This window comes from Onychostruthus taczanowskii, unplaced genomic scaffold, assembly GCF_017590055.1.
Source record: "Onychostruthus taczanowskii isolate IOZ18803 unplaced genomic scaffold, ASM1759005v1 scaffold44, whole genome shotgun sequence".
NCBI classification, from domain to species: domain Eukaryota; kingdom Metazoa; phylum Chordata; class Aves; order Passeriformes; family Passeridae; genus Onychostruthus; species Onychostruthus taczanowskii.
The window spans coordinates 5,519,909-5,661,729 of NW_024501903.1; the positions used below are offsets into that span (position 1 = coordinate 5,519,909).

Genomic DNA, 141,821 nt, shown 5'->3' on the forward strand with positions numbered 1-141,821 from the left:
CAAAAGCACACTTCATCCATGTGTTCTTGAACCTCCTATCAAAAGCAGAGCTTTGCTGAAAAGCATCACCTAGAAATGCCTCTGGTGCAGCTGTATTCCACTGCTTCTTATCACAGATGACATAGCTGTCAGATAAAGTTTGGATATTTGGGTCATTTGAGGGTTTTTTATAGATGCAGCAATGGGTTTTGCTGGCATAAAACCTGCTAAAAAGCCTCTAAACTAGACCCACTATAGCACAATGACTTGAGAATCACCAGCAATGGGTGATTAAGGAAGTTTTGCTGGATAGCCGTGAAATTTTTGTACTACATAAGAAAACATATCAAGGTAAAACACCTTCCAAGAACTTATTACATTCCAAAACATTTATAGTTGAGAATGGTCATGCTTGTGTTTACATCCTTATGAGATAAATTTTTGTAGGAAGTTTTAAAATTTTTCTTTAAAGTGTTTCATAGCTATACAAGGATTGGAGCGGGTGGGGGGAAAAGGATCTCTAGGCATCCAAAAATGTTCTTGCTGCTTTTCATTCTGGAAAAGTGAAAAGAAAAAAAAAAAAAAAAACAACTAATTGAAAATGCATCCTTTTTTCCATGTCTGGAAGAGGAAAACAGACACTAGAGAAACAAACACAGTGTCGATTTTAAAATATTGGTTTAATGAGATGCAAATTACCCTTCCGTGTGTGAGCTGAAGCCCTTTGTTCTCCAGCCGAGATTCTCTTAAGGAAGCAGGCTGGGTTTCTCGTGTTTCTCGGTGGGCTTCCCAGAGGCTGGGGGTGCAAAGCTTTACACTCTCCTCAAGCTTCAAGCATCTCTGCTGTCATCAGCCTCGCACTCTCCAGCAGCTGATTTCTGCAACAGCCTTGGCTAGAAAGTTTGCCGATGTAGCTGCAGTAGAAGACCCGGTAAACCCTCCTAGGGACAGGATCCAGTTTAAATTGCTTTAATGATTATCTCTTGCTTATACCAGAACTGCAAAGAGTGTTTTGCTGTTGAAACCACACCTGTGGGTTTTTGCTGGCAAAGCTGTATTGATTGGTGAGTGTTGTTACATCCTGCTGTTGCTAAATCAGCAAAACTTTTAAATATAAACAAAATCCCTGTCATCTGCCAGCCAGATTACTCCTTGCCCAGGTTACACAGGTGTCAGGTAGCCTCCCTCACTTTTATTCACCTTTAGAGTTGTACCTTGGTGACCTCTGTCTGAATAACCACAAGCTTTTTCTAACTGGATTATCTCGTGTTTAAAGCTAAGCACCTGGGTTGTTCTGAATGTGGAGAGCCTAGTTTTGTTCATAAGGTCAAAATGTAGGAAATGCTGGAATTACAGATCTGTGGAAGCACAAAAGTTGCAGTTTACTTTTCTGGTGAGTACAGCTGAGTTGGAGATGAAGGAACCAGCTACTAACATTTCTTTACTTTCAAAATTCTGGGTATTGTAATTTTTCTAATATGTTAGCCTCAGGAAATCTATATTTAGTAAAAGATCATTTGCTGGGTTGATAATTAGGAAAAATTCAAATACAGACATAGTGAAAAATATGTTTAGTATGTCTAGACAAATGTACCAACCTGTATTGCCTTTCAAAGCTCTGCAAGATAGTGCTGGCAGCTTGTAATCTGTGTAAGATTTTCAATGGGTTCATCTTTACAGGAAAGCAGACAGACCTCAAACAGCAATGAGCCAAGATCAAAGGCTAAGGATAGAAAGGAAAGAAACTCTTAAATCCATGTATTCCTGTCGTTCTCAATCTATACTAAATACCATGGCAATTAAAAGATCTCTGAAATATTTTGGACAGTATTATCAAACTCAGTACTTGGTATGTGGACATAGTGCCCAAAGATGTGACAGTAACTCTTGTGAAGCACATCCTTATTTACACTGACTTTAACTATGTGGGCTACCACTAAAAACCTCACCACAGCACCTTTTTTTCCTTGTGCTCCTGGTGCTAAAGACTTGCTGCCTCCCCAGGAAGGTTTGTGTAACCTTTGGAAACCCCATGTTGTGACAGCTAGGTTGTTACTGGTACCCAAGTTGACATGCCACCAGCTCACCTTCTGAAATGACATCTTCGTGGGTCTTGGGAGACTGGAGGACTCAAAACCCAGATATATTTTACTCTGGCACATCTGTGTCATCTTCAGTTACCCAGAGAGATATTTATTACTGTTCTGTGTTAGCTGGGTGACATTTTGCTGGGCAAGGTTCTGGGTTGCTACAGAAACTGTCTCTGCAGATCCATTCAATCAAGCACGGCTCTAGTGACAAGACTCATGCTTTCAGCAAGAACATAAATAATTCACATTTTTGCTGGCCAGCTCTCCATGCCTTCCATACAAACAGGCTGGGAGCTCCAAGGAAAGGAAAGCAGCTACAATTATCTGGAACTTTAAATCTAGAGATTTAAAGGCATGTTTACTAAAGTAGACTATATTTTGGAAGCATTTTTCTTTAGAGACTAATTTTTTTTTTTTTTTCTTGAGAAGGGCAACTCCAGCATGTCTCTCTGTCTGTTGTTTTTTGGAAAGAGAATGAGCTGGTTTAATAAACCTGCTCCTGTCACATGGCATCACACTCCCCCAGCTATCCCTCGTGCAGCACAGCTGCCAAGGAGGCAGCTGTAGAGATAGAGCACGCAGTCACCTAACACCATGGAATTAACATGGGAAGGATTCCCTGGTGTTTCAGGTCTGCCTGGCTCTCTCTGCCCTCGAGCAGCCATTGGCACAGGCAGCACTGGGTACCCGTAGCAGTGAGGGACTCACGATGCTAAAAGGCTCTGTTTACACAGGGCACTGCAAGTGCTCATTGAAACTTGGCATCACGCTGGAGAACTGAAATGCTGTTTCTGCACACATATTCAAGAGGATTCCCTCTGCACAAGTTGTAAATCCCTGTCACTCCAACTTCTTCCATCTATGCAAAGTATTTAATCCATCCCCTTCTCAGCCGTGCTTCTGCTGTTCAGTTCTGAGAGTTCAGCTCTTCCTCCTTCTACAATAACATCACCTTTTACAACCATTTTCAATGAATGTCAACCAATACAGGGTAGATGTTACTGAGTATGGGATAAATATCCCTGATTATTAGATAGATGGAGTCTACAGCAGTGTTTGGATGAGCCAAAGTCTTGTCCATCTTTAGCAAGAAGATTGACCCAAGAATTTTGTGAGTAAATTCCACGTAGTTAAACAGTATTTGGGTTGTTTTAGTGTTTCATCTGGCTGCAGCTAGCCCAGCCTCTGCTCAAGTCGTGGACTATCCTTTTTTTTTTTGTGTGTGTTGCACTGTGGTCTGATATAAGTCCTTCAACACTTAAGTGTGTGCTGGTTTTGGCAGGAGTAGAGTTGATTTTTCTCACAGTGGCTGGTGGGGGGCTGTGCTTTGGATTTGTGCTGGAAACAGTGCTAATAACGCTGGGTTGGTTTTGTTATCCCTTAGTGGTGGTTACACAGACCCAAAACCTTTTCTGCTCCTCACCCCACCCCACCAGTGAGGGGACTGGGGGTGCACAGGGATGTGACACAGTCTGGACAGCTGACCCCAGCTGACCTAAGGGATATTCCAGGCCATAAGGTTTCATGCTCAGCATATGGAGCTGAGAGGAGAAGGAAGGAAATGAGGATGTTTGGAGTGATGACATTTGTCTTCCCAAGTCAACTTTACCTGTGATGGAACCCTGCTGGCTTGGGGATGGCTGAACATCTGCCTGCCCATGGGTAGTGGGGAATGAATTCCTGGTTTTGCTTTGCTTGTGTGTGCAGCTTTTACTTCACCCATTAAACTGTCGGTATCCCAACCCAGAAGATTTCTCACTTTTACCCTTGTGATTCTCTCCCCCTTGCCACAGGTGCAGGAGCGTGAGTGAGGGGCTGCACAGGGCTTAGCTGCCATCTCAGGTCAAACCACAACAACATCATGTGCCTTTGGTGGTCGCCTGCACCTACTGGAGGTTGTAGGTGCCAGATCATTGTGCTGGGAGCTGCCACGTGAATGAATTATAGCCCCTCCTGCCTCCCCTGTTCTTCCCATCACAGCTGTTTCTGGCTGTGGGATATTCTTGGGGGGTTTTGAGGCTTCTGGGCATTGTACCAGCTTAATAAATATTTGAAGTTGGCATGGGAGAATGCATCTGATTTTCCTAGGTCCCTTTTTACAAATATTCCTAGCCTGCCAACTCCATGGAATAAGGAGACTGGAAAGCTATAGACTTCTGGTTGTGATTTCAACTCCAAACAGCACCAGCACACAGATCCACATGAGAGAAAAAGACCTAATCCAGCCATATTCATGCAACTGATATTTCTGCCAGAGACAACAGTTGCAAAATATGGCAGGTGATGGAAGGTGTGTTGTGTTTCTTTTTACTTCACACATCCTGTTGGGAAAACCATCTCCTACTCAGCATGTGTGTCTGATTGCTCCTGCCTTAGTGTCCGACTTTGTGCTGGTCCCCGTTAAGTTGCAGTCCTGAAAAAGTTGCTCTGGTTATCAGGTTTGTTTTGAGATTGAATCCCATCCTTCATTGTAACTGTGGCCTTCCCAGTTTTGCACTATCTGTAAACTTCAGACATGTATTTTTTATTCCATCATCCACATTGTTCGGGAAACATTGAAACAATTGGATAGAGCCACCTTTCTGTGCTGAAACTGTATGAAACCAAATTTGTACTGGGCCTGTATGGGTTTCAGTTAGTTTGTTTATGAACATGCACCATGACAAAAATCTCACTGAAGTCCACATATCTGATGATATCTACAACTTTTTTGCTGATTTATGAGTCTTGTTAGTCTATAATAAAAATAAATTTGATTGAAATTTCTACTAGATATTTTATACCTGATGAATCCATGGTAGCTGCTACTCCTCTCCTTGTTATTTTCCAAATTCTTACAAGTAACTGTATAGCTACTCCAAATTGAAGGAACTGAAAGTGGCTGGTCTTTAATTTGCTAGTTCCAATGACCAAAGCCATCAGATCCTACTTATTGATGGTATTGAAGTTACACACCTTACAGTAACCCACTAGAAATTCTGGAATTGATTTATATAATGAATTTACAGCCTGCACCACTGCGTGCTCACAGCGAGTGAGGATTTGACTAACAGAGGAGCATCTGATCTTTGCACTAACACTGTGAAAATCAATTGGGAATAAAAAAGACTGTGTAAACATCAAGCTCTGAAGAGAAAGAGCTATTCCCTTATGTCTTTATGGAAGCAGACCTGAGATGAATGCCTGCAGGTGCACATCACTCTGCTCTGACAGTGAATCACTGATAAATATGTTCTGAGAACAGTTACACAACCAGTTTTGCACCCCCTTAGAAGTTGTAACTGCTTTGCTTATGAAACTGTTATGTGAGGCAAAAGCCCTGCTCAAGTGGACATTTTCAGTGGTTTTTTTTCCGCTCCAAGAACCTGTTTACCTGTGCAAGGTTTGCTATTGTTTTGAAAAGATTTTTTTTCATCTAAATCGATGTCTTTGTTATCTATTGTAAAAAAAAAAAAAAAAAAAAAAAAAAAAAAAAATTGAAATGTTGGCAAAGATTTGCAAGATATTTTAAAAAATGTATATTTGTGGGGTTTTTGTTTGGTTGATGTTTTCTAATTAAAAGCAAAGCTCCCATTTCTCTTTTAATAAAGAACCCTGTCCAACAGAAAATGCTCAGTTTTGCAGTGAGGTGCAAAGTAGTTTTCCCAAAATCAATAGATAAGGTAGGTGGTGTCTTTCTTTTTAGCTCTTCGTTTAGATTAGAAGGAAGCACCTTCTAATTGAATTGGATTTTCTACTGCTCCCCGGGGCATTTTTCTGGGAAGAACTGTTATGAGTCTAGGCTAAAAATCTCCCATTTGCCTGAAAGTGTCCATTTTTGGGGTTCTGCTTACACTACTAGCCCAACAACAGCTTTGCATAGCGGTGAACAATCTTTCTGTGTGTATTGTATATCAGAAAGTTTCCAGCATTTCTCTTGAGAAGAGAAAATCTGGTCATCTTGGGATGGTGCTTACTTAACACAGCTGTGGTTCCAGCACCATTAACTCCCACGAGGAGGAGTAGGACACATTAACAGGCAGGAGCGGGGTGTGATGTTCCAGGAACATTAACACCCATTGAGTCGGAGACAAAGCCGGTACCCTCCCTCTCTTTTTTCCCCCGCTCCCATGCTCGATGGCTTGTAACGTTATGCATCTTCCTACTATCACATCTCTTCCCTCTCTAATTTTCAGCCCGGAGAAGAAAACCCATGCATGGATCAGAAAACAAATTATTCTTGCAGTGCCCCCAAGCTCGTGTGTTCATTAAAATAAAATTGTTGCTAGCTCAACTGCAGAAACATCTCCTAGAACCTCTTCTCTCCCACCCTGGACAGACCCTGAAAAATATCAAACCACAAGGGGCCGGACTCCGCTAGTGGGATAACCACACAGAGGGTGGGGAAACTGCAGCGTTATCAGCACATTATCTCTTGTTATCCAGAAAAGGCTCTTCCCTGATTCTTCAAACAGGATTTTCCTGTTACTGTGTGTGGGCTGGGAGGTTTAACTACATTCTGACTCTTCCTTTGCTAGGCCTGCAATTGTCTCCCAGAAATCTTTATGGAAACCTTTATGCAAGGAGGCATAAACCTGCTCGGGAGAGTGCTCAGTGCTCGACAAACCCGGTCCTAGCTGTCATCATCACAATACAGCCAAGCGAGCAACCAGCCCCCTCAACCCTTTACACTAAGGAACAGTTTTTGACTTAAGCCTATTTTGTGTCTTGTAAGAAGATTAAAAGAATTAAAGAGAAACCTGTTCAGTCCATTTAATATTAAGTATATGACACATAGCTTCATCTTGTACAGGGTCAGAATAAACAGAAGGACATAATGATTATACATATTTTATGCTGCTCTTGAGGACTTCTAAGCTGGAATATCCTGCCTGCATCCATCTCCAGAGGATCCCAGAGCTTTGTAGTTGCATACAAATGCCAGCAGCAACAGTTCTTGGAAAAACCATCCTGGGTGAGCAGAGTAAGCACTTCAGTATATTGAAAAGGAAAGCTCCCTTGGCTGTGCTGCAAAGGTTTTGAGGAGGTGGAAAGTGGTTGGCAGTGGGTGGGATGGAGCTAAAGTCACAGCATCCCTGCAGACCCTGCCCAAGGGGTCCCACATGAATCAGCATTTCTTTCATCAAACGTGTCAGTAGACCCTGCCCATCAAATCACATCAGTGCAATGGTGGCACATTGGTGTGGGGGACACAGAGAGGACAGAAATTACGGAGGAGTCCTGCAGCAGATCTGTGCCTGCCAGCCCACTCCCCAGGACTGCAAGACAAAGCAATATGAGCACGATGACTTCTTGCCCTACTGGCCATGCCTAAAGCCCTTGCCTGTCTCTCAGTAAATGTCAAACTAAGTGCAGCCATGTTGAGGACTCTGTACAGTAAAACAAGTCACTGGCTGAGCTACATGGAATAATTACAGAAGTACCTACAGTGTACTTCTTCACAACCATCATAAAAGTCCTGGGCTAATTCCCAACTGCTTTTACAATCTGTTTGCCTGAGTTGCTAGCATGACAAAAGCTCCAGCTACAGTTTATTTGCATGGTATAGGAACATACAGCTGCCTAATATCCCTTTTATTTACAGCACAGTGTTTGTTGAGAATGTACATACAGTAAATATTGTCAGTCATAAACAATCAATAATGAACTAACTAACTGTTATCTTTGTACTGGGAGCAGCTGGTATATTGGGATATACCATGAGAATCAGCATTTGGAGATGTGCCAGGTGAGATAGAACTGGGACGGTTTCTGGTCTCATCACAGCCAGTTATTGCTTTGAGCTGGGTTTATATGTGACAATACTGTGCTTGGGTATCTTAGCATATTTTTTAACATATGTAGACAAAGGTAAAAGTTATGTGTTTCTGTCTGGACATGCAGTCTAGCCCCATAATAAAACCATCCCACAATAATCCATACATGAATTTACCCCACATTTTATATGATTTAGCTGCAATTTAATTTAAGTCAATAAATGTGCAGATTTGAATTATCCAGCCACTAAGTAAATACAGCAAATAAGCAGAATATATACATACTGATGAGCTAGTGATTTACAGCAGAACTCATTAGCAAGCAGACACATTACTAGGTTGCTCAAATAAAATCTTAGATTTTCTCTATCTCAATTTTCTTCCTGATAGCAGAAGTTCTGGCTTCTCCTTTTGCCCTTTTCCCCTTGCTGCTTCCATCAGGAATAAGGAAGCCTCAAGGTACCTATTTGTTTCACTCTTACTATGTGAAACATTGCAAAGTGTACAGACCAGCTTATAAATAGGTAGAGGAGCTGCAAATATGCTTTGTTCAAGCTCTGCATCTGTTATAAAGAGCCCCATGGTGCAAAGGCACAAGTATTTAAAAGGGCAAAACTCAGACTCATTGATACAGGCCAACAGGGTTAGCTCTGCTGAGGTGCTTTATGAGTTCTTCTCTTTTGCCTTGCCCTTTTATTGCTCTTTACCTCTGTACTCACCTTTTGTACGTGCAAATGCTCAGAAGAACAACTTGATGCTTCCAGGCCAAAGTTTAGCAATGAGTTTACATTCAAATCTTTATGTTTGGCAATTAGCTCTTGTCATGTACACATGCAAATCTACTAAGTGCAAATCCACTAAGCACAGGGTAGAAGAACAGCATCTCTGGCAACTAAGAAATTCACATTATAATCCTGCAAGACACCTTAAAGCAGGCACCTCCTCATTTTGGGGGTAATAAGCATTTATAATTATATTGGCACTCTGGTGGAGTCAGCAGATCTTTGATGCGGACATACCTCCAGTTTTCCCTTGAAACACACATCCTAAAACACAGAGCTCTTAACTTCAGAAATCAGATTCTGTTAAACATAAAGGAATACTTTAAAAAAATCCCCAACAACAACAACAGAGAACTCTTCAAGTTAGGCAGAACAGAAACAGAAAGTTTCTAAATTAACTCCTTGTTAGTTCAGGTTTTTTTCTTCCAAACACTTTTCTCTGTCCATCCTATCCTTTAAATGGTTCACTCAACTGATAATGCTTAACAGCATCAAAGAAAAGTATCTTGTCCCCTTTCCAGGGTTCCAACCACAGCTGCAGCATCCAAGACAGAGGCAGCATCTTCCCTGGTGCCAAAACAACAGCCTGTATGTTTTGTTACACACCGTGTTCCAGGGAACACAATAGTGAACACGAAGAGAGCAGGTACTCCCCCTGCAAGCTGCAGGAGGAGGCCGCAGGCTGTGGCTGCTTTGCCCTGTGGCAGTGGGGTTAGATGCTCTGTAACTGCCTGCTCTGTCCTGTTCCAAGCCAGCTGTGTGCCCGGGTAAGTGCTCATTAGAGGCGAAGACATCTGGCAGTTTTGTGCCTTGTGTTATGTGCGTGAATGAAGGCATGTTAGTGCATGCACAGTGCACACGCATGTTTATACTCTGTATTAACAACCACATTGTCAGTACTGCAAGATAGCAATCTCTTGTGGTCACTTTATTGGGGACGTAGAACCTGTGTAAAGGAAGGCATGCAGGTAGTCACTGTGGAGATGGGTTCAAGAGGCTGGTGGTTTCACCCCAGAGCTGTATGCCCTCACAGACTGTGACCCAGCTTGTGAGCCGATGAAGTAAACACATCTCATGTCCCATGTATGCAAGAATCTGACAAAGCACATTTACCTAGTTCACTTAAAATTTCAGCAGACTGATGACAAAACAATGATCTATATTTTAGATGATTTAGGCTGTGTTTTCAGTGAAGTCAATAAATTAGCGGATCCAAATTGTCCAGTCACCATAACAAGGATAACCAGGTCACATAATGAAAAAAGTGTCTTTTAGCTTATCTTGGAATATAATGAAGGTCTAGTTGTCTTTTAACCAGGAAAACCCAGCCACTATTTAGCTAATGTTTTATTGACACAGTTAACATGTCACTGGAGGACCCTGTCATTACTGCGCATAGGTATCTGTGGAATATTAAGGGTATATTTTGGTCTTTGGCCAGTTAAATGATCCAAGCAGACAAGAACTGTACCCGAGCTCAGTTCAAGAAGTGTAGTTATACAAATGCTTGCAACACATCCTTAAATCTCCCTGCTTTTACATGTTAGCAGTTTCACATTGCATTTGCCATCTCTATGCAGTTACAGAGTATTTTGAAGATTTGACATGCAGACGGATGATGGTTGAATCATCTCCAACAGCAGTTTTCACACAGCACTGGCTTTTTCACTGAGAAGAACATACCAGTGGCAGTGTTTTCCTTTTTCAGCAACTGTAAGAGACACCGTTCACTCTCCTCCTCTCTGACCACGGCTTAATGGCTTAAAAAAATCCAACATTAGGGCCCTTGGCATAGGACCAGATATACCATAACCTGCTACCCAAGGTGCAGATCCAGCTTTCACTCACACTGTCAGTTAAAATTACTCTAAAATTTTGCTGATTTGTTACTGACACAATGTGATTAAAACTACTGCTCTCTCTGTGCCATTGTCACTTCATGTCAGATTAGATATCAGCTACCAACTGTTAAAAACTCATATGAACTCCATGCCAGACATACTTAATTCAATGACAACGTGGTCACGTGAACTGGAACCAAACCTATATGCTTGGAGATCCATCACTGCACGCATCCAGTAAAAATGATGGAAAGAGCCTCACACACGCACACACTAAAATTAAGACATGCTTTCACTGAGAAAAAGTTCAAACATGAATGGTTCAAGCAGCTGTTTAATTTCTTAGGATCTCTCTCCTTAAAGTTACTCTGGGATTTTACCAAATTTGGTGTTCCTACATAAGGGCGCAAGGCAGTTTGTAAGGGTCATGGTTGAGATAACAGTCCTGGCTCCTGGCTCAAACTGCAAATGCAGGACCTCCATCACTATCAATTTTGTTTCATAAAAATAATTCAAATTTTAAAAAGCACAGTATGTCCTTACATTCCTTCTTTTCTTGTCAATCACTGTCATGCTCTTAGCATTTTTAAAACACTCCTGATTCTTACTGTAGAGGAACAGAACAAGTAATAAGAGCTCACAGTTCGACTTGTTAGCTTTTGGCCTAAAAAACACAAGGCCATTTGGCATTTTGTAAGAGGATATTCCACTGATAGCTAAACAGTTTTCTTGTACAAGTTGTCAAGGGGATTTTAAAAAGCTTTGCATGTTCTTCATGTGTGAGTAAATATTGAGGCTTGGGAAGACATGGTGTGCTGTTGGTTTTGGTTGTAGTGTTTCAGGAAAGGAGAAGAATGGAGAGAGAAGTGCCATAATCTCTGTTTTAAGTTATCTTGAACTCCTGGCTACTTGTGTTTACTTGCATTTCTGACAGATAGAACTGCTCTGGGCACTGCCTCACTTTTTCCACTGCTTGAAGTTTGATCTTTTAATATTAAAAAATGGCAGTTTGCACCCACCCAAGTTTTGCACTGTTGATTTCTCTCAGGAGATTGACATGTCTGCCCCACATCACCCATGACCAGGCAGTAGGGTGATATTTTTCTGTACTGTTGTACCAATATGTACTTCTTTCCTTTGTCATTGAAGCTGCAACACATCAGTAGAAAAACACACCCTGTCATTACTGAGAAGACTTCTAATCCATAGAGTTTCAGCTTGCTTTAATGCATGCCTTAGCTCAACTCAATACAATGACTGGAGTTGCAAAAACATGTGCAAGGTTTTTCATTAGTAAATCTCTTTCCCTCCGCTTCTCACAAGATGAAGCACCCCTGTAGCATTGCTGCAAGGCAGAGACAAGATACAAGCAGGAAAGAGTAGAGCTTGTTTTGCTGATAGGAGACTGCTTTTTGAAAGAGAAGCAGACCCTCCTCTGAGCATGCATTTTCTTCAAACACGTCACAACTTCCCTGTTTCTAAAGTCCATCCTGCCAATTCCTTCCTTGTTGATTTTGGCAGAAAGTTCAGAGCAATCAATTAACTGGTGACAAATCTCTGCTCTAAGAAAGTAAGATCTCACTGGGAAAATCAAGAATAGCCATAAAAAATGTTGCACAAGAAAATGCCTCATGTTGCATCTGTATTTAGCTTGTCAAAGGCTTTGCAAAATTCTGCCTTGATGAAGCAACTGTCAGTTGTCAATATCTAACGGCATTGCATTTCAAACCTGGAAAACTGTTGGCTCTTTTACCCCACAGATGTAATTTGGTTTGTTCCACCTTCTTTGTAGGATAACAGATAAAATGAGCTGCTTCTAGGAAGGCACGGTGGCTTTAAACTGGCACATACATTATCCTTGAGTTCACACTGGGTCCAGCGATGGGCAGGATCAATAAGTGACTGTCTTAGGCTGCAATGTAACCAAAAGTATGTATTCTGCTACCAGCTGTTCAAACCAGGTGGGGCAGTTATTTTCTGTTAATGGGCCAGCTGTTAAAACCAGGTGGTTTAACCTTTTCCCACTGGATTCCCAGAGGAAGACTAGACCTGTCTGCACCACCACTGGACCTTCAGAGAAAAACTGCACCCTTCTGCAGGATCACTGCTTCAACAGAACCACATTTGCCACTCCAGGAGGACTGCAGCCACCATTTAATGGGACTGCTACCAACACCCTGACCCACAGGTTGTCAGGTTATATTCTGACTCTGTCAGTACGTTTTTTGGGGTTTTTTTTTACTACTGCATTTTTATTTTAATTTTCATAGTAAAGAACTCTTATTCCTATTCCCATATATTTGCCTGAGAGACCCTTAATTTCAAAATTATAATAATTCGGAGGGAGGGGGTTTACATTTTCCATTTCAAGGGATGCTCCTGTCTTCCTTGGCAGACACCTGTCTTTTCAAACCAAGACAGAACTTATGACGCTGTCCCAGAGATTAACAGGAATGTCTCTCTGGCAGAAACAAATTAACAACAACATCACTCTGCAATCTCCAGCTATTTGGCAGCACACCCAGCAGTCTGCACAGCCACTAGAAATGCAACTCTTCAGCCAAGATGTCAAAGTTAAGCTAAACTTAACCACTCTAAGTTAGGGCCATCCAACCTGCTCTACCTAAGCCTTTGCTATATTGTGTAGAGAAAAGATAAAAATACCCAACAAAATATCTCAGAAAAGATTTTGTGTTATGTTTTCAGGCATCTAACCTATTTCATCCTTTGAGGGGTCAGATGTCATATTTCTGAGATTTCACTGGCATTAGGGCCTCTCTCCAAAAGGCAGTGAAATATAATCTTGTGGAGCATTACAGTATGTACTTTCCATCTGAATCCAGAACTTTGTGGACTCCTGGACTCATTACACTGTGGGAGAAGAGTTAGGTACCTACAGTAAATACAAGTAATTAATCCCCCAAATCAGGAAGTCCCCAATTTAAACCTAACTATACACAGGTAATTTTTCAGTAAGTTATTATAATTTAAATCAGCAGTGATGTGGATCAAACCTTTTCCCTAGGAAAGAGCAGTAATTCATCCAAAACTGGTAAAACTGGGACCAGTTCAAGTGAAAACAGTAGTCCAGTATCATCAATCCAAATCCCAGGGGACAGGTTGCAAACAACAAAGAGCTGGTAGAGGGAAGGCTCAAGGGTTAGAGATGACTCAATATTTCACTGCATCATTGCAAACAGGAAGAGGCTATTTCATAAGTCATGGGTCATTTCCATAACTTGAAAGCCCATCTGTATACAAACAGGTCATTACAGCAAGGAATCACACACAGGATTTTCCATCTTAACCTCAGAGCACAAGTGCTGGGCATGCTTACATCCTGCAGAAAGCTCTGTATAGTCTGGTGCAGACTGGAAACTTCCAGAAGAACCACAGTGTATGCTGGTGTCATGAACACACCCTTGTGTCTGCAATAATCCTCTTATCCTCCTAACCCTTTTCCTCTAATCCCTTAATCATTGTTGTGGCATGTCTCTATGTTTACATACATCAAACACTTCTTGCACTATGGATATGCTTTTGGAAACATGTTCAAAAGGCTTGATACCTGCCAATCAGCAGGAAGGAGGAAGTGAATCCTATTCATATTTGGTATTGCCCGTCTTCTGTGGAAGAGAAAGCCAGAGGTCATCTGCTGTTTGTAGCCTTTGTGAAGATGCCTCTTCATTTTTTTGCTTGAGTTGGTCCCTAAGTTGCTCTATTTCTGCAAACAGAGAGGAATTTTACTACTTTAGTAAATACTAAGGCTGCATCTGTGCTATACTTCTGCAAATGTTCAAAATTGCTGGTACTCAGGTGTTTGAGTTTTTTAATTGAAGAACTTTAGAGATAGGATTTCCTTTTTGAAAATAATTTCTGAGCGTTAAATAAACTGAAATCAAGAACAGGAATGTTTGAATTTTAGTTCAAACCTTTTAAAACTACTTAAATATATGAAGGAACATTCTGAACAGAGCATCTAATTCAGAATATAAACCACTATATATTAGAACATGAAACATTTTCCATCCTCATTTACTACTACCTTTTATTTTGTAAAGCTTCTTAAACATGTCTCCAGTCAACAACAGCCTGAACTACATATTCACACACACGTGGTCCCATGTGGAATTCCACTGATTTCAGAAAAGTTAACAACTCTCTACTAATTACCTTAACTGCTACTTAACTGTTACTTTATTCCCTTAGATGTGACATCAGATCTATAAAATCTACTCAGTGTGTGCAGGCCTTCAAAGATGAAGCAGAGTCTTACCCGATGTTAGCAGCAGCAGCCTGCAGGCACAGTGGCTGAGCTGTATCTCAGCTAGATGTGGAGGTCAGATACCTAACTTTGAGCTAGTCTAACCTCTGCTTCCTCTGTGGTCAGTAAACAAACATCTCAAGAGACAAATTAGTCTCCCTGCCACACAGACACAAGAATTGAACCCATTCCTACCTAAACTACTCACATAATTAACCATCTAGTCATTAACTGTCGCACATAGGGGGACTCCACGTGAGAATAATTATACACACACAAGTGCTGTTCGGGCTCAGGCTCCTGCTAGCCTGTGTTCTCTACACTGAGATCTTGAATTAGGGTAAGAGATGCTGAAATCAATCTTGGGATGTGTGCAGTGCTCTCCACAGAGTGCAAGGAAAGCCCAAGTGCACACTGGGCATCTGTTAGGTGTTTAAAGTTCAGGGAAATTACTTCCATTCACTATTAGTGTCTTATGTTTTAATCCCTAATAAATGCTAGAGCACTGACAAGTTATGCAATTATGTATTTCAAACACCTTAATCCTGGGCAGAAGTAGTTCCCAATCAAAACCAACATTATTTCAAACCTGTCTTCCTAAACTATATTTGGTTATTCTTATCTGGAAGAATAATGCCAGAGGAGAAAAAAACAAAAACAAATCTGAGAGGAAAAGCTGAAACAAAAATCTTTGCTAGCTACTTCTTTCTTGTAATTACTAACTAAAGATGAAGTATTAAGCACCGAAGGAAGCAATGAGGCTGACACGCTCAATATTCACACTGTGGAGTGTTTAAACATTACAGGATTACATGAACAGTCTTAGAGCCACCCTCTGCCGGTGGACACCCACGGGCACAGGGGGCCAGCAGCTCAAGCAGCTACAACGCTCTCCTGTTTCAGAGCCAGCAGAGATCAACGCCCCTGACGTGCATTTTGCAGCACCACGTGGAATTCAGCTACCCTAGAGACTTGAGCAGTGTGACCCGAAGGGAGCGGGAGGGACCGAGGCAGGCTCCTCTCTGCGCCCATTTGCGTTGCAGGGTGCCTCGGGTTCTGCAAGGGGAAGCTCTGCTATTCCCCTTCTCCCCTTACAGCTGCATCCAGCCCGGGTTTCACCTTACAGCCGTGTCCCTAGGAGCCTGCCAGGAGAGAAGATACGAACAGGATTTATGATTGCACAAACCGTGCTCCCTTTGCTGCTCTGCAGGCAAAACAGGTGGGCTAGGAAACCACAAACCCTGCCTGAACAAACCCTGTACTTGCACAACCACCGGCATGCATTCATTTTATTTTAAATAAAATACAAATGTAGTGTTTCTGTTTTGAAAATTAGGCCTTCTTTTATGACATCTACTGTTTTCTAAAGAAATAATACAAAGCTACCTTGCATTTTGGACTCAGAAATGTGAACATACCTGCCGATGTCAAAACCAGGCATATGAAAATGGGTGACTAGTTAAAACTGTATCAAAGAGTTCTTTATCTATGGATGGCTTCTAATATAACCTTTACTAAAGAGAGGGCAGTAGTAGACTATGATTATGAATGCACTACAAATTAGGGGAACCCTGCAGAGGCACTTCTAAGTCTTTGATTCTCCTTGTTAAAATACGTCAGCAAGTTTTCCAAGGGATAAAAGCTTTCACACAGAACACTGCAGACATAACGTGTACGAAGGGCTGGGTTTGCTCAGCCTGCTGACAGGTTTTTGCACTATTGTATTTTAGCTGTGACTGGCTGGTTCCCAGCAATACCATGGGTCTGCATCTTCCCTGGGCATCTGCAAAACACCACTTCTGTATTGGAGGTATTTGAAGCAACTGGCTACAGAGATCTGGTTTTCCTCATGTGTCATCAGTTTTGGAAATAGAAGGTACAACTTTAAAATTCTAAAATGCAAAGATTAAATATATGAAACTTGGCACATGAAGAGCACTTTTTGTCTACTTTTTAAGTGTTATTACATCTCTTTCCCTAGCCAGATTCAAAGAGAGCTCTTTCCTCCAAACTTACTTTTTTCTTTATAATGATGGGATGCTATGGGTGGAATTCTGCAGCCACCAAAATCACTATCTCCCCACAGCTAAAATTTCTTACTATACGGATTTATTCTAGGGTTTCTCACACACTAAACACTGAGTGCAGTGTACCACTTATGGGTGACAAGGAAATAGTAGAAAAATTAAAAAAAAAAAAAAAAAAAAAAAAAAGAGTTTGGAAAAGCTGTGTGTTGCAGACTAGCTAGAAACAAAATGGTGATGAAAATCAAAGGCCATTTGTGGATGGTGGACATGAGCAAAATAGTGCCTTGTTTTTCCTGCTAAGTCACTGACTGCTGAGCAGTAAATTCAGGAAAGACTGGGATAGATATTCTCTTACATCCATGGAGGTGAACATTACCTGGAGGTTGCACACATAAAGCACTGCCAGCGCATAGGGGAAGTTCAGGGTGCATGTTTCCTTTGGGAGAAATTAGATGATAAATCAATAGTACTCAAGAAGCAGAGACAGTCATATCAGAAAGAGTGAGGCAGACATATTCCAAAAGAAATATCTTGGCCGATGTGATTTGTACCTAAATTTAACTTCAGGTAACAGAGACCTGAATATAGCAAAAGGCTGGGATAGCTGAGGTACCATCAAGCTCATGTGAAGGGAGCTGCAATGCCACTCAGAATGAATGGCAGCAATGCCACCCATCCCAGAGAGCCAATCACTGAAGTGTTGACAGAAACTTGTGAGAGACCCCTCACATCTTTGCTTTCATGGCCAAGCATGTCACATGCCTCAGTACTCATGACAAGGTTAATCAACCCTCTCAAGGTTAAAAGTTTAAAAGACAGACATAAGCAGATGTTTTAACAAAACAATTAATGCCAACTGTATTTGCTGTGGACCAGACATTTGTGTTCTATTTGTTCTCAAGAAGGAATAGCTTCTCCATCCCATGAGTTTGTCAAAAAGCTCCTCTCCTTTTCCATGATTCTCCCAACTCACTAATTTGTATTTTAATGTGTTAAATTATGAGTAATATATAAAAACATGTATACAAATGTATACATTTTATATACAGACATATATGCCTAGACTTCCAGATACATATCTAGAAATAATTTACACTATAAAAATACTTATGAATTATTGTATAAATATTTCTAATGAATAACATTCATTTATTCTCTTTGGACCCAGTAAAATAGAGTCCATTTCATCACCCCCTTGTTTCGAGGAGGTAGCACTGGGACAGCACTTCCTCAAGTCAAAATCTACCCTGGAGTTGAGAGCTTTCAGTGGGCAAGAATTTTCAGAAGGCCAAATGCACCTCACCACTGTGAGTTAGTGAAGTGTGACTGCCTGTCATCCCTGGTGACACACCTGGCTGCCAGCTCATGTGAGGATTGCACGTGCCTCTACTTCATGTTTGTTTCTCCAGAAAGGTTAACAGCAGCAACTGGGGGATGCAATTACTCTCTCAGCTGACATCCACCGAGGCAGAGCTTGTATAGTGAAGCCACTGCAGGTCTCTCTGAAACAGCTGTCACCTCATTGTCCTCATCAGAGGGCAACATTCACCATTATCACAACAGAGAGAGGAAATCATAATTGCATAGTAAGAGCTCACAGCAGAGCAGCCTTCACTGTAAGCAGGAACATTGCAAAAATGACAATAGGGTTTAGCTTTTTACCTATCATATGTGCAACATTTTAGTACCCAATTCTCTCTTTTGCTGATCTACTCTGCCATTGAATATGTAATTGTATTTGGCTACATGTGCACGGGTAATGTACAACTCCCTATGTGAAAGAATTAGTTCCATCAAAGGAAAATATATTGGTAGTCTCAGTAATAAAAAAAAAAAAAAAATTCCAAACTTAGAAGAAAAGTGTTCCACATCTTACTCCAGCTCCATTTGCAAAAGGATTTGTCTGGAGTACATTGAACAATCTCCAGTGCTGCTTACAGACAGCAGGGCTGCTTGAGCTGCCTGGTCAGAAGGCTACACACAGCAAAACCACAAAAAGGACGTGTCATGAGACCTAACACAGAAAAACACGGTTAACAAAAGCACCCATGTGCACAAGGGACACTGCTGCTCCTCCCCCACAAAATTAACAGCATCCTTAGATGTGTGGTTTAATGAGTCAGAGACTTCAGCAACAAGGCAACAACTTTGGACTTCTGGCATGCACCCAGTCACCTGGTTTTTGTGCCATGGTGAAAACGCTCTAAACCAGTTCACATACCTAATTCAAGTTCTGGAAAGCCACAGAACTACAAACCTCCTTCTCCAAACATCTGCAATGACCCACAGAAAAACACACCCAGGGCAGGGAGTGTGTGTTAACACCCTGATTAAGACACCAATAGCTCCATATGCCGCTCCAGGTAGTTGCATTAGCATGAAAGGGAAAGGTGTACTGCAGCATGGGAAGGCAAGGGCAGAAGGTAACACCAAACTCCTCAAACTACCAGTGCCATTACTGCCTCTACTTCATGCAACTGCATTTTCCAAGAGCTCCAAAGCAGGGAATACCACCTAGGAATGTATACCCAAAGAGGCTCTACTAGAAACAAAACAATGCTGATACACATGAAACCAGAACACAAGGGTTAAGACTACCTTGAGCAAAGTTGCTTAAGTGATCAACTACACATCTCTATGCTATCTTTCTTGTATTGTGGCACATCAGACCTGTTAAGACACGAAGAACACACTCTTCTCACCTTGTGAGCCCTAGGTGTTGTGCATGCAGAACAAGGTTCAGAAAACATTCTGGGTCATGCAACTCAGCAGGTATAGTGAGCAATGCTAGTGTGACCAACTTTAAATCTCTGCAAGAGCAGTGTAACATCTTTTTCATAAAGTTGTGCATCAGGAAACCAAGGGCTGCCAGAGTAGCCACTGAACTCATGAGGAAGCAGGTTTGTGTAACTTATATGGACTGCAGCCAACACATGAAGGTTAGCTCCTCACTAGCAATCCACTAAATTACATCCTTAGGACACCACATGTAAATAACTTGTGAATGGAGCAAGTGAAACTATGTGAGTGGAAACTTGGCCAGGAACCTGAGATACTTACTGTCGCTGCCAGTTTTCCAGGAAGAGGCATTTGCAAATAAACAGCAAAAAACCACCACCCAAAAATGAGAGTCAACCAGTGGTAACATATAGAGATACTACAAGTTTGGGTTAAGAGTCCAGAGCAAGGAAGAGAGGAAATGCAGGGAATTGTGGCACAGGCAACACAATCAAATGATGCTGTCCTAGGAGCTGCATGCTTTTCCACAGTGCAGCATTACTTACCCGAAAGGAAATGGTTTGTGTGCACTGAGGAATGCTCTGACTACACTACTATTCCTTAGGTACTCACTGCCCAAGCTTGTATTTTAAGCTGAATCATACAGGAAGCAACAAGTAATTTTGCAGCATTGCACTCAAACAGCTGAAGAACCCAAAGATGCTCACACACATGATCAGGGATTCCATCAATTTAGGTGGGGGACTTCCTTTGGAAATTAGTAACAGTGCATCACTTCACATAAACAAAGTTGCTAAAATTAAATGTAAACCTCTGGTTAAGGCTTTCACTCTCCTTTCATCCAACACTCTTCCCCTACAACCTCACAAAAGAAAGAGCCAATGAACAGTGCTGGACACTTGCCATAACCAAAGGCTCATATTGCCCTTGTCAAAGGAGGTAATTTCCCAAAATGCATTCTTTCAATGAAGATATTCTTAGTGAGCTTTTAATTTCAGTAGAATTTATGTGGCCCTTAAAAATCCTCTACTCTCTCCCCTCCCACATTTAATTTTTTTTTTTTTTTAATGTTGAAAGACATAAAAGCTAGTACCACGCTTGAATGTTTGCCAGCTCATGGACTGCTCTCCTGGCACAGGCAAGCCCATCAGCTCAACAGTATCAGTTACCAACTCAGGTTTACCACACCACAACAAAAATAGACCTTCCCCAGATTAGTGGCAACTGAGTCAGGTCCACACCAACCATAACCTCTGGGATACCTCTACTTGCTTTATGCAATACGGGATTTTATCAAGCTTTGTGCTGAAGAGGGCAGAGCACACGAAGTACATCTAAACATGCACTCCAAGTGTTTCTTGTTCCAAATGGAAGTGCTCAGGGCACCCATTGTACAAATTATAGCCAGAACAGCGGCAGCCAAAGGATTTATGCTCAGCCCTGAGTCCATCTGAGCCATGTTTGTGTGCAATTATCCAGCAATGCAGGGGGGAGCAAGGCTTATCTTCAGTGCACAGCTACAATCAACCAGCTGGCTCTGCAAGAGTTAGGTGGACCAAGAAAAGCTATTGTTTCAGGAACTAAGAGTGTTTGACAAAAACTGAAGCTGTTTGGGTGGTTCTGAACTGGGGAGTGGCATATGTCCTTTCAAGAGAAATGGAGTCTGCCTACAGCATTGTGGTCTTTAGTGGTCATGTCAGGCCATCCCACCTTAAGAGATAAATCCATGTGTAGCTAGCAGCTGCAGAACTTTTGATTCTGCTTGTTTAGCAAGTTCTCCCCACTGCTAGTGTGCCTTCCTAAAGGGAGCTTCCCACAACTGGAACCTTGGAGCCTCCTCTGTCTTTCAGCTACTTGCAGTTTTTCAGTGTCCTGACTAGCACTTTTAAGTTCTGCATATTGTGATTATCTTCCCCAGTATCTAAAATAAAATCAATTTCCTGTTTCAGTATCAGATGAGCTCTCTTTTCAAATGAGTTTGCTTGAGTGAACTGAGTGACTTCGAAGCTGTGGAAGCAACCACCTTTTTCTCTCTACTGGGTTCTTTCAGATACCAGATCTTAAGAACACGGGGACTTGCGGCAGCCTGAACACCCTTTCCTATTGTGTAACTGTCACTGAACTGCTGCCATGTTTCAGCTGAAGAACATATCCATCCTAACTTGGCTCCTGACTGGTCTTAGAGCACTCTTCTTTTTGCTGAAAGACAAAAAAAAGGAAAACACTTTATAATTAGTCATTAGAATAATTTCCAGAGTTGCTTTACACTCGTTTGGCTATGCATAAATACTAGGCTCTTCCAGATACTGGTTTAACAGTTGCCTCCCCACAATTTCATTTAGAACATTTTAAAAAGGCACAGAAGCCTTCCACTCTTTCCTGTTTTTCCAAACTCACAATGTATTCTCAGCATTAAGATACTTGGAAACAGTAACATGATATACAAGTACTTGCCTGTTCTTCCTAGCTGAACTCATCCTCTCACCTTTCACCTTGCAGCTCCAGAAACTTTTTGGCAAACAGCTCCATAGGAAACAATTAAAACAAACCAACCTTCATCACAGCTTCTTCATCCACTATCCTCTGAGCAGCAACTTTCATTTGAAAGAGTTTACACCCTCCCCCAAAGGCTTTGAAATAAGCAGTTGGTCAGTGACACTTCCTCTCCTTCCCCCAAAGGGACTTACAGCCAGGATAACTGAAAGAGGATCTAAAACCAAAATTTATGTTCCAAGACTAGCATAAATGGTATCAATCTTAGAAACCATATTCCACTTTGTTTCAGTGCACATTGTAAATCTTTTTGTCCAGTGAATCTGTATACCAGGAATCACATTATGCCTGACCATAATTTCCAAGAATCCCAACAGTTCCCTGCTGCACTGACATGGATGTGACAGTGGCAGTAGATCTAGACCACCACACACCTCAAAAATGATGACATGATGTGTTAGTATACTCCACCTTGCAATCTGTGTTTCTTATGCAGCCTGGCTTTGTATACTACCCAGTGAAATTTAAGCATCCAAATGCTTGATTTCTTTAAGAGCACACTTGTCAGAATGAGCACTGAGACACAAAGACAGGTTTCTACATATGAACTTGGATTAAACTTAGACTGAGCATTTTCTTCTTTGAGCGAAGTCATCACACATTCCTACTTCTTCGTCTCTCCTTCAGATCTTCCAACTGATTCTCCAGGTCAGGAAACTGGGCGGTTGCTTACCAGAGTCCACAGTGCCCAAAATCACTTCAGTAACAATGACAACCCATAGGTATTGCAGTGCAGCACAGTAAAGTTACACATAAACCTCTCAGCTGCACAGGCTGAGGACCACACAGACACTGGAGCAGGTTTTCATTAACAGCGCTAAAGCAGAGCATACTGAAACAGGCGGGTTTTCAGTTCTCTTGTCACCTTTTATCTTTTCATAAGAGATGCAGCCACACCACGTATTTCTGCAACAGCACTGTAAGCTTCTTACAGACACTGCAATTAAGGCCTGTTGGGTCAGGATAGATTTGGACATTGGCACTTTCAGGTGACCAGATTATCCAGGTCTGAGACACATAACACACGTTTCGTCATGAACATCTCTGACAAGATGTGACCAACAAGATCCATACACTGGCAAGTATCAAATTCTCCAAAACAGACCAAAGTGAACAACACACAGAGAAAACTTGTTTTACTTCTCTCTTGCATCAGGTGTTCATTTGGATTGTTTCTGAAGCCATTTATTTTTTCCTACCTTAGATGAGGTATCAGTGGCACCTACATCTACAGATAAAGAAATAAGATATAAATAACAACATACAATTATCTGTAAAGTGGGGTGCACAGCACTCTCCTCAGAGCAGCAGCACTGACTGCAGGGGGATGGGGAGGGACTGAAGGGAACCACTGCAGGTCAAACCAAATTGTTTCAAAACCAGTTTAACAAAACATACTGTCGTTCGGCCAGCAGACCATCCTGGATGAGAATTTCACATGCACTTTTTCTGACAGTTATAGAAAAGATAATCAAGCTTGACCCAACCATTCCACTGCAATATTTACCTTCCTTACCAGGTATCAGCTGCAGAGATAAAAGCATAGGCCTAAACTCTACAGTGGGCAACAGCTGTGACAGAAGTCATCGTGCCACTGCCCTTTATTTCGCCCACAGCTCCCCAGTCGAAAGGTATCTGCATAGAGGAGAAACAGAATAAGGAAAGAAATAAAAAGGGCTGTACTTGTAATTCGGAATTCTCCAGATATATGGAACTATTGATGCTACAAATTTTATTAAGAGAGCATTACACCCCCACCACTCCTTTTCTTCAGTGAGAAGCATGATAAAACAGGAGAACCTGCCTGTGAGGAGATGCACACTCAGAACACTGGACTTTTTGCAGGATGGCATGCAAGTGGCTCAGTTTCTTTTAGTACCAGCAAATTTTGAAAGCCCACAATGTCCAGGTGAAGTATCTACAGAACATCACAACATCCTTCCTCCAGCACTTGTGTATCCTGTGGCACACACACCACCTGTGTAGTTACTGGGCAGCAATATCCTGAGCAAATGCATCGTACTTACCTCCAGGAGGAGCCAAAGAATGAAAAAAACCCTTGTGACTCCATTTTACCTGAGCTGTACCACTACTGGACTTTAGCCAAGACTTCAAGCAAGCCTGCAAAATTCTTCACGACTCTTTCCAATTAAGTATCCTCCTGGCATAAGGAAGTGCTTTATTTCACAGGAATCAGCTGTAACTAGAAATGGTATTATTTCACAAGCCATGCAATACTTTGACCATCTTCCCTTCCAGTTTCAAGCACCAGCCTTCTACATATGGTTTCAGGGAACTCCAGTCCTCTTAAGGCTCACAGAGCTTTGACTACTCTCTCATTTGGTGAACGTGTATTTCCCATCCCCCAGCACAAAAGACTAGCACAAACAAGGATAATGCTCACTACACCAAAGTCTAAAAGCACTGCTCAAAAATTCCAGCCTACCTCCTTCATGCCAGCCAGAGGGCTGAAACTAAGACAGCACCTAGTCAGCTGGCTAAGCCCTGCCAGTGTGAGACAGCAAGCACAGACAAAACAGTGGCAGACCAAGTCATCTTGGCCGCTCCCATACCACGCTGAGATGTCCTACACCATCTCATTTGCACTCTCAGCTTTTCCAAACATGATTTACATGTCTATGGACATAGAATTATACATTTGGGTTACAAGTGACCTCAAAGACCATCTGGTTTCAACCCTCTCATGCCATGGGCAGGGACACCTTCCAGCAGACCAGGCTGCCCAGTGCCCCATCCAGCCTGGCCTTGAACAGTTCCAGGGATGGGACATCCACAGCTTCTCCGGGCAACCTGTGATGGTACCTCACCACCCCCACAATAAAGAATTTCTGCTTTATATCTAATCTCAATCTAACCTCTTCCAGACATACTAAGGACTTTAAAAGGAAGCAAAGCTCCTCCTGCTGGTCACACCAAGCCGTATGTCTCTGACAACCAGACACCATTAGTACAATTATCAGGCATCGGACAGAGCCAGAACCATTAAAAAACAACCTGAAACCAGGGAAGCGCAGGCTTCGCCGTCACAGACCTGCCGTGTGACAAGGGCACGTTCCAATCTGCTCCCTGCGGACAGCCGCCCCACCAAGACCAGCCCTGCTCATTAACCCACAGGCCGCACTTGGTCCAAGGGCCAAGCGCCGTGGCTGGTACAGCCCGCACGGGCCCCTCACCCGAACGGCGCGGGGGGCACAGCCCTAAGAGCCAGCGGGCCGCCCCGGCTGCTGCGCCGCACAGAGCGGCCTGCCCGTCCGCCAGCAGCACCGCCCCAGCGCCCGTGACCCGCCGCCGCTCCTGCCACACACCCACCGAGCCCCGGGACAGACCCCCACCCCGCGGCCCCGCTCCCACCACCGAGAGGCGCTGCCTCAGCCAGAGCCGGCAGTCACCGAGTGACAATCGGCCGTGTCCTTCAGGGCACCCCTCCCCTCCCCTCCGCGCCCCTCCGGCTATTCCTCAGCCTCCCCCTTCTTTCTCAACCGCTCGCACAAGCTCTTCTTTGTCCATTAAACCAAGACAAGACTCGCACCCTTCCCCCTTTTCCGACATCTTAACCCGGCTCCCCGACCGCTCCTCCAGAGCTAAGCGTCCCGCGCCATCAACATGGCGGCAACCACCACCTCCTTCCCTACCCCGCTCCCCAACGCGGCCGCGCGGCGCGGGATCTGCCGGGAAATGGAGTCCACGCCCTACACGCTGCCGCGCTGTGGGTGCCCCAAATAAACTACAAACCCCAGAAGCCCCCGCTGCCAAGAGGCGCCAGCCAATGGCGAGGCGGCGGCGCGGGCGGTGGCCCCGCCTCGGCGGGCGAGAGGGGTGATGTCATTGCCCAGCGGGGGCCGCGGGGGCGCGCTGCGCGCCGCCGCTCATTGTGCTGGGCCGGTGCCGCGTCCGCTCCCGGAGCCGGCGGGGTCGCGCTCCCGCTGCTGTTGCGCTGCCGGGCGGGCGGCCCTGCGCGCATCCCCGCACACGGCTGCCTTGCGCCCAGCCCTGCAGCTCCTGTCCCGGCCGTGCTGGCCCCAGGGTGGCTCGACAGCGTTCCGGAGGGCTGCGCTGCGCTGCACGGGCGGTGGGGACTGAACACGCGTCCCCGAGCGGGACTGCCTTGCGCCCAACCCCGCTGCACACATCCCGGGGAGCTGCCCTGCGCCGGGAGGGCGGCCAGCACCCATCCCGGTGGAAGTGGGCTGCCTCGCGCTCATCGGCGGGGTCCGCAGCTAGCCCGGCGTGCGGGGCTGCAGCGCCCAGCCCCGCTGCCCGTCCCCAGCGTGCGGCGGCCCGGGGCTGCCGCTCCTTCCCACCGCCGCTGACCGGCTCCTGGCTCCCGCCTCGTTTTATGGTCGTGGAGAGGGAGGAAAAATCCCAAACCAGGTGAGTTCTGCGCTGCTCTTCTCTTTTTGTGTGCTTTTCCTTGTCCTGTTACCTCCTCCCTCCCAGGCCCCCATCTCCCGATGCCCTTCCCGCACTGTGCGCTCCTCAGTGGGGAGCAGCGCTGCCGGGCGGGACTGCGCTGTCGTTCCCTGGTCCTGCTGAAAAAGGAGGGGCGGGAGGGACGGGGAAGGGGGGGGGAACCTAACCCGCTACATGGTCTCATCCCGCGGAGATGAGTCTCTCTCGCTGCTGTTCGGGCCCGGGGCTGCGCGTCCCGCAGCCCCCGGGAAACTCCCGCAACTCTGGGATGCTCCGGGCGCCCCGGAGATGCGCGGTCCCGGGCCGGCGGGGAGCCCTGTCTCGTTTGCCTCCCTCGCTGGGTAAGAGTGGAAAATAAGATGGATTTTGAATTGCTGTGGTTAAGCGCCGCAGAGCCTGAGAGAGCCGGGCTCCTGAGGACAGAAGGAATACGAGGTGTGCTTTAGGGTGGTTTTGGGGGCGTTGGTGGGCTGTGCGCGGCTTCGTTGCTTTGACACCGCTATTCCTCCCCTCTTTCACGGAAACGGGGCAGATTTGAATCCAGCTGGCTCTCAGTCCTGGCTGTGTGCAGTTGGTCCAGGTTTCTTTTCCAAGTCACATCATGAGTTAGTATGTTAAAAATTCTTGGCTGGACAGTCTGATGTTTTATTTCAACTTCCAAACTACTGTTCTGATCTTTTTCACTTTTATTGTAAATACAAGAAGTGTCTCTGTTTTAAACTTTGTAGAAACTTCGTGCTCCAGCAGAGCTTCATTTTGGTGTGACTTTTTATTTGTTTCCCTCTTCCTTGCTGTTTGTGAGGTGCAATTTGGTTCTTTACTTGAGCAGTCCTAAGATAGTACAACATAAGAGATTTTTTTTCGTTATTATGTGACATCAGAAGGTTTTATCCCCTTCTGTAACTAAATTACTTCTGCAATTGCTAGTGGACCCCAGACACCTCATTTTGTGCTGGTGGCAATGAAATGCGTGCACACAGAGGGGTCCTGCTCGCTTCAAGTCTGTCAGTATCTTTCAGTGCCTTTTAAAGTTAATTTTCACTAGAGCCCCACTTGGAGGCTGTTCTGAGAGCAGCAAGAGTGTGCAGCTGAGCTGGTATTTTTAATTTTTTTCCTCCCCTCTGCTGCATATTTGCTTCTGCGCTTCTCTTGTGTAACTGGCACTGTGTGTCCTCTGGCAGGGCTCTCCCTGGAATTGCAGTGCTGGGGAGAGGGTGACATGAGTGCAGTGGGGACAATGAAACTCCCTGTTTGGTTTGCTCAAAGTGTTTGTAAACACCCAGGCGGTGTTGGGGTGTCCGTGTGCAAGGGATGGTGCTTTACAGCTTCCCCTCTTCCAGTGGGATAAACATGCTGCATCCACACCTCCTTGCATTTATTTTAACTGGGTTTTTTCCTTCCTTCCTCTTTACTACTGACTCAAAGGGGAAGAACAACAGTGCAGGCAGGCGTTGCCTTTGGTTGGTCTTTTTTTAACATTTTTGTTTCCTGGAATGGCGTTTTCCTCTTTATTTTACAAGGGAGGGAACAGAGAATTTAATAGAGTGTTTCCCATCTTGGCTGTAAAAGGAGAAGTTTTGTAGCAGTGATTTTGTTAGCTTGGGATAGAAGGCACTGGATATGAAGTGGTAATTTGAAAGTGTAGCCTGGGAATTGTTCTGGGAAATACTGATATAGAAGTTGGTGAGAAGAAGCAAAGAATTCATGGCCAGGGATTTTGCATTTAAATATCACAATTTTTGTGATGCACAAATTTTAAAATTCTGTTTTCATCTTTCTATATGTATATATCTTGACCAAAACAAGCATAAATAGCAATGCGTATGTATTTTATAACAATACATATGTGTTTTTTATACATATGTGTATGTTTTTCACAATTTATTACATTTTTTGGATTTAGAAAGATTTGTGACAATGTATGTTAGCGTTTTCAAGCTATATTATACCATATCAGGAGGTGGATTAAAAATGTATCTCAGAAATATACACTGTTGTATCAATTGGCTTAAATTTTGCCTTTCAGAAACTGAAATACAGACACATGAAAAGGGACTGAAAAAAGCTGAAAATCACTCCATGATTGCTGTGAAAAAACCCAAATGAACTAGGGGACCCTTCCTCTTGTCCCACAAAGACCTAAATGCAGTGTATGTATTTACTCTGAATCAAGAATTCTCCAAAATGCTGGTTGTTGGAAGCAAAGAAAATGTCCCAGGAAGACAGCACTAAACATTTCCTCAGGTCTTTTACTTTTTCCCCCCATTTCTTACTTGTGTGCAGTTTCCGAAGGGAAGTTTAGGATTAGGTGGTCTCATGGTCATACTCTGCAGAGTTTTCTTGTCTTTTAGTCCTGTTTCTCCTGAAATTGAGTATGATGCCAATTATTGGCTTCCTAGTGAATCCAGAAATCACATCCTTGCAAATGGGTTTTATGAGCATCACCTGTGTGCCCCGAACTGTCCCAGAAGCGTTGCTGCCCTGGGATGCATGCATGTCACCCAACCTCGTGTACGGGAAACCCAAAGACTGGTGGGATGAGGGGAACTGGGAAGAGCCAGAGCTGGGCCAGCCTTGCTGGCTTTTCAGCTTAACTTTCCTCTTTGCTCCAGAGATAAGCTATGAGAGGACAGGGATTTCTGTAGCCTGGAGTTGGTGAGGCAGCTGAAGTTCCTGAAGCCAGAGGTGGATGGCTGAAGGTGGCTCTTCAGAGAGGAACTGCGGAGTTGCTTCCCAAGCAAGCAAGGGGAGAACAGTGTTTGCAGGCAAACAACCCCCATTTGTCACTCTGCTGTGACAGAGCTTTTCTCTGTTGGCTGCTCTGTGCCCTGTGCTCCCCATCTTCCCAGACCCAGCTGCAGGTGGTAGGTGTTGCTCACAGCCTGGGCTGGAGTGTGGTGGCTCTCTAATGCAAGCTGTGGAGAGCTTGTGGTTTGAGCTGCCTTGGTTTGGGTCCAAGCTGGCATCCATCAACTGGCAAATTGAGACACTTGCTCTGAGTTTTGTGGTGTGTCCCAGAGAGGTGTATTTGCAGCTGGGCGTTTTGTGGGAGGCATAGGTTTGTTGGCATTTTCTTATTTTTACATAAAATGTAGCCAAACAAGGAATTATAATAGCTGGGATCTAGATGGATTCCATTTCTCTTTTTAAGGCTAATTGCCTTTTTTTAAGGACAGGACCAGCAGTTTGAGTGCAAGCCTTGCTCTCTGAGTACAGAAGGAGGAGTGGGGAATGTGCTAGGTGCTAGTTCGTGCATGTTGTCAAATAACCACCCAGGCAGTGAGAAAATTAGAGAGATTCATTGCAACTGTGTGGCTGGCATGGCAGCAGTGCAGAAAGTAGCACAAGATGGGCATACCTTGCAGTGAAGAAGCTCTTTTAGATACTGATGCTCATGTGGATGTCTGCAAAACTTCGGAACAGGAGATTTAGGAGACAGTAAAATAATTTCCTATATTGTAGATGGGTTTCTGACCCCAAAAACATCAGCCCAGCTGGAGAGATCTTAGAGCAGTTGGAGAGGTCTTGAGGCAGAGATGCTCAGCAACAGCTCTGCTTTAGCTGGAGGGCAGATGAGATGACCTGAGGCAGTGTTTTGATTGACTTCCTACTTTCCACAATTTCATTTTGCAGCAAGTCATTTAGCTTCCCGCTCCCTCCCAGTGCTTCTGTCAATAACTAACTAAATTCTCCTTTTATTTTTAATGGCTCTCTTACAGCAGGAAAGAAGTGGTCTGTCATGTTTGTCATATAATCCTGGTTGGCCTGTGAATAAATCATGGATTTAAAGTGGGGGGAGGGAAGAGGTCGAGTCAAATATTCCTCAGGTGCTGATATGTTGAAATAATTAGGACGTAACAGGGATAAAACTTGTCCCTTAAAATCATTGTCAGCTTTTAAACAATCAAGACCACACTGAAGTCTGTTGCTGTTGCAGTAGTTTCATAAATAATTTGTGCTATTAAACATTGGCCCTGCATAAGGTATTAGTGAGATTTGTGTTGTAATGTCATTTGATTTCACCTTGCATAGATAAAAATAATTAGAGAGCTTTGTTGCTTTGGGTTGAGGAGCGATATTTAGGTTGTGAGCAGCTTGAGATTCACTTGCTATTTGTCATCTCTCCTCTCCTGGAGTTACTGCTTTCACTACACTGCAGAGGTGCACAGTTCTCTAATATACTTAAGGCAAAATTTAAACCTATTTAAAACCTATTTAACCTAGCTATTAGTTTCCTGAGATAATTAGGGAATACTTGTACAAACACAGGAGAAAACCTTCAGTAAACTCTCACAGAAATCTGCTGCTGTCCTTTTAAAACATCACAGGATACCCTGTTTATTTTCTTTCCTTTTAGCAGAAATACTGTCTTTGGAGTACTGCTGAACTAAAAAGTTAACTGTAACCTTTAAGTATCTGAATAGTGTTTTCTTTTAGACCTTGAAAAGAGTAATGAGAAAAAGAAAGAGAGAAGAGGAAAGGGAGGAAAGGCTGTGCTGGCATGAAAAAAGATGAGCTTGTGCATAGTTTCTTAAAAGACTGTATCCTGCAGGCTGAATTTAAAAGGGGAGGGGAAAAAAAAAAAAGAGGTGTTAGAGATGCCAAAGTACAGAAGTCAAGCCGTGCTTGGGTTACTGTGTCCTGCTAAAGATGCCCTCCATAGCGAGAGGGACTTCATGAAGGGCCCCAGCAGCCCAACCCACTCCTGCCCTGTGCTGCTTCTCCTCTGCAAGGAAGGTTCCAAAAACTCAGCTCTGCTTTTTTTGATTAAGCAAAAACTCAGTTTCTCAAAGGGCAGCATGTGTGCATTTAAAGTGGGAGTATTTCTTGATATAAATCCAGGCTGTTGTTTGTAAAAGAGAATTGTCATGGAACTACCATCCCGTAGGCTGGTGCTGAGCCTTGGTGCCAATTTTTTTGGAACATTGCAGAAAATGAATCTGACTGCTTATGAGAGTCTCGTATCCCCCACAGTAACAATCATTTGCATGTGCTTTCCTGAGTGTTTTGGACCAAAATCCTTCCAGCCCAAAAAAAAAAAAAAAAAAAAATATTGCTTTGGCTGGAGGGATTACCCTGTTACCTGGCTCTGGAAGGATGGGACCCCTCTCCAGAGTAATCAAGCGGTTAGAATAGAATATTTTCATTTGCAAGGAACCTATAAGGATCATCTAGCCCAGCTGCCTGAACAGCTCAGGGCTGACCATAAACATGTTAAGGGTGTTGTCCAAATGTCTATTGAACACTGACAGGCTGGGGTATTGACCCCCTCTCTAGGAAGCCTATTGCAGTGTTTCACTATGCTCTTGGTAAAGAAATGCTTCCTCATATCCAGTCTGAGCCTTCTCTGTTGCAGTTTTGAACCATTCCTATGCATCTTACCACTGGATATGAGGAGGAAGAGATCAGCACTTCTCTCTCCACCTCCATTTCTCAGGAAGCTTCAAGGAGCAATGAGGTCACCTCTTTTCTCAAAACCAGAGAAGCCCAAAGCCTTCAGTGCTTTCCATAGTGCTCTTCCAGCCCTGACTAAGCTGTGTGGGGTTGTACAGGATGTTTCACTGCTTACTGGGGTGTTGTTGAAGAGACAGCATCAGCTCCAGGGGAATTGCTCATGTCCTTGTTCCCGCCTGCTTTCTCCCTGCTTGTTTTCCATCTGCCTGAGCCTCTTGCTCCAATGCAGCCACCCCAGCTGTACCTTCAGGAGCTTGGATACTCCCAGACTACAAATAAATCTGAGGAGTAGGTGTAAATGGAGACTTTAACTGAAGATGTGACACCTGTAGGAAACAGATTGTTAAGAGGTGCTGAGTAGAAGAATTTGTGTCTGGTTAGTAGACATGTCTCATGTCAGGTGAGACATGTTAAGTTTCATGTCTCACCCTACATGAGACATGAAACTTAAGGCACAGGAACTTGTAAAACTTCTGTCTTTTCAATGGTCATTCTTTTGCTCCAAATAGTCATTTATCCATAAATATGAGCATGATGAGAGATCCAGAAAAATCTGCTCCAGAAAAGTCCCAGATCCATGCTTGGGACATAGGCCATTATTTGAGATGTGAATGTCAGCATTCAGATTTACAACCAATCAAAGAAAACTTAAAGGATTGCCAGGATTAGAAAAGAAATTTTAGGTTTGCTGTGTTGCAAAGAACACTTTCAGTAATGAAAAGCAGACTTGAAAAATAATCATTAGCACTTCTCTGTGATTTAAATTTCATTGCCCAAACTTGGAGAAATGGAAAACAGATCAGTCAAGGCTTTTCATCTAACAAGTTTTTAAAGAAAGCCAGATTTGTGTCTAATTAGTGAGAATTTCTTCATGGTGCTTCTAGGGCCTGAAGAGTGGTGTTTTCATGACAGTTGGGGCTGCATGGCAATATTTACTGAAAATGACATGCTTACTTAAAAACATGGTAAGACAACCTTGTGTAACGTGAATTGACATCAGGAAATCTACTATGGCATCTCCATACTGTGTGGTCTTATTTTCCTGTTGCTTTTTGATGGTGGAAGGGAGTTGTAAATTCCTCCTTCTCCAACACTGGAGATTGAGACTTTATTATAATAGTTATTGAACTTGATTAACTGAGAGAGAGACAACTGCCACTTGAAAAAATAATTATTTTTCTGCTGTTCTTGCTTTACAGCTATTAACACAAATACCTGAAAAGTAAATGTAGGCTTGAAAAAGCTTTCCTGTCTCATTTGGTATCCCTGCTGGTCCTCTGGAGACATCAGATTATTCCATCCTGAGACGAGTAATCTTTAGAGGTGCAAATCAGGTAGCCTCAAATTGCTGTGGGGATGTCAGTTCATTTTTGCATATTCAGAAGAAGGTTAAGAGAAATAACATCAGCCTTTTTATTCTTGTATGCCCCCTGAAGTTCACAGTGAATGTGTCCTATGGAGAAAAGGTATAAATTCCGATAAACCCACCGGTAATAAGTTTGTTTAAACCCCAGCAAAGACTAGAGAAATCTCTAGCTGTCACAAAAAGGTAAGGACAGGTTTGGGATTCTGTGTTTCTATGGACTGCTGAGGACATCAGAATTGTCAGCATCTGGTTCACTGGAGGTGTAGCAGCAAGTTCCACCTGTGTGATGGTGGCTTTGGGCTCTGCTGTTCTTCTCTGTAATCCCTTTTTCTGTGGCATAATTACAGAATGTCCTTTTACTCTAAAGGGGATGTTTTGACACCGTTTGCAGCTAATTCCATATTTTCTGTCTAAAATGCACTCAAGTGCAGTGAGTATCTGCACCATTGCAATCACTCCAGCCTTGTTGGCAGTAGCTGTCTTCTGTCTGCAGCCAACAGAGGATTGTGGTACCCTCTAATTTCTCACATATAAAAATCCTTACTGTAAATATTTGTTCTTGAGAGTGTTAAGTACTTATGAGGGGATTCTTGAACAATGTTGGGTCTATTGAAAAAACCAAACATTTGAAGACTGTTTCAGAGTTACATGTACCAGCAGCTTGAAACTGTAGAAGCAGAGTCGGTGCCTGATTTCTCTATTGCATTTGTCCTTGTTCTGAACAATTTGTTCCTTCTAAAAAGGGAAATGTGCCCATTCCCTTCAAGTCAGCAGTATTCACATTTCTGAAATGTGGTAATAGCATTTTGCTTGTATTGATGTGTTTGTGCACACATAGAAAACCCTCAAATAGACACAGATTTGTTAACTCTTTAATTTCAGCCGGCAAACAAGAGTCTAAAGTTGAGCTCTTTAACTCCAGGCTAATGGATTTCTGCTCAACCTATTTAGGAGAAGGAAGCACGAGCATAGGACTTGGATAGAAACTGCTTTGTGGGATCTGTAGGAGTGAAGTCTCATTTTGTGTTGTGACCCTGCACTGAACACCTTGTGAAGGGATGTAGTGTATGCTCAGTGCACAAACAGTAAGTGTTTTTCAGCAATTGTTAACTCCACATTCTGTCTCTTTGCCTATCACCCAAAACTGGAAAATAAATATATCCATATTGTGATTCTCACAATATGAGGTACTTCTCAGTAATTCCATTATGTTTGTAAATTACTTCTGCTTTTGTAAAGTGTTTCCCTCTACTAGGAAATATTTTTCTTCTTTTCTTTTAAGTAGCAGTTCTGTTGTCACAGTTCTGCAGGAAAGCTGTGTCTTGGTGCACTTGCACTTAGTATGCACTTAGGTCACTGGTCCCTATGTGTCACTAGGAAGCACTGACAAAAATGTCTTCAAAAGCATGGCTTGTGAGAAGTGTCTGCTGGGTCACATCCCTGTGCTGGAGATGCTGGAGACTGCCCTGTCCTGTGCCATTATACGTGGTTATTATGGACCATTACTGCAGATGTGAATATAGTATGGGGAACTTGTAAAGCTCCTTCTCATGCTGCTGCCTGGCCTTCATGTGTGCTTCCATCATGAGTAACTTCACCTTGCTCATTGTGAGTATTCAGTCTTTTGTCAAGGGCCACCACATTTATATCAGTGTTGTCTCTGATCTGTTGTGCCTCTGGATTGGGAAACTGTCTGGATAAGTCTGTCTTAAAATTAATCTTTTTTGCTAGGTTAACTTTTTGGGATGGCATCCTCAGGCTGATTCATTTTGCAGCCATTTGGGTGGTTAGCTAGTATTTAATAATAATAAATAAAGGCATGTTTAAAACAAATCCCCCCTAGTTAAGAATTTGCAACTGAAGAAATTCAAAATAAATTGAGTATTGATTTGCGCAATGAAATAACCAAGGAAAACATTCATTGTGGGCTGAAGCTAATTCTGTTAGAATAAATGGGCTGATTGTGAAATAAATATTAAATAAAGTATCTCATTAAGTTCTGCAGTTTTGCAAAAGCTGTCGCCACAGGGAGGAAGAACCTGGCGTGAATGATTGTTTGTTTACTGCAGCTGTCAGTCATTGCAGGGGAGAGCGTGGGGCATCAGCGTGTGGAGTAGCCACTGGTAACCAGGTCATCCTGCTTAAATGTCAGGATTCTTGCTGGAAAATGTGTGAAACTCCATAAAAATACTTTCCATCTTCTTAGCACATCTCTCACAATATTTCTCGTTTTGGTTGATGACATCAGTGCTTGGAGATACAGTGGAAGGTTTTAAAAATATCTCCTGGGCAATGCTAGGTGATGCTTAGCTAATGAATTTATTGATGTCTGCCTGATACTCTGGGGGGTTGATCCATTTCTCGTTCTTCCTCTGATGTAGTGTTTGAGTCATTAATCTCTTTATGGCTGCTCCTCTATTTTGTGTATAGATTGAGTTTTATTTTCCATTATAAGGTCTTTAGGATAGGACTTCTGTCTGTTAGTCCCCGCTTTCAACAGTGAAAAATTTGCAGTTTTCTACAGTCTGTAGGTGTTACTGTAATGTGAGTAACAGTGCTGTGACTTGGGTGGGAATAGCCATTAGTAGTTTTGGGGAAACAGTCTCCTTAATTTCATTGCAAATCAATTTATATAATTCACAGTTTCCTCTAGAAATTGCATCTTTTGTACTTTGAAGGCAAGACAATTGAATTCTGCATCTCTCTTGTGTTTATAGGCAAGTTCCTTCTAAACTTTGTTTCTTGGTTGCCTCCATGCATAAAATTGAGATAACCTCAGAGGGCTGCCTTGAATATTCATCAGTGATTTATTGTATGCCACTGAAGAAAAGTGTTACCAGCAATGCTAATGAAGTTTATTACTCAGCCCCTCTGCTGCACATTTATTGGTATTTCAAAGATCTGCAGTCTCCACAGTGAGCTCTAGCAAATTCTTGACTGGACTTAGCCTGTAGATGACACTAATAACTTTGATTTATGTGGGGCTTTCCCTTTGGAAGAGCTCCAAAGAATTTTATAAACTGCAATGCAAGCCATAGTGTAAATATTGCCTTAGCAGCCTCCAGCTATCAGGGAGGTGCTGTGTGATGGATATTGCAGTGCAGCTGGATGTGAGGGGATAGCAAAGAAAAAAAGAGATCTGCAAGTGTTGGAGGTGACTTAAGGAGAGAAGTAAGAAAAAAAAGCAGCCACTAGCTGAATTCTGATTTTTATCTTTGACATGATTGATTCTTATAGATCAAGTGACTCTCACATGAAAGGTGGCATTTTTGTCACAGCCTCATGATGCTGCCGTCCTGGTTCAGTTCAAGTCGAGCAGAACAAGCCCTCCTAGCAACCAGGGTTTTCTTTTCATGCAGAGTGTATGTGTTTCTGGATGTCTTAATTCAAATACTGGGGTGCAGCAACGTGTTTTCAGTGGTTCCTCAGGCTGGTGTGGTTGGCTCTGTGATGTCCTTTCCCCCCTGAATCATGTTGCATTGTCTAAATAACATTGTTGTTTTAGGTCTCAGACACCATCATTGGAGAGAGATAGCAGAGTCAGAAGTGGGTCATTCTGGTTAATTCCTCGAAGGTGGGTAAGATAAAACAGTGCCTCCGTGTATGATACAATCTGCCAGACCAGTTAGTGTTCTAATGGAACTCTAATGGCACAGGGCTCAAGGTGTCAGATCACTTATGAATAAAGGAGTGGTCCAGCTTTTCTGTCCCATGCAGGAGCATCTCTTTTAGAAAGGTTTTGAGCACTTTCTCTACTCTGGTAGCTGAGTGCTGCAGCTTCAAGGGCTCAGAAGCAGTAGGTGGAGGTCCAGAAACCAGATAGCACAAATGAGTAGCTAGAACTGGAAGCTGTGATTGGAACAGTTGGAGAAGAAATGCATGGCTGCTGAGTGTGCTCTTGGTTGACAGGCACCAGTGTCCTGAACAACCAGCTAGCTGTAGCCAAACAAAAAATGCAACAGCAGAGGTCAGCCCAATAGTGACAAGGTGGATTCTGATTTTGGGCTCATCCCAGCCACCTGGGGATCAAAATAATTGTAGCAATGATATTGTTCTTTATAATTTTGCCAAAACACTCTTTCCTTCAGTAAATTATGAGCCTGTTGGCCAAGTTAGATGATTGTAAAAGCTTGGTTTTCTTAGAAAACAGGGCTAAAGTGTTTTTTTGAGGAGCAGGGAGCTTGTTGAATTCAGATGCTTGTTTGGCAGTGCTCATCCAAAGATTGCCTGGCATGGAGTGGAGGTTGCACTGGATCATGTTTAGGCTTGGTGTGGGCAAGCAAGTATTTCTTTTGGAGCACCTAATGGAGACCTCAGCAGTCAATGGAGCAGAGTTTGTGGCTTGGCTTTCTGCCTGGCTATAGGCTTACAGCCATCTTTACAGCAAAAACAAAACACAAAGTGTAATTATAGCCTGGTGGATGAATTTATATTTTTGGTATATTCTGTTGCTTGGACTATTTTGAAGCCTCAGTGTCCAGGATTCTGGTCTTTCTAGATATTTAGTTCTGTATTTTTCTAGGCCATACCATTATATATATATATATACACACACATATTGATAGCAGTCAATGAGTGCATGAATGTTTAATTCAGTACATTTTTCAGTTTTAGGATCCCATTCATCCATATTGCTGTAATCGATTCCTCCTGGAAATGCTGTGGTAATTAGAGGAGAGAATGATTTGCAAGCAGTGCTGTGACATGTGTAACCAACCTGTCTTGTTTTGAGCCTTTCATTACCTTAGCTTATTACTATAATTGTGTACCATCTCAAGGAGAAGTGTGAACTTTTCATTTGCATGTTAATGGCACTTTGTCTGGGAAGGTGCTACAGGGATTCAAGCAGTGCTGTGCAGAAAAAGTAATGTGCCCAGTAAGAAAACAATTTTGATGGTTAGTGGTTCAGACGTTGGTAATAATAAGGGTCTTTTTTCTTCTGATACAGCAAATGCATCTTTCAAGTGGGCAAGACAACTGGTATGGTTTAGAAAGAGAATTGTTACAGAGAACTCCTTCCTGTAATCAGCATCTGTCTCCTCTTAGGAAAGAAGAAAGTGCTTATAACTTGTGTACCCTTTTGAAAGGGAGAATGTATTGAGTTTTTATATGTGTTGTGATACACAGAGAAATGTTGGGAAAAGCTGTGTGCTGAAACTCACTGGCTTTCTCATGTGCGAGATGTGAAGCTTGTTTGGCATTTAAGGGCTTTGTCCAAGGCTCTGACATTTTACTCTCCAGCTTGTAGTTTTAAAAAGGAACATCTGGGATTTTATCCTAAGCCTGAAGTGGGTCCCAGTGTGTCTCAGTGTGGGATTGAGGTTGTTTGTCCTCTTGCAAAGAACAAGTACATGAAGGCTATTTTGGTTGTTCCTGGGAAAGTAGACTCTCCATCACACTTCTGCTTTTGCGTGGGAAGGGCTCCCTCTGAAGGCACAGAAATCCCTGTAAATATCAAAAATGCATCTTGTGTCACATTTCAAATCCTTCATAATTTCCGTCTCTCCTGCTGTTTGCAAGAAACCCAAGCCACATGCTTTCCTCTCACCATCACCTCCTAGCCTGATGGATCCAAGAGGAATTGCCATTCTCTGTAGGTCAGACCTGTAGGAAAATGAGTAACATGGGCATAACAGCGTAACATTTCCATTTAGGAACCGTTGGATGAGCCTCAAGAGGGGAGACCTGCTGCTTTAAATTAAGAGTGACCACTCAAGTGAGATTCCTTCTGGTTCCTGCAGCATCCCCTGTCCATCATTGCATCCACAGTAGATGTCAATGGCAAAATGCAGTTTCCACCTGTCAGGGCTCAGTGCTTTCTGGTGGGTGACTACAGGTTATGATCACTAAGAGGTAGGGAAAAGCCAGATAACAGCAGTATTTTTGTGCAGGGGAAACCTCAGTGAGTGTTCTCAAGGCGACCTGACCAGCTGAGAGGGAGAGCACGGTTGACAGGGCTGCTTTTGCTTTAAGTATAATTAGTGGGATGTTGGCTAGGCTGTAAAATGAATGTGAAAAGTAATAACAAGGAGTTGGAGCCATAGAAAGAAGAAAAACTGGAAACCTTGAAGATACAAATTGGGCAAATTGTGCTTTAACAGGATTTTTTTGTGTGTGTGGAGATGCCAGTGATCCGAGATGAGATCTATCAAGGCTAGGGAGGTACAGTTGCAATAACTGAGAAGTGAGAGGATGCTGGGTTGGATTAATCCTGAAGGGACTTTTTTTTGGTTTTTTGTTTTGTGTGGGGTTTTTTTGGTTGGTTGGTTGGTTTTTTTTTTTGTTAAGGAGGCTTCACTGCTATACTTCTGCAAGAAATAACTCTTTTGCCAGCTGAAAGTAAACCAGTTCTTTGTGTAAATGATCTGTGTGAACAGCAAAGGTGCAGGTTGGTGAGGCTTTGGTTGGGAAGAGGAAGGTTGTTCTATGTGAAAAGGGAGGAGAGGGTTTAAGGGAAGCTGGGTGATGTCTTTTTTTAGCTGGAAATCTGAAATCTTCTTGGGTAAGTATCAGTTACTTGAGAACTGCATCAGCCAGTTCAGTTGCTGCACACAGAATGTTAAATCAGGATAAGCAGTATTTCTGTTTGAGTTTGGGAACAGAGGTGGCACAGAGGCACGAGTGTCTAGGAGAGAATTTGGACAGTTGCAGAGCAATGGGTGTGGCCTGTCTGCCTGGAAAAATGGTGAAGACTCCAGGAAAGGCTGGGCCATTATGGATGGTCTGTCTTCCAGCACCTAGGAGTGAGTGGGAAGAGAAGATAGAAGAAATTATTGTCTTCTCTGTTGTGGTAGCTATAGCTTTTATATAAACTTAGTTAAAAGGGAAAATTTCCTAAATACGGTATAAAAATAGTTCCCATAGAAAAACTCCACCCCTATTGCAACTTCCTTAACAGGCAAAGACAAAAATGCACATAGAGAGCATGATACCAGGGCAGAGGAAGGTGGATATTGAGACTGCAGAATGAAAAGATAATCATCAATGATAGTTAAGAAGAGCAAAGCAGAGTTGGGGACGTCAGCAGGGAAAGTGTCTGGAGAGGTAAAATAGTTCAACAAAGATAATATGAGGCATAGGTCTGGTTTACATGGGGTTATTTCTGAGTTTCTCTCTTTGAACAAGTTACCTGATGTTACTTTTTCCTCATTTTGCCTCTGTGTACAGAGTGCTCAAAGATGGACAATAATTCTTAGTAAATAATTTTTCTATAGTACAGAATATAGTCAGGCTATCAGCCCCAAATTCAAGTTATATCATGATACAGCCTTGAAGTTACTGTTAATGATGAGGAAAGGGGAATGCGTACATACTGTTTACATGCAACTTGCTCTCCTTTAAAATTTAAAGGAGGTACAGGGGGGTAGGTGTGAGATGGAAAGTGTGCTTGCAATAGTTAAATGTTGAGTGAAGCTTTTGACTTCTTACTCAAACATTTTAGAAATGCCACAGGCTACTTTCAATGTGATAGACCAAAAAAAAGAGATATATTCTTTCAAAGCACAACTCACATGTTGGAGCCCATACAACCTTCTGTACAATCTGGTATAAAGAAAAGTCTTGTCATGCACATGGAGGTATCAACAAGGAGAAAATAACAAGACAGAGAAGAAGAGTCCAACAAGTGTGTAAAGCAGAGACACCACCCATATAAGGTCTGCAACACTTCTCTGGTGCTCTTACATAACCCAGCTAATGTCTGACTTGGTTTCATGCTCACTGTTGGCTATTGTAATGAATGAAGTAATAATTTACTTCTATAGGACGTATTTAATCATAGCTTCCTAATTCCTATGTGCTTATCACTACCAGGCTCTGGATCTGTCCAGGAGTGCATTTGTGTTGAGGGTCAAGGGAATGATATTTGTAACCATGCTGAGACTTTATTTTGCTGGCTTTGGGGCAGATGTGAGCTGACACAGACCTGCTCCAAAAAACATGCACTGACTTCTTAAAAAACATTTGCTGACTGCTTAAGTGTAATAAATATGCAAAAGAAAAAGCCCAAAACAACCAAGCACAGTGCTTTCTGTGTGACCCCCATTATTTGCAACTCTTGTGTTGTACCTGGGAGCTCTCACTTGGTGCTTGTCCAGTTTTGTGGGAAGGGCGAGGAGAGGCTATCAGTTGCCAAGAAAAAAGACCCAAATGAGTTTCAGGGAGTGCTTGGAACAGCTGCTGTAACTTTGAGCAGTATATGAGGCTCCTGCTGAGTAGCATCAATAGAGCTGTGAACCAAAGCATGGGGTTAGCAAGCCCACAATGAAAACTTCTATCTCTCCACTGGAGGTGAAGTTCTTCACTCCAAATGCTACATAGACATTTCTGGATGTGGAACACTTGGCTTTGCCCCAAGCCCAGCTACATCATTATGCCAAAACCATACTCAAACCTGTCCCCTTGCATTGCACCACAAATGGGATACTTGACCTTTAATGCCTAATATTCCCTGATTGTCATGGGCTGTTTGGTGCCTTTGGCAGTGAACCAAAAGCCTGTTTGTGACTTACAAAGGCATGTTCTGTTACAGGTGGATGTGTTAGCTGGGGCTGTAGTGACTGCTGTTCAGGCTGGCATTGGAACCTGATTTATGCTCAGGTTTTGAATTCAGATTCCCAGATCCAACACACAGTCTTGCCAGCTTATGCACTTCCTTTGCAATTTTAGAAACAGAGGGTGCTCTGACTTTTGGCAGAGATAACCTCATGGCTTTTATCTTTGTAGGTAACTGGCAGGTGTCATTCCAGAGTTAGGGATATTTTTTTGCTATTTGTTTTTCCCATCTTCCCCTCTGGGCAGCATTTTTCCTGCCCTTTTTTGCTGTGCTGGGCAGGGATGCACCTCTCCGCAGTGCGGCTGGCTGGGCTCATGCCTTGGTGCTCCAGCAGCATCTGCCTAGACATCCTTAGCCCAGATTCATCCCCCGCTCTTCCTGTTTCCCCTGCCTTTTCAACCAATAAATCTTATCTCTTCCTTTTATAATAATAACCTACAGTTGCCTCATGGTTTCTTTAAAAACACTTTTTTTTTTTTTTGCCTCTTTAAACCTAGATTTTCACAGCTGTAACGTGTTTCCATTCACCATCATCTGTAGCAATTGAGAGTACTGCCAGCTAAGCAAATATCCCAGTCCAGATGAAGCCAGTTTTACAAGCCTTGTTACCCTGCCTGGATTCTTTACCACCACAGCAGCTTCTCTTTTGTTTTTTGCTATACATGTATCCAGTAGTTGAAGTTGCTTCATTTTTAGTTGTTCTGCACATGACAATTGCAGAGACACTGAGGAGCTTAGGCTACAAGGGAGCAGCAGCATACTTTAAGAGGGAGTTATTTTTTTTCCTTTGGAGTGACGCTAAATAGATTGGAGGAGAGAGTAGTTTGAAAAGGTGGTTCAAAGCTGGAATTCTTATGTTCTTGCTGGAGTTAGCTGACTACAATAAAATTGTGCAAGTCATTGTAATCCCTCTGCTTTCAGAGAGAAAACCAGAGACTTTTTATAAATGTGCTTTAAAAATTAAGACTTAAGATAATGCTGTAGTTCAAGTTCCTTGCACAGAGCTTTGCAGGATGGGTGGATTTGTGCTTGCAGTGCCATTTCAGGGCAGTGCTGATGACTGCTGCCTTGGAAAGAATAAAATCTAAAGTGCCGTATAGCACCTGTCCTGCAAGCAGTCAGCCAAATATCTTCTTATATTCTGACTTGTGGTTTTGGTCTTCACCTGTTTTACCTGCTAGGAGGATAAATATGCACCAAAAAAAGGAAAAGGAAAAAATTATTTGATTCTCTGGATATCTGATTTCAGTCACGTGTACTACAGAAATACATACAGAAGGAAATAAATATGGAGCTTCTACAGAAGCTTTGTCTTTGCTTTACACAGGCTCTGTCAGACATGCAATCTCTTTAGAACTCATGACAATTTGCTGTGCAATAGGAGCTGTTGTTGGTACATTGCTTTATACTTGGTGGGAGCTTTCTGTGCTGGAGGGCAGCAAGGCTGTGCTTGTGTTTGAGGGGATAAATGGCAAACTGAAACACAATGTGAGGGAGTTCTTTATTTCCCTAAATAAAAATGCCTTATGTTGAGCTTTGAATTACAAGCAGTATTTTTGAGTAGACTGCCCATTTTGTTAAAGAACAAATGGTGCTAGTCCAAATAGTTTTGTGCAAAATTGGGAAAATGCAAGGGATGAACAAATGTGAAATGTGCCTTACCCCATAGGCACAGTCTGTCTGCCTCATACCATCTCATTTGTCACGCTCTACCCTAAAGGAAAATGTTTAAGTAAATATGTATTTGAGAAGCTGAAAATGCAGTCTTTTTGTGACTAAAATACTTTTCTTCCTGTATTGTGTGTCAAAATCTTGAAGACCTGAGTGTAGCCTTGAGACTACTACTAGGTCTCCTAGTCAGGATGGAAAATAATTGCTCTGTGACATCCCTTCAACTTAAATCTGTAGAACTGTGTGGTGTCCAAAAGTGGCAGCCTGTTCTTCTGTAATACCCAATGAGAACGACTCTTGCTTGGTTTTGGTTTTCTCAGTTTCCCTTTTTCTTTTGCAGCATGCCTTCACATTCCCCTTTGGCCCGTGCTCTTTCCCTTGCCCATTCCTCCCCACAAGCACGTGCGTGCACAGCAATGCAGAGACGCTCTGCACCCTGACCTGAGGCTGCTGAGTGTGCCAGCCAGCAGCCCTTGCAGGGAGGGCATGCTGCAGGAACAGCATGGTGAGGGGTGGTCTGGCTGGAATCCTCTGTGGGAAAATCATGTTTTCTTTGCAGTTGGCTTATTGGATGGGTGAAAGAGCAGAGTTCTTCTGTCCCTTGGCTTGTGATTGCATTCCTAGTAACTTCAGTAGCCTGGAGCTTTCCGTCTCCTTGGTGTGGGTAAGGGTTAATGCACGAGGCTTGTGGTACAATTCAGTGTTGCAGTGAAGTTATTGTGTGAATCTATTTATCTCGTACTCGATACAAAGTGACCTCGTTTTGGTACTTGCCACCTGGAAATAAAGGTGGATGTCTCACCAGCAGTCCTGCAGGCACAGCCTGGCCATGGAGGAAGGAGAATGACTTGCCTTCCTTCTGCCTCGTGTCCAAAAGATGAAGGATCCAAATTAGTTATCCATGTGTTGTCTCATTATCTTTAGCTAATTTGTATGGGCATCCCTGCTGATGGGTGAGGTTAGTGCCGGAGCATGGTTTTGCTGTTGTTGTGGAGGCTCTGCAGTGCAAACTCACTGAGGCTGGGGCCTTTGGGAGGACATGGGCCTCGGTCTACATCCATGGCCAGTGGGGCAGTGCAGTGGTGCACAGCTGCTTTTTCAGGAAGGTAAGGGAAAGAGCTTGTGGCTCCTTAGACAAGGGGCTGCTTTCCAGCCAGCTGCCCATCTCTAGTGGTGCAACTTCTGTTGCCCCCAAGCAATCACAGTGGATGGGGATATTGGAAAAAACCTAACCCGCAGAGGAGCGCTGCTTGCCACACTGTACAATAAACATTATTCCTTAGGGTCCTCTTGTTCCTTCTAGACAAGAGTCCAGGAGTGGAGAGCGATTTGCAGGAGGGGAAGGGCTGGAGACAAACCAATGAACTAGAACCTGCTAATGAAATGGGTGAGGTAAATCTACTGTGGGGATATCCTCAGCTTCCCAAATTTTGAGCATGCAGCCAAAGACAAAAGGCAGTGTGACTAGGAAGAACAAGCTCTCTGGGGACCTGCTTTTGAAATTACAGACAAATTCTTTCCCTATATTTAGAAAATCTACTGTAATGAAAGATGTATGGTGCTGGTCATGCAGGCAGGGTGCAAGGTGCTTTGGATTGCCTGGGTGGGAGCAAACACTGGGGTATCTTTGCTGCTGTTACCTGCCTGGCAGATCAAAACTCACACAAACATCCATGGTTCTGGCTTGCTTTGAGAACATGGAAAACACACCCGTTGTTGGACATGTGGCAAGAAATGGCACGGTGATGCAGAGGAGGGGGCTCACACTGCTGCCAGCTTCTCCTGGCCATGCTGTGCTGGCAGCCTCCCCTGGGGGCTGGTGGCTGAGCCCCTGTGGAGCTGAGACCTCCCTTGCAGCTAGTTCAGGCTCCCTTTGGCAGGCGAGAAGTCACCACATCCAAGAGCACGTGGTTTTCATTACCCGCGCCTGAATGTCTGCTGGGGCTGAATTGCCTGGATCCCCAAGAGCTGCTCAGTAAGAAACAGCAAACATTTTCCCTGGGAAGGAGCAGCTGTTTATATATAGTGTGCAGTGGGTTCATGAGTGATTATTAGGAAAACATTGCTTTCCAGTCATAAAAAAAGGGCATTTTTGTTGTTTCCTTTCCTCTAAAACAGGCAAGTTGGAGAGTCAGGGATTTTCATTTGCCATGACAACCGATGAAACTGCCAAGCCATGTGATATCTTTATCCTTCCTATGATTAAATCTTTTTCTTTTAAATTTTTAAGGCCATGTTGCTAACAGTTGGGAAACATCAGGTGTTGTTTGCTTTTCTCATGTAGATTAGTCAGGATTTAATTTGCATGTTTTTATTTAAGAGCTGTGGAAAGCTGGGAGGTATTGATATTTCCATGATTTATGGTAAGGATGGCATCTTAGTTCAGAATTGCTGCATTGTGCTGAAGTTTTCGCCCATCTGCTCCTCTCCCCCTTTGACACAGGACCACTCAGCATTGTCTCCCATAGGACAGAAATTATCGTGATTCCCATCAGTGCTGCTGGGCAGTGATGAGGTTCAGAGCCTTGGAGATGTTGGTTTACGCAGGATACAAATGGCTTAGAGACTTTATAAGCCAATAAATCTTTTGTTGTTCTTATTCCAGGGCAAGGTTTTGCAAAGGCAGAAAGCGTGAGGGATGTGACTCTTGATGCTTGGTCCATGTGAGAGCTTCCCTTGGCTCTAGGTCTGAGCACTTCACACTAACCAGGAGCCTGGTGGTGGTGTTGCTGTCAGCAAAGCTGAGTGCCAGCATTTATCCTCTCTTTTAAAAATTGCTGTCTTCTATTTAGGAATTTCCTCAGGGTGCCAAATATAGATTCAACACCAAAAAAAAAAAAAAAAAAGCCCCACAAGCTCAAAGCTCAACCCCAAAAGGTGCTCTGTCGCTAAGGAATAAAAATAGATGGTCACAAACAGTGTGCTGACGTGCCAAGTTGTGTCCCCATGACCCTGCAGCTGCGAGTGCCAAGGTCCCTGTCCCAGTGGTAGCAGTGCCCAGGCTGCACACCTCACGCTGGCATCAGTGTCTATGAAGGACTGGCTGCTCCTTGCTTTAAGGAAGCAAGAGAAATAACTTTCTGTTTCCTAATCGTAGTCCCAAAGAGGTAAAAACTTCAGAGGGCTGCTGCCAGGAGATAGTAGTACAGGAAAAAATACATATATTTTTGTGTGCTAGTATCTATAATACAGCAGTGTCTGTACTGGAAGAGCCCTGAGAGATGGGAAGATATTTTTGAGCAAAAGCACTGTTCCTTGGGGGATCTTGGGCTATGTCACAGAATTCTGGTTGTTGATGACATCAGAAGGGTGAATCTTGAAGCTACAGAAGCTGTGGTTGTGCCTTCACTTCACTCCGAATGCAAATCTTTCTCTGCAGGTCTCTGCAATAATTTATTAACCCTAGCTGGAGATGAGCAGTAGCTGAGCTGGGTGTAGAGGTGTGCAGAGGTGAAGACATGATTTATCTGGGCTGGAGAGCAGCTGTGGCCAGTGCCATCTTTTAACATGTGTGTGCCTCACGTGTGATGCTTGGTTTTATGGGGCCCTGCCTGCTTAGTCCTCAAGGTACTGCTTGCTGCATCAGCTCTAAACAATAAATCTCAACAACCTTGGAACACAATTTTAAAATCATGTTTTCAGATCTTGTACTTCCAGGTGAGATGTTTGACTAACATCCCTGCAGTAGCAGGAGGCCTGGAGCAGAAAGCTTCTGCTAAGAACTGCCTTTTTGTGTTTAAGGATTCGTTTTAGTGCCAAATTTACCCCGTGCAGTTTCTTGAATTGCAGCTGGTCCAAAGCTGAGATGAGGTTTTAACAGCAGATAGCTGCCCTAGAAGACTAACTGTACATTTGCAGTGGTTTAGGGTAAATAAAAAGTAGTGTAACCACCTGAAACTATAAGGGGGGCTGAAAATAGGCTATGTGTTAGTGTGTAAGCTAAAATGTAAACAAAACATGAATACTGTTCCTTACCTTCTGAAGAGACCTGTGATATCCTTATAAAAATCTTACTCTGGAGCCATCATATGATGTTCCTGTTATTGAGATACTCAAGATAGTAAACATTCTTTACAAAATTAAATTATGTAACCTAGGCTGTAAATTCTAATTCTGCTGTCCCACCCTCAGGTCTTTTTCCCCATCTGGACTGGGTCCCTCCTGCAGCTATCTGGAGCAGGCAGGGTTGGAAGCCTTCCCTTTGGAAACATCTTCTTAAGCCAGTCCTGAAGCTACACCCAAATCTCTATTGTTTCTACTTTCTTGCCTCTCTGAACAATTTGTTTTCCCGAAACATCTGCTGCTCTGGCAGATATCCACAGTTAAAACTGTACCGCAGTGTTTCTTTGCAGAAGTGCAAAGAATATTCCCTGCCAGATCAGTCACTTGCCAGACAGGATGGTTGATCCCAGCTGAGGGGTTTTCATCCGATGAGACCTTTTTTAGAGGGGAGAGCTTCTTAGAGGGCACGTACAATGCTTGAGCTGGTAGCGTGGTTCCATTAGGAAGCTGAAGCGTTGTGTGCATGAGCGTGCCTGGTACAGGTAAAATGTGCTTCCCATCTGGAAATAGGAGGTGGTAAACTGAGGACCACTGGGGCAATAATCAGCCTAGGAATAGATCAGAACTTATCACCCCAAACTTGACTTCAGTGGCAGACAGAGCCCCTGGTTTGGGACTCCAAGCTCCTCATTGGAGGCAAAAGCCTGTAACACTCCACTGTATTTTATTCCTCCTATCCTATTGCTTCATGTTCAAAAATGCTGTCACTCTAGATAAGAAATCTTCCTTTAAAAGGTGTAACAGAGGCAGAAATCCTTCTGAAATGCAAACCTGCTGTGGCAAAGTGCTGCCCGTCCTGTTGTGGTGGCCCAGGTGTGATGCGCAGCTCACATGTGGCTCACGTACGATGTTGCATGTGTGTCCATAAAGAGAGCGCTCCAGCTGAAACACAGGGTCACTTCTTTATGTCCTCATGTAAGCTGAAAAATAACCAGAACAAAGAAATCTTTTATCTTAACAATGCACCTCTGGAGTAGTAGGTTGCCCTTGAATTAGGGGGCATACCTGACAGTTTTGCCTGGGAGTGACAGCCACCTTCTTGAGTCACCAGGAAGAAGCTGCCCCTGTAACCCAAATGCAAATGACTGACTGTAGATGGGTTGCTTGAACTTTGCAGATGAATGCTCTGATAATTTTGTGTTTGTTCCTGGATAAAGTTCCTCTAAGCAGTTGTCCTGGGGAGGCTGCTTCACTGCATGTCACGCTGTAACAAAACGTACGAGAGGAGCTGGTTGGGGATGAGCTCCTCTCAATGAAGTGTTATTGTAGAGTCCTAGAGTGGCTTGGCTTGGAAGGGACCTTAAAGATCATCTGGTTCCATTTCCCCTGTTATGGGCAGGGAACCTTCCTCTAGATCAGATTCCTCAGAGTCTCATGCAACCTGGCCTCAAACACTTCCAGGGGTGATTTTCAGAGGTCTCTTCCAACCCAAAGTATTGTATGGATCTATGATTTTTATCTTTCTTCTCTTTCTCTTCCTCTGGTACTGCTAATTTGTTACTATTGCAACATTTAAATTATATATTTATAATATATATAAAATAGGTATTATGTATTTGAATACATATTACTTTTATATATAAAGTATATTTTGGAATATATTTATATATTCTATATTTAGACTTCAGGTATGACATATCTGTCCCGAGCCAAAAGCTTTTGTTTTTTGGCTTTTTGATTGCTACTCCAGGACACCGTTGATTTGGCACAGCCTGGCCTTCACCAGTGGCATGGCACTGGCATGGCATGGCAGAGGAGCATCGTGCAAAGGGCTGCATGGAGCCCAGAGCCCAAGCTGTGAGGTACCAAGCCCTGCCCAGGCCTCAGACACCTGAAAGTGCAATTAGCTGAGGTTTAATTACTTATTACTTCTAATAGATTTGATGGAGAAGTGATATAATCCCAGTAAATCACAAGCTTACTTAAGCAGAACTGAAGAGAGGGAAATAATGGCATGTTTTTTTCAATTAGAAAGCATTCTTGCTAAACCTTATTGGATTTTTTTTAAATTTTGTTCATACCACAGACACACAATGAAAACAAGATGGTCAACAGCAGTAAGACATGTCACTGCAGTTAAAACTCAAAATTTTCTTGGATATTCTGGGTTATGAAAGTGTGTCTAAGGCACATATTCATATTTCACAATACATTTATGATTATGTCACTGCTAAATGGCATAGTTACACTTGTGCTAATTCTGCACTTGCAACCTCATTTGAGTCATGATGTTCCTGTAAATACCTTATTGAAATTCTTTGGTTATGATAGCTTTTCTCATATATTCTCAAAAATGATGGTGTCAAGCTGTCTGATCTTCCAAGTTTTTAGCAGAACCTTGTCACCCAGTTTCAGAACTTTTCCACATATGATCATGATGTCATTCAAACCCTTGCCAGCCCAGAACTGATGCATCAGGAGACTTCTTTGCTTTCTATGTGTTAGACATGCACAAGCGTTTATTCTAAACCATGGATTTGTTTCTCAATGGCTTTGCCTCCTTGTGAGGTGGGCAGCCTGCACGTCACTGCTTGGAGTTGCACTGTTCCCAGAAACCTCATGGGAGACACCTGGGATTCAGCCTGATCCTGCACCCGGTTTCTAAAGAGACAAATCTCACATAAGTTGTGGTGGGTTTCCCCATTTTAGTGGGCCAGGTCTTGGTGTGGAATTTTATTTCACCCAGAGAGCTGGACTCAGTAAGCTTTCCTGGCTCTTCCATGCAAGATATGTTTCACTTACCTCTTGGCTGTAGTTTAAAAAATAATTTTGTTGGGTATTTTTCCCCCTTTGGGAAGAGGCTGTTGTTTTTGAGTGGATCAAACAGCATTTTTTGGCTGGATTTCTGACAATGGAGTTTTTTCCACGCTTGGAAGTCAGCCTTTCTGCTGTGCTGGCTGTAAATGCTTCAACACACAAAAGTGTGTTGTTGCAGAGTGTAGGGCTTGGTGGTCGCAGGATGTGCTAAAATGTAGCCAAGACCGACAGAGTGTTGTTTTGAGCATGCAGTATTGTCCCCATCCCCAGGCATGTCTTAAAAGTGTTAATATTGCACCAAATTTTGCAGTGAAAATCCAGATTCTGACAGTAAATGCAGTGTCAGGCTGTTCTCATGCTTCTGAAGATGGTATGTGTCCTGGGGGTGCTGGTATGTGGTCTGGTCAGACACCATTGAGGCATTGTGGCTGTGCATGTCAGCAGGTTTTTTGTTTAATCCTAAAGAAATTACCTATTTATCATTTTGTAACTACAGCGTGTACCTCATTATTCCTACATAACACAGAAATCTGATTAATTTATCTGCATGAGGAGAATTGTAATTATTAACAGTTCAATCCTCAGATGTGTGTGATGGAATATAACTCACTGTCTGCATGTGATATTTAGCACTTCTGTGGCTATTCCTAATGCTGACCTCCACCAATGTCTTTGAGTGAGACAACTTTCTCTCCAGGAGGTGAGAAAGTTCGATGAGGGCACTGCACCAGGCAAGCTGTGAGTTGCCTGATCTCTCAGGAAGGGTCTTTGGTGGCACTGAGATCCCCCAAGAAGTGTCCAACCCAACCCATCCAGAAAGAAAGGATTAATGATGTGTGTTAATGCTGCCCTGGACACCAGTAGTAGCAAAGCCCCACAGAAGACTTCACTCAGGAGTGGAAAGCCTGGACACGAAACCTTTCCACTGTCAGGGGATGCCTGGAATGTGTGGAAATCCAAGTTTGTTCCTGAGTGTGAGATCTGTAACCTCCATTGTTAAGCCAAGCAGGCAGATGGAGAGGGCAGCGTGCAGGCTCTTATCTCTGATGTCCAGGTAAGGCTGGGCTGTCTTGTGTTAGGTGGGAGCACCACAGCAGAGCATCCTGCTCTCTGGAGCTCTGGCTCCAGGCTCTTCTTTGGGATGACAGTGGTGCTGGATTTACCTGCTTGTTCTGTGGGGAAGCAGCTGTAATTGCTGGTCAGTGGGTTCCTCTGTCGTACCTGCACAAGCTCCTGGAGGCCAGCTCATGTGTGAGCCATGACTGAGCAAAGTAGTTCAGTGAGCTGTAAATTTTCCATGGTGGCAAAAGAGGTAAGGGGAAGGCCCGTGTGCTCTGTATGGTCATCGATCCAAAAACCCTCAGCTTTAGCTTTCCTTTTATTTACAGAAATAGATCTGTTGCATAAAACATACATCTGATACATGACCACTTGTACCTTCTCAGCTTGCTTGGTTGGTGTAGGAGAAACACCCTGAGTGAAGCACTGAGGAGCATGAATCTCTATATAGGATAGGGCTGAGGTTTTCATAATCAGTTTTGTTTTTTTTTTTTCAGATGCACTTTTAAAAATGTGTCTAGACCTTTGAATGATCAGCAGCTCATCAGCCAGTGTTGCTGGGTCTGCTGTGCATGGGGAAGCCCCATGCCTCCCTGCACTATGTGCATAGTTGCTTGATACCTTCTGGAAGTGTTGGATGGATTTATTGAGTGCTGTTGGGACCTTCTCTCTTCCTTGAAGAGGTGTGTTTAGGATTGCCAGGGCACAGGCAACTGGATTTAGCTCACCTGCAATGGCAAGTGTGGTGGGAGGAGTTGAGAGATGTCAAGCTCTGCAACCCCAAGTGCCTACAGTAAATCTTTTTCTGTCGATTTTGGAAAAGATGGAGTTTTAATGTTGCACCATGCCAAGACCATGCATCCCATGTACTTGTGGTTTTGCCACTATCAGCACACAGGCATTCGTGATCCAGACTTTATTAGGAATTAAGTCCATCTTAATTTTTTTAGTGTGACTGGAAGTGAAGTTAAACCCTATGGAGATGAGGAGTGAGGAAGGTGCCCAAGGAAGCAGAGAGAAATCCAGCCTGCTCGTTTGCAGAGGGGCATGAGCTGGGCTCATGCTTGCTGAGTGCAGGAGCCTGCTTGGGTTGGCAGGTGCTTTGGTAACGAAAATATTTTATCCTGAGTTACATAATGCAGCAGCATGTCCAGATCTGAATTCCCTGCAATTTTCTGGCCTGCAAGGAATAATTTTCTGCTTGAAATATTAGCCTTAGCTCTGAATTTTGTGGCTCATATGGCATATGCAATCAATGTAATATCTGTATATATAAATGCTGCTGTTTGAACTTGAGATGTTTGGGTAAATTTATTTTTGTTTATAGCTGTTGGGTGATGAAGAACAGAAAATACTTGTTTATTAAGAACTATATAAATACATCAAAACCTGCCCTGGGCTACTGCTTAGATCCAGGAGGTGAAAAGGCTGCAGATTCTTCTCTGTGTCTAATTGCAGCACTAGGTTGTGGTGGGGTTTTGAGGTGGGATAGAGCTGAGGTGCAAATTATCAGCATTCCTGGCTTGATATGGTTTTGGTCTTAATCCTTAAATGGGGTGAAACCTTTGCAGCTGTGGATAGCTTGTTTTTTGTTCTGTTTTGTTTCTCATCCAGCTGCTTACTGGGTAGAAAACTGATTGGATGGCTGAGCCCAGAGAGAGGTGGTGAATGCAGTTACATCCAGCTGGCAGCTGGTCCCAGGTGGTGTTCCCAAAGGCTCGGTTTTGGGGACACTCCTGTTTAATGTCTTTGTCAATGATCTGGGGAGGGGATCAAGGGCACCCTCAGTCAGGTGGCTGGTGGCAGTCAGGTGGATCACATCAAGTTCAGTGGGAATGTTGATCTGCTGGATGCCAGGAAGGCTCTGCAGAGGGGTCTGGAGAGGCTGGATCTGATCCTCTGCATGAGGTTCAACAAGGCAAATCTGGGTCCTGCACTTGGATCACAGCAACCCAGGCAGCATTACGGACTGGGGCAGAGTGGCAGGGAAGCTGCCCAGTGGAAAAGGACCTGGGCATGCTGGTCAACAGCAGCTGAACACCAGCATGGGAAAAGCAGCCCACTTCCCTTTTCAGGCGTTTCCCTGGGAGCAGGAACTTGTTTGTACAAGCTAGGGTGAGAGGAGGAGAGGTGAAAGTCCCTGGTTTCTGTGCTTTTGGTTTGGGTGTATCTCACCAGTCTTTCAGCTGAATTGGAATTAACAACTGAAGAATATTGAGAGCATTTATTGCACTGTCTTGCCCAAATAGAGAAACACTGAGGTTCTGGAGCATGTCCTGAGAAGGGCAATGGAACTGATGAGGGGTCTGGAGCACAAGTCTGATGAGGAGTGGCTGAGGGAGCTGGGGGTGTTTAGTCTGGAGAAAAGGAGACTCGGGGATCTTCTCATTCTACAACTGCCTGAAAGGAAGTTGTAGTGAAGAAGGGGTCAGTCTCCTCGCTCTTGTGAAGAGCAATAGGATGAGAGGAAGCATCAAGTTGCATTAAGGGAAATTAGATTGGGATTAGGAAAAATTTCTTCACTAAAAGGGTGGTGAAGCACTGCATCAGGCTGCCCGGGGAAGTGGTGGACTCACCAACCTTGGAAGTGTTTGAAAAACGTGTACATGTGTCAGTTAGGGAAATGCTTTAGTGGTGGACTTGGCAGTGTTGAACTTGATGATCTTAGAGGTCTTTTCCAGCCTTAATGATTCTATGAATCTGTGAAAACTAAGCCTAAAACAAGTCCTTCAACTGCATTTCCACTGATAGACCACTTCTCCAGGTACAATCAAAGCCCTGCTTCGATTTTCCCCTCCTCACCTCTTGTTCTGTCTAGAGTGACCATGTGTGGGGTTGCATGATGGAGTAAAGCAGAGCAGTGACACAAATAAAATAAAAACCCACAAAACTGATCCTGTGTGAGGCTGGCAGGAACCGCCCATGGAGGCTGTTTGGGATGCCGGCTGCATAAACTGCCTTGGGGAAAAACAGCTGTGAAACCAAATTTTCTGCCTTGCTGCCAGCCTTGGACTCTACCTCTGCTTCATCTCATGACGGGACATGTCTCTGTGATTTAAATGAGTGTGGTGAGGGGTGGCTGAGGCATGGACTGGCATCCCATCTCCTGCCCCCACTGCAGAGTCTTGTCTCCTCCCGAGGGTGGGACAGGCAGCTGCATCCTGAACACTTGAAACCACTGCAGGGATGTGAGGCAGAGCCTTGTACCTACAAACACAAGAAAAGAGAGAGAAAGAAAAAACCCAAACCCACACAAAAAAAACCCTCAAGAAAACAAGAACAAATAGAGAAGTTGTGCTCTGCGTTTTGGGGATTTTTTTTAAGCATATAATGCAATGTGCTGTCTTGCTGAGATGCACATTCCCCAGCTGTAGTAAGTAGGGTAGAGGGTAAGACACATCTTCTCTGGGGAGAGGGGAGGGTGTTGTGAGCCTGAGTCAGCAGCAAAGGTCACTTGGCTGCCAGGCTTGGCGTGCAGGAGCAGAGGATTTCACTCCGTGGCCGGTGCAGCGTTGGTGAGTCCAGCAGTGGCAGCGCTCAGAGGGAGGAACACCCTGGGGGGACAGGGCAGCCATGGCCAGCTTCACCTGCCCTCTCTGCTCACAAAGCACTGCTCGCTCTTCCTTGCTGCTTCCTTTGCTTTCTCCCTTCCCATGCCCTGAGCTCTCCTATCTCTGCAGTTCTGGCATTTAATCTCATCGTTGCCTGATTTGTTTTATGGTCTTGGCTCGTCTTTTGGTTCCTGTTTGGGGTCATTATCACATGTGATTAGTCCTAGAGCCTAATGAAGGGGATCAGACATAACTCTAGGGTATGTCTGAGCCATTTAGCATTTCTGACCTCAAAGATCTGCAGAGAAAGTTTATTTTTAAGCTTCCTAAGAAGATAAATTTGAATTTTGGATTGTTTAGGGTGCGAGTAATGGAACTGAAATCGCTCTGGGTGGAGCATGTCCTCTGGGGTATGAAGGATCCCAGGAATAATTATGCAGTGCTGCGTGAGTATCATTAGTCTTGAAATAGACTTTTGGAGGATGATCACGTTCTTCTACATGGCAGAAGCTAGTGTGAAACCTTGAAACCTTATGTTAACATTTAGTCTTCATTTAAGAGCACGGTCAATGTGTGTTTAATACTGCTTTTGTTATCCAGTCCCACTCTGGGAAAGCCAGTCACGAAGATATGGAACAATTGTAACAAAGTAAGAACCCCGGAAAATAAAAAAGGGCTCATTTTTTTGGGCTGTTTTTTAAGGTCCCACTCTTTCACTCTGCTAAGAGAGGAAGGATCTGCAAGGACTTGTGTGCTGGAGCAAGGTGAAGTCAGAGCATCCTCAAGCCACCTCCAGCTGCTGCTGTTTGGTGGCACTGTGCTGCGCTGTGTCCCTGACCTGGGTGAAGTGACACGTCTGTGCAGTGACTCAGCTGTGTTCCTACTAACCATCTGCTGATGTGATGCAGCTCATTAGTCACTAATTGGTGTGGTTACCCTTTTTTTAGGCTGTTGGAAAGGCCAAGGGCCACATAGATGTGAAGCAGCTGAGTCAGTCTTCTACCTCTTTTGCCCTCAGGTCCACCAGACTCTTGGTGGTGCTTGGAGAACTGTTTCAATGTTCTCTGCCAGGCAGAAACAGACTGTCTCAGCTTTATCTTGTACTCTCTGATTAACTGTATTACAGCTGTTTGGTGGAACTGGAGTCTGTAGCTGGAGCCTTCTGGTGTGTGTCACAATGAACCCTCCAAAGGAAGGACCTTTGGAGGCAGTGGGAGACAGCACCCTGACTTTGGACTGAGCATGAGAAGCTGGTTTCTCCCAGCCTGCATTTGCTCCCTTCATCAGCTCTGTAAAAATCCTCTAAGCAATATGGGGATTTAGAGGATAGCACTTCTGTAATACATTTTTCGCCCCATTCCCCACCCATCTGCTCCATACTCCTGCTACACTTACCATCCTTGGCTCTATCACCTCAGTCTTTACCTAATCTATAGGTACTGGTGTGTTAGGTACTGATGTTTTGGTTTTGCCTTACATGCTATTTGAACTGATGGTGTGTAAATCTGTCCCTTTTCTGATACCTTGAGGGCAGGTCTTTGATGCTGTGTGTAATACCTAGATCCTCCTGGACATAGCTGGATTTGGACACTGTCCTTTGCTTTCTTGTCTCTGGGTTTTTCTTTCTGCCTAAAATCTCCACCTGAATCTCTTCTGGCTGTTGTTGCTTTCCTGGGAGGTTACAGACAGGAAGTGTTCTGGATAATTCCTAAGCTCTTCTCAGTTCATGTCCCACTTGAGCAATCTAAAGATTCCTCACAAAACTAAAGCAAATTATCAGAGTAGTAATATTTCTAGTAGCATCTATTATTTCTTTTCTTCTAAAACCCTCTCATAGTTCAGCTAAACTGTTATCCCACTTTTCACTACACTTTTAGCACAAGATCTCTTCCTGTTTTTAAGGCAAGCAAAGTGCTCTTGTTTTAAAATGAAGTCCCCTACCTGTTCTGCCCTCATTTGTGCCCAAGCCCTGCTCTGTGTGCACCCAGTGAGCTCCTGGAGTCGCTCTTGGTGGGATTTGGGATATTTCCCCCACAGGAGTCAGTTACATGATCCCTCAGACAATGTGATAAAGTCCATGCTGTCCTTTGGAGCTGATGTAGTAAAAAGCAAAACAAACATTTGGGAACATCTAGCAATCAGTGTCTCAGGTTTGTGGAGCACTGCTTGGAAAGCTGAAATCAGCATCCCTAACTTGTGGGAAGCCAGGTGAGACCAAAATGGGGTCAAGGTTTCACAGCAGCTGACTTTGACTACGTGGATGCCCAGGCTCAGAGTGAAAAGTGTTCTTCTCCCTTATCGAGGATCCATGTGCGTGCCAAGAGACCTTTGTTCTGGGTATTTGGAGTAATAAAGTTCAGCTGGGATAAAAGGGCATGTCCCCACCGACTCGGTTCACACAGCGTTGTGCTCTCTGTCTCTCTTGCAGCTGCGTAAATGAGTATGGAAGATTATGATTTCCTCTTCAAAATTGTTTTAATCGGCAACGCCGGGGTGGGGAAGACCTGCTTAGTCCGTCGCTTCACTCAGGTAAGGCTGGCTGCCTCTTGGGTTGTGGAATGCTGGGATGGGGACAGCACTGGCACGGGAGCGTGGAGCCTGAGGCTCTGCACTGAAGGGCTCTGCCAGTGTCACAGCTCCAAAGCGTTTTGTTGCTCACACTCTTGGTGCATGCATCACATGCAGTGACATACTGGCACAAGCAGTGCATTGTATCTAATGCTGCTTCTGGCCCTGTTCTGGAGTTTGTGTTGGGGGAACCTCATTCCTCTCTGAAGGTGGAAAGTTACCTCTGAAAGCCACCAGGACAACTCCTCCTGTTTTGGTGGTGTTCTGGACCAGTTATAAGACCAGCACATCTCCTGGTCTCCTCCCCAACCTTTGCCGCACAAAATGCTCCCTGTTATCCTTAGTAAAGAAATAATCTGGGTCCTGAGCTGTCAGTCCAGTGTCCTTTTTTTGGTGGCAGAATAGCCTCTGTGATCCAGGGCAAGGGAAGACTTTGCATGATGCATCATAAAGCACAAGTTGTGGGATTTTGGACTCTCCACTAGGAATTGTCAGCGATTTTGCCCTTCACTGTTAATTTTAGTTTTGAAGCTATCGTGATTTTAGATGCTCTCCAAAAACATGTGGCAGCCAGTGGCAATAAACATAGCCATACCCAAAAGGTTTACAGCAAAAATCTTTGGCAACTTCTGCTGCTTGTTCTTTGGTGGCACAGCTGCTGTAGGGGATGGATGTGCTCCAAAATCAACGTGGCTTGGTAGACCAGAAATCAAAAAGCTCTCATTTGGTTTGCTGCTGCTGCTTTCTGATGGTGTTGCAATCAAATACCACCAGCATTGTGCTGTCCCTTGCCATTGCTGTGGCACTGGTGATGGCTGGCGCTGTGCTTTGCTCCTGAAATGCTGTGACCCCATTGTTGAGAGCTGCCAGAAATGTCTATCAGTGCCATAGGGTGCTGTGGAGGGAAAAGGGAAGGTTACAAATGCATCTCATTTCACACAGATGTTCACACACCTTTCAGTGCATTGGGAAGTAGGATGGAAGGTCCTCACCCTTCCCCTGCTTCTTCAGAAGAGTACAGAAGAGTTTCCCCCCCTCTCTTTTTTCCTCCTTTTCTTTTCCTGTGCTCCTACTTCTGAAGCCGATGACTTGCTGCATAATTAGGGATGTATAAGGTAGGGAAAACACAATTTGAATTTATGGTAACCTTCATGCTGGGGAAATGTCACACTCTAAATGCAATGAAAGTAATTGTCATGGGAAGGGGACATCGCATGAATAGTTTTGAAGATGGAAAAGGGTAAGGATTGGCACCCAGGTAGACTTTTGTATTGTAGAAATAAGTTTAATCAAACTCTTGTTTTCTTCCAGGGGCTTTTCCCACCAGGGCAAGGAGCCACGATCGGGGTTGACTTTATGATTAAAACTGTGGAGATAAACGGTGAAAAAGTAAAGGTAGGAGCCTGATGATTTAAATTGTAAATACATGTGGCAGTACCATAGCTGAAGTTTCTTGCTGCAGCCCTTCCTCTGCTGGAAGACACTCAAGGAAGGTCAGGGCTGTCTGGCATGGCTTGGGCAACGCAGGTTCTATCAATCCATGTGCCCCTCTCCATTACTATCAGGATTGTAAAGTGAACCTGCTGGAGGGGAGAAAATGGAGCAGGGAGACCTTGCAAAACTGTTTTCCTTGCTTAGGAGACAGTGAGCTCATGCCTAGCTTGAGGAAGCCCAAAGAAGCATTTCAGTGCAGCCTCTGCTCACTGTGTTTCTGGTAAGCAGTATTTTGTTGCATTCCCACTGGGATGTGCTTGAGGAAAGTCTTCTCCTGTGAGCTCCCAAGATGGCCATTGAGGAGAACAGACGCCTGGACTTGTGTGGTTCTGCACAACGCAGGCTCATCTCCCACTTCTGCCGTGTTACGGATTTGGGAGAAGCAGAGCTCATCACAATACTTGTGTTTCAGCCAACAGGTTGACTACAAAGGGCAAAGTTCTCCATATTTTTAACTCTTTCACCCTGTAAAATAGGGTGGAAGCCACTTATGGGAAACTGTCCTTGTCCTGAGCTGACTCCCAAACTGAGCCTGAGCATCACTTGGCAGAGAGCTACTTTGCCTGGGCCAAAACACATAAAGCATGAGATTGGTCTCCAATCTCATGCTTTAATGGTGTCCATGGTTGGGTTCCAGAGTCCAGAAATGTTGGCTGCTACCACTGTGTTCATTAGTAGAGATTTCACTTGAGCTGCTGTGGTATCTGAGATGAGAAAAAAAGTTCAGTTATTTGAGCCTCTAATATCAAGATGTCCATGGTCCCTGAGCTTCTCCTGGATTTACTCTGCCTGCAGGAAATTCAGGGGCATCAAAGTGAAAACCAGGAATTTTTCCCTTGCTGTCTTTATCAAACCCAAGAGTGGCACTAGTGTGACAGTGGCTGGGTGTGACATTGAGACCTGTTCTTAAGCTTGTGTAAGTGATGGGATGCAAACAGTGGACTTGGGCAGATTTTCAGCCCTGGGCTTTTTTAACCTGTACCACAGCACCACAGAGGAGTTTAAGAAGAAAATGGGGTGTTGTGTTGCTAAGTGTAGGACATATTTTGAGAGCTGTGATCATGTCAGCAAGCTGTGACTCTGCTGTGTGAGGAGCTTACAAACCATGGGAAATGGTGATGACCAGGAGACCTCCCCACCTGAGCAGGTGAAGGACAAGGGGTAGAAAATCCTTCACCTGATAAAGACCAAGTTTATACTTAGCTTGTGGCTGTGCAAATGGGCCAGAGCAGCAGCAGAGAAGCAGAGAGGATCATGTGTAGCCCAGGTGGTGCTGCTGCTCAGCTTGTTGGTTGTGATGCTCCTCAGCAGGGTTGGCCAGGACATGAATGCTGCTTGTCCCAAGCTCTTCAGACACTAGAGATGTTTCTCTCAGCCAAAAGCAGCTCCAGTGAAGCAACTCAGAGGATCTGAGCTGGTACATGGTGTGATCACTGCACTAGAGGTGGAATTTGTTCTGTCTTGTATACATAGTTTAAATCAGCGGGGTCAAGACTGTTCTGGTCATTAGAGGGAGAAAAGCAGTCCCAGGGGACATGAATCCCATCCACTTCAGACACCTCTCCTTTTCAAGCATCTGGTTCTCTGTCAAATTCTGCTGGAGCTTTAGAACATCACTTGTACATGAGGCCTGGGGTTTGTACTGGTGAACTTACCCTCAGGATTTTTCTGTGTTTGAAGTGTTGCTCCTGTCATATAACCCTGTTTTAAGATGGGGTGCAAAGTTCTTAAGAGAATATTGGAAGCAGTTGTGCCAGTATGAGCAGTCTCAGGGGCAAGGATGGTTCAGGGGAGCTCTACAAGCTAAATGGAAAGTCTCTGCTGCCCTGCAAATGTGTGATGAATGCACAAGAGTCCTCTCTGAATCACCTTGGGCAGGATTGTGTGTCACAGAGCCTCAGCAAGTGCTAGCTGGTGTATCTGCTGTATTTCACATGGCCAATACTGGGCTCTAAAGTCCCTCTCCTGCCCCCACCAGTGCAGTAAATTAGAGTTGCTGGAGCTCAGTTTCAGCGACCAAGCCTTGCTGGGAGCTTAGTGTGATACATTTGGGCATTGGAATGAGCCCTCTGGTGTCTGGAAGGCAAACAGATTTCTTTCAGTGGTCTTGTAGCTGAAACTTTTTGAGTAAACAGTGCTTGTGAGAATAAACATTTAATGGGAGGGGAAAGCAGGAATGAGTCAGAGAACAGGGCTGCTGTGGCTGTTAGCCATTTAGCAGTGCCCAAGCCATGACTCTCTTGCCTCTGTGCTGGGCAGCCTCCCCTGCATCCTCTGCTGGGATCCAGAATGAAGGAGCAGAGCTGTTTACCAAAAGTTTTGAGACTTGAAAATAAATTATGGATTTCTGGGGAAAAGTGCTTTCCAACTTTCAAAACAGCATTATAAAATCAGTGGAGAGGGACTCACTAGTATGAAAACTGTGTGCAAGCTTTTCCAGGTACGAGCAGCTACCAAAGCTCACTGCCCAATGAGCTGGGAGAGCACTGTGCAGTTGTGGGGGGATTTTGATCTGCCAGGCTTCTTCCAATAAACTCCAAAAGTATGTGCAGCACTTGTAGCAAGAGGCCCCACAAATTGAAGCAAAGCAGATAGCAGTAACCAGGCTGGTCCAAGCTAAGCACCCTCAGTGCTGTGAGCAGAGGGCTGTGCTATATGGGCTTGGTGGAAAGCTAAATGTGTGTGCAAATGTTGGGAGGGCAGGAAGCATCAGCTGACAGCAAGAAAATAAACATCTACATTTTCTGCAGGCTGAGTCAGACATCATCCTTTGGTTATTCTGGAGGAGAAAAAACATTGTTCAAATAAAATGGTTTCAGTGAAATATTTTGCCAGAAATGACCAGTGAGGGAAAGTGTGAGATGTGCATTTTGGATGCAGGAAAGGTTTATCAGTGGCTGTAGGACTGGGGGCTCTTCCCTGCCTTTTGCACCCAGCTCACAGGTAGACTCATGTCTGCTCTCCCAGATCCCACAATCTCTTCTGCTTTCAGTGTTCATTAGATTAAAGCAGTGGAAGAACATATTCACATCGAGGTTTTTGTCTATTTAGAGATCTTCTCAATAAAGGCAGAATCTATATAAGCTGGAGTTAGCCAGTAGACAGTGATTAAATGTTTTTCCTGGGAAACAGCTGAATAACAACAAAATCATCTGTATCTTTCCATCTGCCAGAGTTTGGAGGCTGGTTTGTTTTAACAAGGACTCATTCATTTTCTGGTTTTCATGTGCAAGTAATTTTTCTTACGGTTTTGTGTGTTACTTTACAGATACCAGGTTCAGCCATTTAAGTACAACTCTGGCAAGAGATTAAAGCACAAAGGTGCCCAGGAGCTGTGAGCCAGCCACAATTACTTTCTCTGCAAAAAAAAAGTGTTATTGTTTTTTTTCTTCCAAAATTATACCCCACATCTAAAAGCTGTTACCAGGAGCTCTCATTTCAAACTAACATATTTATGATGAGTGGCTGGCATAGCTCAGCTCTGGAACTGGGCAAGAATAAGGTTTGCTCTGTACAGGCTGCTGAATATATGGAAAAAATCTCAAATATTTTACCTTTTACTTCCCAAAGTACACAGGATTTTGGCTGGAAATCATCCATCCACATATTTAATCCCAGGGAGAGTTGCTTTTAAAAAAATAAAAGCTGAAGCAAAAAATTTTCTTTTATCTTGAAATTACATTAATCATGGATTTTTTCTTCGACTTCCTTTTTGAAGAATTGAGGTTTTGATGACCCACTAAAAACTATCAGATGGTCAAAATATAAAACCAGTAATATAAAACCAGTATAAGTGTAGTTTCTATTGGGAAATGTAGGTTGTCTTTGTGGATCCAGAGGATTTGGCAAACATTCATGAGTTCTTTGATGGTGGTGAGACACAGGAACAGGCTGTCCAGAGAAGCTGTGGATGCCCTGTCCCTGGAAGTGTTCAAGGCCAGGGCTTTGAAGAGGGCTTTGAACAACCTGGTCTGCTGGAAGTGTCCCTGCCCATGGCAGGGGGGGTTGGAGCTAAGTGGTCCCTTCCAACTCAAATGATTTTGGGATTCTGTAATGTAGCCAATTCTACATGTTGGGAAGGCAAACAGTGAGCAGCTGGATGAGATGGCTGAAGTTGTAGAGAGGAAATGTGTCCCAAACCTTAGATAAGCCTTCAGCTGAGCTCCTTGTTCAATCCTGTGCTTTTCACCCATCACTGCATTGTCTCTGGATAACTGCAACCACCTCCATGAGCTAGAGGAGAGGCATTCTTATTCCTTCTTGGGAATGGAAGCTGCTGTTGCTAGACTTCAGGGGTCGGAGAAGTTACTGTCTCCCTCCAGGCTTCCCACTGCAGAGGGAAATGCTACAAGTTGCATGGAAGCTGGCAGAGCTGCGGCTTCCAGGGCTGTTGGCCGCAGTGCCAGCTGACTTTGTGCCTTGCATTTCAATCCACAAGTGCAGCAACAGAAACGAACAATGCTGGGGGAGGGGAAGCCGAAGGGAGAGGAGCAAAGTGCTTTCCCAGCATTGGTTTTACCCTGAAGGGGATTTTTTAGGTCCAAATGATGCTGCTATCAAATAAAAAAAATTAAATAACTTTTTTTTTTTTTTTTCCCTTTTACCACCCTTCCTTGCTATGGCCAAAGCTGCAGATCTGGGACACGGCGGGCCAGGAGCGGTTCCGATCCATCACGCAGAGCTACTACCGCAGCGCCAACGCGCTGATCCTGACCTACGACATCACCTGCGAGGAGTCCTTCCGCTGCCTGCCCGAGTGGCTGCGCGAGATCGAGCAGTACGCCAGCAACAAGGTCATCACCGTGCTCGTGGGTAAGCCACCGCAGGGCGAGCTGTGCCTGCCTTCAGCCTGTGCTTGCAGCATTCCTTCTGCAGATAGCCCCAGGATGCTCCAAGGGGTGTTCAGGATGCCCCCCCTTGAAGGGGGGTCCTGTTTGGGGTCTAAGGCTCTTGCATGCGGAGAGGGATGCTTCCCACCATGAGGGACTGAAGTGTAGATGGTGCAGCCACCACCGAGCTAAGGATGGAGCAGTTCCCCTTGTGACTCCAAGCTCAGATCTCCACAAATGAGTGAGGACCTGCTCAGGCTGCTGATGTCTGTGGTTTGCTCTACTCCATAGGTGTGTGGCAACCAGTCCTGTCTTAAGTGGTCAGGATGTGGGAACTGCATTAGGACACGGCAGTTGTGTGGATCATAGCGTTCATAGGTTGGGCAGTGCTGGAAAACTGGATGTTCTTGCATGGATTTTAGGGAGACTAAAAATAAACAGCTGAATGTTATATTAATCTGTAGAGCTTCAACTCAAGGCAAAACAGACCTCAGGCCATCTGTCTGCTACAAGCAAGGGGAAGGTTATTTTGCCTACCAGTGCTTTTCCATGCTCTGCTTTCAGCATCTGATAGTTGGGACTTGGCTTTTAAAGGTCCAAGAATATATAAAGAACAGTGGAAAAATAACTTGGGGAAAGCTAAGAGGTTTCATGCTGCAGTGTCACCTTTAATAGTTTGCTATTTAAATGAAAAAAATCTAGGTCATTGTAAAAGGTGTCTAAAAGTGTATTTTAAAGGGGAAAAAAAAATCTTTTGAGTTTAACATGCCCCAGTGCTATTTCAAGTGAGCTATGGGGTTTATGGAGTTTCCATACAAGAAACTCATACTCCGTGAGTATCGCCTGGGTACAAATGGTGCAGAAATGATTAATAAATGACTAACAAATGTACATTAATTTTTCTCAGTGAACATTAAGTTAATTGATGGCATCTACAGCACAGCATATAAATCATATTTTAGTCATAACACACCCTTTGAAGATGGTGATACCCATAAATTACCCACTTATGTTGAGTAATAATCTGTTTAGAGGGGTAACTTCAGTGCAGGTAGTGGTCCAAGACACTGCTTTATTGGGAAAGGAGATCTCGGAGGGGAAGGCAATGAGAGAGGGCTTGCTGGTGGAAACTCCACCTCCTCATCCCATGAGCTCTCACATAATTGCTGTTAGGAGGGGGCCAGGAGAGGTTTCCTCCTGAACCTGCTGAGTCTGTGGACTGAGCAGCCTGTTATTGCAGGTCCTGGTCTGTTACTTTCGTTTTAAGATTAATTTATGGCAGAAACATCATGTTTGAAGTTAAGTGGCCAGCAATAGTGTATAATCATATCAGATGCTGGCTTGAGGCTTTGATCAACTCTCTGCCAGATCTCTCTGAACCAAAGGGTTGGTTTCTGACCCCACCTCACTCTGCAAGTGCCTTGGAAGCCCATCCCTCTTCCAGCCTTCACAGCCAAATCCTATACTGGAATATTGAAATAGGGAACCTTCCTTCCATGCCAGGCTTTTTAAAAAGCTTGTAACAACATGATGAATATCACATTTAGTGTCTCATATGCTATAATTGACATTTTAAGTGCTCCTCAGAGCAAGCACAGGAGAATTTTCAATAGATGTTAGCGTGGAAATCCTTTAATGTTGGTTGATAATGCAGCAAACAGATGCACTGGTGCTAAATTAAGGCATACTGGCTTGGATGCTTACAGGGCATATTTCATTACATGGGCTGATATTAAATGGACTTGGGTGTTTCAGGGAATCCATTATTTGGAGGGGAGAGCAAGCACTAGGAGTTACATATCCAAACCACTGTCCATACATATATCAAACCAAACTTTTATTTATCCTTTATAGACCTCGGTTTCTCTTGGTTTTGAAGTTAACTTTTTTTCTAAAATATTTTATCAATGCAGGTAATAAGATTGATTTAGCTGATAAGAGGGAAGTCTCCCAGCAAAGAGCTGCAGAGTTTTCTGAAGCACAGGACATGTACTATCTGGAAACATCGGCAAAAGAATCGGATAATGTGGAAAAACTCTTCCTGGACTTGGCCTGCCGGTTGATCAGCGAGGCACGACAGAACACCCTTGTGAACAATGTCTCATCCCCCTTACCAGGCGAGGGGAAAAGTATCAGCTACTTGACTTGCTGTAATTTTAATTAAAGAGATGGCATGTGGTTGCCCCTTCTGCCATGGGCCAAGTGGATTTTTTTTTTCTATGCTGGGATTTATCTACTTGAAGGAGTTCCTGCCAATCAGACCCATCTGGCTTACTCAGAGTCAGGTTACAGTCCTGGAAGCATGGCAGGCTGATGGTTCCAGCTGCATGGCAATGTAGCAGAATACAACAGGGTTTAAATTTCATTTTTCTTGCAGTCTGTGGAGCAGGTCAGGAAAGGAAGAGTTGCACAAGTGCTTCGTGTAATGCAGAACATGAGCTGTTTTGTTTCCTTCTGTGGGAGAGTAGACCAGCCTTCCTTGAAGATACTGAAGAGATCAAAATGTCTCTTACAGAACAATGTGTTTGATCCTTTTAAAGGTAAAACAAAGTAAGAAAAAACACAACAATGAACACTGACTTGGGACTGCTCTGGCAATCTTCTGGGCTGTCAGCGAGCAAGCTCGTAGGATGTGTACATAACGTCTGCGTCTTCATGGAGGACTCTGGTGTTTGAAATAGTGTTATGTCTCTCATCTACAGGCACTTTCTTGAACGTGGAATAAACAAAAAAGTTACATATAGCAGTATTTTCAAGATTGAAGAAGACATGGATACGGCTCAGTCACTCCCTTTGGTGCTAGCAGTTCAGCAAATATTCCATAGGCCAAATGTAGTCTTACCACATTACTGTCTTCTGAATGTGTAACCTAGACTGGTTAGGAAAAAAACACTAATAAGCACTGTTCATAAAAATAAAATCTCATTACCTCTTTTTCTAGGCCTGAACATAGTGGGAAAGGACTGTGTGCTTCTTTGGTATCCAACAAAGGATGAAAAGACTTTCCAGAAATAAAAATAAATAAATAAATTAACCATTCCTCCTCTAATTAGTCATGTCCTGATGTAAAAAGTTAGCCTTGGGAAAGATGATTGGTGGACTTGGCGCAAGTGCACCAGACGTGACCAAAGTCTCGCGCGTGCATGGATGGCGTACAAGGGTTCAAAGGAAGCAGAGTCTGAACTGACAGTCTGCAGTGTGTGCAGCTGGAAAACAAAGCCTGTAGGTACAGCTCTTGTTGGAAGGCAGGAGTACAGATTTGTAGAGGGTTTGTTTGATGGTAACTGGAAGTAACAATGGGTTGCAAGTGGTGTCCTTCCATGCTGCTCCATCCAGCTCTCACTTTGTGGAACTGCTGTCAGAGGTGCTCTTGAAGGTCTCTTCTTGGTATCCAGTTTCTCTGCTAGGGCAGCTTTTAGGTTCAGGGCTGTAGAGTAGTTTTATTTACCTGATGCTTTGCACCCTTAGTCCCAAACTCTGGTACCTGTAGCTGTTTAGGCAACTTCTTCCTACAGAAGCTCTGAAGTGAAATCACCCTGGAGTTTGTGATGTTACTCCACCTCTAGTGCCATGCAATGCATTGCAAATTTACACGTTGGCATGGAAGCGAAATCAGAAGATAGTGAATGTGCACATAAACTATTATATTTAGAAGTTTGAGTTCAGTTTAGCTAATCTGGATAAATCTCTCCTGGCGATTACATGGCTGTGATATGCTGCAATTTAGAGTTAATCAATTTAATATTACTTGGCTTTTACTGAAGATTATAACAGAGGTTTTGTATTGACATAAAAAGCTGCCAGTAAGTACTTATTGAAAAAAATAGCAATTAAGAAAAAGAGGCATTTTGAAATGATTTTTTTGTTTCCTGAAAAGATTTTTTTTTTTGGCTGTATCATGTTGTGCCTTTGATATGTAGCAGGAAGTTGACTGTGTCAGAGAGAGGGGGAATTGGTTTGTCATATGGCCATTTTTAATATTTTCTTCCAATTTTTAGGTAATTTTTATGACTAGTGGTAAAACAAAGATGTGGAAGTTGTGGTATGAAGCTTGTTTGTCATTTAGGTAACATTTAGCAAAGAGCTTCTGTAAGTGTGAGGTGTTGGGGGACACGTCATCTGCTGCTCTGCTCTGGTCCATTTCAGCCTCTGCTAATGTTGTAATCCGGAGGATTTGGAAATGTGTGGGACTTGGTGGCTCCTGCTGTACTGGACCATGTGATCTGTGCTGAAGAGCAGTGTCTTTTTTCTTGAGCATTCCCCAAATCACCAAATGCAGCTTCATTTGAGCTTGTGAAGAGACCCCACTCCAAGACAGCTGATTCTGCACAGCTCTTAGGTAGTTCTGTAGAGCTGGGCTCAGGGTGTTCTGTGGCAGGTAACACTCAAGTTAAAAATCAATACCATGTGTATTTAATTTGTAGTCAGTCTTAATCCCTGAAGCTGGACCTGTCAGCGTATAATTGATAGCAAATAGGGCAGGGCTCTTCGATCAGCTTAATCAAGGAAGGAGACTGCCCAATAAAACACCCATGGCTTACTTAGCCTGGTTTCCAAAAAGATCAAAGCTGGGCAGGTACTCTTCATCCCTGCCAAGTAGCACTGTAAATGCATTTTAAAGTGCTCCTTGCATCGCTTCTGGAGCTGGAACATGACTGAACAAACTGAGCTAGTCAAATAGCAGAAACTGCTAACTTTATTTTCTTGGATATATACTTTGTGATTTCTAGAAGCCTAAATCTTTTCCCAGTGCTTTCCTAATCTGTAGGTGACTATTTTGGAGACAAGCTGCCTACCAGCAACCTCAAAACATTGGTTCTTTTTATTGCTAGTGAACCTTTGTGTAAGGACTCCATCTCCAGACAGTGATGTGCTTTTGTGGTGGGGTGGAGTGCTGTGGTTGGGCTGATGTTCAAGTAAATGACCTGACTTCTCCAGTCAAATTTGAACTGAATCCTTTCAGCTTTTTTTCTGTGTAGACTTAAAAAGTTGAAAGGAAGCAATGGTGGTATGTGCAACACTTTTTACACGGTCATAAACCAAAGCTGTAGTTTGAGACTCAGCTCTCTTTCTGCTGTTTGCAAACACACCTCTTGTTGAAGAAGTGGTGTTTTATTGTAGTAACTCCTTTCCTGGAGTTACTTTTGTACATCTCTGAATATCTCTGTAGTGGATACAGCCAAACTTTCCTTGTAGCACTGAGGGCTTATCTTCTGCAGTCTGATCCGCTGCTGAAGGCTTCCCAACTGGAAGAGGAACTTTATCAACTGCAGAGTCTTGAAAAAGAAAAAATCCCAATTATGTGATAATCAGCTCTCCAACGAAACACCATGCTAGATTTTTGAGAGAACTGTCAGTAAAAGCCTTGTGATGCTTGCTGGATAAAGTATCCAAAACCCATGCAGAATTGATATAATGGGGCCAAATTCGACTGGGAGTGTTCTCTACTATGAGAAGAGCCAAGCTTTTAGTGTGGTTGCTGGATTTTAATGTGTTTTGAGGATGATATATTCACAGCCATGGAGTAATCTTATTTCTGGCTGAATGTTAATTTTTGTAGTAGTCCTGTAATGAGACCCTTTTGTGACATTTTTAGCACAATGATTGTGTCAAAGCAAAAGCCAATACTGGATGATCAACAGCTGTTTGCTTAATCTAGCAAGCCTGTTAGCAGAGATTAATAGAAGCATCTCTAAAAACTGGATGGTCTAACTCTGATTTCTAGTGGAGCCACTGATTCAGTCAGGCTGATCTTGAGTAAACCACCAAACATTCAGTGCTTCAGATTGCTGGGTATGAAGTACTTGCTGTGAAGTTTTGCATTGTGTGTTGACACAGAGTTTGCTGAGACAAGCCATGATTCCCTTCTGTCCATATTTGCATTCCCCCATGAAAATGCTAGGGGACAAAAAACCTAAATTAAAAAAAAAAAAACAACCCAGTCCTTCAGGTCAAAGAAATAAGATGAACAAAGTGAAATTATGAGCTCTGTAAAGAAACGGTATGCTGGGTGCCTCTTCCTTCCTCGAACCCTGAAGTCTTGATTTGCCCTCCAGGTAAGCTGTTTGAGCATGCAGTCAGATACATGTTTGTGCTGAATGCTAAATGGCTCTGTGATCATTATTTAATGAAAACCACACATGACAAATTAGCATGCAAAATACTTTGTTCTTTGCTGTAGAACACATGAAACAGCCCCTAAAATCTGTCAGCCTGCTGGTGCTGTTTGTGTTGTTTTGGAGATGGCTGTGTTGGTAGCAGTTGGCTCCTGCTAGTCTAGGTTGAGCAGTTAATGGCTATCGAATTCCTTCAGCCTCAGTAATGCCGGCAGCAGGCTGGGGCTGACACAGGAGACAGTGATTTGAAAGGAGGGAAAGTCGAAGTTAGTGATGCAGAAGCACGGTGGGTGCACACACGTGGGACAACAGGCTTTCCAGAGCTTTTGCTGACAAGGGATGCAATTAGAGCCAAATCCACTGGGTTTTGCCTTGTTTGTTATCCCTAAGGACTGCTGTTTGTTCAGCTGCTTTTCCACTTGTCTTCTCTTTTCAGTATGAAGGACTGTCTGTAAATCAGTCTGAAATGTTAAGCTGGCATGATTCCTGCAGTCGGAGACTGAATTCGATCGGAAAATAGGTGAAATTCTCCAGCTATTGAAACAGGCTGAGCAAACATGTAGGATATGCTGCCCTTTGGGAAGCTGTGGTGCCATTGGGGTCAGATATGGCTGGAGACGCTGTCACAGAAACCCTCTTCCAGCTGTGGGGCAGAAACGAATGCTACAGCCATTTCTGCAATGATTCTATGGAGTAGAAAATGCAAGTAAAGAGATGGTTCCATGTGCTCATTTCTCCATCCCATCCTCTTTTAAAATTGCATCTATAGATTTAATTTTGATTGCTCTGGGCTTTGATAAAGGTTTGCTTTGAAATTTAGTCTGAACTCCTGCATTGCTCTACTTTTAGTGTCAAAGCACCAGATATCCTTATGTGATTGGCTCCTACCAACTCTACTAACAAAGTCCTTTTCTGAGTTGATTCAGTTAGAAAAAGGTATTTCTAGAGGATATTTTGTGAATTCCCAGTGATCAAGTATGGAAATTCTCCATCCTTTTTTAAATGTCTCTGTACATAATGGCTCAACAGAAAACCCTCTGGAGCCAAAGGAAATACTCTAATCAATTCTAGTAGTGAAAACCCTATTAAATCGACATCTTTTCTTCCTCTTTTTATAAACTTTGTAATCTCAACAAATTTCGGGTTTGACATCACCCTTTTTCCTTGCATCAGTTCTATCCTCTTGTTGCTGTGGGTAATAATTGTTGTAGCTGCTGTTCAAGGATTGTAATTTGGAAGGAGAGTCTTGTCTTATGATGATGAATGGTGAGGAAACAATAGCTTGATTTCTTATAAGCATGCAGTGCATCCTAAGCAGAGCAGCCTCAACTGGAACTGGTGATGTCTTTGAAATGCAATCATCCACTTGAGCTGTAGCTAAATGTACCATAAATGTTACTGACCTCACATCTGCCTCAGTTAAGGATTTGTCTTGGCTGGGAAAGCAGACAGCAGGATAATCGTGCTGACCATGATGCAGAGCTCCCAAAGCAGCAGCTGCCTTGCTCTGACTTGCGCTTCTAATCACCACCTCACTCACCTGACCCAAAGTTGCCTTTGCTGTACTGAACCATATCCAGCTGGGATAGATCACCAGCTCTTGTCACTCAGAGATGCCATCACAACCTTTCCCCTCATGTGAACGAGCTGTAACTTAAACCAGAAGTAAAAGCTGTGCCATGTGAGTTACAGGTGTGTGTTTCTTTCCCAGTAGGAGCCACATATCCAGAAAAAAAATGCCTCATGTCTAAAGCTTGCTCTTTCAAATACAGTCAGTGGGATAACTGGGGGAAGATAACCCAGACAGGGCAGAAAATGAGGTGGCAATGAGTGTAATTTAGGCTGTAAATGTTGTCAGTGACAAATGAGACTGGTTTTAAGAGCAGAGCCAGGATCAACAGCTCACCTTATCTGTCTGGATGAACAGGAGCTGGGTTTAGAACATGCAGAGATTGTCTGTTTTCCCATTAATAATTTGCAATTAGAACTTGTTGGATGTGACCACATTTTTTTGAACAAGTTATCCTTTTCCAGTAAGCTCAGAAGATAATTTTAGGTCTGGTTTGTGCTACAGCATTGCTCAAAAACAGATGCCAGTTTTACATTTGCACCTTTGCTTTTTCCACTTATGCTTATCTTAGGATAACATTCTCAAGGACATGCACACTCGTGCATACACAGTGGTGGTGTCCCTGCTGAGCATTTTCTGAAGGCCTGGTCCTCAGGCAAAAAATTACTTGGCCAAAACCTGTGTCAGTCATGGTTTTAGCTGTGCATGGTTCCCTGGGGCAGAGGGGATGTTAAAAAGTATTCTTATACTTTCATGGGCAGCAGTCGAGGGCTCTGGAGTGTCTGGTGTCACACGAATGCAAAGCTCGGCACTTCTCAACGCTTGATTCCTCTAGTACCCCTCATCAATGAATCTGCTCTTCTCTAATTACTGCTCATGCCTCAAGCACTGTGGAGGGATGATCTGATTGCATGAAACACTAGATCTTACTCCTGCTTTAGTTAGAAAGAAAAGCAGCAGAGACTCATTTTCTGTGCCACCTCGAGCTTCTCACTATGGATATAAAGTTAATAATTCAACAAGCCCCTTCCAGCCAGGACACCCTGTAAGGAATAATTCTCTTCTTACAGGGCCAGTAAAAGAGATTCAGACACTCAGAATTTATGGGGGTTTGGTGCAAATGAGTTGCTCTCTAGTGAGTAGGTGGGTGCTGCTCTCCATCCAGTGAGACTTGGGGTGGTGTGGAGGAGGAGCTGTCACTGGGGAGGGGGTGCTGTGAATGTCTGAGGGCTGGGGTTGCATCATTGCCACTGAGATTTAGTGAATGCAGTGTCCTGCAGTGTCCCAGCAGCTGAGTCTTTACAGAAGGGCAAGCAGAGGAGAGGGAATGCCAGTTTTACATTTTAATAGAGGGGGAATAAAATACTTGGTCTATGATGAGGAGAGCTGCTATGATTTCAGGCACTGCCATTGCCTCAGCTCTTACAGGCTGTTGGGAAGAAAGGGTTACCACTCATCCCCACACACAGCCAGCACTGAAGGAGGAAAAACTAACTTCTGAAGCAAACATTTCAGTGGAGAAAAGGCCCTCTAATGAGAGTATGGAGCAAGCCCAGTGCTTGTTACTATGCTGATTGGGAGTGACAAGTATATCTCTGAATATTAGGGAAGTAGTTTAAAATATGCCATAGTTTTTAGCATAATAAGATGCACTGCAGATATGTCACATCCATTTTATTCTCTACAGCTGTTTACAAAAGGGAAAAAAAACCCCAAACTCTGAGATTGGAGCAGCTGTAGTCACTCAGCTGTCAATATGGGACAAGGCTCTTTCTGCTCTTTTATTTCCATTTCACTCTGTTCTGCTGCACATATTTGGCTGTTCTGTGAATTTGCAGATCATGAGATTTTTTTCAAACTGCTTTTGATCTATACAGAAAGACTCACCCCGTTCTCATTTGAATTCATTAATACTTTGAGTAGGCATTTTAATTTTATGTTTACTGGCTTGTTTCCCTTTGTAATGTTATCTAACTGACAAGTTTGTCATGCTCTGCATTACCTTTAGACTTTTGAATCTAAAACATTTCCTCTTTCCTGAAAGCTATGATAATTTTTAGAGATGCTACAAAGGCATCTTCATTTCCTCAGGAGAAAACCTGAATTACCCTCAGCTTTGATTACTATCAAATCAACATTGAAACATGTAATTTCTTTTATAGCATGAACAAAGTATATTTTACACCATCAACTATAGTTGATGGTGTAAAATATACTTGTAGTTTAAAAATCTGCTTAAGCACTAACAGCAACATTTTGTTTGTGATTTCCATGCCAGGGAAGTCACAGCATTAAAGGAATTTTCTGTGTTGGAGTTTTTCCCACAAAGGTCTGCTGTCTTTTCCCCAACAATTGTGAATTCAGCACAATGTACAGAATTTTAGCAAGACCCCTCATTCCTAAACATTTGGCCAGAAGGATGAGGAGAGGATGTAGTTTTTGTTGATCAAGCACAACCATTTCAGTGGAGAAAATGCACTACAGCTGGTCAGACAATTGATCTCGTTGGTGGGGTAGTGCTGTCATTGGGGAGGGTATAGGTGTTAGCAAATCACCAAACTGTGAATCATTCACTGTCAGAAGCATTTGGCTTGTCTCTTCTTTAAGTTCTCGTGGTCATGTGTGGCACAGTGGGCTTGAGAAAGGAATGTGTTTTGGATGACCAGGATGATGAATGTATGATGCTTCACGTTTATTTGTAATGTCATTTTTATACTTAGAAATTGCTTACATGTGTATGTGTATGTAAATAAATGTTTAATCCTTTCCACTTGGTGTCTAAAGTGTTGGATTTGTTTGGTTTTTGATTTGGACTGCAAAGCAAAGTTGTCTTAAGTACAAAGCATTCAATTGACGTGATTTGACATTAGACCAGCAAATGAATGACTACTGAGGATTTTCTGCTTGGGCTGAGCATACTGAGGCTCTTGCAGCACTGAGACCTCACAAGAAGAGCAGATGTGGAGCTGCTGCCCATGGGAACAAGGTCCCTCTGCAGTAGAAGAGAAAAAAAAATACTCAAATTAGGAGAAATTATAGAGATTTGAAATGCCAAAGGAATGCCAGCATCAGGCACTAGAGGGTGGCCTTCGACAGAGGCACCATCCACCCACTGACCTTGCAAACCTGTGGCAGGTTAAACTCTTGTTCATGCGAGAATGCTGGATTTGTGTAGGATAAATGTTGGATGATGGTTGGATGCTTTGGTTGTCTTTTATTCTTTGACCTAGTCGTTTTTTGTTTTTTTAATGCCATTCCTCTGTTCAGCCTTCAACTTGCTGTTTTCATTCTCATTGAACTCCCCTGGAGTTCCCCAGTGACCTGCCTTCCTCAAGGCCTAGAATCCTCTTGGACAAGATATCCCATTTTAAGTCTTTTTTCTTTTGGTAAATACATAAAGTTTGTGCTCTGACTTCTGGGGCTGAAGTTTCCTCCCCTGTGCTCTGCCCCACATCAAAGATGACTCCTGCTAACACTTAGACTGAGAAACGAGCTGTGAAGCTTGAAGACACCATGTGTCTTTTATTGCCTCTTCCAATGACCTTGAAGCTCCTTCCTTGGTAAATGTCTGACATGAGGGCTGGACCATCTGCTCTTCCTTCCCCAGGAAGCTGGCAATTTGAGTCAGTGAGAGAACAGAGAGGCATTTGGATGGGAAAAAGTCCCTGTATGCTTCTAGGTAGGTACGAGGGGAAGGAAACATCCTTCAGATGCTCAGACCTCTTGGGATGTGAATATTTACTGAAGGAGAGGAGGGCTGGAATGTTGGGAGCAAAAATTGCTTTTGGGAGTGAAGGCTGGAGAAAACATACCAAACTCTTCCTGGGGAAAGGTAAGGGGTATGTAAAGAGTGGCAGCTCTTCCTTCCAAGGAGCATGTAACCAGTGGGATGTGCAACCTTCTTCATGTTCAGCAGGTGTAGCAGCAAGGGTACAGCCTGTGCCAGGCTTTGCTAAGGGTGAAAGGAACGGGAGCACACAAAAGCTTCCTGCAAAAAGGGAACAAGTTGCCCAGGGGAAGACATGCAGGGCTGACTGACTACAGGAGTGAAAGTAAGAGAGCTTTTTGTGCCTCTCTAACATCCTCTCATGGTCAAAGTCTCCCTACCGAGCATGTGGGGAGCTCTGCCCAGAAGATGTCATCTTGCTGACAGGGGCCTGTCACACAACAATACTTTTTGCTCTCACTCTGTGTGCAGTCCTCTTGCACAAAGCACAGGAGATCTGAGTGCCCTGCTTTAATTTCAACAGTATGGCACAGACAGTCCTGCCTAATTTAAAATCCAGTCTTGATTTATGGATTTCTATGCATAGGGAATCAATCACAAACCCAGTGTGCATTTTCAGGAGTTTTACTACCCTCAAAATTAAACATGATGAGCTTTAGTCTTTTTGCACAAGCTTATAATTATAATCACATCAGCCTGCACCAAAGCTATCACTTACCCTAGTATGTGAATGAATTGTCTGCTGAAAAAAAAATCACTCATGCTGGACCAAACATTTAATGTCAAGATGCTGTCAGGTATATGATGTAGAAGCCCCAGCAGTGTTTCATAGCCAGCTGCATCAAGTCTCTGGTGTCTCACTTGGATCAGCTCTAACTCCTGGTGATAGAGTGGGTATCTATCCAGTTCATCACAAGGGAGTGCTTAAAGAGCCAGTGATAACTGCAGTACCCCATTATGTGCTGTAGTAGAAAAAACCGGTTTCAAGCCTTATGATGCCTTAAAACCTTTTTCTGTATTGTCTTCCCTATGCTCAGTGATTTGGATATGAGTAATGCTGTCTTTCACTTCATTTCTTCTACATAAGCTATCCATGCAGATTTATAATTTCCAGGCAGGCAACATTTCTTCCTCCTTTTCCACTTGCCCCAAGGGTTCATCAAGTAGGATTTTATTTGCAATACATAAAATACTTCCAATAGGCACAGCACTTGGTAAATGCAGGCATGAGTCCAGGCATTTTCACTTGGCCACATCCTGGAGCCCTGCCCTACCCTGACTAAAGCAGCCCTGGTGTGGTTTTGGTGCCCTGATTTGCTGGGCTAAATCTCAGCTGGACAACTCAGCAGCAGCTTGCAAAGCTCTTGCAAACTTCTGGCTGTGCCAGGAGACCTTGCACAGGGAGCTCTGTGTCCTTTACAGCAGAGCTCTGCCCTGTTCTGCTGTCACTGGCACCACACTTAGCAAGCAACTCCAGTCACAGGTTACCTTGGTCACAGAACCACAGAATGGTTTTGGGTTGGAAGGGACTTCAAAGATCTTGTTCCAATCCCCCTGCCATGGGCAGGGACCCCTTCCACTCCACCAGCTTGCTCAGAGCCCCATCCAACCTGGCCTTGAAGGTTTTCAGGGATGGGGCATCCACAGCTTCTCTGGGCAACCTCTACCAGCGCCTCACCACCCTCATGGTGAAGAACTTTTTCTAGGTGTCTAACCTAAATTTCCCCTCTGTCAGTTTAAAAACATCATCAGCTTGTCAATTAAACATTGTTTAAAATTGTGATGTCTAATTCTGCTTTTTTTCTGTCTCTCTCTTTGCTGTACAAGATGTTCCTTTTTCTTCTGTTTATGTCTAGGGTTCAGGGACTGCAGAGCTCTAGGCTTGGACCTGTCAGAAGAAATCTTGTGCCTCTTTCTACTGCCATCTGCTGTTTCAGGATCCTTAAATACCAGAGGAACTTTTGTGGTGTGCTTGAGATTCTTGCTGGGGACAGCAAGAAGAGATAAGGTCTTTCAGTGATCTCCAGAGCTGTGCTCCGTGTCCTTTCAACACCAGGCAAGTCTTTGAATCTATGCCTAGATTTTAACTGTAAATAAGGAGAGAAAAAAAATAACCAAACCAACCAATGCTGACTTGAAAAAGCTTCTTTGTAGAAGGAATTTACCTGTGCAGACCTGCTGCATAACCATGTGTAACTTTTTCTTGGGTCATCCTACAGCCCAGCACATCTGCACCCTTGGCAGGAGAGGCTGTACCTCATTTATATCCTGCTCAGCCACAGGAGAAGCTTGTTTGATTCCAAAGACCTTTCTCTCTCCCATCTCTCAAAGGGAAAAGCATTTGATTAGAAGGTGCAGAAGTTACTTTTAGGTCTGTTTCTGGTTCTACAAGTGTGGTGCATCCCCTGAGGCCACAGTAGGACCTTAAAACACTCACTCACAACAAAATGTCAGCATTTTCAGGCTGCTCAGATCCTGTGCCATCAGATTCCCACATCTTTCTGCAGGACCTGATGTACAAGCTTACAAGCAGCAAATCTAAGATTTCTCTGTTCAGTGATCCTAAATGCAGCTGGCTTGGATTTGGGATACAGAAGACCTTAAAACATGGAGAGGGAAGACACTGTTAGGAACCTGCCACTAGCAATCTTTAACCTGAAAAAGCCTGTAGGAAAACTGGGAGCTGCACCAAGCTCTCAGGATGGCTCCCTCCACCCAACTCAAGGCTGTCACAGGATGCCCATGGGCTCAGATAAAAGGCACCATCAAATCTTCCTTGAAAACTTGGCCCTTCTCCCAAGAGTCAACAGGCAAGAATCTGGAGTGGACATGGATTCCAGTGCTGCTCTTGTGTTGTGATAAGGCACGAAATGATGACACAGACACTGCTGCTCTCGAGGGGAACAAAAAAAAAGAAGAACCTGTATTTTCTGACTTCAACATTTATAGTTTTTCAAAGGTGACAGTGGATTGGAGGGTGACAGTGACACCTCTCCATTGCCACTGGACAGACCAAGGGTCCATCAATTCTCTCCACCTCCATGAAAGGATGCAAAACATAGGTTATTTACAGAACTGTGTGTGAGAAAGTTTGTTGAAAGAATGTAAACATCAGAAGGCTTAACAAAGTCTTACAAAATCAGGGCGACACTCTTGTGATGTAAAGACAGCAGTGAACATTAAAACACTTCACCTACTTGTACTTTATGAAGAGAGATCTATTCAATACTCACACATTTACAAAGGTGTTTATTGCACATCCTAATTAATTTTCAAGAAAATATAGTAACTGCAAATTCTAATTTCCCTCATCTCTGTGGTACAAAGGTCTGAAAATAAACCTAACTCCTCTTTGCAAGACTATGCTGCCAGGTGTATAAACAATTTAACTTTTAAATAGCTCTTTTCTTCCACCAGATCCTTCCCAAAAGTTTAAAAAAATTAAAAAGAACACAGCATAGAAATGCATCTTTCCTAGTATTTTGGCTTCTTGGTAAAAGGGGTCTGTGCTTGGAAGAACAGCTCAGGGGACCAGACAGTTGGCCTTTCCAACACAACCCCTGAATAATTTCCACCTGAGAGGTGATTCTCACCTTCTGAAGCGGAACAAGTTTTCAGGACAGGATCACTTAAAAACAAGGACTTGGTGACACTTGCAGATAAAGGAGTTGTTAGAATCTTGGCTCTATCCCCAGGGCTTAATCTCTCATTTTGGATGAGATATTCGTAATTTTCACTGTTCTTCCTGCTTTCAGAAATAGGGTTCCTGCCAGCGTGCCCACAGGTGGATTCCAAGTCAGCAGCCCAGCTAACTGCTTTTAAATTTAAAGATGCAGTTGGTTTCAACCCTTTGCTTGAAGATGAAGGGATCCACTCCTCCAAGCTGGCAGGCAGTTTCCTGCTCAGGAACTTCTGGGAAGCAGAGCTACCACTTTCTTTGTCTTTCCTGTTCCTTGGTCTCTCACGTTTCACTAACTTGCCGGTAAGCTGCTGCAGCAGAGTGTTCTGAAAGGAAGACCTGGATCGCTTGCATTTGGAATGGATTTTAGTGGGATTTTTAGGGGTGAAGAGGGTGATAAAAGAGCTTCTTTCCCCAACAGGCCATAGTTTCTGCAGAGGTTTTGTCATAGGAGTTGACTGTGAATAAGGAACGAAGTCCTGAGCACAAACTGAACTGCATTCTGAATCCCAAAAGGAGTAAGTTACAGGTGTGCTGTGCTTGCTAAAAGCATGAGGGGACCCGGGCAGGGATGAGCTCAGTTTTGAACTGTTACAAGGAACATCTCCAGGAGAAAGCACTGATTCAGCTGTGACCTTCTCTGTCAAACTATCTTCCTGTATTAAAGACCTACATGATTTATTTAAGAATTCCACAGGTTTTGCCACATCTCTTACACTTGCATCAAAGAGATCAGCAGAAGCATTGTATCTGCCTTCAGGGAAGATGTTCCACTGGAGCTCTTTCCTACTAACACTTCTGAAGGCATTATCTGACAGTTCTGTCAATGGTTTTAATTCTCTTTCACAGATACTTCTTGATTTGTTGGGAGTTGGTGGATCAGTGACCTGGGCCCCTGTGAGGGTAAGATCTGTTTTTTGGCTTGGTGTAGAATAATTTTCTTTATTTTCACAAGAAGCTAAACAGCTTTCACATGCAGGATGCACACAGGTGGCTGTCTTGCTCGTTTTTGAACAGGAGGTTTCTTCATGCAGCCTAATAAAAGACCAAGATGAATTTGCAGGGTCATTATTTGCTTCTTTGGACTGCACACATCTGCTTTGAGAAACAGAAGGCTCTGGTGTAACTGGCGAGGATGATTTATCTTCATCACCTTCTGTGAGGGTTGAAGATAAATCACTAGGGGAAGACTCATATTGTGAGACATCACTTGGAGGGTTTGCATTTGACTGAAAACAAGCAAAGACTGTGGTCTCCCACCTGTCAATCCCTGCTGGTGGCAAGAGCCTCCCTGAGACACTGGCTGCAGGCAAATCACCTACAGCTTGCCTGGAATATGATTTGTTAAGTCTTACACCCAACTTGCTACTATCAAGATGGACAAGTTTGCCTGCATCAAGGTTGGGTGATGTTACAACACTCCTGCCATCCTCTATTCTAGCTAACAATTCATTTAGGCTTTCTGAGAATGGGAGTTCTTCCCAAAGCATAGAGTCCCTCTGAGACACTCCAGCTACGTTTACTTGATTAGGAGCTGAGACATCTCTCTTGCAAACAAAGACATTGTGGGATTTTTCTGCGTAACAATAATCTCTATTATTAGTTTTTGGGTAATTGTTTTTTACCTCAGATTCCAAGGGATGTTGTAACAACTTGGAACTGCTTCCATGTGAACATTTGGTGTTTGAAGAGGAAACTCTCTCCAGTTTATCAGTTGCAGGGATACCATCAGTACAACTAAGCTGTGAACTCGATTCCTTATCCTGCTCTTTATCCCCTTCCTTCACAGAAGAGATCAGAAACTGTGAGTCCCACAGAGTTTGATTGTTGAGGCTTACACTGCCCAATTCTGCAGAGACAGGCTTCTCCTCTTGTTCATGCTGTTCACTCACCAGTTTTCCCACTTCCAGAGTGGGAAAGTCTTCCGCTGTTACCCAAGCAACAGATGAAGTCAGACTTAAGGATTGCTGCCAGCACCCTAAAAAACTTTCCCTGCCATTAGACTGAACAAAACAGGAGCTCCTGCTCAGGCTAGACAAGCTGCTGAGCTCACTGAGAGGTTCATCTATGGGAGCTGATGACGCATCAGGTAAATATGAGCTGTCCTTACAGCTCCTGAATTTTGCCGACTGCAGGAGACGATCTAAGTAGCTGATAACAGTGAAGCCAGTAACAGCAGCATTTGGCGGGAAGATCTGGCACGCCACAAGGTTTTTTGTACTTCTGTTAATTCTGGAACACTTCTGCAAGGTGCTGCTGGCAGCAGAATGCCCTCCATCTTCCCTTGCACAAACCTGGGTGGGGGGAAAGAAAACAACAAACCAATCATCTTAAAAAAATATATATTAAGACATGCTTTTTAAGTCAGGAGTAAATTTAGATCTCCCTTTTTGTCAGGATCTGCAGGGGAGAGAATACAAAACAGCCTGTCACACAAGACCCTCCCTGGGAAATAAACCCTGGCAAGGGCTGTAAAGGGCATCACAGTGAGAGGTTCTTTGCTTGTTGCAATTACAAGTTTTGGAGCTGGAAAAACAACCAAGAACTCTGAGAAAGGACTTCACAGAAAATTTATTCCTCCATTTAGGGCACTGAATGCTTCCGGGCCTCCTCTAGTGCAGTTCAAGTGTGAATGGCTGGCAGCCTAAGGCCAGTGCTTTGCTTTTATGCAGGAGTCACTGGGCAGCACTTGAAACAAAGCACTCTGGTACCAGACACTTGACTTGGCAGCTCAGCTGCCAAAGCCAGCGTGGTACCTTCTGTGCACTACATCCGTGAAAGGGAAATAAGCTAGGACATTTATCTGCTCTGATTTTTTTCAGAGAGCAGTGTTGCAAAGGAGCTTCAATTGCAATTCTTTATAAAACCTGCTTCTCTCTACACTGAAATTACAGGTGAAAAATGACATTAAACAGAGAGTGAATTAGCTCATATTTTAAGAAGTGGATAAACCCTTTCTCATCTACCCCTCAAGGTCTGGCAAAGCCACAGAGGCCAAAAAGCAGATATAGTTATCTCCAACAACCCTCCTCCTCCCTGAGTCTGTGCAAGGTTTAAGGCTGAAAGCTGTTAGCCAAGGGCAACACCCTCCTAGGTAAGTCTTCAAAAGTGTGTTATGCTGACTCTGAGTATTATCCAGGACATATACACAGCTGAACACAACTAGAAATGTCTACAGCCAAGGGCTGAGCAAAGTCTTTGAATGTGTGTTCAGCTCTTGTGTGTGCAGGAGCAGCCACAAGGCTGGTCATATCGAGGATTAGTTATATTTGTGAAGGCATCAGGCCCAGAGACCTGGTCAAGGGTTGCAGGTAAGTAAAGTTAATCCAAGAAGTTCTCCAGCTTCCATTTACATCAGGAAAAATCTCAGTTCAGATACAACCTGTGGGAGAGGCAAAACACCTGCCAGATAGGATTTAGTTCGCAGATTTCATAATATGAATGACTCACATAAGCACCACTTGAAGAGAACTTTGAAGACTGTTTCTATAGAAATATTGCTAAGAACTAATATTTCAAAGTGTGTTAAACACTTCAAAGAGCCACCAGTGCAGATGTTGAACAGCTGTACTTTAATAACATTTTGAAAATGCTCTTAAATCCAGAAATATTAAAATGCTACAAGGGGATGTGCTTGTCCTTACATTTTAGACTGGAAAGGAGAATACATGGCATGGGAAAGGTAGGGCAGTGCTTGGAGAGAGAGTCTGTTTCTTGCTCCAACCGTACATGGTTTTTTTACAGGCTCCAAGCTGTTACTGATATGCACAGGAGCTGGCATTGCTCAGGCTCTCCAAAAAGCACCCTGACAAGCTGTTAAGCTGACTACTGCCATTCAATATGATTTTTAGATGTCTCATTCAAAAAAAAACCAAAAAACCACAGGAGTTTTGGGGAAAAGAAGCAGAGTCCTTCTCATGTCCTAGCCTTACACTTTCTCAAATTCCCAAAAGAAGCTGTACATGAAGCTTTGATAACTCAGTCTATGCCCCTAACTGGCTACAGAAGCTCACTAAAAGGCCATAACGTGGATTAAAAGTTACCTTCACTCCAAATATAAACCTTTTTCCAATGAAACAGGTTTCCACTGCTTGAACCAATGCTCTTGTAGTTGACTCTGTGTTTGTTTCTTCTGACAGCTGATTCAAATCTTGAATATACCTAGAATAAAACCACATGGACGTATTGGACCAACAGAGGAAGAAGCCTTACACAGCATTTTAGCTGTAGTATAGTGTTAATGAGAACACATGTTAAGGAAAAGATTTTGTGCTAGCTTCAACTAAACTCACAATGAAAACAGGAAAACCATGAACCTATGAATTCTTTAGTTCACCTAACTTGTCAGTGAGATAAAGTAAGCAAAACAACCACTGTGAACAAGTTTAATACACACACAACTTTCAGGTGTTCCCCCCGTGGTTGTGATTTTTCTGCCAACACAGTGACTGTACAATGCTGGTCAAGATGCTGCTATTCCTTACACATCCTTCCTGCCCAGCCTTTACAGCATGGTAGTATCCATGTAAGACATGGAAAGAACTGCTTTTCACAGCCGACAGCAGTACAGCAGTGTAGGGCAGAATGCCTGTCACGAGCATGTCATTAATGCTGCTAATATGCCATTACAAACAATTAATCTTTGAGCCAAGGTATTGGGAAAGTAACAGACTAGATAAAGAAGCAGGGAATCTATCTGAATATCCCATCCTGGCAGTTCCACATTTTAGAAAATCTGAAGCCTATAATGTGGGTGGTCATGCTCTGAGGACTAACAGACTTTCTTAGAAATCCCCTCTTTCTTCAGGAAAATTTGGTCATACTGCCAAATAGACACAAGGTGCATTCAAACTGTTAGAAAAGAAAACCCAGAGGCTCTATCTAGAAAAGCTAACTTACTTAAACAAAGAAAATTCAATCATCTCAAAAAAAGGAGAAAGGACACAAGGAAGAAGCCAAACCAATCAAGCAGTGAGGCTCACTTAACAGGTAGTAGCAGCCTTCAATTGACAAGTGGAGGACTTCTTCTACTACCTAGAAGTAATGCATCTCAAAACATCAAGATTTCAGGAAGAAACAAACTTCCACACTTTGTTAAGGTGATGGGTACCAAGGAAATGCTGGAAGGGAGCACTTCAGCAGTTACTTCCCACTCATCTTCCCACCATCTAGGCTCATTGCAGCTTTTTTTAGGCTGAATAAATAGCAGCAGCTATATGGTCAGACAATCTATTCCTTACCTCTGCAGATTCTCTGCGGTGACCCCAAAGAATGGATCTAAGCAACTTCCAAAAACAGTGATGTCAAACAAATCATTAGTGTCAGCAATCTTTAGGGACAATCTATATCTGTAGCTTGCATCTTTAGCTTCACCTGTGCAGCCACATTTTAGACAGTTGAACCTGACAAAAGACAGTAGAAGGATAAAAAAGATTGAATAGATGAACTTCTGTTCATCACTGCTGAGGTAAGAATTTATCTGCAGCTGTAAATATTACTCCTACAATGTATCAAATATTCCATTAAAAACAGTAAGATTTTTTTCCTTATTCTTTACTCCTTGAGGCATTAATCTTACCAAAGGCTCAGAGCAAGATGTATGTATTATGACAGAATGCCTCTGGTTTCTTTCACTGATTTATTAAATGCTAGCCTGTTGTGAAATTGAAGGGACAGTGGGTTTTGAGAGATTGCTGGGGTGCAATTTGAATTTCCTGCACTCATTTTTCTCACATTTCATTCTTGTTTGGGATTTTTCCTCCTGCAGCTTGAGTATAAATACCTAGGTTTAAAAAATAATCAGGAAACAGCACTGTTATTTTGTACTTCAGCATTTGAAACATATCTTTGTTTTACAAAGTCAGCTCCTTCCATTTAGCGCTGACATTCATTGATTTACTGTTCTTCTGTGTGTTAGAGATTTCACCCACCACTGCAATTAAAAAAGAAAGCTCATCCCTTTCTGGACATGCGCTCAGTGAAGAGTCACACAGGACTACCAGGTGCACTGCAGATGCAGAATGAGATGAAAAAAAATAAAATCAGGGTTTGATCTGGAGGGGCTGGATTTTCACCACTTTGTTTAGTGTTCAGCTAACAGACATCCCCAAGTTAATGGCATGATCCCCAAAACAGGACATACCTCCTGGAATTCAGTATCAGCCTAGAAAAGCAGTTTTGACAGGCAGGATAGACAAAGCAGGAATTCTGGATGGAAATTACAGAGGCAGCCAAGAGTCCCTGCACACTATTCATGTGCTCACAGCATCACCTGAAACGAATAAGTTGAAACAGTTAGAAGAGTTCTCATGAGGTGTTAATATTAACTGCTTTCAGTCGGGTTATTTTAACATTTTGAACAGCAGCCTTCTGGACATGATGATCTCTCTTTGAAAACAGAAATTCTATTAATTAGCTCTTAAAAAATAATAAGAAAAAAGGATAAAGTTATGCAATATGAAGGAACTGTTCATGGCATTTGCACACCACTGCACACAGATCATGCAAATTCTCACTTGCATTTAGGGATCTTTATCAGAACTATCCTTGGGCACAGCACTGCAGGAAACAGCTTTCTAATTATTTTCCTTAATTTAGAGTGAAGTCACAACATGGGGTTAAAAACTGAAATGATTCTGCACTTGTAGGTCTACAAATGTTTCAACACCAATGACTTGGAGAGGTTACTCAGAAAATCCTGAAAAAGGCTCACAACAGCAACAATGTTTGCTCCTATATCATGCTCTTTGAGCTAAAAGGGCAGCTCCTGGTCAACAGAGGCTGCACAAATTTGACAAATAAATGATGAAATAAACATTTAAACAAATAGGAATGAGTTTATTTTTATTCAGTATTATTTCCTGCAGATTTATTTTGGCTTTATTATACTATACTGCCCAAAACAACAAGTTTTAGGAAACTTCCACTATTTTAGATAGACAACTTTTTTTTTTTTTTTTTTTTTAGCAGATGTTAAAAAAGTGTAGACAGCAATCACAGAATCCTGGAATGGCTTGGGTTGGAAGGGACCTTAAACATCACCTAGTTCCAGCCCCAATGCAATGGGCAGGGACACCTTCCACTAGACCAAGTCACTTGGAGCCTCAGCCAATAACAAAGCACAGAGTTCCAACTCAAATGGCCAAAATATTCTCTACAGCTCAATCAAACAACTCCTTAAAAGTCCGCATGTGCAAAAGCTCTTTTATCACAGCTGTAGCTAAATACAAATCTCTCTTTGATATAAACTGCAGAATAGGATGGGAATTCCACACCTTCATCCCAAAACTCTCTCTGAGAGGCAAAAGACCAAAGAGATAGAGGAGACTCAAGTATGGCTTTTACAGGTTAAAAAAAAAATCCCACATTCTATAATCAACAACAATGTTTTGTTCATATTTTGCCACCAGAAAGCTAAACTTACAGGCTGTTCCTTTGCCCTTTGGAACACCTTTCTCAGCATATCCTGGTAAAAACAAGTTCTGTAACACTGAGTACTAAAAAAATGTGAGTGACTAAACTCATTGTGTCTGAGTAGTTCAGACAAAAAAAAAAAAAAAAAAAAAAAAAAAAAAAAAAACCCAGTTGAATCCCAGTATTCCCTACATCTGGAAAATGAAGGTAGGGAAAGGGAAAAGCTGTAACAGGGGACCAAAGAAAATAAGAAAAAAACCATTTCTTCAGAACATACATACTAATAGAAACTAATTTGACTCAGTATATTGAACGGTGCATGCCTTCAACTCTTTGGTGCATGCCTTCAACTCTTACCAAAAGGGAACTATAATGTTTTAGTAACAAAGCTTTTGTTTTAGCCCAAGATAACCGTAAAAAGTACATGGAAAATACATCAATATATAGAAAAGGAGTAATAAAGTTAAGTCTGATTTTTTTTTTATCGCCCAAAAAGGTGAGCTTGGAGAAACTAGCACGTGCTTCATTCCCACCTGTTTTCAACTCAGAATTCCAGAAACAAAAGTTTATGTAGTTCTTGTTACCTACACTTTTCTGAAACATTAAAAAATACACAACAAAACAAAACACAAAAAAAACAAAACCCAAAAAACCACGCACACCCCAGAAAAGATAGAACACTGCAAGTAATAAACTGAAATACGGGAGATAAAGCACAGCGTGGAAGTGCTCACACAGGTTCTGTCAAGAGCAAACAGACTCAGGATCTCCACCTCTATTTCCCTTTGGAAGAAATACCGAACTCACTACCGGGAGGCAGACTGAAAGAGGTCGGCACGAACAGCTCTGTTTTACTTGAGCTTTTTGTAACAAACCAAACCACGCAAACCTCAGCGCCCGGCCGGGCAATCAGAGCCCTCCCGCTGCTCTTGCCTTCCGCGGCGCGGCTCCTGCTGCCCTCTGCTGATCCCGCTGCCTCGCTCTCTCCCTAAGGAAAACCAAAGCACGTTAACACACCTCGCTCCTGTTTGCAACCCTGAGCCTCCCCAGGCCGACAGCCAGCGGCTGGTCCGGTTCGACTCACCCGGGCCAGGCCGGGAAGGCAGCGCGGGCCCGGCCGCCGGGCGATCGCAGCCTCTGAGGGCAGAGCGGAAGGGCGGAAGCGCAGCTGCTGAGGGCCGCCACGGGAGCGGGACGAGGCGGCGCTCAACCAATCGCGTCGCAATCCGTGGGGAGAGCGGCCCCTCTCGCCCAATCACAAAGCGAGAATGTCGGCGCGGTGAGACGGGCGGGTCACGTGCTTCGGGCAGCCAATCGCTGCCCCCCAGCGGGAGGCCGCGCGGCCGAAACACCTATGGAAGCCGCCTCAGCCAATCGCGAAGGCCCGCGCGAGATAACTGCCGGCCGGCAGCCAATCGGAAGGCGCCACTGGTTAGGGCCCGCCCCCGCACGTGTAGGTTGGCCCCGCCCCCAGGGCCCCACCGCTCCCCTGGGGCCGCGCGGGGCAGCCCCGGGCGGAGCAGCCGGGCCCGTATAAAGCGGCGGGCCGAGCCCTCTCCCGCTTCTTCTCCTGCTGCTCTTCCCGCTCCTGCTGGTCCTGCCGCCCGCGGCGATGCTGCGGCTCCTCCTGCTCCTGCCGCTCCTCGGCGCGGCCGGCGCCCTGCCCGCCCCGCTCCGCCGCCGCCGGAGCGCCTCGCTGCCTGTCGGCCGCTACCTGACGCGCTACCTGAGCCAGCAGGTTGGAGCCGGTTGTGAGGGGAGGGAGTTTCCCTGGGGAGCTCGGGGGTGCCTTCCCCTGTCACCAGCCTCCCTCGAGCCGCAGGCGGGACGCGACTATTCGCAGGCTTTAAAAAAAAGCACTGAATGCCAGTTCTCTTTGGTAAAGCGTTCCAAGCCGCGGGAATTCCGGTGAGGTGCAGGTGATGGAGTGTCGGGGGCTCTGCTCCCTTGTGTCTCGTATTCCCGCACACGCCGCGCCCGTGTCAGCGCGAGGGGCTGCGCTCCGCACATCGTACTCGCCAGCAGCAGCTGCCTCGGGATTTATTTTGTTCCTTTAATCACAGAATGGTTTGGGTTGGAAGGGACCCTAAAGGTCTGACTAATTCCCCCTTCCCACCAGCCATGGGCAGGGACACTTTCCCCTGGATGTTTGTCCGTTTAGTTTTTACCTTTTTTTTCTTTTATACGTTCTCCATATTCTTCACACATGTACTTGTGGCTCTGTAGCCTGTTGCATTAATGGCTGGTTTTCTCAGTAATTTTCCAAGGCCTTTCCCTAGGCAAAAAGACAAAACAAATTCCAGAGCTCCCTGCCCCAGGGGGTACAAGGCCCCTCTCCTATCTTGGTTCTTCCTGGGAACCAAGGTTGGGAACAGCTCTTTGAGATACATTTCATGGACAAAGTACAGCTACTGCCAAAGGGGAGGCCTCCAGACAAGGGGCTTGACCTGGCGGGGAGGAATTGTGTCACCACATGTCCTCCTAATTGGTGCTTTTTATAAATTATACTGATTTCCAAAAATCTATAAAAATGTACTCACCTCTGTGGATCTGGGCTTTTGCGGGCATCTTTCCATAACTGGCTCTGATAGCCTACAATAAAGATCCGCTTTTATATTACCTCCTTAGTAAAATTATCTCGAGTTTCATTTCCAAGTTAGAAAAAAGGGCAAAAATGGAACATGGAGCAGATTTCTGTTACTAACTTGAGCTTTGTCATCCTGTGTCCTCCAGCAATTCGTTGGTGAAATCCATGGCATGTGGATAGAATAGAGGGCTCTGCAGTGTTGTCTTTGTGTTCATGTGGTTTTCTTGAATCAGACTTGAAGCCCACCTTGTTGATAGGTTTTCATAAAAACAGTCAGCAGTTGCTTGTGCGTATCAAGCAGTGTCTGCAGTGTCCCCTGTTCTGCACCTGGGTTTCCTAGGGGAGGCAATGGTTCTTTTTGCTGGGAGGCATAGTAAGGGAGGAGAATGTTTTCCTAGTACTCTCTTGGTTTGTTCAGAATCAGGCTTGTAGCATGTGTCTGAATTTCATGCCCTGGTCTGCACAGGGAGTGGTGGGAAGGAGAAAGTGTTTAATTTAGAATAGAATAATAAGAATAGAATAGTTTAGGTTGAATAGAATTATAGACTAGAATAATTTAGGTTGGAAAAGACCTTTCAGATCATCCATTTACCCAGTCCTGCCAAATGCACCACTAAACAATGTCCCCAAGTGCCATGTCTACACCTCTTTTAAAAATCTCCAGGGTTGTTGATTCAACCACTTCTCTGGGAAGCCTGTTCCAATGCTTGATAACTGTGTCAGTGAAATTATTATTTTTTAAAATACCTTATCTAAATGTCTCTTGGTGCAACTTATGGCTGGGTATATTGGATGATACATGGATTGGATATCTCCTGTTTCCACTTTGTACAAGGTGACCTTATGGTGGAGTGAGCAAAATGGGAAGATTACACTCACAGAGAGAACAGATGTAAAGAAAACAGATAACCTTTGTAAGATTATACTAAATAGCTATGGAATAATTTTAGGGTCAAGATCCCTGTCCTTTGAGGTGGAAGATAGATTTGGAATTATTTTAATGAGAAATCCATCCACTGAGATTACAGTCTTCTGCAGATAGTGTTAATGGTTTGGGAATGCTCCTTCTCCAGGGATCTCCCTGCATAAATCCCATGTCTTGACAACATCTCTGCTTCATGTTCACTCGGGTAATGATTTGAGATTTGTGTCCCTGCATTAACTCCTCTAACAGCCTCGGAGCTTGTATTGTGAGTATACTGCAGATAGCTTCTGCAGTGTGTGGCCAGCATTGGCCAGGATATCACTCCTGCAGCAGTGGTGTAATCAACCCTAATTGTTGTGGCACACTGGTTGTTGCACATTGCTATCATAGTATCAGTGCTACTAATTCTGTGCTGTGCTCTGAGCCACCCTTTGTCACCTCTGTTACACCTCTGTCCTCATCTCCTCCCAGGCTGTGGTGTCACCTGGCTGTTCTCCTCAGCTCTGGCACTCCAGGTGCCATCCAGCTGCCAGCAGAGCAGAGCTGCAGTGTGGTTGAGACCTGTGGATTTGGGGACATAGATAGGTTTTGAGAGACAGGAGGGTAGAGTCGCAGTAACAACCTGTTGTAAATATTGATGCCACATCTTGTTCACCCTTCTGTCTCTTCCTCTCATGCTTCAAGCAAAATCCTGTTGGCTGAGAGTGGTTGCTGCAGGAAAGAGGGAGCCCATTCACTGGCCTGGAAATCCTTGCTTTCCTTGTCCAAGGACTTACTGATATTGTTGAACAGAGTGTGAGAGGTGTGTTCATCAAACATTTGACTTCTGCTGCTTGGCACTTGAAAGATACAGGGGTAGCACAAGAGGTCTAATCACACGGAGAGCATAGGACACACTCTCAGTAGCACAGTATGTAGAACTGATAGCATTCAGCCCTGATAAAGCATGCACTCAGTGCTGTTTTCTGGGGATTTGTAATTGTATTATTATTCTGTAGTGCAACATAAAAGCTATGATTAACATGTTAAATAAGGTGTGGTGATACTTTGCCACCTCTCAGGATTGTTGAAGTTTAATTTCTTACATATATTTCTTATGACATGAATTACCTTCTTGTGTTCCTTGCTGCCAAGTCTTTCTTTTTAGCTAAGGTTTCTGCTTTGATTCTTGTTTCTCTCTTTGGTGGTTTTCATCACAAATTGAAATTTATCTAAAAGCATCCAATATTAAAAAATACTTCATAATATGGCAAAATACTATGCTGTCACAAAGGAAATGGTTTTACACCTATTAATATTAAAAATACCTTTAAATAAAGTCTTTAAATACTTAATACTTCTACAGAAGAAAGCTTTGAAAGTGTAAATAGGTTCCTTACATGATTTGTTGCCTAAAAAGTTACTTCTTCATCACTGTGAATAATTTATTACTGCTGCACATTGGGCGTGACAGTCTATAGACATGTAACATGGTTTGAGGGTCTAGTGTCAACTTTTACTGTGAATCAATGACATTTAAGTCTGTTTTCATAAAAATGGGGAAATAACAGGGTCAGAGTTAAGCTCAATGCTCATTGCATTAAACTTCCTCCTGTTTACCACTTTAAGTGTCAGACGTCTATGATGATGAGGCTAAAGTCTAGAACATTGAGAAATCAGTCAAGCAGTGCCTGTGTCAGTGTGATCTTACCTTGTTTGCTGATCTGTGTATGGATTTAATAACTTTCATTATTTTGGCTTGGAGGTGTGATTTTTTTTCTTTTCCTCTCCCTTCAAAAGTAACTGATGTCTTTCAGCCCTCTTCTCCTCCTATGTATGAGTGAAATTACCCCAGTAAAAAGGTACCTCATGCAGACCTAGAAGAGGAGATGGCCCTTGAAGGAGAAACTCTGCCATCAGCCACATCTTGAACAAATTTTATCTGTTTTGGGGATGATTATCTCCTTTACAGCTTTTCTGATTACTGATGTGACTTTTGTAGGCAAGTCTGTGGTAATTTGCTTGCTACGCAGTTGGTTGTGATTAGTATGTTAAATTAATCCATCCAAAATGGAACTTTACTGTTGTATCGTGCTTTTTGTTTTATCAGTGGGTCTATGGTTTGATTTGTGATTTAGTGCTTTTCCTGGTGCTGGTTTTTCCTTTTGTCTCCACCCTTTTCCCAGAAATGTCGTCAGCTAGTTTCTAGTTTCTAATTCTCCAAATTTTACCCATTTCCTAAAAACTGTTGTTCTTCCTTGGAAGTTTATTGGTTCGCTCCTGTGATTCCCCGCCTGGGTTTTTACTCCCAACTCTCCTGATTTGTTGGAAGTTGGGTCTGCCCCTGCCTTTCCCGTGAGATATAAGTCTTTGTCGGCCCCTTAGTGGGGGCCCAGGAAGAAAGAGGGGAAGAAACACCATCAAATAAAGTTTCCCTGGGACCCCTGTGCGCTGCCTGTGTTTTATACTGCGCCGAAACAACTGACAACTGGGATTCAAGGAGCTCCAGGGGGAAAACTGCCGCCCCTCACTCTCAACATCAGCTAGCGGGGAAAGAGAAGCGGCAGACTTTACAGAGAGAATGAAGTGTAGAATGTATAGAGCTGTATCAGAATCACCACTGCTGGGATGGCTTCTTTGCAAGCAGCTGGGTCTGTGACCACAGTTCAAATTCATTGGAATGACTTGGTGAGGCATCCAAGATCCATCTGTCTCTCTTTATCCAAGCAGAAATAACCTTACAGCGTACTGAGGAGGTCTGGAGTCAGTCAGTTCTGACCTCTGGGGAGCCTTGTTTTGTGCCTTTAAATCTCTTTCTTTGGCACACATACCAGTGTTACAAAAAACACAGCCTGAGGAGTTGTGGTGCTTTATATGCACTGCTGTGAGAGCAAGCCTTAAAATTGCTGATATTTGCAGGCTTCTCAGTGACAAACTCATCTTAGAAAGGAGAGTGGACATGGTGTCTCTTCACTCAATTAGATAATTGATAGCTGTGTGAGACTCTGTGCTGAGGAACCCTTCACCTCAATCACAGTTTGTGAACTGCTATGAATTTGTCTAAGAACCAATGTAACAAGTACAAATTAATTTTTGTTCAGCAACTTACTGAGCCTGGTCCTTCAATCAGATTGTCTTTTGAACTAATACATGTCAATTGTGTCACCTCTGCCAAAAGAAGGGTTCTGATTACATTTCATAACTTCCTAGGTTTCACACTGATGTCAGTATCTCATAATAAATTCACATGCAAATCTTTGTGCTCTGAAATGCATCCACACTTCATATTGTGTGTACATAAAAGGAAGATATGTTGAAGCTTCAAAGTGATGAAGTTTAAAAAGTAATGCAATTTGATCCTTTCTGGCTTTATTAGGAGTCTTTAATATCCTGGTTTTTTATTACAGACAGGAATTCTGAAGTATAGAAAATAAAAGCCCTGATTGAAAATGTGAACATTAGAACGGATATAAATATTTTTTAAACCTAATGAGGTAGTTTTCAATCACAGGTCTAAAACTTGCTTAGGAAGACACTGAGATGGGTTGAGGTTATAATTTTTAATTGTGGTTAGCATCTTATTTAGCATCTTCTTGTGACTCAGGTTGGTGTCTCAGAATAGTAACTGATGTTGGGAATGGTTGTGATGGATTTGTTTTTCATGCCTGGTACCATAATACAATAGCACTTTTGGCTTCTGGTGAAGGAAAAAACAAAGTGCTTTTTACAGAGCCCCTTGGTACCAATTAAAAGTTATGCCGGTGTTTAGAGAAGAAGTGATGCTGATGTTTGTCTCTGAGGTGAATTACTTGGAATATGTGTTTTACTCATCAAGTAGTACAGGAGTACTTGGCAGCTCTTACTCTGTGATTTCATAGCATGATTTAAAATGGGAACTGTAAGCTATAAACCAGGAACAATAGCTCTTACTCAGTGAACAGGAAAACAGGGAAGTACTTGTTAAAGCTTGTCAGTGAAATTTTATTTTTATGCACTACTTATCTGTGGGGTCACAATGCAGACATCAGCTTCTCAAATTAATCAGGAAACAATTTCCTCACAACTTGCAGCCTCTTCCTTTAAGTGAGCAGTTAATACTAGTGACTCAAAAAACATCAATGATCACTACTCCCTCACTGAAAATGAGCATATCTCACTAGCTTTAATTGTTAAAAGCTGTACTAGGCCACTGAAAGATTTCTGATAGACTGTCTAGATTAAAGAAAGTCTAAAGAACAAAACAGTAGGGAGAACTGTCTGTGGCTGAACTAGCAAGCCTTTCCCAAGCCAGATGTGCATGAGAACTCCTGTTACCTCCATTGAATTTGGCTTGTACCATGAGATTCTACAAGTTGAAGCAGAGTCTCAGAGCTGGTGTGATGTTTTTTTTTTTTTTTTTGTGGGGAGATATGGAGGAAAATGAAGTTCAGAATGAAATTTTGTGCTAATGAGTTCTGTATCTATTCATCTGACTTTGAGGAGATCAAGACCAGCCATCAGCGTAAGAAGTTGTTGGTTGTTGTAGGTCGTACAGATAATTTGTAGCATTTTGCCAAGTTGGTGAATGACCAGAAGTCAAACTTGATTATTTCATTTTAAGCTTTCAAAAACCAAATACCTTAATTTATTTCATACATCCTGTAATATTTGGATTTTATATCTAAAGCAGTGTAGCTTGTAAGAAATTTAGTGGAGTAAACCAGGTTGTACTGGGCCACCTTACTAATACTTGCAAAATGGTTAATTTCTTTGTTTTCCAGGTATGTGAATTCAGAAAATTAAACATACACAGAAGAATGGGAATTGCATTTCTTTTAAGCACAGTCAGTAGATACTCTTTGCCTGTGGTGTAATGGGATAGCTTTTTTTTATTTTAAATTTCTAGGTTCTGTCTCATGCTTTCGTTCAGCTCTAGCATGCATGTAGTATATTCTGATATTTGGTGCTATTATAATGCTGCTGTCAGGTGTGCGATGCGTGGTTGTTGTTCTCTAAACACACACAGTGAGCAAAGAACAGAACTTCTGATCCTTGTGGGCTGTTGTTTCTAACTTTAAATTGATGTAACAGCTTTTTCCATTGTTCACATCTGCAGCCAAGATACAGAGCTTATGTACAAGTTCACCCTTGTGTCAGGCTTGAAGCCAAAGTGGTTATGTGAAGATTAGCTGGAAAAGGTGCTTGTAGAGTGAAATTTGAGATGTGACTCTTTCCTGTAGAGGAGATGGCTCACTGAAAAGCCTACCTGCATGGGATACCATGGAGCCGTGATACTGTGTGACGTCCTTTCCCTCTGGTTTCCAGTATGGACACACTTGGTGGTGCAGGGAGCCACAGATATTTCCCTGAATGCTGCTGGTTTCCCCATCATCCTGTCTACCAACATCTTGCAGCCCTGCAAGCAGTTGTTCCTTGGTGTTGCAAGCTTGCCAAAGTAGCAGTCGCTACGTGGTATTTCTGTTATTGCATCAGGGCTGTAGCAGCTGTAATTGCTGCTCTCCTGCTTTGTTTTGTGAAATTTTCTTCTCCCCCACCTCCGTGCTGATCAGAATTGGTGGCTACTAAATGCATGATCCACAGTGGCACGTGTAAAACACTTAGCCTTTTAATACTGATAAATTGCTCTCCCTGCACTGAGCTCTTGTCATTTAGTCTGTGCTCAGCCTAATTAGAATATTATCTGGATAGATGACAGGACAGTTTTCCTGTTTGCTGTCATTGTTCATCTTTACTTCCTTGGATCCTCTTTTCTAGGATTAGCAATAGAAAATATAATACAAATAATAGTGGTTGAACTATGTCTGGGAGAATGAGAAAGCAAATTTATTTATAGTTGTGAAAACCTGGGAAATAAAACAATTGCAACCTGGATTAAACCTTCTAAAAACATTTAGCAAAGTAGACAGTTCTAGGCCTTTTTGGGGGTAGGGCTGGTTTAAATATTTAATTTGACTAAGTAAAAATATTATCTTGGACCTGAAATGCTTTTATTCCCTGTGTCTTTATACAAAAAAAAAAAAAAAAAAAAGAAAAATTGAGGAAGTCTTTGAAATGAGAACCATGTTCATGAGAGAAGAAACTTCGCAAATTCTTTTGCTTAAGCAATTAGTTCTACACAGAACTTTAGGTCACTCCTAAAAAAAACCTGGAATGCTTTTATGCTGCTTAATCTGTGACGTATTGACATTTCACATCCAATTTTTTCCTCTCCTCTGAAGTTAATCCTCTGAATGTGATGGATTTGTAATTCAATCTGGAAGGCACATGGAAAAAATTAGAGGCTTTTGCCTGTTAGGGGTCTGAGAGACCTTGCACAAGGGTAACTTTGCTCTTGCTGTAGTGTTCTTGGTGTTGTGCATCTTTGTGCTTTTTTCAGCCTTGAGAAATCACACCTTGAAGTAGGGCTCTGAGCTGGTTTTTCCCCATGCCTTGCCCCATCCCTTGTCCTGTGGAAGAATTGCACCAGGAAAATAATACCTTGAATCAAATCAATCATGTGAACATATGGGGTGTTTACTGCCATAGCAGTTAGTTGCAGAGTTATGTAGCTGGTGGAGTTTGAGCAGCACAAGCCTCTCCATTGCTCTGAAAAGAGCCAGGTGGCAGGGGAATGGAGACTGGTTAAGGAGTGACAGCAGTAAAGCTGATTGAAGAGCTTGCTGTCCTGGTCACCCATTCTCCCCCTTGTGTGGGAACTTTGGGACTCTCAAGTCTGGGACAGAAAATATTGAGAGTGCCTGTGGTAGTTCTCCTTCCAAATGGAGGAGTTTTAACAGAGAACAGCATCTTCACTGTGTCTGCTGGAGGATTTTAAAGCCTAAATGTGTTTATGGACTTCATCTTTACATGGTAAGCAGAATCTGGAGGTTCAATTGCAGCACAAAACTAATAATGGTTTGTGGAAGTTGAAATCAATTTGTTTGTGTTCTCATTAGCTGGTTGGGCTTCCAACATAAAAATAACCTTTCATCATGTTCTGTTTGTTTCTAACAAGGGCTGACCTGAATACCCTGGTGCTTTCCTACAGCATATCCTGTAGCTGTTTAAATTTTCTTTGGTCTTTTCAAGTGCCTGTCCAAACTGTGTGACTCAGGGCAGGGGTAGAGTTCCTGTCTGAAGTTTTCCTTGTTCGTGTCTTTTAATGACTGAAGAGATAAATCAGTGCTAAAAATCAGACTTCTTGAAACAGCATCGCAAGAGCAGGTGCTGTGATTTCTGCATCATAAGAGACGCTTCAGAAAGATACATGAAGTGTAGAATCATAAACACATTTCGGCTGGAAAAGACGTTTAAGATCTTCAAGTCCATCTGTAATGTAACACTGCCAGTGTTATCACTAACCCATGTGTGTTATCAAAGGCCTGTGTACTCTCAAGCTCACAGTTGCAATGATAGATTCTATCTATTACAAGGATCCTAAGCCTGCATTTGCTGTGGGGGCATATTTGGCTGGAAGCTCATTATAGTCAAGGAAAACTTGGTAACAGTTGCTCTAGACCATCCCAGTAGTTGAATAGAAATTGGAAACTATAAATAGTCAAAAAGCGTGTCTGTTGTTATCCATATGGTTTGGTAAATGTGATGGATTAACAAATAAAATGAAATCTGGTCAACAAAACCTCTGAATTACGGAGCTTGTAGAAAAAGACCATGACAGAGTCAGTCTTGGCTTGGATGAGCATACTCTTTGCTGGGTGGAAAACTGGCTGGATAGCTAAGCCCGGTGAGTGGGGTTAAATCCAGCTGCTGGTGTTCTGGAGGGCAGGAAGGCCCAGCAGAGGGATCTGGACAGGCTGAATCCATTGTCTGAAGCCAGTTGTACGAGGTTCAACAAGGCAAGGTTGGGTCACAACGACCCCAGGCAGTGCTACAGCCGCTGTGGGGAAGAATGGCTGGAAAGCTGCCCAGGGTAAAAGGATCTGGCAGTGCTGGTCAGCAGCTGAACATGAGCCAGCATGTGCCCAGGTGGCCAGGATGGCCAAAGGCATCATGGTCTGGATCAGCAATAGTGTGGCCAGCAGGAGCAGGGCAGGGATTGTCCCCTGTACTCAGCACTGGTGAGGCCACACCTCAAATCCTGTGTACAGTTCCCTCACTACAAGAAAGGCATTGAGGGGCTGGAGCGTGCCCAGAGAAGGGCAACGGAGCTGGGGAAGGGCCTGGAGCACAAGTCTGATGAGGGCTGGCTGAGGGAGCTGAGGTGTTCAGTCTGGTGAGAGGGAGGCTGAGGAGAGACCTTAATGTTCTCTACAGCTTTTGTGAAAGGAGGTTGTGGGAGGTGGGCTTCTGTCACAAGTAACAAGCAATAGAATGAGAAGAAATGGCGTCAAGTTGTAACAGGGGACGTTTAGACTGGATAGCAGGAAATCTTCACTGAAAGGCTTGTCAGGCACTGCAACAGGATGCCCAGGGAAGTGGTGGAATCTCTGGAAGTGTTCAGAATCTGTGTGGATGAGGTTCCTGGGGATGTGTTTAGGTGTGGGCTTGTCAGTGCTGGGTTAATGGTTGGACTCAGTCTTAAAGGTGTTGTTCCAGCCTAACCAGTTCTGTTATTCTAAGCTTTGATTCCATGTCTTAAATTTCTGGTATTCTTTATGTCTGAGACTTTCCAGACAGTGGGTTACACAGCCTGATGCAAAGAGGTGCAGTTTACATCTCCCTACTCTTCCACAGAGCACTAAATGATTATGCATTTCAACAGATGGGTGCAAATCTTCAGTCTCTGCTGTTCCTTGCACAACTGTCAGCCTTGAAAGCGAGGAAACACCTCAATCCTTGCATTTAAAATTCAAAATATGAAACAAAGCTAAGCTTGACTTTTTTTTTGGTCTTTTTTTCCCTCCTCCCTTTCCTGCACTGAGCAGGGACAAACAGGGAATCTTAGCAGTTACTGGTGGGATGAAACCTCAATCCTGTCAGTCTCAACAAAATCTGTCCTCATGCCCTCCTCCTTTGTTATACAGACATGACAAGAAAGTCCCTGCCCTAATGAACTTCAAATTTGAATAGGGGAAGCAGAGGTTATAAGAGGAAACAAAACTAATAGGGCCAGCTGATTGAACTGGAGTCCCTCACAGCCCATCAGGAGTAAAAGCAGGAATAGAAACACATCAGTGAAATCCCAAGGAGGCTGAGGTCTACACTGCTGTTCACTCAGGAGGATATCCTCAGGCTATCCTGTATCTTCCTGTCCTCAGGAAATAATTCAGACAGGATGAGCCCTCAAAACAGCTCCATGGATATGTGGAGAGTAAAGCACAATTTAAAATCCCCTGGCTTCTCACCAGTAAAACAACTGGCTTGATTTCACATGGAATATCCAATTTGGGAAACAAAGCTATTGCATAGAGGATTGAAATTCAAGGCATCACAGAAAGGCTTTCAAACGCTCACAATCTTGCCAGAAACACAAAAGCATAAAACCATCAGATGCTGATTTACCACCTCAAATGGTATTAGATGCTTTTGGTTAAAAACTGCCCTGTGAATTATAGTCTTTTTTTAGTAGAGGCTTGGCTTTGCTGCCCTGTCTCTGTAGTCACTGATGACCTTAAGGTGCTGCTGAGAAGGAAGTGGGTTTTAGCCCACATGTCCTGTTTTGTCTTTGTACTCTACTCATGCCTGAGTTCCTGAATACTTCCAGAAGTACATTAAGCAGACTAACATCTGTACAATAACTAACATCTGTTGAGCCTTTTTTGTCTCTTCCCCAGGGGAGATGTGTGACAGAGTGGCTTGTTTTATTTTTTAAAATAGCAAAAAAGCACATTACAAAAAACCCACCTTGAGATAAGTAATCTTTGAGAGTTTAACAAAAGCACATGATACATGTGCACTTATAAGATAAAGATACAGAAGGGTGCTCTATAGTTCAAACAGAAGGCACCCGGGTGGAGTTTGGCCATTCCTCCCAGTGTGAGTTAGTTCAGTAAACCAGTCTGGGGAAGGTGCCTCACTCTGAGCTGATGAGCTGCACTTCTCTGCAGAAAGTTTCTCTGAGCTGAAGGAACAAAGCTGCTGACTTGATTCTTCAGTCTGGTGCTCTCATTATCCTCATGGGCTCAATGCCTTGTGCTGCCCACTGATGTTTGTTATCAGCTCAGGGAGTGCAGTTCTCAGCAGCCCTGCCTTGGGTAGCGCCTACAGTCTTCCATCAGAGCTGCCTGCCTCCAAGCCATCTGCTATATGTTTGCTTTTATTTTCCCCAAATACTTTGTGAGTCTTTGGACTCAAAGGTGTGCGGGAAAATACGAGGCTTTCTTAACTGAGCATTGTTCACAAAGTTTTTTTGTATGTGGAACTGAAATTTGTGTTCACTTTGCCATCCTGCCTGCCTCCGCTGACAAGAATTTAGCTTAAAATCTTATTCATAACTTATGAGTTTCAGTGCTGCTTTTTCTAATTTTATCCTTCCTCTTATTAGTATCAGAATGACTGTTCTTGTGTCAGTAGATCATACTTTCATCTGTAAAACATTTCTGTTGCATCACTGATCCTGACTGTGTTGTTGTTTTTATAAAACTTGTCACATAGTCTTATTTACAGAAGCTTAGAACTTTGGGCTGAGTAACTGGTTTGCATTAATTCTAGAATAGTTTAGTTTTAGAAGTGAACTATGCCATCATCTCTTCAAATCTCCACACAAAGCAGGGCCAATTTAAAAATTGTTTAGGATTGCTCAGGACCTTGTACTTACTGCTGACATCCTGGACACAGTTGTAATTATGAAAATTTTAATTGGAAAAACCACATATCTGCTGGTATACCATTACCATTGTTTTACCAGCAGTTAAGGTATTTTAAATGTGTACTAAACAGATTTTTTTCCTTTTTGCTGTTTTAGTCTGTTTCTAAAAGTAATTGCTTTTATCTTACTTCATTTGTGTAAGAGTGGGAAAAAAACCTTTCTGGTTCAACTTTTTAATGACATCTGCTTAAGGAAAAAAAGCTATAAAAATACCTGGTTGATTTGAGTACTACAGTAGGCATCACACAGTTGCTGGGGATTATTACCCATTTGCATGCCTGTTCTATAAAGAATGGTGAGATAAAGCAATTATTTGAATGAGACCCTTGTGCACCCCTGTGCCCAGCCCTGAACACTCCTGCTGCACTTTGGCTACACAATAGCTCCATCTGCTGTTCTGCAACTTCAGCTTTCCCTGGGTGTCCAAAGCTTTCACCTCACAATTTTATATTGATTCTCGGGCTTCTTTCCTGTGGCTTGAAAAATTTTAACAGTTTTTACTCTTGTGAGAAGATATTCCTTAGGATACCTCCATGCGGTGTTTTGGTGTCCTAGATTTAGAATTTCTTTGAATTTCTTGGCCATAACCAGCATTCATGACACTTTGTTTTCTGACTGCCTAACAAACATTAGGGTTTGGTTTGGATTTTTTTTTACTCATGTTGTGTGCCTTACCCTTGAAAAGACAAGCTAATACAAGGTATGAAGCCCCATCATCTAGAACTAAAGGAGTTTCTGCTTTTAAGCTGAGTAATAGCTACTTGTGATTTTTTTTTTTCCCTGGAGAAGTCTGGATTTGTGTTTTTTCTGCCTGGGATCTTACATGTGTCCATGGTTGGATGTGCTGTGAGTATGATGAACAGAGGCAATTTAGCTGTTGTGAGAGTATCAAATTTCTACAGATTGAGGGAGAAATGGGAAAGAATAACATGGCTGATGGCAGTGAGGGAGTATACAGCATGTCAGAGTCAAGACAGAGGATCATGACTCTTTGATCAACGTGGTTACTAAAACCACCAAAAGAGAACTTAAATTCCTGTCTTTTTCTCCCTCTTGGTTTTTAAAGACAGACTCACTAGAGCATTGTAATTTTACATTGTAATTGTTTGTTTTGGGAAAGTAGATTTGCAGATCACATCAGAGGAAAACTCCAGTAAATTACATCTCTAAAGAAAACTAGCCATAGTTTGGGAGAAGATGTGCATGTTGGAGTATCACTCTCCTAATTTTCTAGCTCCTGTAAAATAGGAACAGTAAGATGGGCTTTAGAATCTGTTCTGCACAATGCTCTATTGGATAAGATCAGCCTGGTATCAAAAATTTTCTGGTTTTTTTGTTTGCTTGGGGTTTTTTTTGTTTTTGCTTTGGTTTTCCCTCTGCACTCTTTTTTGTCTGTTGCATGTTAAGTTGCCTGCACTGGCATATATCTTTGTAGTTAGGAAAGTTGAATACTTTTTGGGGTGTAGTCCTCTAGCTGGCACTCTGGCTTCAGGCAGGAAGGATGCAGAATCAAGTTCTAAATCTAAATATTTAATTTTAGATGATTCCATAAAAGGCAAGCAGGACACATGGGCCTGTTTTTCCTATCTCTGGCAAGCAGCCTAACAAGAAATTTTAAATAGAAAAAGAATTTCTCCCATTTACAAACATACACAGAACAAAAGATGTGTTAGTTGTACTTTCTAACAATGTTGGGGTTTATCAAACTATGCAGTGACTTTTTAGATGTGCCTTAACTGATTGTTCTCCTTAATTATCCAAAGGTCTTATGACCAGAGACTTTTTTCAGTTGCTGACCTTGTTCTGCCTTTCTGCATTGAATCACTCGTAATAGGTGAAACTAAAATTAATAGCTGTGCAGGTGAGATGTCAGTGTGAAACAAGACCAGCATGTATTGGCAGTACTGAATTTCAGTGAAAGAGCCCTGAAATATGCACATGATAGCATCACCACATACTTATGAGTGGCCTCCCTGAGGAAAACTGAAAGTACATAAAATTGCTTCCAGACCCAAATAAAACTGTCACTGAAGTTACTTATTGAAGGCAAAGACTTTGTCTCTCGTGTGTCCCCACCATGCACAGACCTCCATCTGCTCCTGCTGTTGTAGCAGTGAGCTGCAGCACACACATCCTCCCACCTGAGTCCAAGAGTGAGTAACCTCTAAGGGAGTGCAGAAAAGACATTTTGCAGCATTCTGTGCATCTGAAATAAGTTCCTGTGCTCTCTTTGACCCAAAGCAAGTATCAGTACCTGGTGTGGAGTAGCTGGATCCTGCAGGTCAAGCGTTAGGCTTTTCTGAGCTGCCTAAAGGAGTCAGCCTAGCAGGTATGTTACTGTGATAACAGCAAGTGCTTGGATTTGGGTGCAGTCTGCTTGCAGATGTTCCCAAAACAGGGAATGTGAAAGTTTGTTTCCTGTAGCAGCGGAGAAGTGTGGCAGAGTTTGGGTGTGAAGGCAGATGGGTGGGTGAGCGGAGATCCTCAAGCCAGCAGATGTCAGGCTGTTACCACCAGCAGGAGCAGGAAAAGGTGGATTGATGCGCTGATAAAAGTCAAAATTGGGAAGCTACATGTCATCTTCAGCTGATGAATAAAAATAATGAAGAATTGTGAATACATGGTAATTAAGTAGGTCTTCTGGAGTAATTCTGTGGTTTGGTTTGATTTTTTTTTTTTTTAATATTTCATAGTAAAAGCCTGTATGTGTATTCCAGAATAAGATTATGCCTGTGCAGGGAGTTACTTGTAAAAGCAATTTACTTGTAAAAGCACAACTTTCGAGTGTGGATGAATTCTAGAGGAAGGGTCGAGGTGGATGGTGAATACAAAGCATTGTGAGTAAAAGCTGGAAAAAAGTGACCTTAGGAATTGAATTTCTAATGAGAGAATAAATCTAACACTGTGGGGTTTGGGTTAAGGGGTATGATGTATGTAGGCTGGCAATATTTGTAGAGCAGTGGTAAACAATAAAAACCCACTTTCTAACAAGAATCTGTTTAAATTTAATTCTTATGTCAGAAGGAGGAGAGAAAGAAGAGGTGGAATTTTTGTTTGGTTTAATTTTGGAATTTTTCTTGTTTAGTTTGCTGGGTTTTTTTTAATAACGAGGCTAGTAAGGTTTTCCTGAGACTCAAAACATCCTGTGATGACTCTTTTTCCTTGTTGATACAGTTTTATTGCATGAGGTACTTTGTGACCTCTCAGCAGATTTTTCTGACTTCCTAAATATATTTAGAATATCTGTTCAGTAGGATGCTATAAAGGGGGCATGGATTTTCTTTCTTAGTGCCTGAAGATTTCTCCTTTAGTATATATGCCTGTAATTTTGAGTGGTTTTTTTCACAAAGCAGAAATAATTTGATGAATTAGGAATATAAATTAATTTAACGACTTTTTTTTTTTAATCTGTTAAATAACTGTCAGCACTCCTAGTGGGCTCTAGGATCAGTTCTAGCTTTCTGACCATGTTGCTGATGCTTGTTCTTCCAGATTGATCACTTTGGGTTTGATGAAAATCGTACATTCCAGCAGAGGTACCTGGTAGCAGATCAGTACTGGAAGAAGGACGATGGACCAATACTGTTTTATACAGGCAATGAAGGAGACATCGAGTGGTTCTGCAACAACACGGTAGGTGGGAAACAGTGGGATTGCAGTCCTGCCTGCCGGTAGTGGCATACGGAAAAAGTGAGGAGGAGCAAGAAGACAGTCACAGAAGATTGTTGAAGGATACGTTTGTAATGATTGCTGTGATTGTTATAGGAGGAAGAGGAAGCTGAACAAAAGCACAGAAAAGGTTAAAGGGGGTTCAGGGTCCTATTTGAAGTCCAAACAAACCAAAGAAGGGATACACTTCTATTAAAATCCTGGAGCTGTGAAGAAAATTTCTAGAGGAAACACCATAGTTGCCCTGAGCTAACAGTTCAGAATTTTGGACCAAATTAAATTTATCCTAGTACTTTAGAGTCCCCAAGTAAAATGGAAGGTTTCATGTTGGATTTTTGTTTTTGTATTAAGAAAAATATGAAGAAAACTGGAAATCAGAGCCAGATAATTCTTGTTCTCTACAGTACCTGTGGAAGTATTTATTTCCCTGACTGATAAAAATGCAGAATGGAGTGTGTGGGTATTTTTCAGCCATTTCAAAACAAAGTCCAGTAACATGACAGGAGGTGGCATGTGCTGAGCTCAGAGCCACCAAGAACTGCTTGCATGCTTTGTGCTTCCAGCCAATGATCTCTGTCTGCTTCTTCTCATAGCTGGTGGTAACAAACTCTTATCAACAAGTAATGACAAGTTGTACTTATTTATTAGTTGAAAATAACTGTATTGCAATGCTCTAGATTATTGTTTATTGCCAAACAAGTTTTGTGTTTTCTGTAATGTAGTCGTAGGTCAAATGAATGCTTTTCTCCTGTAGCCTTTTTTATTTCCTGTGTGTTAAGCTTGTGCGATAGGAGTTCTGTTAAATTTCCTTTGTGTAGTCACAAAACAAGGATACTTACTATTTTGCAGCACTGAACTATACATACAGTCTTTGTATATATCACCTTCCCTGGGTTGATACCTGTTTTGTGTGTTTTCTTAAATGATACCTTAAAACCAAATTGCACTCTGTTTTTCTAGTGGCATTTTGATAGTGGTATCTTTCTAATCAAAGAATTGGAATGCACTAGACTGAAAGTAGAGACTTTTAAACCATTTGAATCAATTATTTTCTGTGTCTGTTTTCCTCCAACCAGGGTTTTATGTGGGATGTGGCTGAAGAGCTTAATGCCATGTTGGTATTTGCTGAACATAGATATTATGGAGAATCTTTGCCCTTTGGGAATGAATCTTTCAGCGTAAGTGTCATCTTTTGTCTTCCTAATAAATGTACTCCATACAAACATAATTCTGCATGTTTTAATTCTTGCCAGGGCATTGAGTGTTAACTTGAGTAATGTATAACTCTTTTGTAACTATCAATTCTAGGATTAAAAAATAAAACCAAACTAGAAGATTTTTTTAGTGCTTCAAGGAACACCTGCAAAGAATATTTCATTTGTTCTTAGGCGCAGATTTAGATTTGTGATTTTAGCTGTAGACCTGATTTTAGCTGTAGCTGCTGTAGGGAATAGAAAGACTGTTGCTGGAAATCACTTGTGCTGTCCATAACCTGCCTTCTTTCTCTCAGGATTCCAAGCATCTCAATTACCTGACATCAGAACAAGCTCTGGCAGACTTTGCAGTACTTGTTGAGTACTTAAAGACAACCATTGCAGGAGCCCGGCACAGTCCAGTCATAGCTATTGGAGGGTCTTATGGAGGAATGCTTGCAGCCTGGTTTAGGATGAAGTATCCCCATGTGGTGGTTGGGTGAGTGTGCTCCTCCTGCTTAAACAGAGCAGGCATTTGTTACTTCTGTGCTGTAAATATTACTGCTCTGGGACAAGTGCCATAATTCAAGCTGGCAGAAGGATTCTTTGAATCCTTTGAATTTGGATATCCTTAGTGTATCCTTTTTTGAATACTTTGAATTTGGGAAGAAGTGCTGTTTGCCTAACAAAAGCAACTGTTGGTCAGCAGGTACTGGATGATGTATTTCGTCTGAGTTATCTGTTAGATTTGTGAAAACAGCATGTGAACACTGACTTGGCACCTAATTTTTTAGGGTCTCCAGACTTTAGGCAGATCTTTAATCTCTTCAATACCTTTGGAAACAAGCTAGAGAGTATATTTTCATGGACTGGGCCTCTCTTCATTTGAGTTCACACAATGCCTAGTGAGAAGGACCTAGCAGATAGATGAGAATAAAAAACAATAAAGTAATCAAGTCTGAATTTGTGCCTTTTGTTTGCTGATTTTGTTGTACCGGTGTCCAAGATTTACATCCTCCATCAGCCTTTTGCATACTGATCTGTGGAATAATTTTGCAGCATTATGATTAGTTCACCTAGAGCACAGTGTTCAAGCTGAATTATAAATGCTGCCTAGATAGTGGCTATTGGGAGGGTATGGAAGTCCATTTTGCAGGGGTTTAGGATGTTTTTATGTCCCTTTGCAGAGCTCTGGCAGCCTCCGCCCCAATCTGGCAGTTTGGTGATTTGGTTCCATGTGGCACATTTTTCAGCATAGTGACCAATGATTTCAAAAAGAGTGGCAAGGGCTGCTCAGAGAGCATCCGGAATTCCTGGAATGCTATTAATCACCTTTCCTCAACAGGTAAGACCTCACCAGTGCTTTTTCTAAGAATAGTAAAGATCAGGAATGTGTTATGACTTTCACCTGTGTATGTATTGGGTTTTTTGAAATTCTGTTCCTAGTATTGAAAACTTCAGTCTAGCACTACTTTTAAATGCCTGTTTTGTTGTATTACAAACTTCTTTCAGGCCTGGTGGGATGCCGAATCCAGGCCCAAACATTCCTAAGGTCAGATAAGGACTGACTTAAAATCAGAACCTCAAGGCTAATATTCCTTCTGACAAAATAGGCCAGATAGTCATTACTATAAAAAAAGTACTTTGCCAAATGAGGCATTCAGGAAAAGAAAATTACTGCAGTCACTATGAACTCAATGACAGGGCTTCAGTTGGACTTGAGGATCAGTTCTAACCTAAGTGATTTTGTGATTATACAACTACCTGAAAAGAGGTTGTAGTGAGGTGCTGACTAAAATTTGATCTGCTGTGCTTGTATGTGTGTGGAATAGTTTCACTAAATTAGTTAGGCTAATCGAAAATGTTTTTTAGTAGCAACACAACTGATGTATGTGTTAATTGTACAATACATTAAATATTGTTTTATTAATTTATTAAAGATGCAGGTTTGCAGTGGCTTTCCAACACATTTCATTTGTGCAGCCCCTTAAAAACTCTTCAGGATGCTGCTGTATTGAAAAGTTGGCTGAGTGAAACATGGGTAAACTTGGCTATGGTGAATTATCCCTATAAAGCTGACTTCTTGCAGCCTCTGCCAGCTTGGCCTATACAGGTAATTTAGAATCAATATCTTGTAGAATTGACTATTTGGTTTAATTAATTCTGTCCTCCACTCCTAGCTTGTACCTTTTCCTTTATTTTCTTGGCTCCATAGAAGCAATGTGCTGAGAAAAGACAACCAAGATAATATCTTGTGCGTATCTTGGTTTGTTGCCTAACTGCCCCTTGTAGGTCTAACAGGTTGTATCAACAGCCCAGGGGAAAAAAAGTGCCAGGGATGACTGAGAAACCTCAGCTGTCCTGCAGAGCTGTTCTTGAGTAGCAGAAATGTTGCACAAAAAGCACATGCAATTTGAGTTTGTGATGTGAGACTTAGCTGACAGAGCTTGCAACTGAACAAGTTTTGAGCCTATGTCCTTTTTGATGTGGGAAAACTAGTGAGAGAGAAAATGTGGATCTCCACAAATATATTCCTTGCAGAGTCCCTTCTCAAAGCAGAACTTCTTTTTACACTTGCAAGCCTTTGCTTGTGCAGTTCTGTTTTTTTCTTGGAGTGTTCTTACTCTTTTAAGACTCTGGCTGAATTTCCCTGCAGGACTTTGGGTTACTAGGAGGTAGGTAAGATATAAGTATTTTAGCAGTAGTTAATTATAAAATAAAATCTTTCCCTTGTGTAGAGCTGCCTGATGGAGGAGAGAGGGAAATTAATCTGTCCTGTGTGGCTGTTTCAAAGAGCAGAATAAACACCTTGAAAACTATTTCTCCTTATAAACCTAACCCAGAAAAGGCCACTGCCCATCTGCACAATACTAATGTATGAAATCTGATTTATATAAGCTGTAAAGATACTTTATTTTCTGAAACAGTAGCCCTGTTAGGACTCTGAGGGCAAGAAAGGGGGAGAGAAATGTGGACTTGATGATGTTGAAGGTCTTTTCCAATGTTAATGAGTGGCTACATATATATATATGCATGTATGTATGTCTGTATGTACGTTGTTTAATCTGTTCTCTCTTGTGAGCTACTTACATCAAACTGCAGGGATCCCCAGTTGATACCTGGAGCTTCTCTGTTAGAGATCTGTATGTGCTGTCTTTAATTACAGAGATACTAAATACTATTTATTAAATATAATATATTTTAAAATATGGGAAATGGATTGAAAAATTTGGTGAATGAAACATTAAGGTGGCACTGTTGGGTTTTTTAATAATTTTTTTAGTCAGGAAATACAAAGTTACAGGTTCCTCATACTAGCATGCACCACACATATATGATACTACATTTTGTGATAATCAGGGTATATAACTTCATAGACACTTTCTGGAAATGGTCTGATTGTACTTGGGAAATAAATGAATATCCTACCAGGTGTCATGTATTAATATTTAATTCCTATAGATTGAGACAACTTCTTATCTCTTCATTGCAGGAAGTCTGCAAGTTCTTGAAGGATCCCAGTCTCTCTGACAAATTGTTGCTGCAGAATGTTTTCCAGGCAGTAAATTTATATTACAATTATACAGGAGAGGCCTCATGCTTAGATGTGTCGCAGACTGCAACGAAGAATCTGGGTGAAATGGGTTGGTACTACCAGGTATGCTCCCTAATCTTTATAAATTGCAAGTCAGTGGTGGTTTTTTAATTTAGAGCTGATGAGAATTGTCATTTAGCTGTCAATATATTGTGCCAGAAGTATTGATGTACTGATGACAAACGTAGTCACAAACCAAGTGTGATTGTAGTGGGGAAGGCAAGGCAGGAAAGAGAAGCAGCTTTCCCAGGAGGTTTAGACTGTATCTTCATTATCTAGCTACTTGTTGAGTTTCAGCTGTTTGTATAGACTGGAAAATGACATACAGCAGACAGTTGTAAGTTGTGTAGGGCAGTCAGTTGTATGAGGTCTAACAGGGCCAAGTGGTGGGTCCTGCACTTGGGTCACAACAACCTCATGCAGGGCTAGAGGCTGTGGGGAAGAATGGCTGTAAAGCTGCCTGGTGGAAAAGGACCTGGTGGAAAAGGGGTGTTGGTCAACAGCAGCTGAGCATGATCCAGCGTGTGGCCAAGAAGGCCAAAGGCATCCTGGCCTGGATCAGCAATGGTGTGGCCAGCAGGAGCAGGGCAGGGATTGTCCCCTGTACTCAGCACTGGTGAGGTCTCACCTCAAATCCTGGGCCCCTCACTACAACAAAGACATTGAGGGGCTGGAGCGTGTCTGGAGAAGTGCATTGGAGCTGGGGAAGGATCTGGAGCACAAAACTGATGAGAAGTGCTTGAGGGAACTGAGGTGTTTAGCCTGGAGAAAAGGAGGAGGCTGAAGAAGGACCTTAATGCTCTATACAGCTCCCTGAAAGGAGATTGTAGGCAGGTAGGTTTCTGTATCTTAAGTAATAAGCAATAGAATGAGAGGAAATGGACTCAAGTTGTACCAGGGGAGATGTAGATTGAATATTAGAAAAAATGTCAAGCACTGAAACAGGCTGCAAAGGCAAATGGTGGAGTCACCATCCTGGAGGTTTTTAAAAGATACTATGCACTTAGGTACCTGGTTTAGAGGTGGACTTTGCACTTTTTGGTTTATGGTTGAACTCAGTCTTACAAGATCTTTCCCAACCTAAATTATTCTGTAGCAGCTAGGTAGTAATTACTGATCAAATGCTGTTTGAGCCTGTCTTTTTGAATAGTGCAGTAACAGCTATTGAATATTCTCCTCAGAAAATACTTTATTGACTTGCCCTTTCTTTCAGGCTTGCACTGAGATGGTGATGCCTTTGTGCACAGATGGTGTCCATGACATGTTTGAGCCTCAGAAGTGGGACTTCGATGCACTTTCAGAAGAGTGTTACAGGATGTGGGGAGTGAGGCCTCGCCTCTCTTGGATTCTTTCTATGTATGGAGGAAAAAACATCAGTTCACACAGCAACATCATCTTCAGGTAAGCCTCGTTTCAACTGATGGTGTAGAGTCTTCCACCAGTTTGGGTTTCCAGTGTAGAGAATCTGCTCCAAATAGCAAAGGGATAATAGCAAAGGGATCTGTCTCCAGCTCTCCAGCTGAATAAATGATGGGCTTGCTTTGTGTTGCTATTGAGAGTAAAATGGTCAGTCTGCAGTGGCCAAAGAAGCCAACTGTTCTGTTACTGCCTGTGTGACTCTAAAAGAAGAATCTGAGCTGGGATTCTGCCAAACATCATCTTTCCATGTGGATTCCTTCTTACCTTGTGGCCAAATTCCAGGTTTTTCCATGCTGCTAAATTCCTACTTTTATGAACCCAAAGCACTGTTGCTTTACACACGAAAGGAAAGTCTAAATGAGTTCTAGCTGTAACACAGAATCTTGGTCACCAAAATTACTGCTCTGAGTGATAGCCTTGTGAAGGGGCTGGCATTGCATTCCTTTTCCCCTTTCATACAGAAAAGAGAGGGAAGTAACTTTGGGAGTTTTTCTATTACTGCCAACAGCTTTTTCTTTTAGTGACATTTAGGCAAGTTTCAACAAACTTGTGTAAGATCCAGATACAAAGATGTTTCTATTTTTGTAAGGAATACTGGTAATACAACAACAGTTTGTCTGAAACACCCTTGTATGTGGACAAAAAGTGAAAGAAATGTTTCAGTGTAGCACAAAAAAAATAGTCCATGCTGCTTGCTCTCTATTCAGCCTTCACTTCCCTGATTTTTAAGATTAAACTCTGCTGTCTTTAGAGGGAGGTTCGTGTGGTTTTACTTGTGCTGTGAGATGATCTAGGAGAGTATTGTCTATCCATCAGGTTCTTATGTGGGTGGGAGGTGTTCCACAAACTCATTGAGACCTCAGGAGTCCTGACTTGCTGTACCCATTGCCCACTGTGAAAAGCTTGTGGATGTTCCTCTGTGTTCTGGTTAAAATTTTACAAGTCCTCTACATAAAACACCTTGCCACTTCTACAAACCAAGCTCAGAATTAGTCTTTTGGATGTGGTAGATAGGTATGCATTTTAAAAGTAGAAAGTTCTCACTTGAATTGTGGATTATTTTCTGGATGACAGCTGTTAGTGTCGGTCTGTTTGGCTGCAAAGGCCTTTTGCTTTCCTCTTCTTTGCTTCTTGCTGTTTCTGTCCCAGCAGGATATCTGCTCTGGAGGGAGAAATCCCACCCTTTTTTGGAAAACTTTTTAATAAAAAAAAATTTGTTGGTTTCCCTTAGTTTATGCAGAGTGTTGCTTATTTCCAAGGCTGCACAGCTCTGTACAGTAGAAATCTGCTTTGTAAGCAATAGACAAATCTAAATAAGTGTTTAAGAATTTATGCCAGCTGAAGGAGCTGGAAATGAGAAAAGCCTGAAAGCAGCCAAATGAATGTTAAAGTAGTGCTGTACACACAAAGCTTTTGGATCTCAAGCTGGGATGTTTCTCTTCAAACAAATACATTGTCAACACTGTACATTTTATAGAAGAGCCTTTTATCCTCAAACACTGTACAGTGCTTTACAAAAAACATCCCAGTGTTTACCAGGGGATGTGGCTCCCTGTGAGGTAAAAAGGACTGTGTTTCAAGTGACAGGCAACTTGCACAACAGTGTAGAACAGGAAGGGAAAAGTACTCCATCTAAAGAGAACCACTGTAGGGTGGATTTATCCAGACGCAGTGGGATTTGGCCAGGATGCTCAAACTGGTACTGCTGCTTCTCCCTCTGTGAGCAGTACATCACTCTGCACAGTCACACTGTTTTTTGTACTGTGTGGGATTAATTGCCATTCTGGAGTTATGTAGTGTGCAAGTGGTTACTTAGGCTGTAGTAGGGTGGGTGGTACTTGCCTGTTCTAAGCAGTACACCTTCATTAAAACTAGTCTGAGGAAATTGGGGGTTTCAGAACACTATTTCCCCTTTCCCTTTCAGCAATTTTCCTTCCTCTTACTGAAACATGCTGTGCACTTGTTGTGGAAGTGTTGCACAGTGGTGGGCAGAGACATTTTAATACTCTTCGTACATGTGGTGGCAGAGAGCTTGTAGCAGTTGTGGTGTCTCATATCAGTGTACTGTGGTAGTCAAAATCAGCCCAGGTTATATCAGAGAGTATGAAATTTGGTGTGCACAGTCTAAAAATTGGGTTTTTCAATCTCAGTGAATCACACCTGAGTTGTAGGCTTCTAAGTTAGGGCACCCACATCCAGTCCTGCACTGGCATGTGAGAGGCAGAAAGTGAAGGCTCTGTTTTAAGAGATTCTGGTGCTGTGTGCAGAAGGGAGAATTGTTAGCACTAAAGGAAGGAATGGAGGCAGAGAAGGCAGAACAATGTGTTCCTGAAGAGAAAAGGTTAGAGAAAAAAGTTAACAGGAGGCATGACAATTGTGGAGGGTGGTCATGTTAAAAAAGGATGCACAGACAGTGATGCTACAACTGTGTAAAAACTTCTGGGCAGGACAGGAGGGCTGAAGAGAGTATAGGAAAGGGAACTGTGTGCTGTGGGATAGGCAGAATCCTGTCTATGCTGTCAAGGAAGTATATTAATTGAAAACAGGACTAGCATGCTGATTGTTGCACTAGATTTTTTCTGAAATCCTGCTTGCCTGGCCACTGCTAGAAAGAAATGTCTGACTTATTCTTTCTCTTCTTTTGCTTCTTTGGTTTATACTGGGAAATTCCTGTCCTGTGAGATGGGTAACTGAGTACTTACATGCTTGCTTAGTTTTAACACGTAAATAATTGATTCCAGTTGGAAGGATCTTAATCTGCAAAAACTGTGAAGATTTACGATTTTGTGGTGAGCCCTCCATCCTCCCTCCCTTCAAGCTTCACTTCCCAAACTGCGTCAGTGCCTCTGGTGCCATCCTTTGGAAGGAGATGCAGAGGATGCAGCCAAAAGCTCACAGAAAAGCCTGTGGCATGCTTAGCTTCCACATGACAGGGACCAAAAGATCCGAGTTCATGTGTATCATGAGTGCCTCAGCAACTCATTCCCCTGTTGCCAAGGTGCTCTGCTGATTCAGGTGACCTTTTAAATCCAATGCTTTTGGCTTATTGGGCAGCTCTCAATGCTTTTTGTTTTGCAGATACAAAATGTTTCTCTTGTCCTAAGTCATATTTAGAATCACTGAAAGTAAAGAACTACAGAGACTCAAGATACTTTGTTGTTTCAGGTGTTTTTTCAGTGAGGAAACAAGTAAAATATTAGTTTAGACCCCAGGTTTTTACTTCTAGTTATTTCCAAAAAAGCTTTTTAATAAAGTCATTATTTTACTGTTATTTTCTGGTGCTGCCATTGTGGTATTTTTCTAGCTGCATATCTCTGTGTCAAGGATGTTTTAATTTCTTAGCTTCTTCTAGAAATTTACCCTCTCCTACCACAGCCCATCTTTGACATTTCCATTTGTGGGCAGGTCCAGTGTTTTAAGTGAGAAACAGATCTAGGTTTGTGTAGTTCCACACGTGTATGAATGTTGCTTGCTTTGTGCAGAAAGATGGGCCATGTGTGGGAAGGTCATTGCAGTAAAGGAAAACAAGATGTAGTAGGGGTTGTTGGGTCAAGTCCAAAGCTAGGAATAAGAGATGGAAAGCTCTCTCCCAGCTGAGCCATTGGCCTGCTCTATGGACTATTCTTTAGAGCCATATCTGTAGTGTAAGGAATTTTTAAAATTGATCTAGGATGAGGGAGGAGGGGGAGTAAATGGTATTAAGTTGTTCTGTCACAGAGGAAGAGTCAGTTTAGACAGTTTTTTAAGGGATATAATCTTCATTTTCATATGGTTGTTATTAAAGTGAGCGCAAACATCGAAACATCTCTTTGCAAAATCAGGTTGGCACTCATCTGAGACAGCAAAAGGTAGAACTTCCTAAAAATTCAGCTCTTAAGGGTCCAGTGAGTAATTTGTTTATGGCAGACTGTGAAGAAGGAAAGTGAAGTGTTTTGGTTTGGGAGTTTGGGCATGTTTTGGTAGAGGGAAACCTGAGACTTTAACGACAATTACAGATGGCAGCAGATTTCTCTTCAGAGGCTTTTGCACTTCTATAGGTTATTATCTGAATTAGCAGATAATCAATGAGAAGTGTAGCCTTGCTTAAGCTGCTGATAGGTCCATACCTCTGTCAAAAAGTTGCTTCTTAGCAGAGGGGTGGGCAAAGACATTAAGACAGGGCTGAGTTCTGTTTCTGCACATGCAAAACTAGTAGAAATGTTGATGTGAGCTGCAGCTTTGCTGCTGACTGGTGTGCACATGTACCCTAATGAAATAGTCTCTCCTTACAGCAATGGTGGCCTGGATCCGTGGTCTGCAGGTGGGGTGACCCAGAACATCACCAATTCCCTCGTGGCAGTTGTGATCCCAGATGGAGCCCATCACCTGGACCTGCGCAGCCGGAACCCTTTGGACCCCAAGTCTGTGCAGCAAGCTCGAGCCATGGAGGTCTGCCTCATGAAGGAGTGGATTGAAAAGGCCAGGCACAGCCACTGAAGTGGTACTGCAACAACTGTGGCCATTACACCTCTCTTGGCTTTGCTGGAAGTAGGGCCAGACCTTGTGATACGGTCATTGGAGCATTTCCCTCCTGCATCCTCACCTGCCCCACAGGTCACCATGGCTGGTGACCATGAGAGAGGCAGGCAGCAGATGGATGGAGAGCATTCTCAGATGATAAACTCCAATCAAAGTGCATGGATTGAGCTGCCTGCTTTGGTTTGCTTTCCTCTTCTGCTCTTCTCAAATGCTGTACTTTACTGCACAGTAATGGGTTCCTGTTCTAGGCTTGTTGCTCTTCTCCTCACTGCACTGAGCAATTGTTCCAACTGCTGGTGCATCCAACAGTGGATTACATGGGAGTGCTGTTGGTGGTGAAACTCCTGCTGTCTCCGGTGTGATTGAATTTCAGACATCCTCTGCTGGTGGAGATGATGAGGGAACAGAAATCACATCTTACTGTGATGTTTGGTGGAGATGTAGGGAAGGCCTGAGCAAAGTGGCTGTGCTGTTTGTAGGGAAACTAAACCCTTACCAGCCCTTACCCTTTGGAATCAGTGTTGGAAAAGAAATAAATATACTACTTTTTTCCTACCTAGTTTTCCAGCAGCTTATTAATTGGTGGATTTTTGTATTCTGTGCTGTACTGGATGGTCAGGGCTGGGCCCAGACTCACTCTGCTGAAAACTGGCTGAGCATGCAGAATCTGCATCAAGATTTTACTTCTTCTTTTGCTGTGAGTCCTAATTCTGAGATATCTGTCACTGTCTGTGCTGATGGTTACCAAAGAAAACTGAGTATATTGTGTATGTGTATGTGTGTGTATCCCTCACAAATACTTAGCTTTTTAAAACCAGGAAGCTGTTGAAGCTATTCTCTTGAGGAGCAAATGTGACACTTGTGCTGGCTACATCTTATGAAGTGACAAATAATTGGGGCTGTGCCTTGTGTGGGTTCTTCCCTCCCCTCCATTCTGTGTATTGTTCAAATTCTGCATGATCTGTTTGCTGATGGCTATTCAATAAAAGCCTTTTTAAAAAAATTGTTTGCTGGACTAACTATTGAAAACACAGAATGCAGCTATTCCCTTGGATCAGCCTAAGGCCTGATGCTGAGCTCACCAAGCCAGGTGCACTGGGCTTTCTGTAAGGCTTCCAAACCAGACAAACTGCCCTGATTCATGAGACAGCATATTTGACATTAATAAATGGCTGGGGCTGTCCCCTTGTTTTCCAGCTTTGGCTTCATTCACACTGCAGCCCTTCTTCAGAAAGGATTCTTTGCAGTTTAAAGGACAACTCCATTTTAGAATGACTCAGGCAGGTTTTCATGTCCCCAGACTCTTAAAATTCCATCTCTGTTAAAAAGTTTTCTCAGCTTTGCCTGACAGTTGAGTATATTCCTAAGATCCCAGGTAGCCTTTTCTGTTTCCAGTCTCCTCCTCTCCTCTGGTAACAAAGAGAACCCAACACTGAATTTTTATCTTTTCAAACACTCCTGTGTATCTTCTTTCCAATAGATTATAATTTTCCTCATCTAGTGTTAAACATGGCATTTATGTTTAGACTCTGCAGTCTGAACATTCCTGTGCTTTTGAGCAAATTAATTTAGAGACTCCAGAGAACAAGTCCAGGGCTAAAGGATGAGCTGTGTAGGATTTGCCTGAAACCTGTTGGTGTTCCCCTTTTCCAATTTCTGCTGTAAATGTACTCCAGACCCTCACTCATGGACTCTTAGAAACATAGAAACATTTAGAATAATTGGATAGAAACATATCCTTGATTCTTTTGAAACAAAATGTACTGTTTTTTAATCAATTGTTACAGCAAAGTTTTTAGAAATACTATTTTATCTTCTTACACATTAATTGATGTGTGGTAGTGTCCTGGTTTACTGTGGTGTGAGAAATGAAACCTATAAGACTTAATATAAATTTGGGGATCAGAAATTATTTAATTGAGCAAGCAAGATCCTGGTCCAATTGCTCCCACTAGTCCACTGATTGCTCAGGGTGCTACTCCAAGTGAAAATTTTAGGATAAGCATTTCCATGTTGTATGGATAAAGATGTGAACAGCCCAAACTAACAGCTACTCTATATTATTAGTCAGCTTGTGTCTCCTCTCTCTTCTCTGCTAGTGAACTTACTGTCTCAGGAAACAGCTGCTGCTTTGTTGTGTATGGAAAACACTTTTTAGTTTCAAGCAGCATAAGAATTAAAAATTTCATTCTTCTTTCTCTTTTCACTCATAAGAAAGTTACCTTCAACAACATTTAGGACAACATGCAATTTTTCAACTTTAAGTTTTGTGAAATAACACTTGCAAAATTTTCTTCAGAGGGGTTTTGTTTGTGTTTTTTGTTTCTTTGGTGGTGGGGGGGATGTTAATACTCTTTAATGTTCCATACAGTTTCTGTCTGTGAGACTGATTCAAGTGTGTTTTGGATCAGGTTCTTATTGGTTGGACCAGTTTATGAATTATGTGACTTGTTTTTATGGTATTTCAATCGATTTTGCTTTTAGTCCCATCAAGCTGAGTAGTCAAAATTTTAGGTCTTATCTCAAACATTCAGAATTCATCTTAAAATCCACGTACACATCTTTGAATGCTACCAAGGGACTGCCTTGTGCTTTGGCTACCTTATCTAAATGTTAGCTCTCCTGTGTGTTTCATACAGGTGAGAACGAGTTGGGCCGTAACAAATGATTGATGTATCTTTCCAGGCATATGATGATGGGCCACACTTTGTCTCGGGCTTATGTAAGTCCTTGGCTTGTGTCAGAAATTACTGGAATTTAATACTGTACGTGTCCCACTCACTGGGAAAAATGCAGAAGGAAAGAGAGTTAATGTTTTCCCCAAAGCATGAATCTTAGTGGTGAGCCTGCAGTTTGTATCAATTAAAATGCATTCAAATAATGATGAGTTTCTGAAACGGGATTTTGTTTTGCAGGGACATCAGTTTTTATCCTCTGGCAGATTCCACGTTCTGCAAGTGACATTGTCTGGTTTGTACTTGACTCTAGAGGAGTGGGGGGAGAGCTGGTTGCAGGACTCCACGAGTCACGCTCATGGCAGTCAGGATGACAGATGGTGAGTCTGCACCCCTTTGGGAGTTTCTCACTTCACAGCTTTGGCTGTGGTGAGGAGCAGGTGTATGAGCTGGTTGTTCTCTGTAGGTGACCACACTGAATGCAGTCAAGCTACCTGTAATGGGAAAAATCCATTTTCCTTTTGAAAGCTTTCCCAGGCAAACACGTATTTCCCACATGTCCATACTGAGGAAGGTTGTGAGGACAGATCTATAACATCCCCTGACCTGGCAAGGGGAGGTTTTAACCGAATAATTAACAGGGCAGAGCTAAGCCTGCAGACTCTTGGCAAGGAGTTAAATAGGTTCTGCAACTCATTTTGTTTGTAGGATAATTTTAATTTTGAAGATGGTCAAATATTTCATCATCAAAAGAGTGTATAGAAAGGAAATTCCCTCCTGGAGCACGGATTCTAAATCACAGGAAAAGTGAGAAGTTTTGTCTCCCATGCTGTCTGCCCACCAAGGATGTTGCAAAAAATGTTATTATGCTTTAAATAAAGGGATTTCTTTTTCTACCTCTGCTCTTAAAAGGGGTATTTAGCTGTTGTGAATTGAATCTCTAAGGAATAATGGGTGACCTAAAGAGCTTTATGTAGGTTGAAGACAGCACATAGACTCTTGGATATTTTAGCTCCTTGCAGGACAGATGGTGGAATTGTTGTGCCTTTCTGGCAGTCAGGAGGACACTATGAAACCACTAAACATGGGATGAAAGAATACAGGGGATTGTATAATCCAAGCCTCCATTTTTAGCTCTCCCCTGTTGATTCAGAACATCATTGTTACATCATAACTGGCATCTTACTGAGAGTTAATACTGTAGCCTCTAGGGTTTAGGGTTTTTTTTGATAATCTAACCTCTCTGTGTTTTTAAACCAAAGCCTTGATTTTACAAAGATGACTGCAAATCTGTCATTTTTTAAGACTGTCCCTGTCAGAAAACCTACAATGGTTTGTTTTGGCAGTGCAGGTTAGCAGAAAATATGCAGTGAAGCAGTGGCAGAAAATATGAACTGAAGATATCTGCAGTAAATTAACAGTGCTTAAGTTCTTTTTAATTTCCCTTCCATTGTTTAAAAAATCCAGATTTATCATCTGCTGGGCATTGGAGCTTCCACTGGTCTAAGTAGAGTTGTGCTCCTGTATTGTTTGCATTCCTTAGTTTCCCAGCACTGCCTCCAGCTGCAGGAACATAAGCCTTTCTTGTTTTTCCTCCCAGCCCAACTTTATTTTTCCAACAAATCTGAAACCGTTTCATCCACATGCCTTAAGGCAGTGTCCATCTCTGTATCCTTTCAATACAAGCCCGATGAAGGAATTGCTTTACAGCAGAGTTAGAGTGCTGACAGCTGACTGTGCTCCTACCCTGAGCCCTGCTGAGGTGGGGACCTGCCCTGCCCTGTCCGCTGTGGGGATCGCTGGGGCGTGATGCAGAGACGGCAATGCCCTCAGCACCCACGCCAGGGAAGAGTGAGGATGTGCTCCTTCAGCACGGAGCACCTCACAGCTGTGCTCTGCCAGGCACTAATCAGCTCAGCCTCAGCTGTCGCTGCTCTTGAGTTGGTTTTTGGGTGCCGGATATTCAGCAGAGGAAAATCAGCTGTGGGGGTGCTTTGGGTGTAACCTGTGGCATCTCCATGTCTAACAATGTTCTCTCCAAAGTCCTCAGTGCTGTACCCAAGTGTTTCCTGGGTGTGGAGCCAGGGCTCCCCAGGGCGGGTGGGGCTCTCAGCGGCTTTTCCCTCCACTGGTGATTTGAAAAATCTTTTGGTTCCATCCCCCAGTTTAGAAAGTAGAGGCAGTGAAACACTGAGACCGAGAATAGCAAATCCCTTCCGTTTGCCTTGTTGTTTTCTAATGTATGCGACCTCTCTGGGTGGTTTAAGCGGTTTAGGTACTTTCTATAAAAGGGATCTTTTAATGACAAAACTAATGTGATTATCTTACCAAGTGTGAGAGGCGTATTCAAGGTTTAAAGAAAATCTGTTAGAATAGCTGAATGTATCTGCTTAATCCTTTCTCTAATGTGGGTGGACAATGCTCTGGGAAGCAATTGGTCTTTCTTTCTTAGAGTAAATGCCTGGTCTCCAGAGGTAGGAACTTGTTTGCAGCTTTTTATACCCTTACGCTTCACCTTCTAGAGAATACAAAGGCACAGGAGAGAGGCAGAGAGCTTTGAGAGGCCAAGTTTTACCTCAAATAGCTGGGGGTGTAACCAATACAGGGCCAATTCCGGCAGGCTGCTGAGCACTCTCTGCTCCCTTTCACTTCCACCTGAATAGAGGGTCCTCCTTTTTTGCCCTCCTGCAAAACCACACTCCCTGCAACATGGAATACAGGAATGCATTATCATTTCTGAGCGTGTGGTGAAGTCATCTGCAGTTGCTTGGATGACAAGACCCTGTCTGGTTTTGTGCTTTGGGTGAGCAACCCTACCTGTGCAGATCCAACGCTTTAGACCCTAAGGTCCAGTTTTCCACATCAACCCCTTGGAAGGTTTGCACCTTCTGACAAGTTTTTGCAGGGTGGTGCCTGAGCAGGGGAGGGAGGACAGCACCAAAGGGTGATGCTGTGGGATGCAGCCACAGCTGGACCTTGGCTGGCACCAGCCTGGTGGTGTTCAGCTTCTCTGCTGTTCATAGGCCTGTGCTTGTGATTCTTTGGTTTTCCCATGTCCATCTGAAGGCACAGGTTTTAGACACATTAGGAAATCTTGTTGGGAACAGTTAGCAAGATAGGTAGAACCCCCCCATGTTGCTGAAGCATTTAACAAAGCAAGTAGTGACTCTGAGACTCTTTAGCAAATGGATTTGGCTTTAACAGCAGAGATGAAACATGTTGCATTTTCTAATTTGTTTTCTGAGCATCATCAAAACAACACATCAGGAGGAAAAGGATATTGAGCTGTTGCCTTTCCCAGCTGGAATGAAACACAACCTCCTCTCACCACCCAGTAAAGCAACACAGGAAGAGGAGGTACCTCAACATCAGTGTGTTTTCCTCGTGAAGACAGACACTCATCTATACTTCTCTATCTCATCTGCCTGCCTTGACTGTGGACTTGGTGCTAGGTTCTCTGTTGTGGAGAGAGAGATAGTGTTCCAGAACTTAGTGCACCACATAAAAACCAGTCCCAGATTGTATCAATCTGAATATTCTGAAGGAGGGAAAAGGATTCTGCACCACTGCAATGAGTCCTTCCCAAAGGAACAGGATTTTGTGCTTGGTCTCACTGAATGCTATGAAGTTCTTCTCGCCTTCTTTCAGCACACGTATGAATGGCCACCCTTCCTTCAGTTCCTCCCTCTGACTTGGTGTCATCTGCAAGGCTAAGACATTTCAAAGAACTTGAAATCTTAGAACAGCATAGCTTCTTCACGGTCTTTCTTGTAGAAGATATGCTTGGACTAGTTTTGAAAACACTGTTTCTCTAAAACTTTGGCAGCACTGAAAGGCTGCCAAAAGACGCCTTCTTGGTGTCTGCATCCCTACATCAATCCTGTCGTGGAGTCTCAGCTGAGATCTGACCAGCTGCCAGGATAAGGGAGGAAAAGCTTTGGCTGCTCTGAGCTTTAGAAGCGATGTTCAGTCCTCACAGCCTCCATGCTGCAATGAAAACAGGGCCCAGTAATTTCTGAGAGGGACTGTGAGAGAGGTTTAACAGTTAATCACTGTCCACGCAGCTGGAATGAGGAAGAGGAACAGTCTGGGCTGCCTCCATACAAAGGTAAGGGGTTTCTTTTGGAGGGTGGTTCATAGGGTCAAACAAGTCTGAGAGGGCTGTGTATGGGATCACGAGTGTTTCATCACAGGTGTTATATGACTATTTCATAAGTGGGAAATTTGGACCAGAATAAGATCAGTCAGGTCTAGGCTGTTTTTCTTCAGAAGGAATTATAAACATTTTAATGTATATCTCTTCCAAATCTTCAGTGGTGCTCCAGGGCTGCTCAGCATTCCCTGGGAAGCTATCCAGTACATCTGGACATATGCTGAGGAGTCATCAGGAGTGATGGCAGGCACCACGCAGTGTGTCACTATTTCCAGGACTGGCTTTCCAGAGCTCTGCTTCTCCACCTGCATCAGTCTGATACGAAGCAACCCAACTTTTTGCAATGTCTAATGTCTCTTGGTGTTCCTCCAAGCATCTCACAGATCCACTGGCTGTGCTGAACTCCGTGGCTGAGGCAGGCTCTGATGTGAGCCCCATTCCTTTGGTGTAAGGGGAGGACAGCGTGCTCCCCTCCACACGGGACACGTATCTATGTGTGAGCACACAGATGAGGCCAGTGCTTGCTAGGCAAACGAGACTAATAAATGTCGGGGCAGCAGGAGGTGAGTGCAATCAACTGTGAGAGCCTGAGTTATAGTGGTAACCTGCTGAATTCCTGGGTCACAAAGTAATTTACAGAACAACCCCGATGTCATTCAATAATTACTCCGACAGCCCGGGCCCCGGGGGGCGCAGCCTCCTGCCGCGGGTGTTATTAATACCATCAACAAGCAGCAGGATGTTGGTGTGAAGAAAAGAGCCACAACACAAGCGTGTGAACCTGAGGAACAAATGGAAAATGGTATTAGTAGGATATTGTACCAGACTCTGGAAACGGATCTATCTTGTCCTAGCAAGTAATTCAGCGAAATATGAATGTGTCCCCTGTGGCAGTGGAAATGGCTGATGGCAGTTTGCAGCAGAGGGGGAGGAAGATCCGTGTGTCCGTGCTGCTCATTTCTATCGCCCAGCCTCTGCGATAGTCCCCATGGAGACTGAACAGGAGCGGGGGGAGGAGGTGGTTTCCAAGCACCCCAGAATAATTTAAATTAATATCCAGTGAACAATGTAAACCTTCCCTTTGACGTGGCGTGGGAATAGGCAGTCACAGCACTCGGGCTGGGTCAGCCGAAAGGGAAGGTAATGCCACAGCCTGGGATTTGATCAGCAGAGTAAGCCAGGGGCTCGACCTCTGCTGCCTCAGTTCCTCCCTCCCCTTCCTACCCCCATCCTCCAGAATGTTGAGAAATGGCAGCAAAAATACCTTTTGGTGAATGGAAAATTTCTGGATAGAAAGGATGTATAGGAAACCTGCAAGTGGGTGTGGAGGGCAGTGCCATCTCCAATCTGTGTGGACCTTGGCATGTGGTTGCCAGGAGATGCAAGTGCCAATAGGGTGGCGTTGGCACAGCTGCGCTTTAAAATCATTTCACAACACCACTTTGGGTTTTCTGAGCTTTTCTGTCCTACTCGAAGTTCTGTGTGCTCTAAAGGTGACTGCAAATGCACAGTAAGGAATGATGTGGGCAAAGCCTGAAGGGAATCAAGGCTGAAGTAAACCCGAGTTGTTTCTCAGCTGGGAAATGACAGCCGAGGGCTACTTGCTACTTTGCTTTGATCTGGTACACAAGGCAAATAAACAGAGCCCTCCTGGTTCTGATCCTTCCTAGTGCAGAGGAGCACAGAGTTTATTTAAACATGAGGGCAAGTGATTCTCCAGGGCTTTTAGAGCATCAGAGCTGTTCCTGGCTGTTATGTCAGGGATAAAATAGCTGACATTGGCCTGTAGTGGAAGATCCTTAGCCCCGGAGCTGTTACCTCAGGCACTCCTTGAGGTGGTGGATCCATGTCCTTGCTTGATCCACCCACCACATGTGTGAGGAACAGGCCACCACCACTGACCGGGAAGTGACCATCATGCCTGAGGTGCCCTGCTCTGCACAGAGCCCTCCTGGAGCATCTCCAGCCACAGGGTCAGGCTGTTACAGGAGCAGTAGCATCAACACTTTGACTTGGGGTATGAGATTAACTCAGTGGTCCTTTTTGCCACTTAAAAGTGCAAAATGAGTAAATCTCCACAAAATTTTGTGACAAACAGAAGCAGGCCATGCAGAGCTGCCCAGTGGCAGGCAGTACCCTGGACAAGTTCATCCTCCACTGGGCACGCCTGGCATGTGAGGAGTGAACACAGCCAATTCACTGCTTTTTCATAGGCTGGACAGAATCCAGATGTTTGTGTGACTAAATCAGAATTAAGCAGAGGTCCAGCAGCTGATAAGTGTTCATCTGCCAAGGAGAAGTGCCCAGGAACCTGCAAAACCACCAGGCTGGAGAGAAGCCCAGCAGGCAGGCATTTTATGACTTGGGTGATGCAGGGAAGGACAACTCTGTAACTGTGTGGATGCTTCATTCCTAAAAATGTTCAAGGTTGTGTTGGGTGGGGCTTTGATCAATCTAGAGAAAGATGCCCCTATCCATGGCAAGGGGAATGGACTGGATGGTCTTTAAATGTCCCTTCAAACCCAACTCATTTGATCTAAGGCAATGTGGTGATGGGATTGCTGGCTGGGAACCAGGGGGAAGTGGGATAGATGAGTGTGTCCTACACCCATGGCTAGCCTGGTGACTACAGCCTGAGGTTTAAGAAGCAGCTCAGCCATACAAATTGTTCCACTGGCCACAAATGACTTCTTTCTGTGATCTTTTTCAATATCAGAATATTTCAGTAGAGATCAACACTCTTTTTCAGTTCTCAGTTCTGCTTTACTTTTGTGCTGCCAGTGCCTGTCAGGCAGACAGGAGGTCTGCAGAGCACTGCAGGCATTGATGACAGGAGGTATGGGGGCATTCTGATATTACTTTTAGACTCCGGGCCCTTCCTTTTGTTCACAGTTTAGCAATACATTGCTGGTGACCTCCCCCCCATCTAACCTCTCTCCCTGACTTTTCCTACACAGCACTGCCAGAAGTGACAGCAATTTTGTGCCTGTGCTGCTTCTCTTGATGAGACCCAGGGAAAAGGGGTGAGAGATATGTTATTGTGATGTTATCACTGTTACTGCCTAAGCAGAGGATTACCAAAATTCTTCTATTTCCTCTATTTCCCCTTTTGTGCTCATGCACGGATGTTGCTACTGATATTCCCTGAATTCCCCTGAAAAATAAAGAGTGTTTTATCCGTATTCCCCAAGTGCCCAATACAAATGCAAATCAGCTCTGGGCCATTGGTTTGTTGTTTGGTTTTTTTGGTTTTTTTTTCCCTGTCTGGCCAGCATTGCTTGGCAGGTCTTTTCTCACTTGTTTCTTTTCCTCCCTTTCCTTTAGCTGGTGTGTCCGAAGCAAGGTCCCCAGGAGGGTCAGAGACCTGCTTCATTCCCACACCTCTGCCCTCCTCTTCCTCCTCATCCTGTTGCCAAACTTGTGTCTTTATTAACCCTTTGTGCAGAAAGATCTGAAGGGCTAGAAATAAACCAGAACTCACTCAAATTCCCTAAAATAATAGTCAGGTGGGCCACACTGGTTCCAGATGAGAACAGTTGAGCCATTATGTTCTTGTTTTGTTGCTGCTCTGCACAGTTCATCCTTTGGACAAAATTGACTTGGAAATCACAGCTCTGGGGACCCAAGATCAGAGGGAGGAAGGACTCTGAACTTTCCCATTGCTTTAAATAAGTCAGAATTTTTAGGTAATAAACTACCTAAATGAGTGACTCCTATATCCCACAAGTGATTTGAAACAGGGGGATTTAAACTAGTGGGGCTGGTGAGAGCTCTAAACCCTTTGGGCCAAAGCAAGTGCCTACTCACTTAGAAAATTCATGCACAATTTTTTAGAAAGGACAAAGAGTAGACTAAGTTGCTAGGTTAAAGCCATGCCTGCCCTTTCTTCTTCTGCAGTTGGCACATTTCATTATGTGCCCGAATTTCAGTCTGAGGCTGAGATGTCCTCAGCATCTCTTGGCTATTTTAAAATAAATTGCTTTTAATTGTATTTAAAGCTACAGCTGAACATATTTACAGGTTGTGTTTGATATGTACAGGATTACTACAGGGAGAAGTTAAAAATGAGACACCAGCATCAAAATTCAGCTCTAACAATCCAGCCAAAGGCAGTCTGCAGGTTCTGTGATCCGGAGCTGAGCATCACTGCCAGGGGCAGCCATGGACTTGGTCGGGATTCTTACCTTCGTCCCATGGGTTTCAGATCAGCCAAGAACTTAAATACACACTGACTAGTGGTGCATGAGCAGCTCCTGCCTACAAAAATGTTCTTGCAACAGGTCTGGCCTTTGGGACACCCTTAAACCCCAGCAAAGGGCTGGTGAAGCCTGGGTGAGGCTGAGGGATGCGGCTTCCTTCCCTGCCTGGGTCCACAAAAGAGGCTCAAGATCCCACAAATCTGCTGAGCTTGTGGTGTTGGGGCCCATGGAGACCAGGAGCTAAAAGCTGGGGGTGAATGAATTTGTGTGGGAAACATGTGGGAACTGGTATGACCCCCTGCATCCCTTCATTGCTGTTTCCCATTTCCCAGGTGCTTACACCAAGCAGTTTGTTCTGCCCTCAATGCTGCAGCTGAGCTTGTTCCTAAAAAAACACAAACTCAAAGGGAAAAAATATTTTGTGTGGGTTTCCTTCTTCCCTTTTCATCTTCTTTCCTGCTGCTATTCATTTGGCATGAAATAACCCTCCAAATCAATCCGGAAGAGATAATTTGCAACTGTTGCTGTTTTCCCATTGCTAATTGCTGGTTTGAAATCCCATTCAAATCGCCCTGAATACACAGTCCAATGTTCCTAAGCTAAGTGCCTACCAGGTATTTTTCCTGATGGCTTTCATTTCTTTGCAAAAAACTCCACAAACAACCAGTCCTGGATCAGTGGTTGGATTTAATGGGACAATAGCATCTCCATAGTACATCTTGTTTCCGAAGCAGAGCAGTGTTTTGGCAGGAACCGACCTCTGCTGAGTTTCACAGGCCTGGTGGCATGTTTTGGTACTGGCAGAGCCAGAAATGAAGCAGTTAATTGCCCTACTGGGAAGGAGGAAATTTCTTGTAAAAATCCAGAATCTGGTTGAACAATGTGGCCTTTTATTTTTCAGCCTTGGAATCAAGCCTGGCTGCCCTTGTAAACAAAGAAAGGAAAGAATCACTGAACCAACCCAACACATAAAAACTGACCACGTCTGTCTTTGAAGTTCCCTTTATGTTGTTTGGAAAACTTGGGATTATAGAGATTTTTTTTTTTTTTTTTTTTTTTTTTTCCTTCTTCTTTTTTTTTTCCCCTTAGAAAAAGAGGGATGGAAGTTAAGGGAAACTTTTTCTTAAACAGAGCAGAAGTCATTAATTAAGTATCCCATTCATCCCCCCGAGGCACCGGCTCATCAATCAGATTTCTTATTAGCATTCTGATGACCCGCCTGACCCCCTGTCTCTGCACTGTCTGCATGACGACACCGAGCAGCAGACCACACACCGAACGGAGGAGGAGGAGGAGGAGGATTATTCGGCACTTTTCCTTGCTCCGGGCGGGGGGACCGGGCTGAGAAGAGGAACGATGATGGACATTGGTGTTTTGGGTTGAGGCGAGTCAATAAATGGCTCCTGGAGAAACAGCTCTAAGAGCCTGGGAGAGTGATTCAGGAGGTGCACAGTGCTGCTTCGGGGCTGGGATCTGTGGCTTGGCGCTATCACAGGGTATCTCTGCTCCCACCGTGGTCACAGGGGGCTTAAAGCCAGCAGGAAGAACAGGATTTTAGCACATTTCCCTGTCAGGAAATGATTTGGTCCTGAAAATGTGCTGGTGGCTTCGGGCCCCATAAGTAGGCTGCATCCTCAAGGTGGGTAAGGGTCCCACATTACCAGTCCTCCAGCCTTTCTCCTTCCAAGTTTTCCTAATTACAAGCACTCATCTGATTAAATCTTTACACAACTGCTTTTGGGCAAGGTTTTATGTTAAAAAAAAATGAGGGCAGTGACAGCAGCAAGCTGTGAGGTGGGCACATCTTGAGAGAAAATGCAACTGCAGCAGCACCTTGCTTAGAATGGGAATTTACACATGCACGCACGTGCTGAGAGCATGCAGGGTTGAAGGAGTGTTGGTTCAGATTAGGTAGAAGAAAGAAGTTCTTTGCAATGAGGTGTAGAGAGACAGGTTGCCCAGAAAGGAGGTGGATGCCCCATCCTTGGAAACATTTGAGGGCAAGTTGGATGGGGCTCTGACCAGCCTGGTCTAGTTGAAGGAGTCCCTGTTCATTGCAGATGGTGTTAAAAGTATTCCATGATTCTGTGATTCCATGGTGGCCCTGACCAGGGAAGGCCATGGCCAGTGGAGGAAGGCAGCAGTGGCAGTGTGAATGATGTGCCCGTGTGCCTGCCACAGGAATATGGCACTAGAACCAGGGATATGGCACTACTTTTAGGGCAACTTGTTACCAAAAGTTGGCTGAGATTGCTGAATGAGATTTGTTTTGCCAAGTGTTCTTAAAATAAAACATTTTGACTCTTGAAGCTGGGGTTGTTTTCCTATTTCTTCATTCTTTTCTGGTTTTCTTTCTCTTCTTCAAAAGCAAAAGTGTATTTTTGCAAGTGGGCCCCTGGCCAAGTAATAATTGGCATAAACTCCATGCATTACAGAAGGCTGATCAATAATCTTTATTAAGAAACCTATTGCTCTTTTTTGTACCCTAATTGCCTACAGCTGGAATTGATTGGTCCTCTAATTAAAACACCATCACCATTGCCTAATTAAGAAACCACCTCTGGTAAACAAATTTCCATAACACATTCCACATGTTCACAATACCAGGTGCAGCAAGATAAGAATTGTTTCTCATTCTTTCTCCTGATCTTTTCACAGACTTTCTCAGAACGATGCCTGGCAAAGTTGTGCCAGCTGCTCTCTGTGGCCAGAGAGCTGCTGCCACAGAAGTACAATGGTGTGTTTGGTGGATGGACAAAAGGAAAACTGGGAAATGTGAATAAAATTCCAAAGTTTATAAAGTTTTGTTGGTTTGAACCTGACCAAGTGTCACATATTCTCCATTAAGTCTCACAACCCTGGAGAGTTACCAGCACAGATCATCTCTGGCCTTAGGCAGTATTCCCTGAGTCATGCTAAAACTGGTAGGGATTAGACACCTTTAGGGGTCTGAGCCTCAGGATTTAGCCTAACAAGAAAAGTCCCTCTGGGCAGCAAATTGCATCTTCTCTCCAGTCAAATCCCCGCTGTATGAAACATCCTTGTCTTTGGGGCTCATCCTCAAGGCAGAGGGTTGCTGTGACAACTAAAGGGGACACGAAGGTCCTTCCTGGAGATGCAAAGATGTACATCAGCCTTTGCTGATAGAGGAGGAAATGGAGGGGATGGAAGTGAAAGTGGGCAGCAATTTCATCTGTCATGTTAAACACCAAAGCAGCACTGGGAGCCAATACCTGAACCCAGGGCTTCATGACCCGTACAGGAGCTTTTGGCACAAAACTACAGGAATTCTTGCAGTCCCAATGGATCCTCAATTATTGGACAGCAGTGTGAGGGGTGCAAGTCAACTTCTTCTGCACTGTGTTCTGAAATTAGCATTTTGTTGTGTTTTAACCCCAGCCAGCAGCTCAGCCCTACAGAGCCATGCACTCATTCCCCCCACCCCCTCAGCAGCATGGGGAAGAGAATGGGAAGAGTAGAAGTGAGAAGAAATGATAGTTTAATAGGTGAAGAAAAAGCTGCACACACAAGTAGAGCAAAAAAAGGAATTCATTCCCCACTTCCTATGGGCAGGCAAGTATTCAGCCATCCCCAGAGGAGAGCAAGTAATGGTGACTTGGAAATGTTTTCTTAAATATCAGTCTGAACATCCCAGACAGCCTCTGTGGCCCCAACTTTGACTAATATTATAGAGGTATAACTATCCCCTCCTTGGCAAGCAACTGTGGACCAGGGCGAGCAGGATTATCTGGGACAAGGATAAGGGTAAGTCAGATATCAGATTATCAGTCAAAGTAGCTGGAAACTAGTACCCTGGGCTACTGACACAGATGTATCTTCCATGTGCTCAGAAAGGGATCTGTGCATCCCAGACACTTTTAAAAAGGCTGTATTTTTTTTCTTGGTGATGGGAAGAGTGCCTTGACAGACAGCTCTTAATGATGGTGCCTGACCCAGGACATCCTCCCAAAGCTGCTTCTGCTCTCAGAGCCCTAAAGACTGATACCCCACTGGGTTATTGCTGGACCTCTCTACACAGCCCTTCCTGTCATGGAGAAAATCATGGATGGTGGGCATCATTGTGAGGCTCATCTCCACACCTCCATCGAGCTGATTACTGGTGTGTATTCTGCAGCTGGGAAACACAGAAAGGAATTAAACCCATCACTTCCTGAAGTGTTAAGGGGGGTGGTGTAGATATTGACAATAAAGTCTAGTTTCCATGGCCCTTGTTAACCTAAGCAGTGCTCGATTTAATTCCTCCCTGAAGTATCAGGTGGGGAGAGACTTCTATGTGGAAGATCAAATAATGCACAGAATGGTGAGGAAGAAGGCTCAAACCCCCTCCAATTTCTCTCTGGTGCAGCAAACAAGGAGGTGAATTCAGCTGGGTACCAGTTTGGTGGCTGCTGTTCTGGTGCTGGACCATCTCACACAGTGGTCAGGAATTGTTTGCAAAGATGGCATAAATTAAATTACATGGAAAAAAATTAAACTGGATCTCTGGTGCCAGAAGCTCCTCTTATCATTTTTGTAGCCTGTTCACATTCCCTGGCACATAATTGCCATGACTAGCATTTATCTGACACAGCCAATTTTGCCACCAAAATCTGTTTTCTGACCTTAGCTGACTATTCACAAACATGACAGCTCTCCCCACAATAGCATAAACGCTAACAAAGCTCTCCTAGAAAATATATCGGTTTTGTGGGCACTACAAAATCAAAATAAGATGTAATGACTGCCCCAGAGAGCTGGATGGAGAGGCTGAGTACCTGTTATTTCTCTGTCTTAGTGGTGGTTTCCTTGATCTGATTTGTTTATTCTGCTGTTGTTTGTTCTTCAGACACAGGGATACCTTGTGCAGTCAGATGGCCACGCTGGAGAATGAGCTGCCTGCCATACTCTTCATACCAACTTGACTTCTGTGCTTCCTTCCTCTGTGATTTTCTGTATTTCCAAGAGGTGTGTAAGGTAGGAAAAGCTGGTACAAGGGTTTGGCAATGCAGTGAAGGGCTCTGGGTGTTCGGTCAGGGTTCAGGTGAACCTGTCAAGAGTGAAGAAGGATCTTTCAGCAGCAATTTGGGCTGTTCACCATGGGGCTGTGTGTGATGCTGGCTACAGGCAGTGGTGGGAGCTGAGGTTGAGACAGAGGAAAAGGAAGGACCATGACAGACGTGCACAGGTCTGCCTGTGGCTCATTAGCAGATTTCTAATTTAACAAGATTCTGCTGCCCTGACCAATTCCCTCTGAAGCTGACCCAAGTTTCCATAGATCTCCACTCAAGTCATGTGCATTATAAACCCCCAGTCTGTCCTCTGGGACACAGACCAGGCAGGATCTCAAGGAGCCCTTGCTGGATAGATATGGGAACATTTCATCCACAACGATTTTTTGAGCACCTGATAGTTAAGTTGTCTTTCTCAAGAACGAAATTTTGCAAGTGAATCTGCCCACCCCTTCCAAAATTCTGTTAACACTCCTGCCCTCTTTCGCCTTCTGATTCTTCCTTGATGAAGCCCATACCATCCCATGAACCAAAATCATGCTTCTAAGGAAAACCAACTTTAAACAGTGCATCTAGGCCATGTGTTAACTCTGCAGTGATCCACGCCTAGTGGTACCCCCCTGGAGATCAGAGATGAAGGCTCCAGACTGCAGAGATGGCTCAAAGATGGTATCTTGCACAAAAAATATCACCAGATATACTCAAAACAGGTATACATAACTTCCTCTGGGCGAAATTGAGTGCACCGTTTGTATTTCCATACCTTCCTGTCTGGCTGCTTGTGAGGGTGACAGGCTCAGAAGTGGCTTGAGTCATTGGCAAAGTTGCCCACCCTTTCTGTGTCTGAGTATGTAGTGTGAATTCTCTCGTCCCTCAGCGTTTTCCAGTAGATTCTATTCTTCCTCCTTGTGATGCCACTAGAAGACTGAATTTTGTCGATATTGGTGAGTCTCCCCATCCAAGCTGAATGACAGCTCCATATTCCCTTTCAGATCCTTCTTAAAAGTCCCAGAAAATAATTAGAAGTTGTTTGGAAGATAATGCCTTTCCTCACTTTCATTTTCCTGAGCATCCAGTCATATGAACAAGGCTTACTCCATCTGGCAACTATTTGTTGTAGTGTCTGTACATTCTTGGCATGAGGTTAATTATGTATATTTTGATATATTAGTAGACTTTCTAAACCTAAAAATGGGAATAGGAGGGATTAGATGACTTTTTTTTTCCCTTTCCAACTTTGTTCCCAGTCCTGTTTAAACCTGCAATGAACAAAGGTAGTTACTGGATGGGAGTGTCCCCTCAAAAAGGAGCGTGGTGACCTCTGGATTTCTAAAAACTATTTTCAGGACATATTGGGCAACTGCCTGCACTGGTTTGACACTTGTAGCTCCAATGGATGTTGGGACAAGTTGGCAGGTGGCCTGAGTTCTTCAGATTTGGCTGAGATCAGTTTGATTAGGTTGATAATGGGCCCTTTTCATGGTCAGCAGGAAAACAAGGTCAGCAGCATCACTGAAATAGGGCAGGGAAGTTACTCTGGAGCTGCTTGTTTCCCCCCATGAATAAGAGATCAGGGGTGAGATCATGTAGGGTCCTCTTTGACAGCCACAATCAATGGCTTCTGAGTATTTCTTGTTTGGTTGTCATTTGGCAATCTGGTGGGCAGGGTCTCCTTATGGAGGTCCTTGCCGAGCTGGATGACAGCTGTGGCGATGGCTGTGCCATTCCGGCTGGCACAGCCGGGCTCCTCTTGTGGCTCCACACAGAGGGGACGACCGAAACCCTTGCACAGCTCACCCGAGGGAGGGTGGGAAGCAGAGAAACCCTGCATCCTCCAGCTGGGAAGCCCTGAGAGCGCAGGAAGGAAGATGAGAGCATGGGCAAAGCTTGAATCTGGTGCTGGAAGCCCAGGCCATGGAGGAAGGTGCTGCCCAGCCCCACCTCGCACGGAGCCCACAGCCCCATCACAGGAGCAGCACGTTCCCACCGCCGGGCGCGCCGTGATATGACGGCGTGCCAAAGGAGCTGAAGGGGGGGAATATCCTGGCATAGAATTTAAAATGTGCTCTAACCTTTTCTGCAAACTGAAAGCAAGAAAAATGCTCATAAAACTAGTCTTTGTGCACAGAAAGAAGTCCGTTTTTATACTGTTGCTAAGTTCCTTATTGTTTTCTGGCTGTTTTTTGTGTTTCTGTGGCAGCCTTTTCTGTGGGCCTCTTTCAGTGACTTAGCTATATTGGCCTGCAGATAATTAGATCAGTGCTATCATTTTCACTGTCCTTTTTCCTCTGGAGCAATTTGCATGATAATGGCAGTTTGTTCGACTCTCCCTCCGTCTCCCTCTCTCTTTTACCAGACACCATTTCTAAACATGAAATAATTCAGGGAACAATCTGTGAGTGGCTCTGTTAAGAAAAGACTGAAACATCTGGTTAAGAAAACATTTCTGGTAACCAAGAATCCAATATTTATGTCAGCTATAGCTTTAAAAAAGAGGCCTTTTCTTAACAGCAGTTTTAGTCTATATTTTAGTCTACATACAGTGTCGGCTGTATGCAAAGCTCCTAACCACAGTGTACTCCCACTCTGGGTATATATGTCTTTATTATATGTTTATCTAGACAATTTATAGGCAAATAAAATATTAAAATCTAAACTCCTAATGAAACCTATGACAGGTACCATTTAAAAGGCAGCTGTGCCCCACAAACTGGTTCACCCCTCTTGCTGTGAGCTAAGCATTTTTCCTGCAAGCTATGCCCAAATCCAAGCAGGAGAGCAAACCCATTGAAACCCAGAGCTTGGCCTGGGTGGCTGACACTGGTGTTGTGGTGATTTAGGGTCTGGGGCTTCCCATGGGAGAACATATCGTGGCCAAGGGGGGGCCAAGGAAGCTTGTAGTGCAGGAGCAGAGTCTCCTGCCGTGCCCAGCTCCTGCAGACCAGTGGCCATCTCAGCCTCCAGGCTGTGCTGCACCACTGAGAAGATTATCTTTGCTGTAAGAAAGGGGTCCTGGGACCAATTCCTGCTCCTGATGAGACTGAACTCCCTGCAGACATACCTCAGCAAGGGAGAAAAATAAATTGTGAAAAAAAATTAATAAAATTGATCCTGGTATCTGAAGACCGTGAAATTAATTTGGGATATTTCCCTGCGGCAGCTCAGACAAGGAATATCAGCTGTCCTACACCCGATAATTTTTCACATGGATCTTCATGTCAGCCTGGCAAAAATGTATTCCTGGTCTGGCTTCAGATCTTGGAGGGTGTCTCAGAGCAGCCCAGTGCTGCAGTGGGTGGGTGGCAAGACTGGCAATAGAAAATCGTATTTGCCTGTTGACTTAAGCTTATTGAAGGTGATTTGAAATTTCCTGACAGGCAATTTTTGATAGGCAAAAGTGGACACAGTTTTGATAGCTTTCTAAGTTAAAAGTAAAACAATTAAAATTTCCACAGTTGTTTTTCTTTTTATGAGAAAAATGTTTTTGTAAAGAAATGGCGCTTAACCAGTTTTCATTTATTTGAATTAATTAACTAATTAATTTTATTTAAATACTGGAACATGTTGTGAACAGTATTTTTACAGATGAACTTGCGCTACAAATATCTCATAACAATTGTAACACACCAGAAAAATCTTCCATGTGGGTAAATATCTGTGAGAATTGAGCGCTCTTGTTGTCTGCCACAGGGTCACACAGAATCACAGAATGGTTTGGGTTGGAAGGGACCTTAAAAGTCTAATTCCAAACCCCTACCATGGGCAGGGACACCTCCCACTAGACCAGATTGCTCAGAGCCTCATGCAGCCTGGCTTAGGACACTTCCAGGGCTGGGACATTCACAGCCTCTCTGGGCAATCCATTCCAGAGCCTCAGCAGTAAAGAATTTCTTTCTTACTTCTAACCTAAACCTATCTTCTTTCAGTCTAAAGCCATTCCCTCTTGTCTTGTCACTCCATGCACTTGTGAAAAGCCCCTCTCTGTCTCTCTTGTTGCCTCTTTAGGCACTGGAAGGTGCTTGAACATTTCCCCCGAGCCTTCTCCTCTCCAGGCTGATCCATCAGCTGGGCTGCACCATGTAAAGGAGTAGGAAAAGTTATAATAACACTGCTGTGGTCAGAGGTGCCTGAAAATCACCTTCAAGTCAGAGAGAAGTCACCTCCAAGTCAGCTGAAGCATCCTTTGAAGCTGCCCAGAGTGGCAGAGAGTGCTGATCCCAGGCCATGGGAGAGCTGGAAGGACAAGCAGAGTTCAGCTCAGAGCTACATGGAGCAAAGATGCCACGAATCGTGTGAAGATTTTGACATGGGGTTTCATGGCTCAAGAAAATTGATTATTCCCAAGCAGAGGGCAGGGACAGGGAGTGGCTTACCAGAGTCATGAGAATTGCTGATGCCCAGCAATGTGAAATGTTAGATCCACCGACCAGAGTTATTCATCACTTAATGAAATTCAGTGGAAATGGCTTCACTGGGAATGGGACCAGGTCCTTACTTCAGAGCATAAATCCTGAAAGAGAAGGCTTCTTTCTCAAACAGTGTTGCCAAGCTGTGTGTGACCAGGATCACACCCCAGAGGGTACCTGGCCCTCCTGTGCTGTGGATGGTGCATGGCCAGACCTCTGGGGGACACCGAAGACCTGTGGTATCACTGGCCCTTCTGAGATACATGAAGGCTCCTTTGCAGCATTTTAAAATCCCCACTATTTGCATCAGGTAAGCTCCTGTCCTCTGCAAAACCACACAGCCCCTTCTCAAAGCCATGTAGCACCTCCTCAAAGCCTGTCAGGGACCAGAAGATCAAACAAGCTGGTTCCTGCCAAGCAAGGAAAACATTAGAGGGAAGATAGTCTGCAGCACACAAGACAGTGCTTGACATTACTTGCTGTCTGATAGCATTTCACATTTTTCCCAAGCAGCAACCTGCACTACTAGAGAAATAAAGGAAGGAATTCGATCCTAAGCCCCACACATTTACCTTCAGGAATGTCTCTGAGTGAAGATAAAACCCTGAAAATTTAAAGGAATACACAAGAACTGAGGAAAAAAAAATTCTCAATAGGATGAAAACTGGTTTATTTTCTAATTAATTTTATGTACTTCTAAATGTTTCCTCATAGAATATTTCTACCAGTAGCCAGGTGCCAGATTATGAGCAGAACTTAATGAAAAACAAAATGACAATTTCAAGCCCCAAAACTCTTTCCTGAAGATGTCAGTGGTGTTTTTCGCACAGCTCTTGCAGTGGTGAGTCACCAGCACAAGAGGTGGCTTATCAACTTCTTAAATGCACTATTTTTTTGACAGAGAAGTTAATGATTTTGCAATTCTTGTGGGATTTTGATCTACTCCAGGTAATTTATAATCAAACTTTAAATAATTATAGACAATTTAGGTGGAAGCCTGCTGCCATCACCTTATATATTATATACAAGATCTGAACAAAAATCACAACAGTATGAAGAAGATGAGGGTTTCTTCAATCAGCAGGTTTACGTAAGGAAAAAATAGCTACAATGTGAAATGTGAAAGCAACACTAAGTTTTTAAAGCTGGTGCTGAGGTTTCTTTTCAGATGAGCTTCCCCAGGAATTAGATTTGGGCATGGTCCCTTCCCCATTGCATGCTTCTTCTGATCTTCTTGTCCTTAAGCTTCCAGTCTACCATCACACAGACAGTTTCTCTTCACAATATTTCATACATAAAGTACAGAACACAGGTGAGGAACGGGATTTAAAACTGTCCAGATGAAGGAGAGTTAGCTGGCTGTGATGGAAGAGCTGATTCACTGCTCCAGGTTTACACAGGAGTAACCTCACTGAAATAAGGAATTTTACTCCTCCAAAACCAAGAGTTGGGTCAGACTCAGCTGAACGATGGACTTCTGTATTCATCCAGAAGATTAAATGGAGTCTCCCATGTTTTTCAGCTGCGTCCTGCACACCTGACATGGGCAAAACAACCACTGCACTGTGAGCAACATGATGACAGAACTGGGCACTGAAGGGCTGGACTGCATAGCACCACAGAATTTCAGAAAATACTGACAATCTGGAAATAAAGTGTCTCCCTCATGACTTTATGAACTCAGCTCCAGTGGAAACTTTGCTTATATAAAGTTGATGGGATGAGGCATGTACATACAAATATTAAATTCATGTTAAGGGGACTGAATTTGGCTTAAGTGGAATATGCCTTTCATCTCTCCTGGTTTTATGGAGTATTTTGTTGCAATTCTTTCTTTATTAGTGGGAAAGCAAATCAGTGTGTTTTAAAATTGTTCCCACTGTTGTGAGTATAAACTTCCTGAAGATTTTAGCCTGTTTGCAAGAGATTGAGTAAAATAAAGATTTTTTTTTTTAGGTCAACATTTTCTTCTGGCAGACTGAGCCTGAAGTGCACTTTATTTCCCTTTAATTTAACAGCTCCAGCAGCTTTTCCAGTTAAATCGACTGTTCATTATTGAGCCCATTTATGAAGGGCTGTGCAGTGCAGTTTAATGAATCCCTGGCACAAAGCTCCCTTTCAGTGTAGGGAAAGAATAGCAGCCTATTTAGGTCCTGTAGGGCTGTACGTCAAAGGCTGCCTATAATACTTGTCAGGGAAGGGCAGAAATTCCCACTGATATAAGAATGTGCAAGAAATCAACTTTCACAACCAACTCGCCGATTAAGACACGATCAGGAAATGAGTCTGTAGGTTGGGAGCAGTGACACCTGTTTGGGCAGCCAGATTTTCCCATAACTCCATCACCATATGGGCCATACAACCAGGAAGGGGGAAAAAAAAAATAGAGCCCTCCCTCCCCTGTTGCAGAGATTTTCCTACTTTCACGCTGCCTTCCTGATGCCGTGATGAAAGGAAAATGGGTGTTGTGAATTGTGAGAGCTGGGCTCAGCGCTGGATTTGGTTTGCCTTCCCTAGGAGAAGGTTTTGCTAGTGACCATAAAATCATGGAACAGTTTGGGTTGGAAGGGACTGTAAAGATCACCTGGTTCCAACCTCCCTGCAGTGAGCAGGGACATCTTCAGCAAGACCAGCTTGCTCAAAGCCTCATCCAGCCTGGCCTTGAACACTTCCAGGGATGGGGAATCAACCACCTCTCTGGGCAACCTGTGCCAGTGTTTCACACCTCTCATCGTAAGACATTTCTTCCTTATATCAGCCTGAATCTATTTTCTTTTAGTGATGAGGCACAGCGTGAGATGTTCCTTCAGGCTGAATCCCAGTGGGATCCTGCCCTGCCATGGCAGGATCCAGATGGGACATTTGGACACTGAGGTGGGTGGCTCCATGAGCTTCAGGAGGGCAGACAGAGCTTCTGCAGCTGGCTCCAGTGAGGAGCTGCTCCACAGAAGTGCTGGCACTGTAACGCAGCCCTCAACTCTGAAAGGCTTCCTTGATTGTGGAAACTGCTCTCCTTTCTGTCCAGCCTGGTCTGCAAGGATAACAAATTGTTCTTCTTGTAAGGGCTCGCTCGTTTGGCCATGAGCTCAATCTATGGCCAGAGCAAAGCATTAGTGATCAGGGCATCCTGCTCCCTTTGATTCTCGGAGTGACTCTGCCCTGGTTTTCTAAAAAAGCCAAGCTTGATGCCAAGGGCATTACTCTCAGAAGCCTTTGTCCAACAACCAGAGGTGGTTGAGATGCTGCTCCCTCTAACAAGCAAGAAAATGAACAAAACTAGATAAATTTCCTATGCAAAAGTGTGCAAAAAAAAATACCAGTATAACCCCTGGAGCCCATTAGTAAGCACTGAGTGCTCTCTTGTGGGATGAAGTTTTGGGGTGGTGGAAGAAATTCTGCAGCCACTTCACTCACCCCAGTCTGTTAGGGGTAAAGTGCAGGGAAAAGGACATCTGGTCCAAAATTTTGCCTGGGGTTGGGGCTATTTTGTGGGTCTAAACCCAGCATTTCCTGGACATTAGACCCTGCTAGTGAGCTGAGGTGGACAGCTGGGCCTGAGAGTCACCACGAGTGGGCTGAGCAGCATCCTGAAAGGGCACAGGCAGAAGACACGCAGGCTCATACAGCTGCTAGAAAAGAGATGTTTTTCAGAAATAACCGAACTGCTATTTCCTTGAAAAAAAATCAAGTTTCTTTACAAGTTGTTGACATCATGTGGCTTAGCAAATTTCCCTCCAGGCATTGCCCAACTCGGGGTAATCAGCTCTGCCTGAGTGAACACAGAGAATAAGCATGTTTAATGCAATTATGAAGGCTTTCTAAATCCAGATCTCGTTGAGAATATGTAAATTCAGCTGCTTAGCACAACTGAATGCAAACTTTCCTTTGCATGCCTGACAATTGTTTTAATACTCTCCAAGTTTTAGGAGGTAATAAAGTCTCCCGCTAAACCGTAGCTGAGCTCTCAAAGCTGTTTAATTGAATGAATTCAGCCTTACAGAAGAGAAGCTGGGGCTTTCAGCTCTTTTTTATCTGAGCCACCGGATATTTATCCACTCTGCATATAATGCCACCCAGACTCATTAACAAACCCTTTAGACAAGCTACGGAATATTGCTGCTACGATGCTGAAGCGGATGCTAATTTGAGGACAACTTCATTGCCGCTCTGTTTGAATTATTTCATGTTGCTCACATAAGAAACAGACCCAGACTGTCTGCACACCCCGTGAAGGACAGTGACCCCCGTTTTCTAGACCCATATGCAGTTCAAAGTGGCCTCACAGGGGATGCAAAACTATCTAGTGGAGCACATAGGGGATGTATATGTTGTTCTTTACATTTTCCCATCAATAACGGAGCTCGGAGCAGGCTGCAAAGCTTGACAGGGCTTGACAGGGCCTGAGGGTAACAGCTCGGATCGTTAATCCCTGTCAGTTGTACTCGAGATAAGTAGTTTAAATCCACCTTCTATGCAGACATACTCATTCTGACATGGAGAGATACATAAACTTCCCATAGCCCTCTGCCTACCGGAGCTCTTTTGCTTCAATTACACAGTTACACTCAGAGCAAGTCCCGAAATAAGAGAGACTCTGGGAGCCTCCAGCTGAGCAAGTTTTGCAAAGGAGATCTTGTCCAGATGGGCTGGCACTAGAACCCAGGCTGTGCCTGGGACTGTGAGGTTCTGCCTGCCGCTGGGACCCTGCTGAGACCTGGTGAGAGATCAAGAAAATCAGCAATCCTGTTTTGTAGAGGATATTGAGTCTTCTTTTCCTCTCACAAAATATGTGCTTTCTCCTCTTTTCTCTTTGCAATACTTGCTTTGCATTCAACAAGTGTTTCAAACCACAGCGAGGTGAATTTGGCTGGTTTTTCCATTTTACCACTAATTACAGTCCTAGGAGTCTCTCTCACTTTCCTTCTGCAGTTTTGCTTTCTGTTTTTTTCCTTCCAATACAAATCTGCTGCATTTCTAATGAACAGATGCAAACTATGAAAACTCACTTTATTTAATTCCAAATCAGATATGGATCTTCATTTAATTTTGGACATATAAGAGCACTGAACATAAATCTGGAGCTGGGTTGAGGGTTGTTCTGCAGCAATGTAAGAGTTTTTTGAAGGCAAATTGAAATACTTTTCCCTATAAAAAAGACAAGATAGCTCTTTCAGGAGCTGTTAACAGTGGCCACTTAACAGCTGTTAAGTGGCCACTTCACTAACTTTTTTACCTTCTATATGAAAGATTTATACTGCTGCTTCACTAAATCCATGCAACACCACAAGCAAGGTAGTCTAGTGGAAGGTATCTGTGCTCACTGCAGGGGAGTTGAACTAGATGATCTTTAAAGTCCCTACCAGTCCAAACCATTGCATAATTCTGTGACTTTAACTCCCTGCACCCCAGCCATTTGAAATCTCTACTGGATCACAGCTCTGAATTTTCTTAGGACTTGACTAGACAGAGAATACGCCATGTAATGTGCATATCAATGAGCTCGGAAAAAAAGCATCCTTTACAAATCAGTTTAAGTGTGTGTATCCTGGCGGCTGTCACAGCGAGAGCGTGTCCCCGTCCCCTCGCACCCAGAGCCATGCAAGCGCCGGGCCTGACCCCAGACGGAGGAAGATGTTTTCTGCCAGCCGAGCAGCTGCAGCAGCGGGGACAAGACTGACGGGGTCTGAAGGGTGCTGTGCACCTGCCCTGGGCTGCCTGCGTGTGTCTGCTCAGGTGATGCCTGTGCACCTGTCCCGGGGGGTGTGCGTACACCTGTCCCGCGGAGCTCCGTATCTGTCCCAGGGCGGGCGTGTCCAAGCCCCGGGGGTGATGCTCGTCCCGCCCCGCCGCTGCCGGCGCTCCCGCCCGGGTCGGTGCTTTGGTGGGTGCAGCCGGCCCGGCCCCCGGGCTCCCGGCAGGGAGGCGGGGAGGGCCGGGGCCAGCCCCGCTCTGATCCCTCCTCCTCCTCCTCCTTCCCCGCCCGCCGCCTTTTCCCCTCTGCCGCTGCCGCCGCCCGCCGGGCGCATCCCAGCGGACTCTGTCGGAACTCGGGGCGGCGGCGTTCGCCGCCGGCCATGGCCGTGCCCGCCGCGCTGCTCAGCCCCCACCACCTCCTCTCCTTCTGCTTCCCCGCCGCCGGCGGGCTCCTGGGCTATGCCGACCTGGAGAAGGGCTACGAGGGCGGCGGCGGCGAGGCGGCGGACTTTAGAGAAGCCACCCGGGACCTGCTGAGCTTCATCGACTCGGCTTCCAGCAACATCAAGCTGGCGCTGGACCGGCCGGTGAAGTCCCGGCGGAAGGTGAACCATAGGAAGTACCTGCAGAAGCAGATCAAGCGCTGCACCGGCATCATCGCCGCCGCCGCGCCGCCGCCGCCCGCCGCCTGCCCGCCCGCCGCTTGCCCCGCCCGGCCCCC

The 141,821-nt window shown here is 43.5% G+C and overlaps 4 protein-coding genes and 1 long non-coding RNA gene across 11 annotated transcripts in view; 3 read left to right on the plus strand and 2 right to left on the minus strand.

The window, feature by feature from the left end:
• Nucleotides 1-15,488: 15,488 nt before the first annotated feature.
• Nucleotides 15,489-25,664, minus strand: LOC121340953. 2 transcript variants are annotated; one of them, XR_005953377.1, is made up of 3 exons: nucleotides 25,582-25,664; nucleotides 24,108-24,234; nucleotides 15,489-23,666 (listed from the first exon to the last, which is right to left on the minus strand). It is a non-coding gene; the product is annotated as an uncharacterized LOC121340953 (long non-coding RNA). The 2 variants fall into 2 exon arrangements; XR_005953376.1 differs by having other exon boundaries at nucleotides 15,489-24,234.
• Nucleotides 25,665-25,929: 265 nt separating this feature from the next.
• RAB30 (RAB30, member RAS oncogene family) lies at nucleotides 25,930-74,283 on the plus strand. 4 transcript variants are annotated; one of them, XM_041414135.1, is made up of 5 exons: nucleotides 25,930-26,423; nucleotides 57,365-57,465; nucleotides 58,816-58,899; nucleotides 63,627-63,810; nucleotides 65,741-74,283. In XM_041414135.1, exons 2-5 carry the CDS (start codon nucleotides 57,373-57,375, stop codon nucleotides 65,989-65,991), a joined length of 612 nt encoding a protein of 203 aa, XP_041270069.1. In that variant the 5' UTR covers nucleotides 25,930-26,423; nucleotides 57,365-57,372; the 3' UTR covers nucleotides 65,992-74,283. The 4 variants fall into 4 exon arrangements, with proteins under 4 accessions (XP_041270069.1, XP_041270071.1, XP_041270070.1 ...); XM_041414137.1 differs by lacking the exon at nucleotides 25,930-26,423 and adding an exon at nucleotides 26,766-26,897; XM_041414136.1 differs by lacking the exon at nucleotides 25,930-26,423 and adding an exon at nucleotides 54,860-54,900.
• A 4,141-nt stretch (nucleotides 74,284-78,424) lies between these two features.
• On the minus strand, nucleotides 78,425-87,520 carry DDIAS (DNA damage induced apoptosis suppressor). 3 transcript variants are annotated; one of them, XM_041414171.1, is made up of 7 exons: nucleotides 87,417-87,520; nucleotides 87,222-87,320; nucleotides 85,062-85,190; nucleotides 84,160-84,321; nucleotides 82,963-83,080; nucleotides 80,545-81,213; nucleotides 79,812-79,954 (listed from the first exon to the last, which is right to left on the minus strand). In XM_041414171.1, the coding sequence occupies exons 3-7, from the start codon at nucleotides 85,172-85,174 to the stop codon at nucleotides 79,946-79,948; spliced, it is 1,071 nt and encodes a 356-aa protein (XP_041270105.1). In that variant the 5' UTR covers nucleotides 85,175-85,190; nucleotides 87,222-87,320; nucleotides 87,417-87,520; the 3' UTR covers nucleotides 79,812-79,945. The 3 variants fall into 3 exon arrangements, with proteins under 3 accessions (XP_041270103.1, XP_041270104.1, XP_041270105.1); XM_041414169.1 differs by having other exon boundaries at nucleotides 78,425-81,213; XM_041414170.1 differs by having other exon boundaries at nucleotides 78,425-81,213; nucleotides 87,266-87,320; nucleotides 87,417-87,513.
• A 318-nt stretch (nucleotides 87,521-87,838) lies between these two features.
• On the plus strand, nucleotides 87,839-115,959 carry LOC121340976 (prolylcarboxypeptidase). The gene is made up of 9 exons (XM_041414094.1): nucleotides 87,839-88,070; nucleotides 104,063-104,203; nucleotides 105,316-105,417; nucleotides 105,750-105,931; nucleotides 106,620-106,777; nucleotides 107,373-107,545; nucleotides 108,926-109,090; nucleotides 110,241-110,428; nucleotides 114,718-115,959. The coding sequence occupies exons 1-9, from the start codon at nucleotides 87,945-87,947 to the stop codon at nucleotides 114,920-114,922; spliced, it is 1,440 nt and encodes a 479-aa protein (XP_041270028.1). The 5' UTR covers nucleotides 87,839-87,944; the 3' UTR covers nucleotides 114,923-115,959.
• A 25,483-nt stretch (nucleotides 115,960-141,442) lies between these two features.
• The window catches only part of FAM181B (family with sequence similarity 181 member B), a 1,761-nt gene continuing 1,382 nt past the window's right edge, over nucleotides 141,443-141,821 (plus strand). The window contains exon 1 of the mRNA XM_041414148.1: nucleotides 141,443-141,821. This exon is cut by the window's right edge and continues 1,382 nt beyond it. Coding sequence (XP_041270082.1) covers nucleotides 141,481-141,821 — 341 coding nt within the window. The 5' untranslated portion in view covers nucleotides 141,443-141,480.

Excerpts from the sequence above, each read along its gene's own strand:
- RAB30 (XM_041414135.1), top strand. The coding sequence starts at position 57,373 with ATGAGTATGGAAGATTATGATTTCCTCTTCAAAATTGTTTTAATCGGC. Across the intron at positions 58,900-63,626 it reads TAAACGGTGAAAAAGTAAAG|CTGCAGATCTGGGACACGGC; the intron begins GTAGGAGCCTGA and ends CTATGGCCAAAG. Across the intron at positions 63,811-65,740 it reads GGTCATCACCGTGCTCGTGG|GTAATAAGATTGATTTAGCT; the intron begins GTAAGCCACCGC and ends TTATCAATGCAG.
- DDIAS (XM_041414169.1), bottom strand. The coding sequence starts at position 85,174 with ATGAATAGTGTGCAGGGACTCTTGGCTGCCTCTGTAATTTCCATCCAG. Across the intron at positions 84,322-85,061 it reads CTGATACTGAATTCCAGGAG|GTTCAACTGTCTAAAATGTG; the intron begins GTATGTCCTGTT and ends GTCTTTTGTCAG. Across the intron at positions 81,214-82,962 it reads GGTTTATATTTGGAGTGAAG|GTTTGTGCAAGGGAAGATGG; the intron begins GTAACTTTTAAT and ends CCCCCCACCCAG.
- LOC121340976 (XM_041414094.1), top strand. The coding sequence starts at position 87,945 with ATGCTGCGGCTCCTCCTGCTCCTGCCGCTCCTCGGCGCGGCCGGCGCC. Across the intron at positions 105,418-105,749 it reads TTGGGAATGAATCTTTCAGC|GATTCCAAGCATCTCAATTA; the intron begins GTAAGTGTCATC and ends TCTTTCTCTCAG. Across the intron at positions 110,429-114,717 it reads CACAGCAACATCATCTTCAG|CAATGGTGGCCTGGATCCGT; the intron begins GTAAGCCTCGTT and ends CTCTCCTTACAG.